This window comes from Periplaneta americana, chromosome 10 (assembly GCF_040183065.1).
Source record: "Periplaneta americana isolate PAMFEO1 chromosome 10, P.americana_PAMFEO1_priV1, whole genome shotgun sequence".
In the NCBI taxonomy this organism is placed as follows: domain Eukaryota; kingdom Metazoa; phylum Arthropoda; class Insecta; order Blattodea; family Blattidae; genus Periplaneta; species Periplaneta americana.
This window is the reverse complement of record NC_091126.1, coordinates 43,220,927-43,350,076: the sequence shown is the minus strand read 5'-3', so window position 1 is coordinate 43,350,076 and position 129,150 is coordinate 43,220,927. Positions and strand designations below refer to the sequence as shown.

Below are 129,150 nucleotides of genomic sequence, written 5' to 3'. Positions count from 1 at the left end.
TTTATAATTTCTTTGTGAATATAGACCTACTCCTGTATTATAGCTACTCCATCACGAACACAGAAGATTTTCATGTCATCTCGAAACTATCTAAGATGCATTAAATTTATATTAATTACAATGGCATTTAGCACAGAAATTTCCGAAAAAAATTAAAGAAATGCATAATTTATTATTAATAATTGATTAAATCGTGATCTTACTCGTGTTAAGATCGCATCGTCATTCAGAAAACAGAAATACAACATAGCATACAGAACAGAAAACACACTACAAAGACATCTCAACACACAAACAACACAAACAAATAAATACAACAACACAGGTGTATACAAACTCACATGCAATAGTTGCGACAGCTTCTACATTGGGCAGACAGGTAGATCATTCCAAACTCGATACAAAGAACACATTAAAGCAATAACCAAAGGACACAATACATTTTTTTTTTTTTTCACATTCAGCAATTTATTGATAAAGTTCCAAAACAAATATGTTTTCTGCCTTTTCGTATTTTAGTGTAAATTCAAATAACGATGCACAAATATTGTTCATGTCCAGCTGTCAAAACAATTGGGCACAGAGACATTAGTGTAGGTTTAAGGAAGTCAGAGGTTGTGGAAAAGTGCATGTTATTCACTTAAAAAGGATTTTGGTGTTCTGTGTTTCTTGTAGAAATTTGCATTGTATTGACCAAGACGCTTGATGAATGGATTTTCACTTGAATTTGCACTGTTATAAAACTTCTTAACTTGTTCACGTAATGAGTCTTTCAGAAATGTCATGTCCAAATCAAAGTGTATTTGTGCATTTGTTGTGTACCAGTCTGAATTATGTATTATTCGGAGCACTTTATTTTGAACAATTTGAAGAGGTTGAAACACTGTTTTTGGAATATAACACCAAGCCGGGGCAACGTAAGTTAGAATCGGTAAAATCAGCATTTTGTATAGCATAACTTTTCTTCTTAGACTGAGGACAGGAGATTTGAACAGGGGGTAAAGATGAGATATTCTAAGAGAGCTCTTAGTTGTTACAGATTTTATGTGCTTGTGCCATAACAATTTGTTATCAAGAGTAATACCAAGATATTTTACATGGTCACTGTATTGAATTTCTTGATTGCATATTTTTATTTTGTCACGAGGTCTTTTTAAACACTTGGAGAAAATTATTGACTGACATTTTTCAGGATTTAAAGAAATACGCCATTCTTTAAGCCATTCTTCTAATAGAAGTACATGGTTTTGAACTGCGGAGACAGCATATTGAGGACTGAATTTAACACTATATATAACTGTGTCATCAGCATACAGAAGTGTTTTAGTTTTGAGAGTAGTAGGAATGTCAGAAGTGTAGAGACAGTACAATATAGGACCAAGTACAGAGCCTTGTGGAACTCCAGCTTCTGCTATATAAGTGGAAGATAGTTGGCCATCTATGAGGACTTGAAAAGATCTCTTTTCTAAGTAGCTAGCTAGAAGGTGAGTTAATGAGCGAGGCAGAAGTTTATTAAGTTTATACAGCAGACCTAAATGCCAAACTTTATCAAATGCCTTAGAAACGTCCAAAAAGATGGCTGCTGTGTAGAATTTGTTGTTAAAGCCTTTGGTTATGTCTTCTACGAGAGAGACTACATTATGAGTTACTGATCTTCCTTTTTGAAAAGCTGTTTGCCAAGGAGGAATAATGGTGTCTGTATAAGGCAACATTCGTTTGAGGATGATCCATTCTAATAATTTTCCATGTGTATTCAAAAGACATATTGGTCTTCTATTTTGACAATACATAGAGTTCTTGTTCTGTTTAGGAATTGTAATGATTTGTGAATGTTTCCAAGATGAGGGAAAATATTGAGTTTTCAATGCTGAGTTGAACAACTTAGTAATATGGCATATAGCTTTCTTTGGTAGATTTTTTAGAGCTAAGTTACTAATTTTGTCTGGTCCAGGAGATTTTGAAGATTTTAAAGTCTTAATAATTTTTTTAACTTCTGAAGGGGTTATATGAGGAATAGTACTTGCATCATGAACTTTTAAATCTCTATTAATATTGTCAATCATGTCTTGATTTGAGATCATATAGTTCGGGTCAGCAGTTGGTTCACTAAAATGATCCTTTAGATATTCAGCAATTGCTTCAGCTTTATCTTGTGGATTGTATTTGATGCCATTTGTAGTATGTATGGGTTGCTGTTTATTGATGTTGTTAGATGAAGTAAGTCTTTTTGTTATTTTCCAGATAGTATTCGAAGATGCAGCATCCTTGACATCGGCTTCAAATTTATCTATTTTCAGTTCAAAAGCTCTTCTGTGTAATTTGTTTTTTAAATTGTTATAGATATTTTTGTCAGTTTCATTTCGAGTTTTTTGCCACTTTTTCCTAGCTAAGCGTTTCTGTTTGCAAAGAGTTTGAATTTCTAGGTTCTTAGCTGTGTCTGGGTTCTTATTGTATGCAGTTTTTGCGATTTTGATAGCACTGCTAATTGTGGAGGTGTAGATTTGTACAGCTTTATCTAAGTCCTCTCTTGATTCAATGATTATATTGCCTGGCACGGAAGAGTTTACGAGTTCCCTGAAGAATTTCCAATTGACTGTTTTTCTTTTGTCATTTTTTAATATAGAAGAAGCTGGAATGTGATCTAGAACTAGAATGACTGGGTCGTGGTTTGAAGACAGAGCAGAAACTGTTTCAATGTATAGAGGTGTAATAGTAGTATTGACAAGGGCAATGTCTAATACATCCGGCATATGCAGATTATTGTATGGAAAGTGAGTTGGCTGTGAGGGAGCTATTATGTTATATTTATGTAGGGAAGCGTGTGCTTCAAGTTGTTTTCCTCTCGGAGTAATAATTCTTGAGTTCCATTTTGGGTTTTTACAATTGAAATCACCAGCATGAATGTAGTTTTTTGACATTTCATGAAGCAAATCTAGATCATTGTCTAGAAGTTTCAGATTTGGAGAGTAATAGATAGCTCCTAATTGCAAGTTTGAGTTGTTTATTGGAATTTCTATGAATGTAGCTTCAAGATTTGTAAAGTTAGGTGTAGATATATGTCGGTGATATAAAGTTGATTTAACAGCTATAGCAGTGCCACCATAATGTCCTCGAGGTCCATCTGTGCGATATATTGTATAATTTCGGATTGTGAAACGTTGGTTGGCTGTTAGATGCGTCTCATTAATTAAAAATATGTCTATGTCAAACTCTTCAAGGAAATCAGTTAGAATATCATAATCTCTTCTTACGCCATCGGCATTCCAATAGGCTAGTTTCAGAGGTTTATTCACTGCCGTTTCCGAGATCAAGGATATCTATAAGACCTTCAATTAGTATTCCGATTTTTGTCAAAGTATTATTTTCTGATTTGATTTTTGACATTATACTTTTAAACTTCTGGATATAATTCCTAATATTTTTTGTAAAATTCCAGATGTCTTGTAAGTCTTCTATTGTAGATGAATTGTCCCTTTGTTTGTTAAGCGTATCCTGATTGTGATTTCTGTAGGGAGTTGGATTCCTATTTGGAAGACGTGGGAAATCTTGGTCTCTAAGAGTAAAATTATTAATGCTCTGTTCTCTTTTGTTTTGTATTCCCTGAGTATATTTTAGGAATTTTGGACAGTTCTTGAAATTAGCTGTATGTTGAGCATTGCAATTTGCACATTTGGGTATTGCTTCAGAGACTGCATCACAATTATATGTAAAATGTGCATTACCGCATTTCACACATTTTGGTTGGACGAAACAGGTGACAGCTTTGTGTCCAAAACCTTGGCACCTGAAACATTGGATTGGGCCTTGTAAACTTTTATAATCTTCTATGTTTAGTTTCAGATTAAAAAGCCCTGTTAGAGTATGGATGTCAGGGGTTCCTGGAGTTTGATATGTAGTGATAATCCATACTGGTATAGGTAGGGACACTAATTCTCCAGAAATGTCATCTATTATCTTTTTCTTCATTTGTTTGACACTTTGGACCGAAAATTTTTTCAAAACAAGTTCATTTTGAATTGTATCACTTGATGTTTCTACAGGTAGACCTTTCATAACTACTTTATGAACTTTAACTTGTCCATTAGGGAAGGTGTAGAATTCATAACTGTTAGCTTTCAAGTAATTACCTATGTCATTATAATCGTCATTATTAGCAGCAAAGATTTTTAAGCCCTGTGGGCAATATTGTGCATTGATTTCTTCGCGTAGAAATTGTTTTAGTTGTTTTGCGAAATCAAAATAATTCACTTTGGTCAATAAAATGATTGGTGGTGGTTTCTTAGGTTTGGGTTGAGAAATTGTGTTTTTTGAAACTGCACATATTGCGGGATTAATATTTGATGGAGTTGTAGATGTGCCGACGCAGGGTGTAGTGTTACTGATGGTATTATAACAGTCTGTGGGCGTGGCAGTAGTTAGTATTTGAAATTTGTTGTGAGTTTGGATAGGTTTAGGATTCTTCATTGATGTTGCTATTTGTTTAGCAGCCTTTGTTTTTAATGTTTTCTTAGCTGGTGTGTATTCATCTGTTGATTTTCTGATTTTCATTTGTTTGATTGTTGAGTCATTGGAAAGAATAGATGTGTTCAAAACAAAATTATCATTATTAGTATTAGGCTGATTACTAATCTCCATATTTTCTGAATCGCAGTTTATTAATGCTATGTCACATAATGTGTTGAGATTATCATTCATTTCACAAGTGTCCAAGCTAGTAGATCTAGGATCTTGCATAGCTATCGCACAAACACAAGTTCTATAAGAGAAAGAATTAAGAAAGAAGGAAAATACTTATGTAAAAACTCAGAAACTATAAACACTAATTCACAGGAAAGAATATGCTTCACTTTAGAACACAGAACAAACAATCACTTTATCTAATTCAGAAATAACAGTCACTTTATCTAGTCTAGACAAAATAAGCATTTGAATCAGACCGCCATTACAGTCGAACGTATATGGCACACAATACATCTACATATGCCGAACACATAATTAATGCTAACCACCAGTGGCGGCTCCTGCATATTTCTTAAGAGGAGGAAAGAAGTTAACAGCGCAAAATGTCACCTTCTTGAGAGAAAACATGCTACAAATTAGCTTACATGGGTGTTAGGGTTGGCCTTCCTTTTTGTATAGCAATAATCTGTTTTTGTAAACTGAGTTTCCTAAATTGTCCAAAATATAATATGTTTTCACTTCCATTCATTGATGAATAATAATTGCACAAATTAACAATTACAAGGAAATTCACAACCTAGCAGCATTTTTCACGCACATTACAGCATCACACGTGTTGGAAGAGACCAGCTACTAACACGTAACTGGAACCGTTTTACGGAAATGGGAATGAGAAATAATCTGTTAGGAAAGCGAGAACACTGTACCCACCCACGTGGTCTGTGTTGCCATATGTACATTTTACAAGTTCAGTATCACATGCTTTTGAAGAATGTCAGTTCTTGTAAAGTCATACTACCATTATTGTTCAAAGCTGCCGGTGGCCGATTAATTTTTTTATGTTAAAAATAATGTAGTTTGGAGTACTTTCAATTTCAAATATATTTGTACAAAACTGACAACTTGGCTGTTGTCCTGTCTAGTAGACAAAGAATGGAAGTGAAGTTCAGAGGCCAAAATGATCTGCGATACTAACGTAGAACTACTTCCTCTTTGTTTTATATAAATCCAACTTCAACTTTCAGATATCCTCAGATAACCATGAATAGCAGCTTATTATAAAGTGCAATGAATAATATATTTCGATTTATAATTTTAAGAAAGTTTATATGGTGTCTTTCATAGCTTTGCGTTAAAACTGTTTTTATTGTGTCTCCTCCTAGATGTGTTATAGTCTGGTTGAATGCAGCATCGTTAGATGGCAGCGGTAGCGAGCTTGCTGCAAGACCAGTCAGTTTCCATTTCCCGCCCATGCGCTGATTCAGAGGAGAATGTCCTCCCAATCCGTTCATTTACTTGCTTTAAAACTCTACTTCTTTCTCTGGCCGCTAGCGTGCTGTTGTCTATGCGAGTTAACTGCAGTAAAGGAGGACAGGATTGACTTTCCTCCACACATACAATCTCGAATCCTTTTCACAGTTTTCTAACAGCACATGAGTGCACGTCGTTTAAAACTCGATCAACCGAGGTTTTCTTATAGCTGAGAACTTAAAAATTAATGAATCTTCCTCGAATTTCAAGGCATATATTTCAATTGGTATTTACTTTCAAAAGAAGAAAAATGTGAGGAGGACGTTCCTCCCTTCCCTCCCCCGAGGAACCGTCACTGCTAACCACACATACAATAACATAAATACAGACATGGAAATCCTACACATACAACCCAAAAACCAAAAACTCAACACACTAGAACAATATGAAATATACAGACACACTAAAACACACCCTAATCAAATTCTCAACACACAGATCAATTTCAGAACACACACACTATTTGACACAACTCTTTATCACACGAACGCACCCACACAACAGGCAGCGAAGTTGAGATGGTGCCGAGACACAGAAGGCTCTGAGGATGGTGTCAAGTAGCACCGAAACAGCTGTAAGCCGCACATGCTTACATAATTAACACGAGTAAGATCGCCATTTAATCAATTATTTATATTCAAGTGTTAAAAGTAGTGTGCGAAAGATTCAACATGAATTTATTATTGTCGATATTGACCTTCACCGATGCAGATTGGAGTGACCAAGGAGCTGGATTCACTACTGCAATTCACCAATTAATTTTCCTGAAATAATTTTATTCGAAATGTTTAATCACGGCATATGCTTTTCTTTCTTCGGAATATGCATTATATGACTTTCTTGTGTTAAATTCTATCATAGGTACCTGGTCCAGAACTGGTCCAGTTCTGAAGAAGACCAATAACAGGTCGAAACATGTAAACTAAGTACGATAGAATTTAACACAAGAAAGTCATATAATACATATTCCGAAGTGATAAAGTGTTAAGAGTTGTGTAATCAAGATGTATACTTTTCTTTCTGTTTTAATTAAGTTATTGTGATACATTACAAATTATGTTAAACTTCTTTTAATCTCAATCTCTTTTTTTTTTTACTGTAGAGTGTATCAGAAATTCGACTATACTATACGTTTGATTGCATCGTGTGATGACAGTATTATTGTTACAGGAAATATGACATTACTGTTGGAAAGGCAATTCTTCAAATTAAACAAGTCACTTACAACAATATTAACCAAGTCACTTTATTGCCTCAAACTGTTCACCATTCACATCCAAGCATAATTTGCAACGCTTTGGGAAGTCATTAATTGATTTATGATACATGTCCATTGGAATAGCATGAATTTCCTCCTCAATTGCTATTTTCAGCATGTCGGCATCTTGCAGTTTCCGGGCATAAACCTTCTCCTTCAAATAACCCCACAATCAGTAGTTACAGTGTGTGAGATTGGGGGAACGAACTCGTTATTCTGTCGGTCCTCTTCTTCCCACCCACTTGTTTAATGCAACATAATTTTCTGCAGTCCGTAGAGGTTCGAACTGGCATCCTCATGAATTCAGAAATGTCGTGCATCTGAAACTGTAATCAAATGATGCAGCAAGGATAATATCATGTTATTGTATCATAAAATATTACATACGTGTTTATAGAAGCAACAAATATTTTTGGCCAGCTAAATTGGCGAAATTTCACACTGTGAGATGGGTTCCTCACCACAGTACATTTATCAGCATTCATCGCAGACTACGCGAACGAGGCTCATTCGACAAACCCCTCTTGCTCTAAAAGTGTCGCAGCCCATGGGTTCCTTAACAAAAATTGTTTGAAAGAAGGTTATCTATTCGATCCCAAAGTTTGTCAGTCTAATTTAGAAACACCCTGTACAGAATAATATATAATATTTTACGACGCTGTATCAACATCTCATGTTATTTGGCATCTAAATGAAATGAAGATGATAATGCTGGTGAAATGTGTTTGGAATCCAGCACTGATAGTTACCCAGCATTTGCTAATACGTGGTACAGTCATTAAGTTCTAAGACTTGACGCCTGGAGGGTAGGCTCCCACAAGAATCTGGATGTATCACAAGATGCCGCATAACACGGCGTACATTTAAACAGAACCACATCCTCCCTCAAAATAGTCTCCGTTGGCCGTTATGCATGTTTGCCAACGTTGGTATAGCTGCTGGAAGCACTGTTGAAAGATGTTGACAGGAAGGTCCCGTATGGCTTCTCTTGTGGCAGTCATGACCTCTTCGAAAGAATGAAATCTACGCACACGTAGGGTTGCTTTCATGCGAGGAAAGAGAAAAAAAATCGCATGGTGCGAGATCAGGTGAGTACGGAGGGTGTGGAAGAACTGTCACCTGTTGTCTTGCAAGTTCCTCTTGGACAAGGACAGAGCGATGTGCAGGGGCGTTGTCATGTAGCAACAGCCAATTCTTTGTACGCCATAGCTCAGGTCGCTTACGGCGAATTGAATCTCGTATACGGCCAAGGATCTCTTTGTAGCGGGTTTTGTTCACAGTTGCACCTTCTGGGATGAATTCCATGTGAACAATTCCATTTGAATCAAAAAACAGTTCAAGCACCACCTTGCCTTTTGACCTGTCTTGTCGCGGTTTTTCTGTCGTGGTGATAACAGCGTTTTCCAGGTGGCGGATTGTCGTTTCAGTTGCGGATCGTAAAGGAAACACCAAGTTTCGTCTCCAGTTATTATCCGGTTGAGAAACGTCGGATCATCGTCAGCACTACTGATGAGGTCACCACACATCGTCATGCGATCATCACGTTGGTCTTGCGACAGGATTCGTGGCACACTGTGCTGGGTAACACGAGATATGTTCAGGTCATCAGACAGAATTTTGTAGCAAGTACCATGGCTGACCCCTACTGTTGCTGCGATATCGTCTACCGATAGGGAGCGGTTAGCACGCACCAACGTTGCAACTTCTTGGATCTTGCGTTCAGTTCGAATTGTTTGTGGCCGAACAGTATGCACATCATCTTCCAAACTGTCTCGTCCTTGCAAAAAACGTCGGTGCCACCTAAACACAACACTGCGACTCACTGGATCCTCACCGTAAACTTGCTGCATCATTTGAAACATTTCGGCAGCAGTTTTACCTAATTTCTGGCAGAACTTGATGTTTGCCCATTGCTCAAACTGTGACATCTCGGGTTCCGACGTGCGCATTCAAATCACTGTCACAACAAAGACCGTAGTTCTGCTTACAGTGCATGCACTCAACTGTCTCTTGTTGTTGGATCGAGAGACTAACTGACAAAGTATCATACCATGGCGCCACCTATGCGCTATAGTGCACCACAATGCCACTATGCGCTCAGTATTAGAACTTAATGACTGTACCATGTATTGCGTTGAAGGAAAACCCCTGAAAAAACCTCAACCAGGTAACTTGCCTCGACTGGGATTCGAACCCAGGCCACCTGGTTTTGCGGCCAGATGCGCTAACCGTTACTCTACAGGTGTAGACCATAAAAAATTATTGAAGGAAATGTTTAGGCTTTTAAGAGCTTGCTATTGTGAGAAACACTGAGCGAATTAATTGACACAGGGTCAGGTATACAGATTTATGGGGGTGCGATCCAGCCTGTAAGACTACACATTCAAAACCTTTCAGTGATAACCCACCTTTCTTTAAACGAAGCTGTTTTAAACTTGGAGGTTCAGTCTTGTCTTGTTTATTGTCGTGTAAAAGTGGTGTGTTAGCAGATCTCATTTTTCTGCGAGAGTACAGAATAATAATGTTTTATATAAATGTTGAAGCGTGTGAAATTAGGTTTATTGAAACAATTTGTGAAAGCTCCAGATGAAGACAGTGAGTGCTTTAAATACCTTTGTGTTAAATTTCTCGCATTAACCTATGAAAAAATTAAAGCTCATATTCATTGACCCACAAATTCGAAAATTGATAATGAACAGGCAGTTCGAGAATACTATGAGTGAAAATATAAAGAATACGTTGAATGCCTTAGAAACGTTGTTTTTAATTTCTTCTGAAATAAAAAAAACACCCAAATTATAGTAACATAGTGAAAGTGTTGTTACAAAGTTTCAAACAGATTGGTTGCAACATGAGTATCAAAGTACATTTCCTTAATTTCCATCTAAATTTTTTTCATGATAATTTAAGAGATTTTAGTGTGCAAAAGGTGAAAGATTTGACCAAGATATCAAGAAATGGAAATGAGGTATCAACATGGTGGCAGATTGCTGAGTGTTGAAAAGAGACTGCTCTGAACAGCATTCGAGGAGGTCAAAAAGGAGGAGGACATTTGAAGTGCAATATTGAGTTAAGGTTATGAATGTGATTGCTAATGATTAACAGCAAATTGCAGTCCAGTTTTTTCTCATAAAATGCTTGTTGAAAATAGTTTTCATGACATTTCACAAAGCTATAACTTCATTTCTAGGTAGTTTAATTTATTAGTATTTATTCACATTTTCTGAATTGTATGAAAACCTGACGTGGTGGAAGAAATTGGAGATTATTTTCGAATTCAGCACAAAAATATCTGTTAAGAATAGCGTTTCAGATGTAAAACAACAGAAAAAAAGTTTCAAAATGCAGAGCAGTGTAATGAGGAGATGAATAATGATTTATTTGTCTTGAGGAGAGAATGAGGAATGACAGGTTGCCAATTAACTGATGCATGGATTCGGATTCAAAAGTTTTATTGCTGGAAATTTATACAAAAGTATACATAACCGGCAGCCATTAGAGGGACTTATTTGTATGCCCTCTTCAGCCGTCATGTGTAAATTCATGTAGTCCATATTAAATAAATAAAGAGAATTAAACAGATAATTAATTAAAGTTAAACAGATAATAATGTCTAACAAGAAATGTGCCAGCTTTTTTTTTTTTTTTTTGGTGTGGAGCCAGTTGTCATTTGTAGGGGGATTTGTTTGTGATAGAATTGGGTTTTATATTAGAATTGTCTGCTGGTTCATGGATTCAATGATGGCAAGGGAGCTGGTTCACCATCCTCTCTCTCTCTATTTTTATGGGTCTTCGGCGATACACAGAGGAACCAACATGTGGTTCTTAATACTGTATTTGCGTAGATGTTACTGTGAAGGTTGTGGATTGTGGTAGTGTGTAAGTAGTTTTTCTATTGTTGTTTGTGTCTGGCGGTTGTGTAAAGAATGCGTGAGTGTATTGTCTGTTGAGTGCAGAAAATGTGTATGGAGGAAAGAAGATCGCTATTATAGTACCACAGTCTACTATATACAGTCACGAAGCTTGAGTTTTGAGGGTGCTAGAATCAATAGACTGTGACGGTACTATTTTGCATTGCGATCCTAGTGGTGAGCAACTATCTAATGTTTGCATATTTACTACGTATTGAGCCTTCGCGACTGTATATACTAGACTGTGATAGTACTCCCTCCACGATTATAGTCATAGAGAAATAAATATAGCTCTGTTGGGAGGAAATGAGTAGTCCTTCCTCCATGTCTCCTCCGTTGAAGATATAGCAGTGAGTATCATTACCGATGTAGGTGATTTTATAGCAGATGGCAATACAAGAATAATGACCACAGTCTACTATGTACAGTCACGAAGCTTGAGTTTTGAGGGTGCTAGAAACAATAGACTGTGACGGTACTATTTTGCATTGCCTGTAATGAGGCGATATTAGCGATCCTAGTGGTGAGCAACTACCTAATGTTTGCATATTTACTACGTATTGAGCTTCGCGACTGTATATACCAGACTGTGATAATGACATTGCATTTCAAAATCTTACAATTTTTTTTATTTTGTTGTGGCCTTATTGTCAAAGTAAGTATTCCATAAATTATTTTATGACCAAAAAAATTAATTTGTGTAACGACATTAAAATATTGTTTCGATAAAAGTAACATACTGTTTTTATTTATTTATTTATTTTGTTTTTATCATTTTGCGGACATGACCACGTGAGACTTCGAAGCCTTTGTATACATATGATGTAGTTCAATAGTTTCCTAGAAGGGGGCAGGACTAATGCAATGTCGAAAACTTTAAAACATGGCTGTCGTATGATCGTACGTAGTTGTGAGGCGGTAGATTACGGAGGATTAGTGCTGTAGTAAGACTCAAGGTTATGTTCATGTTTCTTATTTTATAAAGTTTCGCGTGTTTTAATGCACCTTCATTAGTACAACAAGGGTAGTGCTGACAACAAGAATTCAAAATGAAGGCTGCAATAGCAATTGTTATGGTGTTCGTAGGTTGCTGCAGTAATGTAGTATTCCTCGAGTTATTGATAAAGTAAGTGGTATAATTTTAAGGAAGCCCACGATTTTTTACATTATTTTTATAAGATATAGCTATATGTTTACGTCATTCATGATAGTTTCAGTTCACTTTTCTTTCCCCCTGATTTGATCGTAAGCGGTGTGATGAACATGTGACATATAAAGATTTTGATAAATATTATTTTAAGTTCTATACTTTTCCATCATTCTTATTTAATAAATTGATGCACTTATTTCTAAGTTGAAGTTTAATTACTATTTTTCCATATGTTATTGAAAGGCACAATTCTTTCGTATTGTGTGTCAACAAAATTCTTGGTACTGTCAAATCATTACCGTACCTAATTTGCTAGGCCTATGTAACATTTATAATCACTTATAGAATGTAGGTAGTAAATGAATAACAGAGAGACAGCGCTGAAATGACAGGGAAAATAAAAGGATGTAGAGAAACTTCTATGAAGCACCGTCTTTGCCCTACAACAAATTCCACATTGGAATTGTAGAGGAGCCACGTGGGTAGCTCAGGCTGCAGGCGCATTTGCATTCTGATCCGGAGCTGTTCTCGGGCCTGGGTTCAGTTCCCGCCAGAACTGATTACTTTGTTTTTTTTTATAGCACGCGACACTAGATTTTTTAATGAAAAAGTGAAAAAAAAATAATGGTCTGATTTTTAGATGGAAGGTAGTTTAGAATGTTAAGAATTCATATAGGACGTGAGTTTACTTTAAAACATATAAAAAAATGGAAAAGAAATGATCGGTGTGAATAATTTAAAAGTTTTTAACGCGAGAAATAAAGGGGCCGAAAACACAAATATGAAAGCGAATCGCACATATCAGTTCACTTAGTATATGCAAGGCATACAAAAAGCCTAAACAAACCTAATCTAATCTGTTACATATTCGTATACCTATGCAAAGCATACGAAAAGCTTAAAGTAAACTAAGAACCTGTCGCACATTCCCGCACCATAGAACTCAGAAAAATGCGAGTTGGAAATGTCAGTGTCGCGTGCTATAGAAAAGCCCTTGGTTTGATTTTTGGTATCTTTACTATAGCGTTACCACGTTTAAGTACAAATGCATTTACATTATTGTGAGACCTAGACGAGTCAGTCGGCCTGGTTGGCGCCGTTGGTATAGCGCTAGCTTTCTATGCCCAAGGTTGCGGGTTCGATCCCGGGCCAGGTGGATGGTATTTAAGTGTGCTTAAATGCGACAGGCTCATGCCAGTAGATTTACTGGAATGTAAAAGAACTCCTGCGGGACAAAATTCCGGCACACCGGCGACGCTGATATAACCTCGGCAGTTGCGAGCGTCGTTAAATAAAACATAACATTTTTTTTATACGAGTCTAGATATCGTAAAAAGAAAGAAGAAAAAGAGTGCTGACGCCAGTTTCACACCTAAAATTAGGGTTCAAAGGGTTGTGTAGATTTTCCGAGCTTGTGACGCATTGTCTCAAGCCCGGAAACTCTACACAACCCATGAACAGCAGCCGTGGAAGCCTATGCCAACACATTAGGGTTCAAAGTTGCTGTGCGATTTTTTCCTAGGATTTCCCCAACCATAAGGTGAATGTTATGTAATCTATGCCTCATTTCGACATACGTCACCGATGCTAAATAACCTAGTAGTTGATACAGTATCGTTAAATAATCCAATAAACAAAAGAATCGTATAGACTATGTTCGATGTAGAAAAATGTTGCTAATCTTTTTCATAACGATTCGCAACCATAGACATAATTGTTTATATGACATTAATTAGAATATAAAACAAAATTTAAGTCAAATTTGATAAGTTTAGCCTTTTTTTTTTTTTTCTGGATCATTATTTCTTTACAATTGCATTACCACATTAAGGTACAGATCTCTTTACGTACTTGGCTTCTAGTCGAGTCATATGTATCATAAAAGAAAAATTGAGTACTGACACCAATTTCACACCGAAATAAGGATGAGAAGTTCCTGTGAAAGTGGGGTCTGGCGGAGAGATGCAGACAAGCAGGATTGCTCTGTTGAGGTGGAAAGGATGGGGAGCAACGAGGGGCAGCATATACATCTCAGTCCGTGCATTTCCTTCCTGATCACAGAGAAAAAGCGAGTTTTTCTAAGGTTGAATCAGTGACAGATTAGGTTTTTGGTATGCCTTGCATATAGGGGGCCTACTCACAATTGAAGGGGTGAGTCCAAAACCACACTTTTAACCAAAATTGTTTTTTTGTGCGAGTTCATTTCTTACACATATGGGGAAGCTACTATTACGTAAATTATTATAAGAATACTCAACAAATGATGTAAGTAGGCCTATATGTCGAAGAAATTGTGATACCGCACCTAATAGCATTGAATTCTAAATCTTTAACATGCTCTCCTGTAAAATTTTGCCGGTGTGGCTTAGGACTATATTATTCTCACCCTTCAATTGTCTAACAATGTGCCCTTTCTTTGAAGCCCAGTTGAAATTCGGGAACGTTAAAAGGTTATCTGGTTTAACAGAACAGCAACATCTTAGATACAGTGAAATTTTGAAAGATCTTAGAATATCATTTGAGCATAGATTCAAGGAGTTTCATTTTTTTTAAAAGGATTTTGAATTGTTTACAACTCTATTTTCGGTTATGTATAATGTGTATAGATTATGTACAGTACTGGTTTATATCTATGTGTTTGTGTGTGTGTGTGTGTGTGTGTTCATTTGTACAATTTTGTATAGTTGATTAGCTTTCGTCAATTTTAATATTTTATACTTTTAATTTTAATTTTGAGGTCCTTTAACATGAATGTCACAATGTACAAGTAAGTTAGGCCCTATTTATCATTTCCAAATATGAATGAATACACATATTGAATATATACATTCAGAAAGCTTACTTCCATTTTCCTTACGCAGAGACCACTCACAGTGTCACACGCTATGGATGCCTAACGTGAAATATAATACGTTAATAACATATTATGAATCAAAGGTGATGTGGGTGTATGTCTTATCACAGAAGCATTACAATCAGCGCTCTCAAGGTTACATCATTCTGTGATCGGGTTCCTTCGGTTTTGCAATGACTAACGATGCTTTGCACAGTGCAGTTTTAACCTTGAGATTGCTGTGGTAGACAGAATTAAAATAGCAAAAGCAGCAAAAGCATTCTTCATATTGATTTAACAATTTGCAGTGATATAAACTAATAGGCTATATTCCTACCTTTCTCATCAGAAGACGAGGGTAGATCGAACCTTCGAAACATTGTGATCACAACATGTTGCTAAAAATGTAAAAAGTTTAATCCAAACACCTCTTGGGTAGGGTATCATCATTCTCGCATTTAAAGCAGAGTTCTGTCGTTACTTGTTCACCAGAAATCTGGTTTGAACCCATGCCACTTTGTTCAGAAGCCATAGTTTACGTATGGATATCAATTCTCGTTTTACTGCAAGTTTCTTTCTGTGCGTGATGTTTTATTATTTAGCCTATAATTACTATAAGCAGCAGAGTGTAAGGAACCTAAAAGGCATATTGTAAATAAAATTATGTAGCCAACTCATACTTTCTCACCAAAAGGACAACAAATCGTTTCCTACCTGATCTGTGAGATAGATTTTCAGTGCAGAAAACAGATTTACTCGAAATACCTTTCCACCATATCTTCATTTTCGTCATATTTTATTGTTGAATAATTTGTACGAGTTAGAATGTAGCAGTATCAATAAAATATAAATACAATTTCGGAGATAGTGCATATAATTTACCTTACCCTGCTTGTGGATGTAGGGTGGATGGGGCAGTTCACAGAGCAGCTGCACATATGCGAGTGGGGAAGATAAAATGTATGCACTGTACATAGCATTTTGTGTTCATAATTAACAGGATAAGTGTTCAATTTATACACTGTGCAAACAACAGAAGTGTACCGTTTATAACTGAGGTTTTACTGTTTTTACAGCTCTTAAATCAAATATTGAAATGTAGAGTGGCATTTGAAATTAGACCATGTGGTACTATTTCCAAATTGCTTTCCGTTGACGAATTCATAATGAACTCATTCTCGTAAACACTGAATAGTAGTTTAGTAGTTGGACATTTCATTGAAAATAAATAAAAAAATAGGAAGATTTCCAGAACATGTTGGTAAGTCCCTCAGGAGGACAATGCTTGAGACAACACAGGACGACACAGAGGGATCTGATAAGGCAGCTTTTCCATCACCAGGAATTAATTTCAGGTTCACAGGTTTTGTAACACTAATTACTTTTTTAATTTCTTGCACGCATATTTGACATTGTGTGACATAACCTATAACTGAGACACACAGTATGAACTTAAATCTTTACCATTAAGTGAATTTAGTTCGGTTACTGATTGTATGACATCTGCTGAGAGTGTTGAGTATAAATGACTCTTGGTACATACATAACTACTTCAGCAGTGTTATTAGTTAAAGAAATATTTTTGTTTTTCGAACTTCATCTTAGAACAGTTGTTGGAATGTTGCTTAGGCAGACTGTATGTGCCTTTAGGAATAGGTTTTAATTGGGTTATTTTCGTTGCTGAGTATTGCCTGTATGTTGAATGTATGTTTAGTCAACACTCCGAAGATGGTTGGAACCTCATAAGTAGAGATGGTAGATTTTCTCAATCACGATGAATGCGAAATGCGTCCAAATACAGTAGAACCTCTATTACCCATAGTAATGAAAGGTATAGAATGAATGGTTAATCGAAAACATTGGATAATCCGTATCGTAAAATATCTTCGTAAATTAAATAAATAACAATTGAACTTTAGGAATTTTCTCCGTGGTCTTATCTTTAACACGTTTGATAGTGAATCAGAAGTTCGCTAATTTAAGTTCGGTTGTCAATGACAAGGGGCAAGGAAAGTCTTTGTAACGGCTTTCAGCAGAAAGATTGGAATAGTAGAGGTCTCATATTATAGATTTACATATTTTATACACATTTTATCCTTGGTTCTTATTAAATGGAGCACAGTTGTAACATCAATTTCGTATTCTGATGTGAGGTGAGCCAGTTTCTCTTTCCCCAAGCCACTAAAGTATTTGCACTTTTTTCGGTACTTAACACCAACACGCTTTCTTTTGACACTTATGAAATACATTTTGTCTTTAAGTTGTACAGTACGGCAACTTGAACAGTACTGTATAAGTGTGAAGATTTGTAATAACACTCTAGAAAAAATACGTACTATAGGCATCTAACAAGGAAAACTCGGTTGCGCAGAAACCAGCGGGCGTGACTGTCTCGCACAGATGACGTATGCTCCAGTTTCCAGCATGCTCTCAAGCCTACTGCAGGGGAGTAAGATGGGTATAGAATGCACGCCGCGAGGAGTCCGAGCCGAGTTTTGTTTGTAGGATACCTATAATATAACGTACAGTAGTACTTCATATGTTTCTGTAGAAAAAAAAAAAAAAAAAAAAACCGAGAAAAAGACAGTCGGATAATCAGCCAATCGGTTAATAGGAAGACGGATAATCAGGGTTCTACTTTACTGTCAAAATAGGTAATTTTGTTCGTAAAAGCCTATAAAGTATACTACTGTAGTTTTTTAATTTGCGATAAAATGCGAAATTGAATACAAAATGAGAAATGTACATGTGTCTGGGAAATAAGAGCGAAATTGCATTATGCGAGACATTTTTGTGTTTTTGTAAAAATATCAGAATCTTTCTAAATGTGATATCCCCTTTGTTATTATCTAGACATTTTAACTAATCTGGTGGTAGAATATTGGCTGCCTGTGCTGTCTGTTTAGGCCCAATGTTGACTTACAAATAAGTTGTATTAGTGGGTGATTGTGATTAACAAGATGGGTCGGGATAAAATCACACCATTTCTTTTGGTGTGTTTCTTGAAGTTCATAATTTCACTGTAATTTTATGTTTCTTTACTTATTTATTATTTGCAAGAATTTTAACTGCAAAATCTTGAAAATGCACCTGTTAACATATTGATGACATTGAATTTCTGCTACCAAATTTTCCACAAAAGTTGTTTCATCCCATAATACTACAAAACGATAAATTCTAACATTGAAAGTGCTGTAAAATGCTAAATTGAATTTTTGAAGTGCTAAATTTTTAACTTTAATTTGCTTAAATCTACCTGCCATCTTCACCCACAAGTGATACAAATAAACTCACTCATGAGACAACAGAGCCAGGAGATAATGGAATAGACTGGCCAGTACGTTAATAATGTTGGATATTTTGAAGTCTTCATCTTTACTGAAATAGTAGGCTAGTTCTAATTTTTTATTTATATCATTTTTTGCGAGTTTAAGTGGCAAATTTGAATATAAGGAAAAGTATTTCAAAGGTTGGCTCTATCCTAACAAGCGACTTTTTTCACCTACTTATTATTGATAGGAACATATGTAAATTTAAATTCCTTACTGGTTACATTGCGGGATGTGCAGTAGGAGAAACAGAATTTTTGCATATACTGCGTGGAAAACGACAAACTCCCATTCCTTCAAAGAAATTTGGTACACCTGAATGTCTCATCTCTCCACTATATGGTGAAGATAGTGCCAACATTTTGGAGGTAGAAAGCCATAAAAATGGTCGCTTGCTCTCTGTAACAGATGGTTTTCAAATATAATTGTCACTCTCTGGTACAGATGCCCTTTTCCCTTTCGAGCTTTCCTGCATATGTGTTTCGGGGACATTTATGTTTTAAATTTGCAAGGAGTTAAATTTACTCAATGACTTCATTTGTGTTCTCTTTCAGGGAAGATCCTTCTAGTGGGAACATAATTACATTCGCCCAATTTTTTATAATTGCTCTTGAAGGATTCATCTTCACAGCCCATTTTGGGACAAAGAAACCGAGTATTGGAATCAAGTTAGTATCTATATTTTTTTAAATATTGTTTTCACATTTCATTATTGTACCATAACTATAGGGTTCCTGAAAACTCTTTTTTTGGTTATAATAGTACAGATGACAGTATTTTGAGATAGGGAACCAGTGGTCGAAAATGTCTTATTTCATGAACGAGAAATATGTTTGAGGAACGTTTTTGGAAATTATTTTGGTTTTCATAACAAACTGTCTATCGCATTGATATTTGGTGGAGCTAGGTTGCAAAGCAATAACACAATCGCCACAGGTAGCATGAACCATTCAAATGGAATGGCAGGAGTTAAGATCCTATTTGGTGATCCTGTACAATTCCAGCCCACATATTGATAGAGAATCGCTGCTGGTGAACAGATATGAGGGCAGTAAAAAGATTTTCTTCACTCCAAACATGGCTAATGCAGCTGTTGAAAACAACATTATGGATGAAACAGTCCTCATCTGTGAACAATACAAACTAGAGGAAGTTCGGTACAGTAGCACAGCACTGGATAAACCATTGACAGAACTGTGCGAATAATTTGGTCCAATGGCTTGCACCCATAGTAAGTGATAGGGGAGTTTAATTGCTGCTCCTTCAGTACTCTCCACACAATATCCTCTGCTGTGTTATTGTTTTGCAAGCTAGTGCCACCAAATGTCGATTCAGTAGGGAAATATTTGTTATGAAAACCAAAACAATCTACAAAAACTTTCCTCAAACGTATTTCTCGTTCAAGATCTCATGGCGCTAGAAATAGGCATTTCCAACCATTGGTTTCCTGTCTGAAAATGCCTAATTTACTCTCCACTATCATCTGTATTATCTTATCCAAGAGATCTTAGGTACCCTGTATGTTACAGATGATGGTAATACATTTATTATTATTATTATTATTATTATTATTATTATTATTATTTATTGTTGTTATTTAGAAGGTTGTATGTTTCACATTTTCCAGTGCCTCATTTGCTATCTATCAGTTTATCTTTGTTTTCCCAGTCTCCCTAAGTCAATCCTTTTACCAGTCCATTGATCTCTTGTTTACAGCTGAGTTTAGGATGATACGCAGTATCTCCTGAAATATCTCTGGTTTCCAAAATTAAAATAGAGATTATGCTAATAGCTGCAGTCTTTTTCCGTGTATGACAAAATTAACTGTAAAAAAATAAATGTTTTTATGCTCGACCATGCCGAAATGTAGTAATTATATACCTGGTAGCAGCCCTTTAATGGACCTCATTAAAGTACACCTATTCATTAAAGTTCAGGTTTTCCACCAATCAGAAAGCAATATGAAAGCGCAAGTATCGATTATTCTCGGATATGCAATCGAAAGACAACTAGTGAAATGTCATGGAGGCTGGAAATCCAATACTGTCACATAAGGTTATGTTCTGTTACTAAAATAATTAGCGTTAATTGTAAATAATATTCAAATAAATTCAATTTGTAATCTCGTTTTTCAATGTCTAAATCAATTTCCAGGTTATATCAAGATTAATGTTCATTTTACTCTCTAGATTATATCAAGGTCAATGATATTTGTTCCTCAGAAAAATCAATACTTTCGCGTCTGCGCACATCTCACAATTTAGGAGATTGCACAAGGTCACTTCCGCTCCCCAGTCACATAAGAATAATATGAATACTTATGAATAATTTCAAGTTAGAAATATGGTCGAGCATAAAAAGTCGTACAAAACTTGCCTATAATGGTAATTAAGACACTTGTATGAAAATTATGAAACGAGCTTGCGCTCGTTTCATAAACGTACTTGCGTCTTAATTACTACCATTATAGGCTCGTTGCATAATGTACTATTAAATGTAGAAATTCTGATTAATATGTATGCAGTGGTACATATTCGTATATAAACTGACTATTATATGCAAAAACTTAGTTGGATTCCTGGTATAGTTCTTGCTTAATTGAGGCCGTGATGAAAAATATTTCCTTCTTTTAAAGAAAATAAAGTAGACTCTTAGCCATAGTTGAAAGATGTGGTGATATTCATCGCGTTGAGATTCCTGTGATGCAGTGGTGTTCCAGTTTATTAAACTAGTGATACGATTTCGATGAAATAATTATGGGGAACTGATGAAATTATACGCCAAGGGAGAAATTTGGACTATATTCCACAGCTCAGAAAGATGAAGCACTAGCCATTGTAGTAAGTGGCCGGACTAGTACTACATTGCATACATTAGAAAATAATTTAAAAATTCTGTTCCCTTTTACTAAGTTAGAGATCCAGTTATGCAGTCATTAGATTTTATAACTTAAGATAATTTTTGTTTCTTAAAATTTATTTTCATTTACCTAATATAATACATATTATTTTTCTTAACAGTCTTGCAAATATTGGAGACCTGTTGAGAATGCCATTTCTTCACGTGAATATATTCTAGCTGTCAGTCTCATTGAAAGTTTTATTCCAGAAAAGAAAATTGTGAAAACATTTTCTTCATAGTCCAATGCTTTTGGATTCATTAAATCATAACTTCGTAATAGAATGAGTTGCAGAATTTTGCATTTCAAATTTTGGAACAATTCGAGAATGCAGCAGTAATCTTTGCATTAGTTAACTTTCCCTGAAAGGCCTATAATTTAATAAATTAATAAAAGTGGAAATAAAAAATACAGAATAAATATCACGCGATACTCAGACACACTTAGCTCTCGTATACCTCTAGACAGTAAGCTGCTATGACAAACCAATGGCTAGAGCACTGGACTCATAATTTTGTGGGCCAAAGTTCGATCTCTGGTATACCACCAATTGAAGAAAGTGATCCCAAAATGCTCTGTCTATTTGGCCATTTTTATGACACACACACACACACACACTGCCAGTCAAAATTATTCGATCAGCTATGAAAACAACTATATACTTTATTTCAATGTACAAACACATTGGAAAAAATAAATAGACCAACAAAATAAATATTTTCTCTCTCTAGCGTTATGATATGATAGAATATTCAAAACGAAATCCCTGTTTTAACCATAAATCCATAGTTGTGATAGGTGATTGAAAACTTTTGACTGGTAGTGTGTATGTGCGTGTGTGTGCACGTGCATGCGCTTTCTATATTTATGTTTAAGCATGTTTTCCTCCAAAACAACGCCAATCCTTGTCTAAAAGCTTGTGTTATTGTGCACATCTCTTGAAAACTCACTCAGTCCGTAGACAGGTGGATCAAAAACTAGCCAGTCCTTTCATAAAAAATGCTGGGTTTTGGGATCACACTCTTCAGTTTATGACTTGTGTTGTGCAAGCCATGGTCCAGGTGACACGGGTTTTGTCTGGGAGCTCCACTTCGCCTTTGGAATTCTAACAAATCCCCATCATCTCATGTCACCACAGGTGTAGTGTAGACCAGCCTCGTATGGATCACCCTGGGCAATGACTCTTGGTAAATTGTTTTACACAACTGGCTTCATATGGGTGAATGATGAACAGTCAAGTATCCGCCAACACAAAAACAACTGCACAGTTACATATGTAACTTAATATTATTAATTTATTACCATGGTAAATGGTAACCTGAAAAATAACCAGTGTGTCTTGAAATATATTAGTGAAAATGCTCGTAAATACGCAAAATAACGAATTTAAAAGAAAATTAAAACACATCAGTTAGTAAATATAAAAAAAACAAGATGTTATAATTGAATTCAACTTCAACTGACCAGTTAAATTGTGACGAAATCTTTGTGAATTTAATACATTAATAAGTAGTGATTTTAAGTTACATATTTAATTACGTATTTCCCTGAAATTATATTTAATTACATATTTCCCCGAAATGTTATGTTTTATTTAATGACGCTCGCAACTGCAGAGGTTATATCAGCGTCGCCAGATGTGCCGGAATTTTGTCCCACAGGAGTTCTTTTACATGCCAGTAAATCTACTGACATGAGCCTGTCGCATTTAAGCACACTTAAATGCCATTGACCTGGCCCGGGATCGAACCCGCCACCTTAGGCATAGAAGGCCAGCGCTATACCATATTTCCCCGATATTTACTACGTTTTTAGATAAAGGTGTTGATAAAGCGTGTAAAATAACCTACTAAAATAAATAATCCTTCAACTGACCAGTTAAATTGTGACAAAATCTTTGTGAATTTATTACATTAATAATTAGTGATTTTAAGTTACATATTTAATTATATATTTCCCCCATATTTACTACGTTTTTAGATAAAGATGTTGATAAAGCGTGTAAAATAACCTACTAAAATAAATAATCCTCCCACTTCAACTGACCAGTTAAATTGTGACGAAATCTTTGTGAATTTAATACATTAATAAATAGTGATTTTAAATTACATATTTAATTACATATTTCCCCGATATTTATTACGTTTTTATGTAGATATTTCGCACTTTTATATAGCATTAAAATCCGAGGCCTATTAATTACCATTATAAAGTTTGTGCAAATGCCAACAAGCAAATGCTGTAGTTCATGTTGAAGATTACGGTGTTTGTGTAATCAGGATATTCGAGGTTAGTTGCCATAATTATTTTCTCTCATACTTGGTCATTTCATAATATAGCTATTTAGTTCTTCCAGGAAAATGTCAGAATATTATCTTGAAATATACCACAACCACTTCCTCTAAAATTCCGTGTATATTTATGCAACATCATTCATGCTGTGTCAGTGATGCTGAATTACATTTGCAACTGAAAGTGTCTTTAACAAAATTACTACAAAAGAGCAATGATGTCAATAGTAAATATGTTCAATTTTTGGAAGAATAGTGGTTTTGAATACCTTATTGGATGTAGGACTCAAGATTGAATGTATAAATTATTTGGTGAAATAAAAAATGCGTAACTAAGTCTTTTTTTATATTTATGAGTCTGGAGTTATTAAATCTAACTGAATTTATTTAAATTAATTGCAACCATTTAACAAACTTAATATATCTTTCAGTTATTTTGAGAGTCTTCTTACAAACTTTCAAGACTTATACATCTCTTGAATAAACTTAAATACCCCATAATTGAGGCTGATAAAGCAATAATAACACTAGTCTGCGATGAAATTACTGGCTCCAAAGTTTGAATGTTTTTAGGGTATTTTTGGCATGCTAAAGTCAAATTCGAAGACAGAAAGTTCCTATCACGTACCATTTTTTTGTTATTTTAATTTTCTTATAATATATTACGAAAATTTATAGCGTTATTACTTAAACTATAATACTTTAACAACTGTAGTTTTAGTATGTTAAGATATGAAAACCAAATGTATTCAACATATTTTTAAGATGTTTATATTGAAAATCAAGGATAACAGATGTTTCTTAGCAGATAGAGGGTGCAAGCGTATAAGGAAGTTAGGGTGAAATAACGTGCAGCCTTGCCATTATCTTTATTTGTGGGAGATAGAAATGTCAGCCATATCTTGGTGAGAGACTCAACTCAACTCGTCTAGTTACTCTCACATTTCAATTGTTTGTGTTTCATGTGGAAACGAAATGAAATCAGTTTTTGAAGGTTTATTGTGTAGTAGAAAGTTGAGAGTTTTTAGTTCAGTAAGAAAGTATTTACCATGTCGCATCGAGAATGTATAAATAATCCAGACCATTTTTGTTATATAACTTATATAAAATATAGCCATTGCCTAAGCAGAGGCGTAATTTTACAGATTTTGTGAAAAAGTCATATCTTGCTTATTTTGGAATCAAACTTGAAGATCAAAGTAAAGCTTGGGCACCACACAGAGTATGTAGAGTATGCATTGAAGAACTTCATCATTGGATCAACGGCAGAAGCCTGTTGCTATCTTTTGGAGTACCTATGGTTTGGACAGAGCAGTCGAACCATAGTAATGACTACTACTTCTGTTCGTGTGATGTGAAGGGGTACGATTCTAAAAATAAAAAGCAAATCGTGTACCCAGTTATTCGGTCAGCCATTTTACCTGTACCCCATGGGCCTGATGTACCAATCACTGTGCGACTAGAAAATCTTGAATAGTTTTCATCTGAGTTTGATGTAGAGATGAGGGAAATTGTGAAGAGTGACAGTGACTATCTACCAGAGTCGAGTGCTGCAGAACCTGGCTTTGAATAAGGAAAGAGACTGTTTCAGTACATATGTGAGAAATTTCCACTACTATCTGAAGCAAATTAAAAGAAGATATATTTAATGGTCCTGACAAAATAAGACAGATGTCTGATGCAGCATTTAAAAATACTGTGGATGAAACGGGGAAAGCAGCATGGATATCTTTCTGTGAATTTGTTTTAAAATTTCTTGGTAACAACAAGGGTCCTAATTACCAAAACATTGTGGGTAACATGCTCGAAGCATACAAGGAACTTGGTTGCAACATGAGTATCAAAATTCATTTTCTGTTTTCTCACTTAGATTATTTCCCCGAAAATCTAGGATTTTTTAGCGAAGAGCAAGGTGAATGATTTCACAAGGATCTGCAGGAGTTCGAAAGGAGATAACCAGGGACGAAGGAGCATCAGTATGCATCCTCAGTATTGTTGGATGTTAAAGCGTAAAATATCTGAAGACAAAAATAAAAGAAAGAGGAGCAGGAGGACTTCCTCAACTAAGAAGCAAGTGGTGTAATTTTTTGTGTGATACATTGTGCTAATTTATACTCCAATAGTGAAGTAAACAAGACAAAACAAAGCAAAAACACTCTAGTGACATGTATGAACAACCACACACATAATTTCAGCAAGTTGTGTCTTTTAAATATTGCTTTTGCATTTGATATAAAAAAGTGAAATGAAAAAGTTTGTGATGAAATTCACGTAATTATACAATACATTTAAAGTAATTTTGCAAATAAACCTGACGTGATAGAAGTAAACGGATTGAAAATTCGAATTCAGCACATCGACATTATATAAAATCACATTCTTTACTTTAGGCAACAAACACAAAGTTGAAATTCGCAGGCTAGTGTAATTAAATTATATCGATTTCTTTTCGTTAATTTTTGTATCTCAAGAACTGGCAAACCAAAGATCTTAAAATGTAAAAATTCCTTAACATGGTTTAAATGTTGCTCATGCATTTCCACTTGAAATAAATGTTTGCAAACAACTTATATTATACTCCTGAAGTACCAATATTTTACGACCACATTGAAGTTCAAGTATAAGCATATCGTGTTCTTTTGATTCACACACTCAGTATGAATCTTTCCTCTGATTGATGTTCTTTAAAAAATGAACTTTGTTGTCATTAATATGTGTTGTAGATATATCTTTTAAATCTTGCGGATTCTGCTAGTCCGACAGTATGAAGAATTCTATTTCTGATGTGGAAATACCTCTAAGACGGAATTCATTACCCCAATGATAGGATGTTCGTTTAGGATGACGATTATCAGTGTTTAATTGTGGCATGGACAAGAAATGGATGTTGAATTTTGACTTTTAACTTTCTCATGGAGGGATGCAGGTCCAGGGTTCTTTTACATTCCGAAAGTATCCTACACAGAATCCTAGCATTACTTCCCCTTTTCAAGGAAGCAGTGATAAAGATTCTTATCACCATTAAAATTATATTACGCACAGCTGGGTGTTTACTCGTGAACCTCTGCTCTGATGGAACCTGACAACGACCATATTAAATGAAGTTGTTACAATTAAAGGTAGTCATAGTTATGTGTCAAACTATATAGTTTAAAGTAATAATAATAATTTACAAAAAACAAAGATTTCAGATTTTTTATGTCAGTTTGGTCCACGTCAAATATTGATACATTTCTGTAGCAAAAATTGCTAATATTAAATTAGGAAAAAAATGTGAAACTTAGGAATATATTAACAATGGAAATTTCTTCTATAGAATGAAATGTTCTCGAAATAACTGATTTCTTTGTTAATATTATTAGGGTCATTGCATAGAAAATAATAGTAAATGCCTACACTTCATATACACGGAAAATATCTGAGTGCTAGTTAAAAATACTTGAATAATATTTCTCGTTTCAACAGTCAGTCCATTATTTTATAAAATTAATCAAACATTAATCAAAATGGCATGGTTTGTACAGACATTGAATTTGCTTGTTAAGGTAGATCAGTTTTGTAGCTTCACTATAAATCTGAAACTTAGCAGGAAAATCAACTTCTATTTCCTTGACTAGAAGATTGCTCTGCTTACGTCATATATTGCAATGTAATTGGCAGGTGGGTGAATTACCTCGAAGCTTCAGTCAGATCCTAAGTGCTTAGTCATGATGACGTGAATTTTTCTTCCATTGCCACACCTGTGTTATTAGAGCCCAGTTTCAGGAAAGAATATCTCACATTTCTTCCTGTAATAGAGGAAAGAAAGTTAAACTCGTGAACACTCTTGCAGCAAGAGAATATTACATTTTGTTATTAAAAAGCCGTATTCAATAAATAAATAAGTACAAACTTAGTACAGTAATTTCATTTTGTTTACTACTTATTCTTCAATTTTTGGTGGAAAGTATATCAACATCATGCAAATAACGAATAGTGGATTTTATATTGAATGAATTTGATATTTTGAAGTCTTTGTTAACTTTTTTTTTTTTCTGAATAAACATCCCAGTATTTTGTAAATAGTCATATCTCATGCTCGTGTATTTTGTATTGAGTTGTAAATAATGAAACTTTGGCATCTTTTTCCGATATTGAAGTGTTAAAACGTTTGGTAGCAGTATTTACCGAAGTATGTGAAGGAATTAGTAGTTAAGATGATGAAGCAATCTTTCTTTCTTTCTTTCTTTATTTCTTTCATTATTTATTTATTTATTTATTTATCATCAATCTTGTCTGAACATGACGGATTTGATGCATTCCAGTTCAAATCCGTCATTTCCATATCAAATACAAATATAATATACCGGTAATTATAATTTCATTAGTACCACAGTCTAGTCTAGTCTAGTATATACAGTCACGAAGCTTGAGTTGCGAGGGTGCTAGGAACAATAGACTGTGCCGGTACTATTTCGCATTGTCTGTAATGAGGCGGTATTAGCGATCCTAGTGGTTAGCAACTATCTATGGATGCATATTTACTATGTATTGAGCTTCGTGACTGTATATACTAGACTGTGCTAGCACTATGAACAACTTTTTAATTTAACAACTCTGCTCGTAATACTATTTAATACTGTATATCTACTATATCATACCATAGAGTACAACACGAATATAATAATAATAATAATAATATGTATGTTCCCACTAATATGACTCTTCTGATACTAATACTCAGTATTTCCTCTACCCTGTCTCCCATCTCAGACATTTGTCCCCTCTCCACTTTACATGATTCTTATACTATTCTCTGTCTTTAATTATTAAAACTGAATTATCCTTTCTTCCTCCTGTCAATACAAAGATATCACACTTTAACCTTTAACCCAAAATACCGGTCTGCCAGGCTGATACGCTATTTTGTTTCTTGAATATTTGCAACACTGCTTAATATTACGCTTTATCCTTTGAGCTATGTTTTCTTTAGACCTTCTTTAGGTGTGCTGTAGTGTGGATGACTACAAAACTTCATGACCATATTGCATTTAGTCAGAAATTCTTGGTTACTCCTTTGTCTGTCGTCAGGCATTTACAATCTGCTGATGTGATGTTTTCAATTTTCGCGTTAGATATAAATATATACATTAAAATGAGATCTTTTGTTCATAAAATTGATGCATTGTACCTCCACATTATTTTCCCTTTTAGAAGAAAAAATTTAATTAGAATTAAATCCATGGTGCAACAGCCATGAAGGGCTAGGGTCAACCAACCAGATGCTGGTCTCACGTCCACATACCTCAGCAGAGGTGAACGATCATCCAACTAGAATGGAGTTATGTGGTTAGCATGATGATCCCCAGCTGTTATAACTAGTTTCCATAACTGGATTTTGCTACATATTGTAGCTCTCCAAATTCATCATGTTATGGGATTGGCATTGGTCTCATACACTGGACGAAATTTAATGAGAAAATTTCTTCTCCTGTGAGAAATCATACTATTCGGCATTCCATAACGCTAGTCCAAGACATGATGTCTTAGACCACAATGCTATGGCATGGGACTTAGAACGAAAAATCGTTTGTAATTTCGAGGGTATTGATTTTGGACCTATATATATTAGAAGTTTTTCTTACTTATTTGGTGTTACACCAAGTTTTATCGAAGTATGCTATTCATTTTTCAACACATTGTATCTATAGTTCGGTGCTGAGTACTTAGAACTGTCATTGATCACAGCATCCCCCTCTACTAGTAAACTGTTTTCGACACACCATGAGAAATTTAATCATTATTATTATTATTATTATTATTATTATTATTATTATTATTAGTATTATTATTATTATTATCATCTTCTATTATTATTATTATTATTATTATTATTATTATTATTATTATTATTATTATTATTATTGATGGAATGCTGGTAAAAGAAATCGGAATGCCACAAGGAAACCTTTCCTTTGACCTTCAGAAATTCCACTTCAACTTGGCGAGAAATTCGTTCTCTGCATGGAAAGCCAGCATTATTTGACAAATATATGCTCAGAATTTATGGAAATATTACAATTCTTGTTTCGTTTTTTCCATAACCAATTTCTAATTTAATTAGTGAAGTCGAACATATGCTAAGATTGATAATTTTATGTTTCATTGAGAAGGAAATCTCTATGGGGAGAATTTTGGGGTGCGTTTTTCCAGATATAAGGTGTTCTTAATGTTGTACATGTTACATTATGTCGTATTATCTTAAATAATATATTGGAAATTGCAATTCTGATGTTAAATGTGGACAAAATTTATGCTTCTATTATATTAATCTGTAATATTTGTACATGAAATAGCAATTTTTTAAAAATGGGTATGAAGAATTTAAGCAGTCCTTGAAGTAACTACATCACAAAAATAATTGAAGTAGAATGAGTAAAAATTTATCTCTTCTGAGATGAGTGTCTCTTACTGTGTTAGCAATTTAACTGTGAATATTATCTTGTGTTCTTTACTGTGAAAATATTCGACCTTATCAGTAAAGTTGGTTTATTAGTTAGAAACTTCCTTTTGAGTTTTTATGTACTCCAGTATTCATAATAACGCTCGGTGTGTCATTTATCTAGTCTTTCCGTGAATGGAAGCTTTATGCCATACATGCTTTGAGCTGGAATGTCACATTTGGTGAGACTACTCATATTTTGCATGTATCAGAAACATTTAGATTGAAATATGAAGGAAATGCTCTAAGTTTAAGACCTTGTTGCACGTTTAAACCATTTTAGTAATTGGTTTTGTCATTAAATCCTGTGGTAACAGTAACTCAGTGACTGACAAACTCATTCATCACGCTCAGTATATGAAACATGTATCATCGAATTGTTTACACGTGTAATTTTTAAGGCCTATTTTCCTAAAGAACTTAAAGTTTGTGAACTTTATATATGCATAATTCACTGGATTTCTTGAAATTCGATACTTACGAGTAAATGAGTTTAATGTCTTTATATTTCAGTGACCTTGGATCGAGGCCAGGGGCTTGTTCTGTCAAATGGCAGGTCGTTTGCTGCAAATTGAGCATTTTCCAGTCTTTCCTATTTTCTGCCCTCCTCTTAGTCTCCACAAGTGATCCATATATCTTTGCCACCGGCATGGCTCAGTTGGTTAAGGCACTTGCCTGCGAGTCTGAAGTTGCGTTCAGGCACGGGTTCAATCCCCGATTGGGCTGATTACCTGGTTGGTTTTTTTCCGAGGTTTTCCCCAACCGTAATGTGAATGCAAGGTAATCTATGCCGAATCCTCGGCCTCATCTCGCCAAATATCATCTCACTATCACCAATCTCATCAACGCTAAATAACCTGGTAATTGATACAGCGTCGTTAATACCCAACTAAAATATAAAATAAATCCATATACCTTAATGTCGTCTATCATCTGATTTCTTCTGCTCTGAACTCTTCTCCCATTCACCATTTCTTCCAGTGCATCCTTCAGTAGACAGTTTGTTCTCAGCCAGTGACCCAGCCAATTCCTTTTTCTCTTCCTGATTAGTTTCAGAATCATTCTTTCTTCATCCACTCTTTCCAACACAGCTTCATTTCTTATTCTGTCTGTCCATTTCACATGCTCCATCCTTCTCCATAACCACATTTCAAATGCTTCTAGTCGCTTCTCTTCACTTTGTCGTAATGTCCATGTTTCTGCCCCGTACATTGCTACACTCCACATAAAGCACTTCACTAGTCTCTGTCTTAGTTCTTTCTCCAGAGGTCCGCAGATGATACTCCTTTTTCTATTAAAAGCTTCCTTTGCCATTGGTATTCTCCTTTTGATTTCTTGGCCAGCAGCTTATGTTACTGCTTATAGTACACCCCAAGTGTTTGAAGCTGTCCATTTGCTACACCCCAAGTGTTTGAAGCTGTCCATATGCAACAAAATCAAGTAGTTTCATACGTAAGGCCGAAGTTTATTTTTCCATAAAGGAAATATAGCATTATCATTATTAAACACTTGAGTTCAACCCATGCATAAATATACTTGAATTTTTCACTGACTTACACTTTTACTACATCATGCTACTTTTGATCAATAAAACGGTACGAAATGTCGTGTTTCAACCAATCATGGCTGTTTGTTTTTATCACTTCTCTAGCATTTGTTCTTTTTACCAACATTTCAAAATGCAAATTTTTTATGGTACTATAAAAATGCTTTGTGATTGTCACTTATTTTCCGCATAGATAGTTAACTGAAAATGGCGGTACTGTTCATATGTTTTGGTGAAGCTAACATTAGTGAAATAGAATTTTAGTAAGTCAATACTTACTTTATTGTATTATAGTACTTTATTTCTTCTGATCTTTACATAGCCTACTTCTGTTTTTATCACCTCCCTATCATTTGTTTCTTTGTTTGCCAACATTCCAAACTGCAAATTCTTTACGGTACTATAAAACATGCTTTCCAATCATCATTTGTTTACTGCATAGTCATCTGAAAATGTTGGCTCCATTCAAATGTTTTGGTGAAGCTAACATTAGTGAAATAGAACTGTATTAAGTCAATTAATATTTTCTTGTACTAGAGTACTTTATTCTAATCTTCATATACTTTCTTCTAATCGTGTAATTGTTTTGATTTTCTCTACATAAATCAAAACCTCTCGTGAAATTACTGTTGATAAACTAGTAGGTGGGATGAGCATAAAAGACGGAAATTGTAATGGCAGTGGATTAGTTCTTTGAATTGCAAGTATTTAGAACGTAGATTACGCTAATATTCACGTCATTTTGTATGTAATTTACAGAACAACTGCCAATCAAATGTTGATCAGCAGATGATAATTTCACCATACCTCTGATGTCATTTAATATGTTTAGCACGAAAGTGTGTCAAGAAGACAGCCTTTTCCTTTTGAACTTATGAGAGTTGTAAGCATAGTTTTAATCACTCACTAACACCTAGTGTGAGGTTACCTAAAACAATCAACTTCATACATAAAATATTAGTGTTGTAAATCTACTTTGTAATGCAGTAAACAGATTTCTTACAACTGCTTATCTGATCGTGCCACTTCCTTCTGTGAAATTCACATTTGTATACGTGGTTTGAAAGTAACATATGATCAGGAAACTTGACTGTCTTGGGCCTTTCCAGCAATATGTCTGATGAAGAAAAACTAGATTATAAATAGGCTTATTCATTCCTCAATCCAGACTTTATATAAGATCAAGTAGGGCTAACATGATACATTAACAAAAATCTGGGCTAATTTGTACAGATTTTAAACTGTACCAAAAGCTCAGTTTGAAAATGTTTAAAACTGCTAATATGGAAGTACATTTTGTGCTCTTTAAGGAGCAATATTAAACGAAGTTAAAAAAATCATCAGCTTCATAAATGCATAAAAAAAATGAAGACAGTTTTGTTTCTTGAAAAAAACTTAACTGGCCAGTTAAATTATGATTAGTGAATTAATAGTGACAGGAATAATATCCCTCATGTGAAATAAAATCATATTACCATATCTTAAGATTATTGATTGAAACATAAATATCCATAATAATTGTATATATATGTTGTTTCCAGAGATTATGCCGTCCTTGTTGCGATGTTTTTCTGTGCCAATGTCTGCAATAACTATGCTTTTAATTTCAACATTCCCATGCCTCTTCACATGATATTCAGAGCGGTAAGTAATAATGCACTGTGATTAAATTTTAAAGTGGACTGATAGAGTTCTGAGAGGACTGTGCTGCATCTAATTTCATGATAAGAAGTTGAAATTTTTGCTGCATGTTCTGAAAAGTATGGTTAACAAAACTACAGAGCCTTTTTTGCTAAAGTAAATATTAAAAAAGTTAAAAAAAAATAAAATTTACTACTCAGACACTAAAAATTTGGAATTTTTAAACTGAATGGATTGTATTTTCAGGTCACTCATACATTCAAAATTCAAATTATATCTCTGCTGTTAAATTATATGTATGCCAAAAAATGCTGTACTTTTTCTTTCAGGTCTTGTAACATATTTTGTGGGAGTAGATACATTTAATAACTCAAAAAATGTTGAATTGATTCTAAAACTTTGGGGCATTAATACTAATAAGTTGCTGCACTCGAAAAAAAAAAAAAAATAAATCTGTAGCTTAAAAAATGTAGAAAATATAAATTTCACCCATTTCATCCCTTAAGGACAAGTGTGATTTCTATGATATTCAATTTAATTTGAATCAGTAATTTGATTTGCTTTATATTTTACAGGGTTCTTTGATTGCTAATATGATTATGGGCATTCTCATCCTCAAGAAGACGTACACTATTTCAAAATATCTGTCAGTGTTCATGATTACACTTGGGATTTCGATTTGCACCATTGTATCAGGAAAAGATGTCGTGAGTACTAATGAATCTAATGTAATTGTTATGGATAGTTTCCAATTTCATAACCTTCAACATCTAACATATTTCATTTTCCAACACATTTTTTCTGTAATAAACTTTCTTAAATATATCTAGGAGGTTCTCTGTATTGTATTTTTTACATTATTGTTTCGTTTATTGTTTCGTTTGATTCTAATGCCTTTGTAAATTATATGTTAAAGTTACTTAGATAGAATACATAGATTAATTAAAAACAAACTGTAAGAGGTAAACATGTATATTTTGAAAATAATGACATTAAAATTTATGAAGTTAATAGGAAAGAGTGTGACAACATGGTTGCTGAAATTGTTTGTTAACAGTGAGTGAATCAGCAAACTAGAGGATTCTGGTGCTGAACAAATTGTAATGGAATGCTAATTTTTTATTCAGAAAGCAACTGCGCCTTTAAACCAGGTGGTTCCTGAACAGTCAGAAGTAGAAGTGTTGTTCTGGTGGACTGTAGGTAGGTAGAGTGATGCTTCCACATTTTCAGCATGATATTCATAAACTCTGGTCATCTGTGTTTACCATAATGTGCTGTATTGTAATTCTCGTTCTTAAATTGAAAGTATCTAGAACTGAATTGGTGTTCTCTGGCATACTGTACTATTTTCAGTTCTTGAACTGAAGAAAAAATGTTTGGAAACAAGGATTGTAAAATTTGTGCGCGTGCACCTGATTTAATCATCATTTGAGGACAGAAACTTAACCCAGATATGCCTACTGTCCCATTAAAAGGACAGTTGCCAATGTTTCAAATTACCCTCTCTACAGTTAACACATTTGCTTTTTCGCAGGTGTCACTATTACTGGTCTTAATTAGAGGCTTGCTAGGTGTGTTAAGACTGGTAATTAGAGTTCTGGTCATCGTTGAGTTTGAGATGTGGACGTGAGAATTGTTCGTCCGAGACGCCAATCAGATAAGAATGTTAAATATTTTTACAGTTCGGAATTATTTTACAAATTGTTGTAGATCAAATTACTCCTAATAAACATAAATATAACGTGAAACCACAATGCGTTCGAAATATCTATTCATTGCGACATGACAATGACGAAAACTTGTGTGTCCTTTTAAAAGGACAGTAGGCATATCCCCATATATTTTGAAATTGTTTCGCTTTTTCAATTTAAGTGGATTTTCCCTACATAAAATGCTATCTTACTTACTTTTACTTTTGAGGGTTTCTCCACTATTTAGCGGTTACCCTGTATTCCCATTCGCCAATCTTCCCAGTCAAGCCATTCATCTCCTTCCAGGGACCTCATCAATCTATGGATCTGTCCTCTCCAGGTTGTTCTTGGCCTACCCCGCTTCCTTCTACCATGAGGTGACCATTCCAAAAGAGTTTTAGGCCACCTACTTTCCTCCATTCTTCCGACATGTCCATACCATTGAAGAGTTCGTCTCTCAATTCTATCCATCACTGTCTCCTCCATATCCATCATCCGTCTCACTTCTTCATTTCTCCTTCTTTCTAATTTGGAAACTCTGGCACTACGTCGTATTCCGTCCATTTCCACTGCCAAAATCTTAGATTTTTTACTTTCTACCAACGTCCACCCCTCTGCGCCATATGTCATTTTACTTTCCACAACCGCCGTCAAAATCCTCTTCTTGTTGTCATTCAATATTGTCCTGCTCCATAGTACTCCATTCAGCATCCTTATGGCTTTTCTTGCTTGCACCAGTCTACTATCTATTTCGGAGTTACAACTCCCTAAATCATCAATATATGACCCCAAATATTTAAATTTTTGGACAGCTCTAATAGTTCCTTGGTGTAAGGAGATGTCTCTTCCGTTTCCACCTACTACAAGATATTCAGTTTTTTTCATATTTACTTGTAATCCACCTGCTTCAAATGAATCCAGGAGTTTTCTCATCATATATTTCACATCTTCACGAGATTGAACCATTATCACTTGATCATCTGCAAATATTAATGAATGTATTGTGCCACCTTGAACTGGTATTCCCATTCCTCTACAAGACTGATTCCATTGTTCTAATATTTGTTGTATATATTTTTTAAAAAGCATAGGAGACATGCTACAACATTGCCTCAGTCCTTTATTCGTTCTGAATGGTATAGACAATCTCTTCCCCACTTTAATAGATGCCTGACACTGCTGGTACATCCGTCGGATGAGCGAAATAATTGGTAAATCAATACCAATACCCTCCATTACATTCCAAAGTTTGATAATAGGCACTGAGTCATAGGCCTTTTCTAAATCAACAAATATTAAATGAATTTCTTGGCCCTTTGCGTATGATTTTTCAGTAATCTGTGTCAGACTAAAAATGCGATCCATACATGATTTTCCTTTAGTGAAGCCTGCTTGATCCTCCGACATTTTCCCTTCTATAATGTGTTCAAGCCTGTTTATAATAATACTACTAAAAACTCTACTAATAGACGACATGACACTAATTCCTCTGTAATTTCCAGGATCTTTACGGTTTCCTTTCTTATATATAGGTGTTATATATGACATACACCAATCCTTTGGTATCTCATCACCTTCCAAAATCTGATTAAACAATTTACAAATGAGTCTTTTCAGTAACGGGGGTCCATATTTCCATAATTCTGTCATTACTTCACAGGGACCACTGGCTTTACCATTCTTTGCTTTTTTTAATGCTTGATTCACTTCTTCCTGTAAAATAAGTTCCATATATGACGATGTATTATTAGTAAACCTAGAGACTTACTGTTCCATTCTTCTCTCAACTAATAGGTTTTCAAAATGTTTCTCCCATTGCTCCATACTGACAAGATTTAAGGCTGGTGATGGATTATTAGTTGTCCTCATCCTCCTTATAACTCTCCACGCCTCTGCAGATCTTCTTTATCCTAATGAATGATCAATTTCAGCACACACCTTTTCCCATGATTCTTCTTTACACTTTATTATAACCTTCTTTACTTGTTTCTTACACACTCTATAGTTTTTTAAATCTTCTTCTCTCTTCGAGTTTAACCACTGATAATACAGTCTCTTTTTTTCCTTAATAATTTCCAGTGCTTCTATAGTCATCCATTCTGTCCTTCGTCCACTCTATCTATCTATCTACATTTGAAAATTATGCTACGGGCGAAATTTCATCTCGCATACAAACATATCACTATAATGCAGCCTACAAATGCCACACAGAGTTCGTGTGCACTCATAATTGGGTTTCTGGCTTCTTGTCAGCCCACTGAGGTGTGTGGATATAAAGGGAAAAGTTGAGTCCATGTCTGGTGTAGTTGCTGTGTAACTAGTCGGCACAGCGTTAGTGCGCTAAGCCAAAGGTCCCAGGATTGATACCCAGCTCCGGAACAATTTTTCCTTTGAAATTATTCAAGTCTGCTTCACAGGGAGATATACCTAAAAGCCAGATTTGCACAGCAAGATCTGTTTACAAGTGGAGGACTGGTGACATTCTGGAGGGAGGTATTGAACGGACATAAGTTTCTATTGTTTTTCATATAGTATTTTTGGAAGAGGTCTTAGTTTCTATCTAAATTGTCATTGACATAACAATGTAGATTTTAGAAAATGAACTAAAACCTGTCTTTCGACATTGCCACAGCAATTGCTTCATTATATATATCGTCACTTCTCTCCCAATATAACCTCCTCCTCGAAACTTCAAGACTCTTTTCGCCTATTACTTATTTTTACGTATCAATAGCAATACGGTACTATTCAAAGACGAAAGCATTCTAGAGTTAAAACTAATTTAGCCACAATGCATCATTCTTCAGAATAATATTAGTAGTAATAATAAAGAAACTATAATAAAAGAACAACTTAATAGTTTGTTAATAATAATAATAATAATAATAATAATAATAATAATAATAATTGTAAATTACAACAATTACATTGTTTCCTTTCATGTAAGCATAGTATACAATTATTCCTCAAAATGTATGCTCATATGCCTACTGTCCTTTTAAAAGGACACCTGTTTCTAGCTCAACCAGTTACAACTAGAATGTTTCGACACCATAGAAATACTTCAGTTATATACTGCATTAAATGAGATTTGAAAAATACACAAAAATTGCAAAAAAAAATATTTCAGGCATATCTAGGTTAATGTTTAACATCTGTTGACATTTATTAGTGGCATTCTTTGTTTCAGTTCCTTTTATGGTCGCCCTATGGTACTGTATTCTGTATATTATGTTATTGTTAAACTCTGAATGCACTATGAAGAAGACAGTGAAGTTACTGATCTGTATTATTGCAGTTGAAACACTCTTACAACATTGTAGCAAGATGCTATACTACTAATATAAGAAAGCCCTGCTATAGTATTGTTTAGTTAGTATTATACGTGATAAACAGTTTTACAATAAAGTTTTGTCGCACAGATACTTTATAAGTCTCAGAAAGGAGACAGTGCGCATGATCAGAGGACAAGCGACCTGGTTCACAAGGAAAGAGCTAGTTGAGGTAATAACATTAATTTTATTATGATGTACCGAAGTACATATGATATTTCTGTGTAGAAATTCTGCGTCATCATATGATTAAGGATGAGTGGAATGGAGAAAAATTCTCTCCGGCACCAGGATTTGAACTCGGATTTTCAGCTCTATGTGCTGACACTCTATCCACTAAGCCGCACCGGATTCCCATCCCGATGTCAGATTGAATCCTCTCAGTTTTTAAGTTCCAACTCTTGGGTTCCCGGGTTCAAATCCTGGTGCTGGAGAGAATTTTTCTCTGTTCCACTCATCCTTAATGAAAATAAATTTTGTTTAATTGTATGTCTGATCATGCGTACTGTTTCCTTTCTGCAACTTACAAAATATCTGTGCGACAAAACTTTTCTCTACAACTGTACATAGTAAATATGTGATATGCTAACAGTTTTTTTGTTTTAGTATTTTGTAATAAAATTGTATTTCTCTCTTTTAGGAATTTTGCTGCTGACAATTGCACTTTTTGTATCTGCAAGAATGGGCATTTATCAAGAGGTTCTTTATAAAAGATACGGGAAACATCCAAGGGAATCTCTGTATTACACAGTATGTAATAATTGTATTCTATTGTGAAATACAGTGAACTCTCCTAAGTTCGACTGAACAGAATTGGAATTTCAGTCCAATAAGGGTAGTGGGTGTGGCAGGTGAAATGAATACAAATTCTTGTTGGATATCCATCAACGAATACAGTGCTGTACTTGCATTTCCTGCCTGCCCAGAGACTTGTGTATGCGCTTCTAGTACCACATTGGGTTTCGACAGTTCCGTCTCACAAATGGCACAATTCTCAAATAGAAAAAGAAGAGTTCATTAATTTGAAATCGGTGATTAAATATGGATGTCCTAATCAATAAAATATTCCGTTTTCTTTCAACAAAAGTATCACTACAAGACACAGAACCAATTCCCATTCAAATGGCAAACCCATTTCTTAGTGCCTGTATAGAGGTGTGTCTAATTCTCCTACGTAAGTAGTCGAACTATAGAATGTCGAACTTAAGAGCTTCCACTGTAATTTAATCTTTTTTTTTTTTTAGTTTCTGGTAAAAAAGGAATGCTTTTTTCAAACATTGACAACTTTGTTACAGCAGTTATTTACAATATTTTTATTTAAGTGAACTGATTTTGAATTGAATTGAATTTTAGGATGGAGACTCTACAACCCAGCTCTGCGACCTAGAAGTTCTATCACTCTAATCCTTAAGCTAGGCGCATTCTCAACTCACACCAGCTGGCTACACTTAATATTCACTGTGTATCCAGATTTTGAGCAGGCAACTCCCCTAGATCACCCCTTTATGTATCCCTGCCTGCATTCAGAGAATGCTATGGATTTGATAACGGAATGAATATAAGATGGAATGATGTAGATGCCTTATATGGGAAAATGAGAGAATCTCTCTATGGATTATTCCCACAAAAAATCTCAGGCTAGACCAGGACTCGAACCTGAACCACCTGCATGACAGGCCGAAGATCTAACCACTCAGCTACTGGGATTGAGTGAACTGTTAACACAGTCTTCGGAAAATACTTACGAAAATTCTCGTCACTCAAATGTCTACCCTCACAGCGCTAATACTCCAAGCGTGACCTCAGCATACCAGAAACATATTGATACATCTGCTGAAGAATAATTGCTGCCATTTCATCTCGTAAGGTGTCCTTCAAATTCTGAAAAGTTGGCTGTTTCATTCTGGTAGACTTGACTCTTGTGGTATCATTACAAAAAGGACTCCTGGGGGGAGCAGTTAATTTGACCACTTCTTGATGTGACCTTTCCCAAAAATAAGTTTTGTGTCGGCTTTTAGTGACACATTTGCAGTATGGCTGGTAGCTCCATTTTGTTGGAACCTTGTTACAGCATTGGAGCCATCAAAGTCCTCAAGTGCTGAAGAAAAGTGGCTCTTGAATCATTCAAGAGTACTGAACTGAGTTCACTGTTAGGACACACCTCTGGTTGGTCTTGAACAGTCTCATGCTTTCTTGGCTGCCCATACTGTGAATTTAGGGCTGTGCAGGGGTCGCTGATGTTTTTATATATGTTTTCAAATCTTTCTAAGCAATAGGTGAGGAAGTTTGAGGGCAGCAGTTCAACTACAAATACGCGCCCTGTTAGTCGCCAAAGGAGATTTAGGAGTGAGAAGAATATTAAGCACGTTTGCAAATCTATAGCACACCATCCATATAGTCGGTAAAATTCATGTTCTGGGAATAATAAGTTAATTAAGTAGTAAAATATCGCTGCAATCTAAAAGCATTGGGAATAAATTTGAATTAGGAACAAAAAAGATTTTTTCCTTCCCAGGCAGGATTCGAACCACGAAAGTCTTAGTTACCAGTCTATTGTGCTCTGGAGGGAACAAGGCTTTGAAATCAGCTACAAGGGTCGGTCCGGTTTTTTTTTTGCCACTACTGTACACAGAATGAATGGAAATTGTTTTCAGAACTTATCCTTAGACTACCGTCCAAGAGGCCAATGAAATTTGGAAGTCTAAACAGTTTCGTATACATGAGGAGCTTCTTGTGATATTATGAATGTGCCTAAATGAACTTAAATCTAAATTCTTTGCTGTATGGGAAAACATACAGTAGTTCTTTTGCCCTGAAACGAAAATTTACTCAATATAAATAATAGCAGCTTGGTGGCTGAGTTTTTTTCTTTCGTTTCCGAAACTTCCAGAGCAGCTCTACTGCTTACTCAGTAAAATTGAGTTTCAGTTCTTTACTGGGTTAAAAGGCAGTCAGAGTGTGGTGCTGACCAAACCATCTTATTCCAGTGCTGAGTTCATTAAAGCATGGAGCTCCGTGCCCCCCCCCCCCCATGCACCTTATTTTGTGTAAAGGGGTTGCCTGAAAGAGAAGATAAAAAGAATCGTGGTTAGGTATCTGGAGTGGAAAAAAAAAATGCATTATCATTGACACGAATGTGACTTTTTTTTTCTGCTCTAGAGTATGCCATTAGGAAAGTCCAAGATAACAGAGAGGGTTTGGAATTGAATGGGTTACATCAGCTTCTCGTCTATGCGGATGACGTGAATATGTTAGAAAATCCACAAACGATTAGAGGAAATACGGGAATTTTACTTGGAGCAAGTAAAGATATAGGTTTGGAAGTAAATCCCGAAGAGACAAAGTATAAGATTATGTCTCGTGATCAGAATATTGTACGAACTGGAAATATACAAATTGGAAGTTTAGCCTTTGAAAAGGTGGAAAAATTCAAATACCTGGGAGCAACAGTAACAAATATAAATGATACTCGGGATGAAATTAAACACAGAATAAATATGGGAAATGCCTGTTATTATTCGGTTGAGAAACTTTTTATCATCCAGTCTGCTGTCAAAAAATCTGAAAAAGAAAATTACCAAATTTACACAAATTCTAGGAATAATAAACAATACATTAAAAGCTAAATTAGTACAAAAATCTACAAGAATAAAAATATATAATACACTAGCATTACCCACCCTTCTATACGGAAGCGAGATTTGGACATTAAAGAAAAAAGACATGAACAGAATCAAAGCAACGGAAATGAAATTTTTCAGGAGAACAGCAGGATATACTCTTTTAGACCGAAAAAGGAATGAAGAAATTTTAGAACAATTAGAAGTAGAGTCAGTAGAAGAAAAAATCACCAGATACAAATTCAATTGGCTAGATCATGTAAGAAGAATGGAAAATTCAAGAATCCCAAAAATTATGATGCAATATAAACCTAGAGGACATCGTCGACCAGGAAGACCGTTAAGAAGACTGCTAGATGGGGCCGAAACAGGTCTACAGAGGCCTAATTCGTGAAGGATGATGATGATGATGATGAGGAAAATATTTGGGGCTAAGAGGGATGAAGTTACAGGAGAATGGAGAAAGTTGCACAACACAGAACTGCACGCATTGTATTCTTCACCTGACATAATTAGGAACATTAAATCCAGATGTTTGAGATGGGGAGGGCATGTAGCACGTATGGGCGAATCCAGAAATGCATATAGAGTGTTAGTTGGGAGGCCGGAGGGAAAAAGACCTTTAGGGAGGCCGAGACATAGATGGGAAGATAATATTAAAATGGATTTGAGGGAGGTGGGATATGATGATAGAGAATGGATTAATCTATCTAACTTATATTTTTAACAACAACAACAACAATAATAATAATAATAATAATAATAATAACAACAACAGTATTAAATATTAATGTCATCTATATTAATTCATTCAAGAAGGACCTGCTACATTTTCGTTTCTACAGGTTTGTCTTGATACTAACAATAACATTTCTTGTACTAAGTCCATCTCCTTTCGGCTGCTCTCGCTGACCTGGTGAAGTGACTTCCACTGTAAATTACCTATTAAGCTGGTAGCTTAATAAGTACTCCTACTCTATTGACATGATCTTTATAGTGCACTGTTCTGTGCCATGCAAATCCTTTTTCAAACAAACTAATGACCATCTTAACAAGAACAATAATAATATAAAATATTATTCCATAAACATGCTGGCTTATGTACAGACCCAGAAACAAAATTTGAACCACCTGAATTTTCCAGGTTCCAGTTAAAACAAACTGCACATGTTCAGTGCATTTTCAAGTTGCAGTTACAGGAACTTGGAAAATTCAGGTGGCCCAAATTTTGTTTCTGGGTCTGTACTAGTAATTCAGTGTATCTTTATTCTCTCATCCCTCCCCTAATCCTCGTCTTGTGATTATATCCATGACTACTCCTGTAACAGCCATACAAAGAAGTGAACACTAGGATTTAACCTATAATTTCCACTTCCTCTTCATCATAAACAAGAATGTTCTTGTTTTTTTCATAGTACAGTGAAACATCGTTATAACGAATGTCAATATAAATAAATATTCAGTATTACGAAATTGATTTCTGTCCGCCTCCCCCCCCCCCCCATATTATAATTTAATGCTAAAATATTTCAGTTCAACGAATTTCGTTTTTACGAAATATCAGTATAACGAAATAAAAATTTTTCTCCCTTGTGGAAAAAAATCTAATTTTTAATTTAAAATATGGAGTACAATTCATTAGCATATTTTGTATTATAGTATTAATATTGCAATTGCCTAGTACTCACTTGGTCATTAAATACCTAGCAAATATATGTCTACTATGATGCATATGTCTCTGAATTTTGTGTTAGTTTTTCCATGCACTTGTTTCCGTGTTCTGTCTATTTAATTTCCTTCTACCAATCACAGCTCACTAATCTCACAACATGGCACTTCTTGTTCTACAAAGTGCTTCATAAATCTTTAATTCTGTACTTTTCCTATACCATTCTTTAAACTTTTTTTTTTTCAAAAGCAATGCAATTTCAACTTAATATTTATGTAAGGGTATTTTCCAGACACATGCAAAGTATATGGAATTCATGGCATAAGTAGAGATAGATGAACAAGCATGCTCCTTTTTTTTTTTTTTTTTTTTTAAGAGAACGACATATTTCAGTATAACGAAATTTCACTATAACAAAGTAATTTCAGAGATTCCTAGGATTTCGTTATACTGATATTTTACTATATCTGAATTTGGTGAACTACATATTTTCTTAAGGGGAGAATGTAGGTATGTTTGGTGAAAAATCTCAATATTTCTAACATTATAATCTGAAAAATCCAAGAATGATTAAAAACATTCTTGTCTACTAGTGTGCAAAATTACATGATTTTATCTTAAAATATACATTCAGAGAAAAGAGTACATAAAGTGCACCAATTTAACATGGCGGATATAGGAACCTACCGATACCTACATTCTCCACTTAAGGACTACTAACTTCATATTTAGAAGATAGTCGGATTTGCATTTTGGGCTGTTCTGTTGGATTTTTCGTTATTTTCATCATTTTGTTCCAACCGAACCATGAATCTCTTGTTACTTCTATTTGTCATGTGGCACAGGACATGAAATGTCGCAATTTTTTGTGTAATGTATTTCTTACTGGTAAAAATGTAAACCATAAACAATGAATCACAGATGTCTGGAAAATTGTCCTTATTAAAAAATAACATGTTCCATATGAACTCCCATTGAATAATATCAGCAGGTGTTTCAGTTTTCACAAATCTGTGAACAAAGATGTAATGACTCTTGGTATTATGTTAACATGAGGTAAAGTATCCTGACATCAACTTGTAGGTGTAAGTCATGCTTCCAACAATACAGTTATTCTTTTCTTTGTTACAGCATCTTCTCCCCCTACCTGGATTCTTACTGCTGTACGATAATCTGTACTCGCACATAATTTCCTTTGCGGAGAGTGCACCTATTACAGTTCCTGTTCTTGGTATAGGACTACCGAAGTTGTACATGTACCTTGCTGGCAACGTCCTTACACAGTATCCTTTTTCATATGTAAAATTTGTATGTGGTATTGTTATTGCATTCATATGAAAGTAATTATTTCCGTGTTTTGTTAAGAAAAAGATTTTCCAGAAATTGTTCATCATTCCAGTAGGTTCACACCACTCAGTCTCTTGCAGTGGAGATATTGGGATATGTATTTCTTTTTAATGACAGTAGATTTGTTAGCCAATCACAGAAATTGTTACAGAATTTGATGTGACATTTATAGGGATTGTTGACCTGGGTGGTGCAGTTGATAGTGGTGGCCTTCTGTGCCCGATGTTGCAGGTTCGATCCCGGCCCAAGTCGATGACATAAAGTGTAAAGGTGACAGTGCATCTCCTTGCTTTAGCTCAGAGTGAGTGTCACACACAATTTGATCATTACAGACTCTGCCATACATTTCACCGAGATGGTAGCCGTACAAACAGTAAAGTGGAAGAATAAAATAAAAGTAAAGAACTGTTGTCGGTCTTTGATGTAATGTCCATAAATACGAGATTTTTTATGTTCTGTATGAACTTCATCATATGAGACATTTTTGTCAGGCCTCAAATATGGGACGTCTGACAACCCTATTTCCCAACCTCCATCCAACTCTTACAGCTGGCTTTCAAAACCGGATTTTGTGACTCACTGTAGTTTCCCAAATTCATCATGATGCCGGGGGGACTCACTGTCTTCCCTGATGAAAACTTGAACCAGTGTTCATTCCGTAACTCTAATCTATGGCATGAAGTCTTAGACTATGCAGCTATGTAACATTACACGGTTTCATTATAACCACCTCATATTATAATAATCCGTGGTGCTACAGCCCGCGAAGGGCCTAGACGGACCAGCCGGCTGCTGGCCTCACGCCCACATGCTGAAGCAGAGGTGGACGATCATCCAACCAGAATGGAGGTATCGTGTGGTTAGCATGATGATCCCCCCAGCTGTTATAGCTGGCATTCGCAACCGGATTTCGCTACCTATCATAGCTCCGCGAGTGCATCACGATGCTGTGTGGTCACTGGTCCCATACACTGGCCGAAATTTAATGAGAAAATTTCTTCCCCCATGAGGACTCGAACCAGCGTGCATTCCGTAATGCAAGTCCTAGGCAGGCTGCCTTAGACAACGACTCCATGGTGCGGGACACCTCATATTATACAAAACATAAATTTGTTGTACATTTTGTGCATCACTCTGTAATTGACTGAAATTGTGTAGGAGAAAATAATAATATTAATAGTGTAATTTTGTTGAATTCCTATATCTGTGAAGTGATAAATTAAGCAAAGAAATAGAAAATGGACAAATGTTGCCTCATCCTATTTCTTTTTATGTACATTTCTAGTTTCTCTGAATGTTGTAATTAATTTATTCATAGTTTTCTGTCCAAGGGCAGGTCTTCCACTGCAAACCTAGCATTCTCCAATATTTCTTATTTTCTACCGTTCTCTTAAGTCTCCATAATTGGTCCATATATCTTAATGTCGTCTATCATCTGATATCTTCTTCTGCCTCGAACTCTTCTCCTGTTCACCATTCCTTCCAGTGCATCCTTCAGTAGACAGTATCCTCTCAGCCAGTGACCAAGCCAAATCCTTTTTCTCTTCCTGATCATTTTCAGCGTTTCTGTTCATGTTTCTGCCCCATACATTATCACACAGATGACACTAAGGGATATGCTACTGAAGGTAAATGACAGCTGTGAGCAGTATGGAGTGAAGATAAATGCCAACAAGACGAAGACCATGATCATAGAAAGAAAAGTAAAGAAGGTAAACTTGTGAATTCTAAATGAGGCAGTAGAGCAAGTGGACAACTTCAGATACTTGGGGTGTACTATAAGCAGTAACATGAGCTGCTGGCCAGAAGTCAAAAGGAGAATAGCAATGGCAAAGGAAGCTCTTAATAGAAAAAAGAGCAGCTTCTGCGGACCTCTGGAGAACACAGAACTAAGAAAGAGACTAGTGAAGTGCTTTGTTTGGAGTGTAGCATTGGGGAAGAAACATGGACATTACGATGAAGTGAAGAGAAGTGAGTAGAAGCATTTGAAATGTGGATATGGAGAAGGATGGAGCGTATCAAATGGATAGACAGATTATGAAAGGAAGCTGTGTTGGAAAGAGTGGGTGAAGAAAGAATGATGAAACTGATCAGGAAGAGGAAAAGGAATAGGCTGTGTCACTGGTTGAGAAGAAATTGCCTTCTGAAGGATGCGCTGGAAGAAATGGTGAATGAGAGAAGAGTTCGGGGCAGAAGAAGATATCAGATGATAGACGACATTAAGATATATTTATCATATGCGGAGACTAAGAGGAAGGCAGAAAATAGGAAATATTGGAGAATACTGAGTTTGCAGTGAAAGTCCTGCCCTTGGGCAGAACACTGAATGAATGAATGAATGTTACTAATATGTCCGTAATGTAAATGTCAACATAATTTCCTTAACCATTTTTTTCAGGTGTTTATGTATCAACTCTGTGTACGTCCTCACAACTGAATGTACATCCCTCACTGTTACACTAGTTGTGACGCTACGAAAGTTCGTTAGTTTACTTTTTTCAATAGTGTATTTTAAGAATGACTTCACCATTGCTCATTGGATAGGTACAATTTTAGTTTTTTCTGGAACTCTGATATTTACAGAAGTAGTAGATAAAATCAAGGTTGCACTATCTGCTCCATCCGAGAAAAAGGTTAAATAATGCGACTAGTCTTTGGGGCATATGTCATGGAAAAATGCCTAAGAATATTCTCACCTCTTAAAGTAGCATAGAGGAAACTAGTGACAAAGTGGGATTAGAATGTTGTGGTAGTGCATCTCAACCAGGAGAATTTTATAAGCAAAGGATTATACTTGAACAATTCAACATATTTTTATTACATTCACACATTATCACAAATTCGTTTTGAGAATGGCTTTTAGACTATTTTAATAGGCTATTTTCATTTCCATTTTTAAATAATTGTTGGGAAGAGGGTGGACCAGCATCTTAAATTAGGCTATAAATGAGAACATTGACATGTATTGTTAATTCAGTTTTATTCTATTTATTTTTGTTTTGCATATTTTATTTAAATGTAGTTTTGGAGAGTAGTGCAAACTTCATATTTGACAATCTATATTAATTAGGGAATAGAGTAAAATGAGTAGCCATTTTTATTGTGTATCACTTTTATGAACATTACTTGCCTATTTATTTAATTTAATGTTACACTGTTTCATAGAATTCATTTCCAAATTCATTCCTTGGAAATGTGTGTATGTGTATCCAATCCCTACCCACTTCACTTTCGTGATTTCGGTTTCACATATTGTGGATAGATAGCAGGACTGTGATTCATTTTCAAGTTGCACACCACATCGGTGTCATGCTGTGCATCATTCCTTGGCAGTTGATTATCAAAATTGTAAAGAAGCTCTTCCTGTCTCCTGTACAAGAAATAGGGTGCCCTGAATATGGGGTTCTTATAGTGTAAAAAGTTTTTTTTTTTCCTTCCATTGGCGAATACTCGATTATCTTGCCTCAAGCTTTCCACTGTAGAAATAAACACTGAAGATGTCATTCACTTCATCACGTTAGATAATCCTTGTGAAAGATTTAGTTGAATTTGAAATTTGATAGGAGTGATGGTGATTAATGTAGAAGCGGTAGAATGAGAGTAGGGAAACAAGTACTCAAAACATGCACCAAACACTACTTTTTTCACTACATATTACTTTTTGACGTGCCAGAATTTTAGCACATATCTGGCATGAAATTCATTGTTGCACAAGTAGAATTCCATTTATTCCAACTAAAAGAGGTGGAACTGTTTCAGACAACATGTTCTTTAATCTGTGGGTAATATTTTCTGTAGTAGGAGGAAGCGACTACAATATTAATACATCTAACACTATTATAATATGAGGGTTGTTGGTTTTTTTTTTTTTTTTTTTTTTTTCAACTTCCGATGGTCCATAAAAAAAGACAAGACTGTAAATAACAAAATGAATTTATTACCAAAAGTTATATACAAACATGGTTATTTTTCGACATATCACCCTGAAGCTTGAGGCATTTGTCATTTCTTTGGACGAGCTTTCCAATCTCCTCTTCATGGAATGTTGCCGCCAGTGAGTTGAGATGGGTCTTAACATTGTTTCGAAGCTCCTCATTAGTCTGGAACCTCTGCCCTTCTAGCCACTTTTTCAGTTCAGGAAAGAGGTGGAAGATGCTCGGTGCTAAGTCGGGGCTGTATGCTGGGTGTTCAAACACATCGAAATTGCTGAAGAAGCTGTTGGGTTACATCATCACTGTGAAGGCGAGCGTTGTCATGAATCAAAAGAGCTCCAGAAGTCAGCATGCCTCTTCTTTTGTTTTGAATGGCTCTTTGCTGTTGTCGTAAAATTCTGACAAAAAACAGCTGCATTGATTGTAGTCCCCAGTTTCATAAACTTAACAAGCAACACAACTTTTCGGTCCCAAAACACAGTAGCCATAACTTTCCTGTTGTTGAAGGTTTGTTTTAACTTTTTCGGTTTGTTTGGCGAGTTTGAGTGCATCCAGCGCTGATGCCATTTGGCTACCTTTGTGGTCTTCAGACAACATCTTTGGAACCCATCGGGCGCAGTTTTTTTGTAGTGTAGGTGTTCTGTTATGATCGTGTAAACAAATGATCTTGAAACTTCAGGAAATTCCCCACATAACTCACCTATGGTAAACCTTAGTTTTTTTCGAACCACTTGGTTAACTCGTTGAACATTATCTTCTCTTGCGACAGACTTGTGCCCTTGTCCCTCTTCGTCATGAATATCGGTTCGGCCTTCTTTAAATTTCCTACATCATTCACGTACAACACCATCACTCATAAAGTTTTCACCTTATACTGACTCATTCTTCAATGAATTTCCACTGCACTATTCCCTTCTGTTTGAAGACACCGAATTACATTACACAACTCTCAGTTGGCGGGAGAATCAGCCGTAATAGCCATGTTTACGTGTCTGAAATTCAGCTCAAAATGGCGTAATGACATTGGAAGTGGCAGAGGTTATAGTGGGGGAGATGCAGTCACTCTCCGAGCATCCCCGCGTCCTACCACCCAATTGGCTGTTTACTGGCTCGATCGGAGGTTGAAAAAAATAGCCCTATATATATATATATATATATATATATATATATATATACACACACTCTCTTTCTCTCTCTCTCTCTCTCTCTCTCTCTCTCTCCACTTAGATATGGTTGATGTATGCCGTATGTATTTTAAATCTATCTAACTAACCAGGAGTAGCACTAAAATCATTTCCATCTTCCTCTAACATCTCTGCTAATAATTGACCCTTTTCTTGAATTACAAGTTCGGATAATAGCATCACTTTTGGGCAAACTAGAGAAATAATTATGTCTTGTTAAATTTTTCCAACTGAACTTTTTTTATATTTCTGCAGTTAGGTATTTTAGAGTAATGCTGCAGACATTTTTTATTTTGATCTCATTTAATCTCAGACAGTTGAGGTACCAACATCACAATCTGCTATGATACTTCGTAATATCGCGCCATTTTCCACTCTTCTCACAGCCTCAAGTTCTTGTTTGACGGTTATAACGACATGTTTATAATTTGTTGACATTGTAAAAGCACATGCTTGATAAAGCAATTTAACGCAGTATGCACTAACAACAGCTTAACACCTACAGCATCACAGAAGTGATTACATACGGAATTAGTTGTCACCTCTTCACCTCTCATTAAGCTGTAACTGGTTCCACAGTTCTTGAGTTGGAGTAGACGGAACAAAAAGTATGTAAACAAAAAATAGCTTTCACTTGATGGGACGGAGATACACTTGTGAACTTAGAGTGTGTATTTCAGATTTTTCTATCTAAAGCATTCCTTAAAGAGCATTCACCCCTTATTTGGAGCCTTGCTTTGGCTCGGGAACAAGACGGTAGCAGACCTTCAGAACATAAGATGAAGTTACATTTTAGACAGTATTATTTAAGAAAAAATGTGTATTACGTAAAAGGAAATATTGTGTGCATTTTTATTGTACTGTTTCTGTTACCAATAAGTAGAGTTTGGTTAAGCAAGATTTTAATGTAGTTACACGAATAATAGTGCGTCATATCCAGTGAAATAGGAGGCAGTGTGCTGTATACTGTGGACAGAACATCTAGAAGCTTGGAGACGGTTACTTTTACTGTCCGACCACCCCCTCCTCCCGCACTAGCAGGTATACGGTACCATTCAGCTGCAAAACGTTTTCTGAACAGACATTATTGTATTGTGAGAGCGCAGGTGGATCAGTGAAAGTAGATGGTCAACGTTTTCAGTTTGTAGTGCAACGAACAATTCTGCTGTGTGTGGGTTCTTCTGTAGTGATGTCACTGAAGCCTCTAGTTGTTCTGTCCCCGGTATACTATTATATGCAGAAAGTTCATTATCAGTAAATTACAGTTTTGTTTTTATTTGTATTTTTTTTTTTTAATTTAGAATTTTAATATTTAGTCTCTATGTCGTCATTATGGCCAACTGCATCAATGCTATTAATATGACCTTCTAAAGGCCTTTAAATAACCACTGTTATAGTGGGGTTTACATAAGATTAGTTCCTAAAGCTAATATGGCTGTCTTCTCAATGCTGCCAGCCGTTACCAGATATCGCCAAAGCATATGATAAAATCACAATGCTATGTACTGGAAAAAAAAGTATTCGTTTTTTATTTATTACATCTTACCTTTATGTTGGGAGGTGTTTTCCAAGTAGTTACTCGCTAGTAACCTTCGTTTTATGAATGATGTAGCTCTTTCAAAGGCAAACAATGGCGTCAACACATCAGGAATAACTGTCAGTTGTAATATTTGTCGGTATCTAAATTTCAAACATATTTGGCAAAAGAAAATTCAACCTAACAACTAGAATATCACTCTAATACATTAACATATATAGCAGTAGTCGGAAAATGTAGTACCGGTACATTTAGTACAAGTAGAACACCACTTCTCAACCCCCACCCTCTAGTTCTCTTGTACTGGCAGGATTGGTTGGTGTTCAGCATATGAGGTGAATGAGCTAGGTAGGTTTGCTGTAATCACTGTAGAACTGCTGAAGGTATAAAAATGCTGACTACTGACATATAATAATAGGGGAAAAAATGATCACGATTCATGCTTATGGTATAAAGCAGAAGACCCGGTTTGTATTTTTAAAACATTACAAACTAGCTTTTCGCTGTGCATGCAGTGTTACACAGTGTTGAGTTGTGCTAAGAAATTACACGCAAAGACGTGCCTAAGTAAACAGGTCATCAGATGCTTATTAATAACACGTAAGTGTTTTATAAAATTGTTAGGTACTATAGTCCGACCATCGGATCTGTGCCCCCGTAAGATATGCGAACTGAACCTTAATTCCTTTTCAGCCTCGGCAATTCATTTCTCTCCCTGTATTCCTATTTCTCTCTTTTCTATCCCTCTCTCTTTCTCTCCCCCACTACTCACAATTTTGAGCCTTCTTGCGGGACAGTTTATTTGCACTTGCAGTCCAGTGTTGTCAACTCAACATGAATACTGTAGCACGGAGTGGTGAAAGAAATATTATTAAGCAAGTAATAGCATTTTGCATAAGTCAATCAGCGTCATTAGACCTACTTAAATTAAATTATGAATAAGTAATAATTAACCTTACAGTATTATAAGCAATATTCAAGAGACATGACACTGTTTGACCGAAGTTTGGCAACATCCCTATTCGGCAAGTTTCGTGGCCTGCTGTTTGACGTAGTGGGAGAGAAACTGGTGGAATGGGGTGAGTAGAGGTGTTAACTTTTCCAAGAATGACGACAGCGCTGAAGGGGCATAGATCCGATGGTCTGACAATACAATTGCAATTGCTCTTACAATTACTGTATCTTCATTTTTTTTTTTCGATGATTTTATAGTAGAATTTTACTTGTGTGTTAAAAATCTGCAAGAACTGATCTGTTTGCAGTGGGTGATTGTGAAGTATTGGTGGAATAATGATAAAGGTGGGGGGGGGATGGAAGAGCCCTGGGAAAAACTGCTCGCAACCACTTGTCCACTATACTTCATGGACCAGACAGGGATCGAATGTGGGTTGCCCTTCTATGAATTAACTGTGTATTTGAGCTTAGGTGAAAGGAACATTAGCTGTTTTACAAGGAAGTATTAGCAAAGACGTTCACATCTTCAAACTGACCTGAAGTGAGAAGTAGGAAATGGTGGTCTGAATTATCCCATCGTAAACATTTACTGTTCTCCCAAGTGGTGTGTTTTGTTTGAAAAATGTATAAGTGCTGTATCTAAGAATTTTCCCGTAAATTTCTTTAATTACCGGTATTGTATGCTACACAGGATGGCATTTACCAGAGCAGAATTTCACAGAAAGAAGATAGAAATGAAATGTTAGAGAAACTGATGAAGTCAGGGACCTGCTCATACAAAAATATGGTATATAATGATGTGGGGCGCGTGGTAACAAGGGGTCATGGATTTTTCCATTGATCTAATCCTTCCAGCCCCACTATGGCCCTCGGGTGTACTAGTCTGTAACAGAAATGAGTATCAGGGGCATTTCCTTGGGAATAAAGATGGTGGACATGTAGGACTGACATCCCTACTGCCATTAAATGCCGATTGTCTGTCTGTAAAGGTGGGAGCCTTAACCCTTTGGGCTGATTTGGCCTGTCATGGGGTTGAATTTTTTTTATAAAATGTGATACATATATTGACTTTATATTATTTTAAAAAATTGGAAAATTGTTGTCAAATACATTGAGTACATGTCATTGTTCTTTTATTGTCATATTCATAATGGGCATACTGTTAATGACGACACTACATATTAATGATGGTGATAATATAATAGCAATTCATTAGGTCATTAATTAGACATCTACTTTGTTTATTATAAGGCATCGTTTTTTGTTCTGTATTGTTTTAAGTTGATAGATACACATAATTGATAAATTATTAAAAAAAACACCTTCAATACGTACATGGTTCTTATTTATTTAATAATAATGGCTGTGAAACATTATATTAAAATATAATGCAGTGGGCTGCAAATAATGCATTTTATGGTGATTTTCACATAATTCACTGCTTTACAGAGGAATAGATTATATACTCTGATCATTCTCGAATAATCTGTAACTCTGCACATTTTTTTGCTGTTATGTCAAAGAGAAGATATTTATACAGTAGAACCCCGATTATCCGTCACCCTATTAACCGACTGTCAGATTATCCTACTTTTTTTCTAGCTCTTATTTTCTCTTTGCTGCAGAAAAATATATGTATTACTGTACGTAGTTTTTCTATAGAAGGTTATTGCAAGCCTTTACTCTTACTACAAAGTCTGTAGTAGAAATGCTTCACTGTCAGCAACAGAAATAGTTACTTGTAAAATAATCACTACTTGCTTCTAAAGAAATTACCCCAAGAATTTCTACAAAATCGTGTAAAATTCAGTCCTTATCCCTACTATTCGAGTGGCCATACTGTATAACTTTTAGGCAAAATGTCTTCCACAGTTGTCGAAAGAAAAGAATTCTATTTATTTACTTTTAAAAATTACAAATAATTGAGAGATCTGGGAAATAAGAAACTGTGGTTAATGCTGCTTCAGAGTAGGAGATTGGCGTTACAACTGTACGTGATTAAAAAAAAACAAAGGATAAAGTGTATATAGTATATAAATCTACAACATGAGACTTCAAGTATTCCTATCTTTCCCCAGACAACCATCAATCATCAACCATTGTTCCTTAAGAACCCGTCATTAACAACTGAACTTTCAGTTAACTCCTGATCCACTACATAGCACGTTAAACACAAGACCACGAAGGAAATTACGAAATTGTGTATTATGAACTTAAGAAAATCTTTTATGGTATGGATTATCCGATTTTTTTGATTAATCGTTCACTCCACCCCCTTCATTACAACGGATAATAGAGGTTCTACTGTATTTGCTTTTTAGTCACAAATATTTGTGTGTGGACTTGAAACAATTCCTGCATCAAATTGATTGAATATGTACATTTCAGAAAACTCACTATAACTTCACATTCAGAAACTGATAAGCAGATTTCTATATTGGGAAAGTCATATTTTAAGGTTTCTTGCTATTGATTTTTGTGCATTGGTTTTACTTAAAATAATTCCCATATATTATTAACGAATCATAGGATTGAATGTTCACATTTTGAAAATATTGTTTTAACTTGACCTCAAGAAAGTAGTGGATTATTTCTGTAGTGAGTTTATGTATAGGTATAATCATACTTATTTTGTTTTTCAGTCATGAATTTATATACAACTTCTCTTTCTTGTATTAAATTAATAGATTAAAACACACACACACAAACATATACATTCATATGCAGAAGGTGAGTTATGAAGAAAGGTCATGACTTCAGGATATAGTTCCTGAATCTTCTTTGAGTGAAAAAAGTTCATATTATGATCATTGGTCCAATTTCGAACAGTTGAGTATGGCTGTTTATTTTGTAAAAATGAACACATCACTAAAAATCTCATGCTGCCATCTGATTTCCTGTCATTAACTTGTTGAAATACTCACGTCATAACATTGTGGGAGTGCATATTATTGAAATGAAGGTAATAGGAGCCATGCGTGCACACTGGATGTGAAGGTCAAGAACAAATGAATGTCTATGTTGGTGATGCTACGCAATTCACATGAAACCACAGAAGTGTATTGATATGGAGGGCAGAACATTTGAAAGTCTGCTGTAAGCATTATATTAAGACAAGAAGGGCACAAGGTACAATGTAGCATTTTAGCTGTGAACAGAAAGTGTAAATTTTCTGGTTATGTCTCTAAACATTATTTAGAGATGGGAAAGCAATAGCTATTTTATAGATTAAAATAGACATAGCTCTGTAATTACATGAAGTTGGACCTGTATGCATATGAATTTGTACTGGAGACTACTTTAAAAATAATGAAGTTGCAATCTTTCTTCCTGAATCACCTTTGATAAATTTTTTCCAACTTGACTTTAAGAAAATGTGAGTGATTTATGTTACAGGATGAAAACATAAATGTTTGTAATGTGCAGATAATAAATTTGAAATAATTACAAGATGAAAATAATATATTTCTTATAACTTGTCATCAAGAAAATTTTGGGTGAACCGTTTTCTGCATGTTCCTATATAATAATAATAATAATAATAATAATAATAATAATAATAATAATAATAATAATAATAATAATTTTATTTCATCAGTCTTTGTTCACGTCATGGCGGATTAGGTGTGTTTCAGTTCTTAATCCGCCATCACTCTCTATACTACAGAAACTATATAAAGATCCAAGTATTGTCACTGATATAAAAATTAGACGGCTGGAGTGGCTGGGCCACATTATCAGAATGGACAATAATAATATTCCTAAAAGATTACTAGATGCCATGCTAAGTGGTAAAAGAAGAGCAGGAAGACCTAAACTACGATGGTTGGATGATGTTCAGGATGATCTAGTTAAAGCAGGAATTAAGAGATGGAGACGGAGAGCCCTAGAGAGGGAAGATTGGGCTGCAATTCTTAAGGAGGTCAAGGCTGAACTAAAAGGGCTGTATGACCACAGATGATGACGATGATCACTCTCTATACAGATATTACAAGAACAACTACATATTGAACCTATAAGTATCCTCTGTACACAATAATAATAATAATAATAATAATAATAATAATAATAAACTAATAAGTATAGCTCTTGTATTTAAAACTCTTACTTTAACCTTTTCAATTCTATACTCAATCTCTTAAAAATTATTCTGTTAACGTCATTGACTACTTTTCGTAGTTTCCTATCGTGTCCGATTATTCAACATTTATAATTTCATATCCGTTAGATCTTTTGACTTTCTCTTCCCATCTAATTTTAACTCTAAAAAGAAATTTTCCTAATTTATGCAGACTGCTGGCATTAAGGGGACCATTCATTTTTTATAAGCTACTATAGTGTTTATTTGTAGAAATTTTTTATCCACCCAACTGTGTCTCAAATCATTCGTTGCCTGACACTTTAACGCAATATGCATTGCGTCTTCCACTAGTCCACATAAAGGACATTTATCCTTCTCTATGTTCCCTCTCTTATTCTTGAGCCTCCAGATACCTAATCTCCAATATGCCATTCCTGTTCTCTCTTCCCTTGAATTTAGTCTAATATATTCTTCCTGTTCCCAAAACTGTTTAACCTCCCTATAGTATTTCAGTGATCCTAGGTCTTTAATATTACTAAAAATATCTTGTCTCGAAATTTCGTTTGCCCTCTCTTTTACTATTCTTCCAATAGTTTTCGTGTTTATAGACCCTAGTTCTCTCCTTAGCCAATTTAGACCTAATCTGTTTATTTCTCGTTCCAGCTCTTTGAGCCAATTCGATTTCCAATTAGCAGCTTCCATACAAAAGATACATGTTTTCATAATTGCTGAATCATTCCGAAACAGAAAATGACCTAAATATTTGATTTTTCTTTCTAGAATAATTCCCAGACTCGAATCGGTTCCCATCTTTAGTAAAGCTGCCAGGTTAGAAGTTTTCTCCAGTATTTCTAGAAAGTTTTTACACATTTTGGCTCTTACTTTATCAATGTTTCTGCTGGATAATCTACTATCCCAGATCTCAATATTATATAATATTTTTGATTCAACTAGTACATTATAGCATGTTCCTATATAAAGAAATTCAGTGAGGGAAATGTAATGAGCACATATACAGTATACTGTACTATGAGAACCAGTGGAGTCTCCAGACTTCGATCTTAAGGCGTTGGCAAAGAAAAAGTAAAACATACTCTATTAATATTATAGATTTATTAATTTGTCCTAATTATACTCTATTAAGCTTTACACATTCTCTCTCATATTTTTTGTGAACAAATTAGAGGAAACTTATTCATAAGGGTAATTAGCGTAAATTTTCGTCTAATTTTGAAACATCAGTAAAACTGAATCAAGCTGACAGAATAAACATCTATTAAAATAAATCTGAACAACATTTAGGTATAATTAATTAAAAACCAAAAACACTAAAGCAGTCTCATTACTCAGTTGTTTCAATTCGAAATTCACCCTCCTATCCTGCAAAAATTTCTTTATTACTGCTTCGTAGAACCTGGATTTGTCCTCTCTGTGTTTAGTAACAATGTTTCCTGCATCACTAAACACGAAGAAACTTTTTTTCTGCCAAGCACTTCTCCACGATCATTCAATTTAAATCCAAACATTTCACCGAGTTTATCTCTCAAATTCTCATATGACATAATGGAGTTTATACTTTTCACAGACCACAGAAAACTGATCTTTTTCTTTATTAAACTAAACACACAACTGTCATATACAAACTCAATACAGAAACTGCACCTGCAAAAGTATACTTACTTACTTACTGGCCTTTAAGGAACCTGGAGGTTCATTGCCGCCCTCACATAAGGCCGCCATTGGTCTCTATCCTGAGCAAGATTAATCCAGTCTCTACCATCATATCCCACCTCCCTCAAATCCATTTTAATATTATCTTCCCATCTGCGTCTCGGCTTCCAGTATAGCGGTCGAAACAGAAGACTGGCTCCTATTGTAATCTGAATTACCAGATTTTAAAAAAAGAAGATAGTTACGCTCTCACTTGCACACAGCGTAGACATGGCTATTTTATAAGGAATGAGGGGGATGAATTCCAAAAAAGTATGTATTTCATATGCTGGGAAGATGAGCTGACAACAAGGTGGGAGTTTTCTTGGAAAACCATAAAACTTAATAAGGGTTTCACAGTGTGTTTCAGCTTTCAATAATGGTAGACTAGGTCACTGTCCTCATATCTCCATCTCTTTCTGAAGTGTTTGTGCAAAGATTTTCTCTTCTCTACCTGGTTTACAGTTAGAAAATAACAGTACTATTGTGCTTTTAAGTAAGCAATTTCTGAGAGACAAATATTGTCGGAATTTTTAGTGAGAGTTTGTATTAACAAAACAATAATTAATATCAACTACAACCAATTAATTTAATCTACTCGATCATTCGATTAAATATTTTTGATCGATTAATGTTAAAACAGAAATTGACAAATTAATCGATTAGATCGATTAAATCCCACAACACTAGAAATATGTGATTTTTAAGTTGCTTTTTTTTATTTTTTTAAAGGATGCCACTTTTGGGGGGGAGGAGTTCATGAAAAATCATTTTCTCCCACTCTTAATAATTTTTATGGCATTTTATTTCAATTTCGTTTTGTTTTCCAGTAATCTTGCATAAAAATCATAGTCGATGTTTTTCCACAGCTTAATATTTTCTTTGCTAATCTTCATTTGGTGGGCATAGTGATCCGATAAGCTGACAAATTATTTGACGAGGGAAAACTTTTACTCCACTATTAATGTTCAGCTTTAGGTCCACAAGCACTTAAAAACCCATCACGTGGAAGTTATTAAAAATTTTCTTTTACATCGAGGGTGAGGATGAGGGTATGTTTGAGGGGAAAACAAACAAGAAATTAATAATTTTAAAAGGGTACATAAATTTTTTATTTCGTCAATTGAAAATGGCTCATAATAAAAATTTCAGTAATGAAAACATTGATCTATTACATAAATGTGTGACAATACAGTAGAATGCCTCTTATCCGGCACCAAAGGGACCAGGCTAGTTCCAGATACAAGATTTCACCGGATAATTGAATAAATACCGGTATATATAAAAAAGTTCGTATTTCATGGTGCCAAATGTTGAAACTGCAGCCATATGAAGCTTATTTCTCTATCACTTGCTCATAACTGAATAAGCATAAAAACTGTGTGGATTTTCCTTATTAAAACACATCACACAACACAAATAACGTACTAATTTTAGATTCGAATATTCACTGAAAATTAAAGTTCGTGCAAACTTCCTTTTGTGGCAACATTGACGACCCGAACATAATGAAATGAACATAAAAACTGTATGGATTTTCTTTATTAAGGGGACACTCAACTATATTTTGGAACTTTTTTCCTATTTGACCAATCTTTTTCAAATTTGGAGAAAAAATGGAAAGTAACATGCAAAATCTCAGCTCATTAGATCCAATACTTTTCAAAGTAAAAAATATTTCAATTTTTAATCAATCATTAATTGAAATATCACTTTTAATTATCATTTTTTATTTTTTGGCATTGTGCATTTGACTGTGACTTCTCAATGAATAGGGGAATAATTCTGCATATTGATTTAGTTCTGTCACGTAAATTAGTGTAGAAATTTAATTTTTCATTTCTATGACACTTTTTCTCCAATTTTTAAGTTGAGTGTCCCCTTAAAACACTGCACACAACACAAATAACATTAATTTTAGGTTAGAATATTCACTCAAAACGAAAGTTTGTGCGAACTTCATAATGTGGCAACACTGACAGCCAGAACATAACTAAATAAACATAAAACCTGTGTGGATTATCCTTATTAAAACACATCACACAACACAAATAATACACTAATTTTAGGTTCGAATATTCACTGAAAATGAAAGTTCGTGCGAACTTCCTAATATAGCAAAACTATCAGCCCAGACTGTGGCAATGTGGCAGATTTAAACTTTTTTTTTTTTTGCCCAACCAAAAGTTCCTTTGTTTTGGTATTGCCGGTTATTTGGGTGCCGGTTACGAGGGATTACTGTGATATGTTCCTGCTCATGCCTTCATTACAATATTGTTTTTAGATCATCTACATCTGCCCTGTAGTTACGATAATGGAAAATCTTCCCACATTTCACGCCTAGCATATGTACTGTGTTCAACCATTTAGAAAGTTTCAAATGCATGGTCATTATTCAAACAACAGAAATTATAATAATCTCTGTAAGAATATAATTTTGTTATTAGAATAATTTTTTTAATATGTTCAATAACTCTGATTTTTTTTTTTTTTTGTTAAGACTTAGGGTGAATTATAATATTATAATTATGTTCGTTTCTTTTTATGTCATCATCACAATCATAATCTGTCCCTCTTTTAGGTCAAATGGCCTGTTATGGTCTCAATCAGTCATTTATTTAGTCATTCGAAACTTTTCTTCCCTTTAGACAATACCAGAGGCAGTGCTCTCGCTATTTTTTGGCTGACAACTGATCACAACTGTCTGGCTGCACATCTAGATAAAATATTTTTGAATACTCATCCTGCATCCTTGATAAAAATCCAGACTCAGTGACAAACTGTTACAATGCTGTGTAAAGTTCTTACAAAGACAAATTGAGAACTGTCATAGAAACCAGTTGGTTTTCAGAACAAAAATGGAGATTCTTCATTTCCAGGAGCATCAGCAACCAATCGACCAACCATTTTCCAATATTGAAGCTAAGTTGGTTGTAATGTCTTAAATTGTATATTTTCATTTATTATTGTGTAACATGTGATGCTGTGAGTAGTAAATGGTCTTATTCTTCTTACCCATCTGATTATAACTAGAGCTAGGATTTATATGTAGTAAGAGTTAAAAATGACGCCGAGTATAGTTGAGTCGATGTGATGCAGGTTAAGAAGGTTTCAAGCCTGATTGACAAGACTCGAAATGCAAGAAAGGTCACAAGGACTAGATAACCGCTTTTAAACCCCCGCTGTTTTGTAATTGGTGGTTAAGAGGATTAAAGACCCTTAGCGCTAAGTAATGGAAGTACTGAATGACAAGAATGGCAAGTATAAGAAGTGGGGGACATGACTTGCATGTTTATAAACTATACTGACTAAAAGTATTAGCTTATACTATATACGAATCCTAGCTCTAATTATAACATTTGTCCCTAAGACTTTTATAGAATGACTTATGCATTGCACATATCAAATTGTGCTTGAGCCGTAACATTACAAAAAATTTCATTACTAAATGTTCAACACAAGAGGTGGTAAATTCTGTTGTAGATTACAATTTTTGACTTATCAGTACTTAAGAAATTTCTTCCAAACCAGTTGATAGAGTAGAAATGCTTTTACTTTTGAACAAAACGAATTTCCTCCTCAACAATTGGCTTCATATGCTTGCCAGTGGCTCTCCTTAGTTCTACCAGATCCTTCTGATCCTGGACATTTTCTGGTGCAACATGACCACGAATCACATCCAGGTCGCCACCATGCATTGCTCCCATCATTTCTTGAAAGAACCTAGAAGAAGAGGAAGATTATACATACATACATACATACATACATACATACATACATAAAGTATGAACCATAAGTAATGTAATTAATTTCAGGGAATTATTCTCTGAGATATTTCAAACAAAATGTTTAATGCAACTTTGCATGTTTTTGCTTCCTTTTCTAAATAAAAATTATTTTATATCAGACATTTCATAGCATGTTTTGGGAAAGCCATTGATGTAATTCCCATTATGCTCAGTCAGTTTAAGAGAGTAGTGTATTATGATCTATCTATCTATCTATCTATCTATCTATCTATCTATCTATCTATCTATCTATCTATCTATCTATCTATCTATCTATCTATCTATCTATCTATCTATCTATCTATCTATCTATCTATCTATCTATCTATCTGTCTACCTACCTACCTACCTACCTACCTACCTATCTCTGTCTCTGTGTCTGTGTCTGTGTCCATCCGTCCGTCTCTGCCTGTCTGTCTATCTATCTATCTGTCTGTCTGTGATAATAAATGATTAAACGAATTTTATTTTTGTCCCTTAAATGTACAGAAAGTGAGCAGCTCGGTCAGAAGAGTGTTATTTCAGAACTGGAGGTTCCGATCTACAGTTCATTTTTGCAACAGTTCCGAGACCGGAACAGTTCCAAAATAACTGTTGTGTTGTTTTTTACCCATCTCTAGTATACATTGTTGTGTTTAAAATATTTAAATGTTCATAAATGTCACTCAGAACATAAGCCAATAAATAATTTAGTTCCAAAATGTCGTAACTCCAGGTTAGGGCCTACATGAGGTAATTATCACCATTTTCAATGACAGTGCCACGATAATGAGTGAAACTACATTATATTCATAATTAAACCTAAATTTGGATAGAAGAAAATAAAAAAATCGTGATTTCTGAGGTTTTATATTTCTTGGATTTATGTCACTTTGGAAATAAGCTCTTCATTTATAAAAATTGTATACTTTCCGTGCATTCCACTGAAGTATAAAATTGTGGATGTTAAGTTTCAATGTGCTGTACCAGATGACGGTGCTCACTTTACATAAGTGTAAGATACTTGCCAGATGATTAAAGATCATGTCGTAATGCCCTCACACAGTTTGCTTGGAAGATCATGAAAACTGCTGCCAAAATGGAAATTAAATGCTACGAATATTTTCTTTGTAAAATGCTATGAAATTTGAATAAAGGATATGTTTGTTAATTCTACCTCACCATGGTCTCAAAATTTATAGTAAGTAAAAGAGCAATTGAGGCATTCTCTGAAACAATTTAACATACGTCATGTCGTTTATCAGTTTCCAGCATATATTGAATCCTGAAAAAAAACATCTCCGTCCTGACAAAATAATATTTCCCTCCAACAAACACAGCTCCCTCTAGAAACATTTGAATATAATTCTGCACAATGCTGTTATACAAGATCTAAAATGTTTCCTGGTCTTTATCTCAAATTCAAGATTTTGCAGTTAAGTTCTTGTTCCGAGGAACATCTCAATTGCGAAGTATTATGCTGGCACCTACAAAATATGTCAGAATGGAAAGATATTCTCATTTTTTAAACATATACTTACGTGAGTAGGTCATCTCTTAACTGAATGTCAGCCGGAATCCTGTTACAACCAAATTGTTGAAGTCTGTCATAAATCTGATCACGTACATCAAGCAGAAATTGCACGTTAAATATGTTGACTGGAAAATAGTGTGGTAAGGTGCGACATATATTTGGCAAGTGGCAATACAGGAACCACCTAACCAGAAAAAAACAAGTACATATTAAAACATTTAATAGCTGTTTAAAAAAGAATCACAGCATCAATCACAGAAGATACAAGAATGTTGCACAAATAATCACGTACATTCAATGACATTTAATGAATAATAATAATCATAATTGTAAAGTAAGTTATCCCTATTGTAGGCCATGGAGGCCCACAGGTTAGCAGGAGGTTAAGCTCCCACTTTTTCTGGATACTCTGTATTAGTAGCAGTAGGATTGTTTGCTGCCCTTACCCCTTAAGGAATATCACTAGAATTCATTTCCGTTACAATCTGAGTAAACCCCATAGTGCTACCAGAAGGATCAAATCAAAGGAGAAATCCATAATCCTATCAGGAATAAAACCAACCAGCATCCTTCCGTCCTCACTCTGGCAAAGATCGTGAACTGAAACTGGTATTCAGATGTAACAGCATGTGACTAGCAAGGCACAAAGTCATGAATAGAGAGAGAGATATATATTTTCTACAAACCATGGATTCGCAAAATACAGTTTTCCAGCTGATAAAAGCGAAAATTTTGTATTTCAAGCCATTGCAGGTCAAAATATCTTAAGTTTAAACTCTCAATGGGATTTTTTCTTAGCAAGAATTTATTCGAAATTCGTGTTTCTCAAGAGAACTATTTTATTAATATTGTAACATTTTAATTCGAAGTGCTCAAAAATTCATATTCAAATACAAAATTTTAAATTTAATATCAAAATATCAGTAAATAATTTTGAATATCATAAACAGAATTTCGAATGATTTTATTTCTAAATATAAAGTAAAAACTGCCTGAATGTTTTGTGGTTCCTACTTTTTTCTTTCTTTGGTGGGGGAGGGTTCTGAAGTCTTGGATTTCAGCCTGAGGCTTTTTGTACTTAACATTTCTGTTCTGTGAATGATATTTGTCGCTGAATAGCTGAGCCTTTTATAAGCTTACCAAATGCTGCACTGTGCTAATCATAATAACTTGTGAAAAATGATGACGAAATGATTCCAAGTTACCCTGCAATTCTGAAGGAAAACCTCAGAAATAGAACTCCAACCAGGTAACTTGTTCAAACAAGTATTTGAACCTAGGCCACCTTGTTTCACAGTCAGACGTGCTAACCATTGTTGTGCAGTGGACGTGGTTCTTAATAGTTTATATAATTCTCACACAGGATGGGAAACTGTTACACAATTTCTCTCAGTGGCGGCTCCTGCGTAATTCTTAAGAGGAGGAAAGAAGTTAACAGCACGAAATGATACCTTTTTGAATAAAACATGCTACAAATTAACCTACATGCATACATTTGAGACCAGGTAGTGTTGGGGTTGGCCTTCCCTTCTGTATAACAATAATCTGTTCTTGTAAACTGAGTTTCCTAAATTTTACAAAATATATTATGTTTTCACTTCCATTCATTGTTGAATAATTGCACAAATTAACAATTACAAGGAAATTCACAACCTCGCAGCATTTTTCGTGCACACTACAGCATCACGCGTGTTGGAAGAGACTAGCTACTAACACGTAACCGGAACCGTTTTACGGAAATAGGAATGGGAAATAATCTGTTAGGAAAGCGAGAACACTGCACCCACCCACGTGGTCTGTGTTGCCACATATATATTTTACAAGTTCAGTATCACATGCTTTTGAAGAATGTCAGGTCTTGTGGCTGTTGTCCTGTCTAGTAGACAATGAATGAAAGTGAATGTCAGGGGCCAAAAGACCTGTGATACTAACGTAGAACTAACTACTTCCTCTTTGTTTTATATAAACCCAACTTTAACTTTCAAATATCCTTGAAAGTTTCAAACCATGAATAGTAGCGTATATAAAGTGCAATGAATAATATTTTCTATTTATAATTTTAAAATAAGTTTATATGGTATCTTTGATAGCTTTGCGTTGAAACTGTTTTTATTGTCCCTCCTCCTAGATGTGTTATAGTATGGTTGAATGCAATATCGTTAGATGGCAGCGGTAGCGAGCTTGCTGCATGGCCAGTCGGTTTCTATTTCCCGCCCATGCGCTGATTCAGAGGAGGATCTCCTCCCTCTCTGTTCATTCACTTGCTTTAAAACTCTGCTTCTTTCTCTGGCTGCTAGTGCGCTGTTGTCTATGTGTGTTAACTTTAGTAAAGGAGGAATGGATTGACTTTCCTCCACACAAACAATCTCGCATCTTTCTCACAGTTTTCTAGCAGCACATGAGTGTGCGTCGTTTAAAACTCGATCAACCGAGGTTTTCTTACAGCTGAAAACTTAAAAATTATCGAATCTTCCTCGGATTTCAAGGCACATATTTTATTTGGTATTTACTTTCAAAAGAAAAAAAATGTGAGGCTGACATTCCTCCCTTCCCTCCCCCAAGGAACTGCCACTGATTTGTCTATACAACATGTAAGTGCCGATAGAAAACTGTAAGCATTATTAAAATATACAAAAGAACTTTAAGATTCTCTTCATGAACTGTTTGAAATAGAGCAAATGACAAAATTATATTCTATTAAATTAATCTTGTATTTAATTATCCTGTATCAAGTAAATGTTAATTTAGCGTGTGTGGAATGAGTGATAGCAAGATGTTATCTGACAAGAGGAGATCGAATATTTCCTATACATTACCGGACATTAGCCTCAGAGTTGAGGAAAACCTTGTAAGAAGAATACCAAGTAATTAACACAAAGCTATGTTCAAACCCAAGTCCAAGTACAGCCTCGGATCTAGAGACTAGCTTCTTGCCACTTAGCAACAGCAGTTCTAGATATTTTTGTAACAGGAACCAACAAATGATGTGGTGGTTGGGATGCAGTGGCGGTTGCGGCGGCGGTGGTGATGGTGGTGGTGTTGGTGTTGGCAGTTGTGATAATGGTGGTGGCAGTGGTTATACAGGAGCTTGTAAAAATATTTCAGTTTTCATTGAATTGTATTTCAAAACTACATAATAAAATCTGACACTTTTGTGTGTACGTGATCAGTAAACTTGGGAAAATTATAATCATGTCAAAATATTTTTCATATGTGGTCATTGGCTTCCAACATCATCTGCAATAATGTGACCAGACATCCCGTTTTTTTTAATTTTCCATCTTGGTGTTCCAACAGTTCTTGTACGAAAATATGATATGATATAATATTTATTTGTAAGTCAACTTTACAATTCACAGTTATGGTGGACCTTCACATTTCTGCTTTTCGATCCACCATCCCTTTAATACATAATATAACCCTTTTCTATTAATATACTGGTATTCATTTGCCGAGTATTTCTTGATTACTTCCTAATGTTCTGTTTTGACTGAATTGCTATATATCCTTCCCCCTCTATCCTCTTCTATTCTCTCTCATACCTAGAATGTCTCCCTTCCATTTCTCTCTTACCTATTAAATATTGTACGAAAATAAAAAAAAAAAAAATACGCATTTTATGTTTTGTAGACGTGGGTAACATAAAAAATTCTTGGACCTCTATTATAATATCATAAGCAATAAAATTGCTTTAACACAACGAGATTAGTAACATTCAGTTGCAAGATAATCAACCATGACTGCTGCAAACAAGGAGGGGACATGCTCTGTATATCACCGAATTAAATCAGATTTTGTGACATGAAAGTACAAAACACGCTGTTTAAAGTCATACCTGGTATGGGTGGCCAATGATCCTTCGTTTTGGAAATATTGGCTATTGTTTATGACATACTTCCGTTAGGTGCCTAATATGGAAGCATTAGACCGTGTAAGGGCGTAGCTCATGTGGTTGGATGCTGAGTTGTCATCCAGGCAACCCGATTTCGAATCCTCATGCTTTCTCATTTTTTAAAGCTTGATATTATTATTATTATTATTATTATTATTATTATTATTCACTTTCAGTTGTCAGTTCCTATATTCAAAGCCATGTTGAAATATGCGTGGTATGCATCAAAATTGATAAACGAGCGAGAAGTGTTTGTGAATGTGAAGGATATCTGTTTCGGAGCAGAAGTGCGGAAAAATGTGTGTGACTGTGGACAACCTTCTTTCATTTGCTCTGCATGGTGCAGGAAATATGTATGTTTTGTGTGTTTTTATGACATCATAATGAATCGGGTACAAAATGAAATGGAATAGCTGCTACAGAAATAGAACAGACGCCAGTGACACATCTTACCTTCCTACGTGAGCAGTATTTCATTGTTTATCCTTTACAATACAATGTTAGTTAATTAGTAATTTGTTTAAAACATGATGAAGCATTCAATACATTGAGAAATATGATATAGGTATGTAAATAGATAACTGTGATCACAATATTAATCATTATTAAAAGAAAAACGTATAGAACCAGTTAAGATTCGAACTCAGGTTGCCTGGATAACAACTCAGCATCCAACCATATGGGCTACGCTGTTATGCAAGCTAATGCTTCCCTATTAAGCACCTAATGGAAGTATGTCACAAACAATAGCCAATATTTCCAAAACGAGGGGTCATTTGCCACCCATACCAGGTATGACTTTAAACAGTATGTTTTGTACTTTCATCTCACACAATCTTATTCCATTCGGTGATATACAGAGTGTGTCCTCTCCTTGTAAGATGAAAGGTTATTGGTGATGAAGATATTTTCTCCTTTCAACAATTTATTGCCATTCAGAAACATTTATAAAAATGTAGAATATGGCTTATCCCTGCCTGAAACCATGGTCTTATAGAAAAAGTTTTTTTTTTTTCAAAGTGAAATAATATAGACATCGGAGAAACCGAAATGAAAGTTTCTACAATGAAGGCATTGTTATTATTATTGAAGAAGAATAAATTTCTTATGGGAATTCATACGTCAGAAAAATGTGCTCAGTAAGAGAGGTATTAGTAGGCTAATGTAATGTTGTATTTTGTGTTATGAGTAATGTAATTTTGTACTTTTGTTACATATGTCTATGAAAAATCTTAACAGTTAATGCTTTACATTGTATTTAAATTATTTCAAAATTAGAGAACTACATTTCCAATTCTGGTATGGTACTGCATTTTGTAATTAAGAGAGGGATAGTTTTGCTAAGCTACAGTATTAGTAAGTGTCCCATTTTGAGCTGAGTCCGTATAGGCCAGTTTCTGTCGAATGCTTTTCCAATTCACTGCGGGCTAAAGCAAGGAGATGTACTATCAGCTTTACTTTTTAACTTTTCTCTAGAATATGCCATTAGGAAAGTCCAGGCTAAGAGAGAGAGAGTTTGGAATTGAACGGGTTACATCAGCAGATCAGCTGCTTGTCTTTGCGGATGACGTGAATATGTTAGGAGAAAATCCACAGAGAGATAGATTTGGAAGTAAATTCCGAAAAGACAAAGTACTGGTATATGATTATGTCTCGTGACCAGAACATAGTAGAAAATGAAAATATAAAAATTGGAAATTTATCCTTTGAAGAGGTGAAAAAATTCAAATATCTTGGAGCAACAGTAACTAGTACATTATGCAATGAGCCTATAACGATAGTAATTAAGAAGCGAGTATGGATGTTTATGAAACGAGCGCAAGCGAGTTTCATAATTTTCATACGAGCTTCTTAATTACCATTATAAGCGAGTTTCATACGACTTTTTATGCTCGACCATATTTCTAACTTGAAATTATTTAGATGTAAGTTATACATTTTATTTGTATCTGACAAGATCGGAAGTAACCTTGTTCTAGGTCGTGAATTGTGAGATGTGCGCAGACGCGAAAGTATTGATTTTTTCCGAGGAACAATAATGTCATTGACCTTGATGTAATCCCGTTAAACTTGATATAACCTTGATTATTGAATTCGACATTGAAAAACGAGATGACAAATTGAATTTATTTGAATATTATTTACAATTAACGCTAATTATTATAGTAACAGAACATAACCTTCTGCGACAGTATTGGATTTCCAGCCTCCATGACTGTTCGCTAATTCCCTTTCGATTGCATATCCGAGAATAATCGATACTTGCGGTTTTATAACGGTACAAAGCTGACTTGTCATTGGCTGAACACCTGTAAGCTGAGTTGTGATTGGCTGAACACCTGTACTTTAATGAGTAGGTGTACTTTAATGACTTGCATTGAAGGACTGCTACCAGGTGTATAATTACTACATTTCGGCATGGTCGAGCATAAAAATATAAATGACACTCGGGAGGAAATTAAACACAAAATAAACATTGCAAATGCCTGTTATTATTTGGTTCAGAAGCTTTTGTCATACAGTCTGCTCTCAAAAAAGCTTATTAAAGTTAGAATTTATAAAACATTCATAAAACTGGTTGTTCTGTATGGTTGTGAAACATGAACTCCCACTTTGAGAAAGGAACAGAGGCTAAGGGTGTTTGAGAATAAGGTGCTTAGGAAAATATATGGAGGTAAGAGGGGTGAAGTAACAGGAGAATGAAGTTACACAATGGAGAACTGCACTCATTGTATTCTTCACCTGACATAATTAGGAACATTAAATCCAGACGTTTGAGATGAGCAAGGCATTTAGTATGTATGGACGAATCCGGAAATGCATATAGAGTGTTAGTTGGGAGGCCGGAGGGAAAAAGACCTTTGGGAAGGCTGAGACGTAGATGGGAGGATAATATTAAAATGAATGTGAGGGAGGTGATATATGATTGTAGAAACTGGATTAGTCTTGCTTAGGATAGAGACCATGACAGGCTTATGTGAGGTTAGCAATGAACCTCCGGATTCTCTAAAAGCCGTAAGTAATTAAGTAAGAACACATTTTTCTGATAAATGAATTTCCATAAGTTTCTTATTCTCTTTCAAGGAACTCTGTAAGCGTAGGTAAGTGTATTTAAAATTAATTTTGGTAATTAACAATACCTTCAATGTATCAACCTCCAATCGTGTTTTCTCTGATATACATAATATGTTTACTTTCGCAAAAAGTCTTTCTGCAGAACCATTGGTTCCAAGTAGTGATAAATCAAATTCTACAATTTTAGTAGTGTTAGTGAAGGAGAAAATGCTTAGAATACCATTTTAACAGCAGTACCGGTATATAGTTGGTTGCATTGCAACATAGTGTTCCTATTGTTGTTGTGTTAAAATAAGTGCATAAGGTATTACAATACAGATCTAAAAAAAAAAAAATTATATTACCCACAGGGTCTAAACGATATAAACTGCCAAAAAAATTCTGGTGGTAGAGCATAAATAACTGAACAAAAAAGTTACTTGTTGTTTTTCTGTAACTGTCATGATTTTCTGAGAAAAAAAATGTGTTTTGTGAGTCTAACTTTTTTGGAAAAAAGAATGGGCAGTGATTATTTAGTCTACTTTGCCCTGAATGTACAATGAAGGAAGCAGTCACAGTCATTTGTTACTCTGTTGTGTATTGATATGTGTTTGGTGTTGGGTGCAATCATTGGCGACAACATTTACATTCAGTCGAAATGTAAACAAATAATTAATATACTATCAATCCTAAAAACATGGTATTTTACAAATTAAAAATACAATTATAAGAAATAATACATTTCACTAGATATTTTGTCCAGAAGACCAATACGTACTACTTATATAACTTTGGCAGTTTATATTGTTTACAACCTGTGTGTGCGTGCGTGCATGCGGTGATAGAAAGAGTTGGTGAAAAAAGAATAATGCTGAAACTGATTAGGAAGAGAGAATAAAAGGAATTGGCTGGGTTACTGGCTGAGAAGAAACTGCCTACTGAATTAGCACTGAATTAGAATGATAAACGGGAGGGAAGTTCGGGCAGAAGAAGATATCAGATAGACACTATTAAGATACATGGTTCGTATGCAGAAACTAATAAGAAGGCAGAAAATAGGAAACATTAGAGAATGCTAGGTTTACAGTGAAAGACCTATCTTTGTGTAGAAAACTTTGAATGAAAAAAAAAAAAAAAAAATATATATATATATATATATATATATATATATATATATATACAGTAGCGTGCAAATTAATCCGAACATGACATATTTTTACATTTTCTGTCATTTTTGGCCTCACAGCTGCTCATACCACTTTAATTGACATCTGTAGTACGTGTAATTCCATTGTTGAAGGTCTGTCATTATTTTTTTTATAATATGTGACATTTTGCCTGTCGTTTTGTACTTACAAGCATCTCAGTTGTGTTGAAGACTTAATACTGCAATCCTGTGTACATTCTGTCGTCTTCACAAATGGATACAACTCCACGAAAACTGTCTAAAATTATAACATTAGCAGAGCATTCTTCTATGACACAGAGGCAAATTGCTGCAGAATGTCACATCGGTTTGGCTACTGTTAATTCGATCATAAAACGATACAGGGAGACTGGATCCATCACACCCCAGAAAAAAGGAAACTGTGGCCGGAAAAGGAAGACTTCACCTGCAGATGATCGTTTAATTGTCAGGAAAAGTAAATTAAATCCTAGACTAACTGCTGTCGACTTAACCCGCGAGTTAATGGCTACCACTGGGGCGAATATTCACGTCACAACAGTGCGGCGTAGGCTTTTGGAAGCTGGACAAAGGGCTCGTAAGCCTATTAAGAAGCAACTGCTAACCCCTGTTATGTGCAAAAAACGCTTAATGTGGGCAAAATTACATCAACACTGGACAGTGAATGACTGGAAGAATGTACTTTTTTCCGATGAGTTTCATTTCGAGGTCCACGGCCACCGTGTTTCTTACATACGGAAAGGATCCGAAAAAGTAACAACAGCTTATCTCCAACAAGCACCCAAATACCCCCTAAAGTAATGTTTTGGGGTTGTTTTACACATGAAGGGCCTGGAGCATTAATACCTATCAAGGGAATGATGAATTCTGACAAATATATTCACTTATTGGAAACCAGAATCGTACCCCAGCTGCAAAAATCATTTCCGGATGGCAGAGGTGTGTTCCAACAAGACCTGGCACCATGCCATACGTCTCGAAAAACTACAGAATTCTTCAACAAGAAGAATATTCAGGTACTCCCCTGGCCAGGCAACTCACCCGACATCAACCCCACTGAGAACTTGTGGTCAATTTGCAAAAGAAGAATGCAAAAAATGGATTGTTCAACAAAGGAGAAGATGATTTCTGCCCTCATTGGTGTATGGTTTCGCGATGAGGAAATGAAGAATATTTGTTGGGAAATTAGTGGAATCCATGCCAAATCGTCTCAGAGCTGTTATTAGGAACAAGGGAGGCCACATAGATTACTGAGGTATGTCTTAGATCCTTTTTTATCCCGTTTGAGTGTTTTTGCATAAGTAATTACGTTGTTCGGATTAATTTGCATGCTACTGTATATATATATATATATATATATATAACTGAACTAATTGGTCAATTGGTCATGACACAGGAATGGAAGGTTAAAAAATGGCACTGATTATGTAAGAACAAAATCGTTCAATACTAGGAAAAATAACTAGCCTACTATATGCAAACAAACGGACAGACTGCTGAAAACTGCTTTTTCGGTATGCTCAAAACCTAATTTCTGTGAATGTTTTTATGCTATTTGTAAGAAAACTGAGCTGAAAATGAGCTTAGAATGCTCATAGTACCTTTTGTACATTTCTTCGTACAACATGTCGTGTCCTCCAGTTTTTTCAGCCCTCTCTGTAGGAGAATCAAAGACAGTGCGATTTACAATTGAAACAACAACAGAGGCCATCTGAAACAATTGACGTTTCGCCTGCAACAAACAAAAATAATTGCAAGTCACTTTAAAGAATCTCTTATGAACTTTTCTTAAAAATGAACAGTAGGTTTAATTGTTGTTCTTGAACAAAGTTAATTTTTAATATTCGCCACTTTTATTCAGTAACACTTTTTGAAATTCTGGGATTGTTCTGTATGAAAAGTGAAGAGATAATGAAAATATTAAGGTGAAGAAGTGATATTTAAACTTACAGCCTACAAAACAACCGAATGAACATTTAAGAGAAACAAATCACACAAAATAATCGAATCTTAAACGTAACTGAACTGAAAAGAGATCAATCGTTATTATATTGTCTTTCTTTAAGAACACTTTCGAATTTCTTATATTATTCTGTGTGCACAATGGAAAGGTGATAAGAACAAAACTACGACGAAATGAGATCGATAGTGGAAACCAAAGAATTTACAGAAAAAGGAATTTTTTTTTTTGAAATCGTACGCTTCCTTACTCTTTGCAACTGTGTTTCTTCCTGGAAACAAATCAAAATTAAAAAGTTAGGAGAGCCCATTGAAGGGAAGTGTAGGGTGACCAGAGTCCTCTTTTGTCTGGACATGTCCTCCTTTTTAGGCTTTTGTCTGAAGTCTGGGGGGATTTTTAAAAAATCAATAAATGCCCTCCTTTAACTGTAAAATCATTTTATATTATTAAGGTTTATCATGAGTATGCTGTAATAAAATAGATATTGGCATAATTTTAAGTATAATATAGCCTAAGCCTAAATCTAAATAGATATTATCTGTCCTCTTTAATAATAATAGTTCCCTTGACTTTTATATGTAGCTAACTGTAAAATCATTATTATTAAGTTTTTTTCATAATTATTTTGTTATGAAATAGATATTTAAGTACCGGTATGATATAAGCCTAAATCTGTATTGTAAATATTTTATAATAAAAGCGTAAATGTAAATACATATTTTCTGTCCTCTTTTATCGATGTGAGTCTGGTCGCCCTAGGGAAGTGGTCTTATTTTTAAGACAATTATTGGAAACTGTCTTAAGCAAACTGTCACTATAAAGTAAATTCTTAAATTCTTCATAATACAGCTGCAGATATAAGTGCCACTTAGCAGTAAGGAAGTAAATGTACATACTGTAATTTATAGAGCGAGAAAATAAAACAAAGATACTAGTGTTGTAGAAATTACTGTTGAACGTAATTGAATTGCTCCATGCAGAAAGGGCTTCAGTCACAAATTTTGAAAAAACGAGATATCGATGGAAATCATATCTTTATGGATGGTTCCATCAGCCTGTGCAGAAAGATATTCAGTCCAATGCTTGGAAAGACAGAAACTGACGCGTCAGGCTCAGAGTTCTATGCAGAAAGGAATACAAAGTACAGACTGTTTCCCTTAGTTTTCTCAAAACCAGGTCTAATGGACTGAAGCCCTTTCTGCATGGGGCGATTCAATTATGAAATAATATCTGTCCATTGCCACTTTTACCTAGAAAGATTCAATATCATCACAGTTGTGAATCTTAAGTGAATAGGATCATTAACACATCTGGATATATGTTTGTTCCAGACATCACCGTAGCTTATTTTACTATGAAAGAAATACATTTAATTAACTTACCATAGTAGTTTGTACTCTTGTGTACTTGAACACATATGAAATGACTGCATTCAGTATACTTGTTCCTTGCAGTGCAGTCAGGGGGATAGAGAAGTAAGGGTTAGTATCTGCCTTCACGCATTCTCCAAGAAACACTGAACTCGACATAGCCTTTCTCATTAACTGTAATAAAACGATAATCCACATTAATTTTGAAGTAGTATCATTCTAATTTTTTTTTTAGCAACTGGTCTCTTCGTGAATAATTACAAATTTCTTAATGTTGATATAAAAAATATTAAATTAACTGGAACAAAATTCTTCTCGAGTTCTCAGCCAAGTGAGTTAAATTGTTGCTTCCAAACTTCCGATGACTAGCTTTGCCATCTTCTTCAGAGATAGAACTTTAACCTGAGAAGAATTATTCCATATCCAGTGCCGGGAAATTCACAAGTCCTACATTAAATAAAATAACAATAGGGAGCTACTATAAAGGAAAATTGCATTACGACATGCTATTGAAGAATTATGTGTAGAGTAATTAAAAAACTCGCAAATGCCGACTTGTGTCACAAAGAAAGGGAGTACAGAATATCCACAATGCCAACTGTGTTTGAATATCTGACCATACCAACAAATTGTCTGAAACAGTCGAAGACGTATTTGCACATGTATTTATAGCATTAATGTTACATCATGTTTGGCACATTATCGTCAGTTCGTAGCAATGCCATATTGCATTTTTGGTTCAGGGAAAATTCTCGTGTTTTCATAAGGACGAGTAGTATTTCCCCTGAACCAAAAATATAATATGGCATTGCTACGAAGTGGCAGTGATGTACCGATATTGAACATTTACCAATTTAACCTCTCACTTTCTGAAACATCAACCACTGTACCAGTACCTTGTCTATTTTACTTTTCCTAGACATACTACTCTCCAGTACTAAAACAGCCAGGGGCGTATTTTGCGGACTACCGGGGCTACTGGTGGTAGCCCAAGGAAATTACAAAAGAAAAAGTTTATAATATAACATAATGTAATAATTTTGTATTATTAGTTTTACCATAGTAATTAAAATTAAAGTAATTGTTAGATTTATATGCGCTCTCTGCTCTCGAAAAGAAACAAGTTGTCAAGGCGGCATCGCTGGAGAAACCGCTTGCTACGTGAGGTAGCCTGTGACCGTTTCGCTCACGCTGTCCTTCGCACAACTGCCCCCCTCCCCACTCCCTCCTGTTTCCATCGTGCACTGTAGGCGGGCGAGTTGCCGCTCTCATGATCGGTTTCTTCGCAGGCGTGAAGCAGCAGTACGCTTAGTACACTAGCAATTGAATGTGATTGTGTTCTTGCAGTGCGTTATTTTAAATCTGTGATTTGTTCGAGTGTCTAAGAGTTATATTAATTGTGAATTATTAAGTTTTTAATTTCCCATTTAAGTGATATTGTGAAAAATATGGCAGAACAAGTTTCTGGAGAGGTTTGTGTTGAAAATGACTGTGTAATAGAAGGTTTATTAAAAGTGCCTTTTAACCGTCGTACATAACAACGAGAAAGTTGAAATTGTGAAAATGGAAAGACCAACTCCTGAGTTAAATTTGTCCATGGGCGTAAAAGAAAAACAGCGAGAGTACACACGCCATTTCACTTCAACATCATATGGTAAGTGGAATTGGTTGTGTGGTACTTCTAAACTGTCTAAACTATTTTGCTGGCCATGTTTGTTATTTAGCCGCGAAACTAATGTGTGGTCAAAAGAGGGGTTTTCTAATATGAACTCCCTTCGAACGGCAGTCCTAGAATACGACAAATCAAAAGCTCATATTTGTAGTAGCATGAACTTTGCAAACTTTGGGAAGACAAGAATTGATTTACAGCTAGATAAGCGAAAAGCTCTACACATCAACCAACACAATGCTCTTGTGAAAAAAAAATCGGGAGATTTTACTGCATCTTATTAACGCAGTCTGCTTTCTAAGAAAACAAGAATTGGCTTTTCGGGGTCATAACGAGAGTGTGGAATCAGACAATATAGGAAATTATATTGAATATTTAAGTTCCTTAAGTGAATTTGACCATTTACTGGCCAATCGTCTTGAGAGTTCAACAGTATTTCGTGGTACTTCTCTCGCAATTCAGAATGACTTAATATTTGCTATAAGTGGGGTTATGATAAAGAACATAAAACCTTTTGTGGCCATTGTTGTTGATGAAACAAGTTACTGCTCTAATCAGAGTCAAGTCCACTGTTTTAAGATACGTCGACAGTACTGCCAATGTTCAAGAACGGTTTATAGGATTCACAAATGTCAGTTCGGACAAAACTGCTGCTGCTTTGTTTCAGCAAGTGGAAGGTGTTATAGCAGAATACAATGTCGGCAATAAGTTAATTGCACAGACATACGATGGTGCTTCAGTTATGGCGGGAAATATTAATGGCTTAAAAACAAAAGTTCAAGAAAAGTATCCTCAAGCACTATTTGTCCATTATTACAGCCATGTTCTCAATTTAGTTTTGCAACAAACTACTTCATCCATTCCAGAATGCCCCATTTTTTTCAAAACACTGTCGGGTTTAGCTGCATTTTTCTCATCATCTCCTAAAAGATCAGAAAACTCAAGGAATTTATGAAGAAGAAACTCCCAAAAGTAGCACCAACTAGATTGAATTTTACATCTCGGCTTGTAAATACAGTAAAGGAATACAGAGAAAAACGGACTGCTTTCTTTAAAAATATCATTTGTAATGACTCTGAAGAAAACTGGGATGATGCTGTAAATGTGTAGGCTCAAGGATATTTGAATTTTTTCACATAGTTTCAGAATATATTTCTTCTTGAAGTCTATGCTAGAGTGTTCGCACATACAGATGTGCTCTACAATATTCTTCAGACAAAAAGTCTAGACATAGCATACTACTTGCAAGAGGTATCAAAGTTAAAAAAAAATACTATATCCGAGTTCAGACGTAGTGGGTTTCCGTCCATATGGAGTAATATGGAAAATGAAAATTCTTCAGCCAATACAATGGAACCACCATTAAAGCGAAGAAAAGGTGATGATGAATTAAATACAGGCAGCTGTACTACAGCATACTAGATCGTATGCACATGGAAATTACTGACAGATTTTCTGATTATGGAAAGCTTCAGTTCACACATCTTCTAGAATCTCAAAAATTTTCTGCTTATAGAGAAAACTTCCCGAATGAGGCACTAAACAAATTATTTCAGTCCTATAACAGTCACTTTGATCAAGTACGTTTGAAAAATGAATTAAGTGTAATATATTCAGCAGAAGTCTTTGATTTTTCGAACAAACCTATCCATGAAATATTATCTGCCATATATGAAAACCAGCTGAACCAAGTTATTCCTGAAGTCCTTAAATTGGCAACATTAATTGTGACAATACCAGCTACGTCAGCATCGGTAGAAAGAACATTTTCTGCGTTGAAGAGAATAAAATCCTACTGTAGATCAACTCATACACAAGAACTTTTATCCGGCTTGGCACTAATATCCATTGAAAAGTCATTTCTACAGAAACTTTGCAAGTGGCCCAACTGTAATTTCAAGGACGAAGTCATCAACGTATTTCCGTCCCAATCAAGACGTCTGGAATTCACATAAATATGTAAGGAATTTTATTATAGGGATTTTAAAATATATTTTGTGTAATAATAGGGTCAGTGGTAGCCCAAACCCTTTAACCAGTATACGCCACTGAAAACAGCTTGATCGAATGTTTTAATGTTCCATAGTTAAGTGTACTAAATACATTGATTGCACCATGTGAATTAGATTTAAACATAAGCGTAACTTAAATGATCCTGGCCGAATAAGCAATAATGCAATCAGAATTTTCAAGACTCTTAATGAAAAATGATGAATTTCAATAATACTAATAATGAAATGAAATGATGAAATGATTAGCCTAAAAATGTCCCGTTAAGGGCAAAGGCCTCCTCCTATAGAGGGAGAGCTCTATTTGTCTCACGCGGTGAGCTACTCCGCGTAAGAGTGGAATTGTTCACTTGGTTCACATTCTGCACAGTTTGATATTGTTCACTTGTTTCTGTCACACTGGTTTTAGTCGCTGTTCACTTGTCTTCTTAGGTTTTTCCAGTCTTCCCAATGTCTTGCTCTGCTTGACCAATGGCTTCCTAATCATTCACTGAAGAGGTCGGCCCATCTTCGTCTTGGTCTTCCAGGTGATCTCTTGCCAATGCGGGGATCCCATAGTGTGACTTTCTGCGTCTATCTTCCGTCTCTAAGTCGTGCAACATGGCCTCCCTACTTCCATTTGGTGTTGGTGGCTTGCAGTGCTGGATCTTTAATTGCTGACATCTTTAGTAGCACTTCGTTTGGAACTCTGTCCCTCAGTGATAAGCCTAGTATCCTTCTCAGCATCTTTCTTTGGCATATTTGGAGACTGTTACGAAGTTTGGCAGTGAGAGATCATGTCTGGCACCCATATAACAGTACAGGAGTTATGCAGGTCTCCAATATTTCTACTCTGAGTTTCTTGCTAATAATAATAATTCTTTATTTATACTGGCAGAGTTAAGGCCATAGGGCCTTCTCTTACACTCTACAAGGTCACAAAGTATAGAAGCAGTTAAAATTTAACAAAAAGTTAAAGAACAGAATACTAGCATATTACAAAAAAAAAATAATAATAGCATAATAAAATCGACACTAAACAACATGAAAATAATACCATAAAAGAAAAAGAAAGTAAAATACATTGGAATATAGTAAAAGCAACTCATTTAGTACAAATGGTTAATATGGAAAACGTAAGGAAGAATATAACAAAATAGAATGTAATAAAATAATAATAAAAAAGAAAAGAAATACGAATATTAAATAAAATTCACAATGAAAAGTCTATGATAATAATTCATCGGCTGATAAAGAGAACAAAAAGGGGTAAGGAAGGAAAGAAATATATAGCCTGTATTTTTACAAAACTATCGCAGAGAAAAGGGCTTATAACTGAAAGGAATCTGAATTGAAAAAGTGCAATTTTAATTTATTTTTGAAACTAGACAATGTCAGACAGTCTCTGACATGTTGTGGTAGAGAGTTTCAGAGATGAGCTGCAGAGACGGTGAAAGATGAAGAGTAGAAGGATGTTCTGTGTTTAGGAATGGAGAGTGTGATATGGTGTTGTAAGTGAGTATCTATTTCGTGATATGAGGACAAATGTTGAAAACGAGAAGCTAAGTAGCTAAGGTTAGAGGTTTGAAGAATATTGAAGAGTAAAGTGAGAGAGTAAATAGTTCTTCGCTCTTTGAGACTGACCCAGGACAGCATATTTAGTGAAGGTGAGATACTGTCAGATCTACGGACGTTGCAAATAAATCGAACACATGCATTATGAACACGCTGTAGTCTTATATTGGAGTGTAGGCTTTCACGGCCGGCGTCAATAGTAGAAAAGTTTTCCGGGCTATGAGGCCGTGGTCTGTTGGTTGTGAGACCAAACGTTTCGTTCACTGCTGCAGTGAACATCTTCAGTGGTGTCTATTGCTGGTGCGGCTGGTTCTACTGCGTGTGCCAATTACAGTCTGCGAAATCGAAAAATCGAAGGAGAATTGGGAGGAAAATTTAAAAGGTACGCAAAATGCGTCCTTGCAAGTGGGTTGGGGACTGTACAAAACTAAATATGTGAGCTCCAAGCCTGTTGGCCACTAGTCTCACTCCGGGTTACGCTGCTCCCCTGAAGGAGCTCTAGAAAATTTTGAAGGGGAAGCCGAAATTGGACGTAACCTCTTAGGTACCACATACGCGAGGGGGGCTGACATTGATCAATTGATCATGGAACGGGGCGAGGAGGAGTTGGCTGGTGTTTGCTGTTAGAATGGCAAGAGGCCGTCATCTGTTGTTCGATGACAAAGCATGTGAAGGCCATCGGAAGAAGCGACAGTCTGCGCTGGCTGCATCGTTGTATATATAGTGCGGGAGGGGAGGGGGGGCTTGCTGTTGTCGCCTCGGTCCGCGCTCGAATGTGCTTCGTGGGCAGGTTTGCTGTTTTCCACGCGCTCCGCGTCCGGGGTTGTGTTGTTTAATGTTAATAATGTCAAAAGAAGTGCTTATACAAATTTTGGCCACTCGACCGCAATTACGAGGCCGTCCAGAAAGTGATTTTCCCTGGAGTCGTTTATAGATAAAAGCACAATTTCATTCAAATATTTATTGAAATAGATACAGAAATTTTTGCTCTATTTGTCAACATATCCCCTACTGGAATTGAGACATTTGTCATACCATGGGATCAATTTTTGTGTCGTAGAAGTCAGCCTCCTCAGTCCGGAACCAGAGTTTGACTGCGTCTGCACCTCTCTCTGTCGATCCTATGATATGAGAAATGTCTCAGTTTCGATGGAAAATATGTTGGAAAATAGCTCAACAAGTTGTGTCCGTTCTAATAAATTTTTCCAATGAAATTGTGTTTTTTTTCTGTTAACGGCCCCTGGCGAATCAATTTTTTACGGCCCTCGTAATTGCGGTCGAGTGGCCAAAATTTGTATAGCACTTCTTTTGATATTATTAACATGATGGAAGAAAAAAATTTAGCTTTTGTATCTGCCCCCATCAGAACGTTTGCTTGTGAGTTATTACAGATGGATTTCAAGTTTGCAGGCATATCATATTTCTGTCCTGAATGCCTGCACACTTGAACAGAAACAACAATGTAGGCTATAGTACTAATAATAAATGTGGTCGCTTCGAGCTGTATTGTCGTTTAGTTTGACATTGTTTTCTGAAATATTAAAAAACTCAATTTTTCGTGTCAAATTAATGTTCTTCGTTTCTCTAAAATGCTGTTTTCTTTAACTCAATACATTTAACAACCGGTTCTACAAACTGCGACAAATTTAAGTGAGTATGTTTGGAGCTACGAGGTATAGGCTTATGAACTTTCATTCTCTGTGGTTTACCACTTCAGTTATTTGATATTTACTTCCCGATTAATGGTTGTAGTTAGGAATCATTATGACATAATATGTGAAATTATGTGTTTCACATAATACCGGTACTGCTATTAAAATTATCAAGTGATAAGAATACAAAAGAAAAGAGAAATAAACTTACCTGCGCCACACTTTCGAAGAATTGTTCTTCCATAGTCTTGTCATCTTTTCTTCGAAACAGTTCAATGATATCCAAGTCGACACGCAATTTAAGAAAATAACTTACAGGCCTGTGAGTCTCGAAAGCTCTATGTGCATCTAGACAAATAAGAAATCGATGTTACGAAAATTTCTCATACATTTTAACTCATGTTAAACAATTAAACTTTTATCATATTACCATTGAAATCCCTTTTATATTTTATTTTATTTTTCGTTGTGCAAACGAATTTTAAAATGTTACATTTGTTCAGATCAAATTTCTGCACATTTAAAGGACAAAACTAAAATTCTTTTAATCATTTGTTATCATAATCCAATACCAGTACCGTCTTAAATTGTCTGAGCATACTGGGAATTAAATCAATGACTCCCCCAAACACGCTATAAATATCTATTATCATTCACTCGATTGCTCTATAGTAAATATTGCTATAATTAATGAAATGCAGTGAAAGTACTCTTACTAAAAATTATTGTTTATGCAATTTTATTTATTTATTCATTAAGAGTTTACCAACATCGAGTTGTCAATATGAGGGTAATGGAATAATGTAATAAGAGTGAAAATAATTATTCAGTTACTAAGAGATTGCTTATGCTGTTTCTGAATTTAACATGTAAAAGGGCCATTTTTGATACCACAATAGTTAGCAGTAGCTTACATTGTTCATAAATTATTCAAATATTATGTTATATGTAACGACTTTGTATAAAAATAGAGCATAAAGTTACTGGCATCGGAAATATAATGTGTGATATTTAAAAATAACAATTTTTCTGGCAACTATTCTTGGAATCATTGGACAGGAATCTGTAGCAACAAAACAGTAATATGCTTCGAAGACTTCCTAATTTCGAAGCTATTTTTAGCAGAATTTTACATTACAGATGCGTATGGATCTGAAGTGTTAGAAGTGAAACTGCAGAAAAATAATGTTATGAACCGTACTAGCCATCAAATTCTAATTGAATGGTTTGGAACGAAATCAACGTGCTAACAAAAGTAAAGTTTACTTCAAAAATACACCAAGATTTGTTTAAAATATAGCTTTAATTTAAAATACATTTGTGTTTATAATGAACTTGATAATGTATTAGTACAGTCTAGTAATATACAGTCACGAAGCTCAATACGTAGTAAATATGCATCCACAGATAGTTGCTAGCCACTAGGATCACTAATATCGCCTCATTACAGACAATGCGAAATAGTACCAACACAGTCTGTTGTTCCTAGCACCCTCACAACTCAAGCTTCGTGACTGTATATACTAGACTGTGGTATTAGGCTATATTATTTCCTTTATAACTGAAACACTGTAATCCTCAGAATATCAATAAAATGTAACTGCGTGATAATGAAAATTTTTGCAAAAATCAAATATTAAATTTAAGAGATGTGTCTTGATCACTTACTCAATTTACGTTGCAGATATTTTAGTGAGAGAAACTGAAAACGTGTACATACCCATAGCGTGGCCACATTTTCCACAATGTGATGAACTCCTGGGATCTAATTTATATCTAGCTGGAGTTACTGGAGTTGTATGCTTAAAGACGTGTCCGATGCGTTTCATTTCCACTGTCCGTTTGAATTCTTTGAATTTCCGACAAGGCACCCAATACTGACATTCACAAGAGTACATCTGAAATGAACGAAAAAAATATATATAATTGGTTATTAGTTATTTGAAGGCATTATGCGAAGTGCTCATTAAAATGTACCTAACAAGACACTTCAGGTTCTGGCAGTGGATATATCAGTTAAAGTCATGCGATGAATGGGACGTGAGTGAGAATTCTGACAACAGGGCCATTTGAACTATAAAATGTGAGGGCTTGCTTCATAATCAGAAATTAAAATCCTAATCATTCTCTGACATTACAGCTCGACCAAGTTAAGTCTGCAAGCCGAGAGGGGAAGCTGGAGGCATTTCTGTAGTGAAAGGAGGTGGTAACGAGAGGAGACCAGTACAGTCTCTCATGACAGCAAAGTTTTCCTACTGCTCCTCAGTTCATAGAGCGGTAACAATTTAAGACGCTTTGAAATAGACTGTACTTCTACTTCTGCTTGACAGTGAGGTTTGACTTTCTGGTTGGCAAGTGTGGAGAAAGTTGCATGAGGGGGGAGGCTGGGAGACAGCGTAACTGTTGCCTTTATCTGAAGACAAGGACAAAAAATGCGTGCACTCCGTAGTGTATTTTAAACGATGTGCACACATTGAAATCTGAGCGTCAAGGGACCTATGTGGCAACTGTGTTTTGCCTCTACATTCCTCTACATTCCAGCCCGATATCCCCACTTGCAGACTTGACTTGGGCAAGCAGTACATTTGTGCTCCTCTCTGGGGCTTCCAGTGACACAGCAGATTTCAGCTGAAATCTTTCTACTTTTCTAATGTAGTTATGGTATATGGATGTTGTACATTGTGTAATAAATTCTTCACATAAAACAATATTTAATTAATTTGTGTTGTTTATCTGAGTGATTTTCAGTAAGTGAGGCATCTATATATGGATAGATGTTTCGTTGAGATAAGAATTGTAGTCCTACTGGGACACACATTCTTCTGTACTGATGGAACGTTTTGAGATAGCTCACACACAAACTTAAATTTCTGTTTTCTCGATAATAAACGTTTAGCCTACACTTGGACGTGCACTATTTCCATCTTAAGACCTTTGTTGATGAGTCTGCACAGACATTTTCCTCTGCAATCTACAATAATTTCGCTTTCGCAAGCTTCCTTAGCTCTGTATTCTTGTTAGACCTAAATTCATTTCTTATACACTACAACCAAAAAGTAATTGGGCACTGTTTTTGCCTCTTTAGAACCTCGTAGTACCACCTCTTGTTGCTATAACAGCAGCCACCCTGTCAGGCATGCTTTCCACTAGTTTGTGTAGGATAACCACTGGAATGTGTCGCCATTCCTCTTGCAACATGGCACTCAGTTGGACAATGGAAGTTGGCCCCATGTTTCGGCGGCTACTATGCAGTGGTATGCAGACAATAATGCTCACCTGTTGGACTGGCCTGCACAGAGTCCTGATCTCAATCCCATTGAGCACCTTTGGGACGAATTGGACTGGCGATTGAGGTCTCAGGAGATGTGGCCAACTTCCATTGTCCAACTGAGTGCCATGTTGCAAGAGGAATGGCGACGCATTCCAGTGAATATCCTACACAAACTAGTGGAGAGCATGTCTGACAGGGTGGCTGCTGTTATAGCAACAAGAGGTGGTACCACGAGGTTCTAAAGAGCAAAAACAGTGGTAGATAGTGTAATTTTCTTTTGCTTGTGATCTGTGGATTTTCCGTCTGGGACTGAAAGAAGCAATTGTCCTGATTTTGGTCAGTAACACTTCTGCTTGTTGCAAATTTTGCAACACATTCTTAGAAATTCCATGGACTTCACTTGTAACCTTTATAAAATTTTGATTCAAATTAATTGAAGAATGTGATTCCCAAACTCGATCATTCCAGTTGGCCATTTTTATGATTTATACTTTTATACATTTTTTTCTAGACTTCTATCATTTTATTTTAAGCTTCTTTTCTTCCAAAACAACACTAGTCTTTTTATAAAAGTCTGTGTTATTCTGTGTGTCGCTTGAAAACTCGCTCAGTCCTTTCATAAAAATGGACTGAACACGTTTTGGGATCACACTCTTCAATTGTTTCTATTTGTAATTCAAGTGCTTCAAGACGTTATAACTAATCTGGCAGTGTTTTGACTATGGCAGAGCACTGCACTGTTTAGATGTTTGTTGTTTTAATTATTTAACTACTGACATAGTATTTAATTTAATTACTGAAATACTTAGTTTAATTACTTATTAGACAAATCAAATAGTGCCCACTATTACATCAGATTCCAGTTCTTCACCCTCTGCTCTCCAACATGTGTCAATCCTGTTAAAAGGTTTGGAAAAATGAGCGAAAAATATTTAGTTGAGAACGTTCCCCAGGACTCGCTGTATTTTAAATAATCTGAAAATATACCAACTTTGCAAGGCGTGCATTCCGCCATAGTTTTCCGCCACAAAGGGTTTCTGAGAGCTATAGATTTCATCAGAAGTATTACATTCACCAGCGAATTTACTATATGTTCCCTGGTTCCTTCCACAGGACGTAAAGCTCTTCTTATCCTTCGTCGAGAGTGCATTGTTCAATCTGCAGAATAGAAAACGTTATCAAAACTCAAATAATGGTATTTTACAAACAACTTCAAATTAGTGTAACTCTGAAAATATTGAGTTAGGACACATGTTTATATGACATTTTTTGCTCAGAATGTCTTCGGAAATAAGCTCCGTAATTGACGGTATGTGTGTGTGTGTGTGTGTGTGTGTGTGTGTGTGTGTGTGTGTGTTCGTGCGTGTGTTATTTTTATCAGGATTGAAAGGCATGACAAAGCTTAATGGAGATTCTGCCGAGCTGCTCTGCTGAAGTGATTTCACACACAAAAACATTTTAGAACCTATACTGAAGTAATTTTGAAAACCGTGATTTTAAATGTTCGTCCCGTGCTCTGCCGTAGGGTTGTGGTCTAAAGGCTCATCTCCACTATTAAACATTTAACAACAACATGTTTAATTTAATATGTATATGGACATTTCAAGTCTCAATTGCCTTAACATATTGACTGAGTATGCTGAAGTTAACACTTTTAACATGCTGGCGTGTTTTCGAGCAGCAATGGAAAACCTGTCAAGTTAATTCATTTGCTCGTGCAGCGTCGGTACAGTTCGGCAAAGTTCGTATAGTTTCCATAGCAACAACTAACTTCCGATTTTGTGGCGCGTATCTTGATCATTTTTATACTATCATTGGTTCTTGGTGTTGGCTGTAAGTTTTTGGAAGTAATGGAGTGGACGAAAGAAAATACGTTAGAATAAAATAATGCACTGATGGAAAGGGCTTGTTTGTGGGATGTCTCTGCAGAAGAATACATTAACAAAACAGAGAATTCCGACTGTTTTAGAGAACTGGAATTATTATTTAACTGTTCTCGAGAATACAATAGAGAGTTTTCGCATTCTCGTCGTAAGCTAAACGTTACTGCTATGTTGACGTCAGTAATGGTCGTATTTGGTGATGTATGTTAACGTTCGTAAAACTTCGGAAAGAATAATTATACGATATTACCCGCTCCTTTAACATCTATCATGTCGTAGGTCCTATGATGGTCAATCAATCGCGCTGTAATTTTTTTAATTAAGATGAAATGGCTGCTCTTAAATTGTGCCTTTCTTTGATGTAACAGTAAGTATTTTTGCAGCACTATATTAAAATCGTGTTGTGACATTCTCAGCAAGTTTTTGAATCCAAATCGATACTCAACTTTAAGCTCGTTTAGAATGTCTTCTGCATAGTGTCTTTTACTAAGATATTGCCGCACCCACATTCTCATTTTCTTCCCTTTCAAGGCCTTGTAACAAGCAATAGAGACAATTACAAAAGCCATATCATTACTTGAGTCCATTATACAAGGTTTGAAAATAAGGCACTATCTACATTAAAATCTCATAGACTGTTTATGGTGGACTACGCAAAGAAAGTCAAGTTTGACATGTTTAACAGTGTGGACAAAGTGTTAAATGAAATTAGCATTAACATGTTGAATCAACATGTTGGGATGTTAACAGTAAACAATTTAACATTTAACATGTTGTTGTTAAATGTTTAATAGTGGAGACGAGCCTTAAGGCATCATGATACGACTGGGTTATGGAATGCGCGCTGTTTCAGTTCAACATAGGGAGAAAATTTTCTCATGAAATGTATGAGATTGACATCCATCAAGCATCGAAAACTGGTTATAATTGTTAGGGGTCAACATCCTGACTGCTGACCACTCGATACCTCTGCTATGGTTGGATGATCGTTCATCCCTGCTAAGAGATGTTGACGTGATGCCAGTAGCTGGCTGGTAGGCTTTGACCTTTAAAATTTTGAACAAAACATGAAAATTACAGCTAGATGTCCGTGACAAATTCTGGGAGTCATATTGGCAAAATGACACCAGTTACGTTACAATTTCTCACGACGCCAATCCAGGGTTAGTTATAAATTCAGAGAAATAGATATTTTCTATTGCCTAACATTATTTTCGTATTAAACAGTTTCAATATTTAAATGGTAGGCTTACAAAGAGAAGTGCAATATTTAGAATATTTGCACTGTTTTGTTCCACGACTTCTACTTGTAAGCCATTTTGTGAGAGCCTCCGGTAGATTAGTTCTAGAATGCAAGCCTATCAATCGGGGAACTGGGGTTCGATCCCAAGTGCTGACTGAAGTGATACGCATGGTGGAAAAGCTCGAGAGATGAGAGCCTTTTCACGTGTTCTTCCGTGTCCCGGAACATTACAAATTTTATTGTTCTAACACTCTCCATTTCAACCAAACATTGCCTTCATTCCTTGTCAGAAAAGCTCGGTTTCAGTGTAAATATTATCGCCGCTGTCTCATGCTTAACATTCGGCAGGTTTTTGAGCGGCCTTGTGCGTAACATTCGGCAGGTCTTTGAAATTTACTTGTATTATTGTTTACAATTTCTTATGTCGCCGCTCCAATCACTCGCCTCAATTTCAATCTCGCAACCAATAAGCTGCTTCCATTATAAAATGACATCTACTTGTCTAATCCATGTGGACTAAAACCGAGGTTGCAATGTCTTGTGCTGAGGACGAACATTAATGTATGTGATTAAAAATTATTACCACACTTAGCGAAAGAACAACGAACGAACGAACGAACGACAAACGAATGCATTCGTTGATTGAAATCGGGACGTGTGTACGTCGCAGCAAAGGCAAACCGATCGTTTGGTTTGCCTTCGGAAGTGATCCGTCGCTTGTCGGTACATCAAAGGAAGTTTTGGTATTCATTGTGGACGGGGTTTGCCACTAGTTAGTAGTTCGTAACAGAACGCAGCGCTTAGTTCAATTTCACCAACAGGATGTCGAAACAGGAGTGGACAGAAGACGCTGTTATAAATCTTATTAATGCATATAGGGAGCAGGAAACTTTATGGAATCCCAAGCATCCTACTTACCATAATAAAGTAAGAAAACATGATATTTAGGTAGTCAAACACGTGCATAATTTGAAAATTATTTTTGTTTATTTATTTTCAGTGGATACATAGACCTATTTGTTGTTTATTGTAGGGAGCAGAAGTCAAAAAGAAATTGAGTCCCTACTGACATCATTCCGGAGGGAAAGACAGAAGTCCACAAAAAGATCTGGAATGGGTAGCGATGAAGTGGAACTTGGTTCGCGTATAAACATATGTCACACCCAGAAAAAACAAAGTTCCAACCTTTGTGCACACAAAATAAATTATTGGCACTGAAAAGTGCCTTTTCGTAAGCATGATGCGCATTCGACAAACACAGATAAATCTCTATTTTTAGTATTTTAAGATAATTATTGTCAGTGAGGTATCCGTGTACTGAAACTTTCCCCTGTCTTGCAGTCGTGCGTTAATAAAATCTTCCAGTTCCTCAATTATAGCTGTACATACTTCTGGAACAATCCTGGTAATCAGCTGTTTCGACACTTTGAATAAAATACATTAAACTTGTATACGAATCTCCTGTAGCGAGATATCGAAGTGTTAAATCTAGCCTTTCCTGAATAGGTATTGCTTCTCGCCAGCCTGTGTCTTTCGTGGAAATTTTTGGCCCTATTTTGCACAGTTATATTTCGAAGTCTGTTTTTGAAATGCGACAGAAGTTGTGAAACTGTCCCGATTCCATTCGACGTAAATCATGAAGCAAGTCATTGCCTCTATATTAATTGCGACTTTCATAGAGTGACGTCTGCCATCATCGCCTTTGGTTTTTAACTTTCATTTTGTTAAACTGACTATAATAACAACGTGCACTTGCTATAATTATATTTTCGTCTGCCATTAATGCGGATAATCAGCGAATGTGAATGTTTTCTACCATTTGCTGATGATTTGTACGTTGCTCCAAACAGCGAACGAACAACGAAGTTTCGCTTTATCATTCATTCGTTAATAATAATAATAATAATAATAATAATAATAATAATAATAATAATAATAATAATAATAATAATGATTTATTTTAGCTGGCAGAGTTAAGGCCGTAAGGCCTTCTCTTCCACTCAACCAGCAAAAAGTGTATATACATATGCATGAACTTATAAAGAATCCAACAATTTGATTTAGATGAGAGTTACATGTATACAAAAGTTATTTACAAATTAAACAACAAAATACTATGAACTATTAATTAAACACTGAAATAAACTGTGTAGCAGAATTAAACTAAAATACATAGAATGTTAATATATTTCAAATAATATTAGATAATAGAAAGAGATTATTACGAGACAATTAAGTGTGTACGCACCTTTAAAGAGTTATTATTAAGAGTTAAGAATGTCAACGTACTCATATATGAAAGAACAACAATAATAATAATCATAATAATCATAATAATCATTTAACAATATAACAAACTAGTGCTTATTCTTATCGAGGAAGTAGACGTGACAACATGACGCTTAGAGTGAAACCTACAGAGCAACAATCGGTCGGCAAAATTATTTTTTTAAACCACACCGCACGTTATTGTATGATGCCGGCATGTTAAGCATGAGGCCACGGCGATAATACCAGGTGGTCCAAAAGTCGCAATACAGCCTATTATTTCAAAAGTTGAAAGAAAAATAACACATTTGAATACACCAATGTGTATTAGGTATGGGGCCCACCTTTTGGAGTATTACACAAACATGGCCGCCATCTTGAAATCTGAAGTCCAATGTAAAATTTGGATGCCAGTAACGCCTAAACCGTAACATTTAAGCGTATTTTGCGGGCTACCGGCGGTAGCCCAAGGAAATTACAAAAGAAAAAGTTTATAATATAACATAATGTAATAATTTTGTATTATTAGTTTTACCATAGTAATTAAAATTAAAGTAATTGTTAGATATATTTTGTGTAATAATAGGGTCAGCGGTAGCCCAAACCCTTTAACCAGTATACGCCTCTGATCAAATTACAGAAATGAATTCGTGGGAAAATGCTGGTAGTGTTTGATATATCACAAGACACCCCCTTCCCATTTAAAAATATTGACGTCAATTGCAAATGGAGAATTTCAATATGGCGGCCATGGTTGTGTAATACCCCTAAAGGTGGGCTCCCATATTCAATTCACATTGGTGTATTCAAATATTTAATTTTTCTTTCAACTTTTGATATATTAGGCTGTACTGCGAATTTTGGACCACTCTGTATGATCTTTGGCGGATGGAGATGACCGGAAATAAATAAGAAAATAAATAAATAAACGAAAGAAGGAACGAAGGAGCGAGGAAGCAAAACAGTAAACAAACAAATAAATAATTTAATTAGTTAATGAACTATTACATATAAATAAGTTAATAAGTGAAGCATTAAACCAAAAATGAATGAATGAATGAATAGGTAGGTAGATAGGTAAGTAAGTAAGTAATAAATAAATAAATAAATAAATAAATAAACAAACAAACAAACAAACAAACAAACAAACAAACAAACAAACAAACAAACAAACAAACAAACAAACAAACAAACAAACAAACAAACAAACAAACAAACAAACAAACAAACAAACAAACAAACACAAACAAACAAACAAACAAAAACAAACAAACAAACAAACAAACAAAAAGAAACAAACAAACAAACAAACAAACAAACAAACAAACAAACAAACAAACAAACAAACAAACAAACAAACAAACAAACAAACAAACAAACAAACAAACAAACAAACAAGCAAACAAACAAATAAACAAATAAACAAATAAACAAATAAATAAGTAAATAAACAAATAAGTAAGTAAATAAGTAAATAAATAAATAAGTAAGTAAGTAAGTAAATAAGTAAGTAAATAAATAAACAAACTTATTTATTTATACATAGTGAACTGTCAGTAATGTCATTAAGTTCAGGGGCTATTCTTTGAGAAATTTCAAACAAAAAATGAAATATAATTTTTCTCGTTTTTATTTCCTTTTCGAGATAAAAATTATTTTATATCCTACATTTTCATACATTTGACTTAATTCCCAATATGCTCATTAAATTTAAGAGAGCACTGTATTATAATAATAAAAGTTTAAAAAAATTTAAGTTTTGTCCTTGAATTGTGCAGAAATTTGATCCGAACAACTGAAACCTTTTGTTCTGCAAATTAATTTTGCAATGTTACATTTGTTCACATCAATTTTCTGCACATTTAAAGGACAAAACTAAAATTCTTTCAATAATTCATTATTAAAATATACTGCTGTCTTAAATTGACTGAGCATATTTCAAATTCAATCAATGGCTTTCCCAAAACACGCTATGAAATGTTTGATATGAAACAATTTTTATCTGGAAAAAGAAGCAAAAATGAGCAAATTTGTATTTCACTTTGTTTGAAATATCTCAAAGAATAACCCCCTGAAATTAATTACATTACTTACGGTTGACTCTGTATAACTTATACTAATTAATTTGTTAGTGACGTAAGCACTATTAATTTTAATACATACCCGAACTGCTGCAATCGTTCTAACACAACTGTAGTAGAACCTGTGAGGAGAAAGTATGTGGAATATTCCGGGATTCCTAAATTAAAACATGAACATTAAGTGAAGTTTGTAGTATGTAACTGCAGCTTGAAAATTTTTCTCCCGTTACTTAGTCAATCGTTTAAATCAAGTGATTTTTTATTGCTGTTGGTTTCACTTCACTACTGGAACATTTCCTGTAATACACGTATGCTAGAAATATCACGAGAGTCTTTTGTAACTCTTTTAAATTAATTTCTATGGTTACTTAACGACTCTGTATCAACTACTAAGTATCGACGGGGTTGGTGATAGCGAGATAAGGCCGAGGATTCGCCATAGATTATCTGACTTTCGCCTTACGGTTGGGAAAAACCGGGAAAAAACCAAATCAGGTAATCAGCCCAACCCGCTCCCGGATCGGCAGGCAAGCACCTTAGCCGATTGAGCTACGCCTGTGGCTTTTATAACTATTAAGTTGGCACAATTTGAGATATTTTCCAGACGAGGCAGTGTAGTGTAACTGAAACTCGCCAATTTTATTCAGCTGCAATGTTGTGTGTAGATTTTATAACGCGAATTTAATATAACATAGGCCTAATGTAATAATGTATTTATGTGGAGAGTTTGATGCAAAGTTACTGTTTTGAGCCATGAACATTTATTAACATTATTGCTTTAGGTTGTGGGTTGGTAGCATTTGAAGTGTCAGCCATCTTTGATCTTTGGTACCTCACCATATATTGTTTCGAGTACAACATGCATAGTATAAGACCCAAATAACCTAATTATATGGAAAACCATTATTAGCTATACGCCTTAATCACTTGATCTACTGGATGTTCATTTCAAAGTGTGTCATGACGTCACCGTTGGGAGTCAGCGATTTGAAGCGAGTTTCAGCTTTTATGTCAGAGAAATTGCCTATTAATCAAGGCGTTCAATCTGAACTTGAGAACGTGTACGGTATAACTTGAACGTCGTAGCAACAGATGGCGGTCTGTACGGTCTGTGTGCTACCATAACCTCTTTCGAAGTGTGTTTTGCGCGGGCAAGTCGTACGGAGGGTATTTGTTATCATCGGTTGCGTACGGCAACATTCCACAATACAAATCAAATCCTCCGTGTCCATATTGACCGTTGAAGTTAATGTCAAAAAATACTGTACGTAAGTAATCGTCTTAACCCTCTCCCCATATCCCGACAGTAAAAAAAAACTCACTTCAGTACGTATTTCGAAACAGTTTACATTCCTGCCACTACCGGCGTTTCCGTACGTATCGGTAAGTATTCTTCAGAATGAACGCCGTACTTGCTAGGTAACTTCTCTAGCACATAGGTAATACACCTCTGCGGAAGGGTAGGAAGATTGAATTCTGTAGGCTCATTGACTAGCCAGATGACGGCATACAACGAGCCATGACACACTTTGAACTGAACACCCAGTAGTATGAAAGGCCCACTACTCCCTCTTGCATTTAAGATGCGGATACGAGTACTTTGTTTACGGAATTGACTGTAAATGTGCGGGGTTGCATAACTTCTTATAAATAAGAAGCAGATGCGTCACCCGGTATACACGAAATATTTTTTAAATTGGTTCATTTTACGACGCATCCGGGAAAACAACCTCAACCATGTAACTTGTCGCAACCATGATTGGAACCGGGACCCGCTCTTTTCACAGTTAGGTTAAACGTTACTCCACAGCTGTAGACTACGTAAAATATCTCGTAACTTTTTCCGAAGACAAAATCCACAAGCATTTTTTTTTCCTTACGACGAAAACTTCGGCGTTCAAAATGCAAAAACTTTAACCGAAACACAAAATTTACACAGTTGTAAAGACGTAAATTATGTGTAACCCCCAAAACCTGCTGAAATCCGACGAAAGGTGTATTGTTACGAAACCCGAATACACACGAATACGCCTACATCACATTTAATATTCAGAGTTATTTAAATTCCACAATTAAGAATAGCAGGTATATTTCAGTTGTAATTGTAAGTACATTTTTATCTTACCTGCTGCGAAGTAACCGTCAGGACAGGAAGAGGAGTAACCTGATAGCTGGGATAACTGTAGAAAAACGCTCGTCACTACTGGGAATCACAGCTCTGACTAAAGTGTGTTGAGTTTTGCTGACTTTACGACGGCTGTGTGCAGTGCAGCCATCTGTTGGAGCACTGTTAAGGTCCGTCGACACCGAGGCCGCTGTGCCAAGCGTGTGGTGTGGACGTATACAGTGAAAACTCTCATTTACGGACATCGAAGGGACGTAACAATCTGTCCGCAACTGGGAGGTGTCCTTTATTGGGAGGGAGGCTCCCCAACCTAACAGTAAATTTATAATATGCATGCTTTAAATGAAATGTATTACTGTAGTTTAATTCTAAATACAGTACACTGTACTACAGTAAATTCTTTGCAACTTTGAACTACAGTAGATAAGACCGGAAAAGGAAAACACAGTACTGTGCCATGCAATTTTACAATGGCGTAGCGTCAATGTAAGCTAAAAAGTTCAGCTTCCCCAATTAATAATAATTTCATAATAAACCTGCAGTCTATGGACAAAATTATTTATTAATTTTAATAGAATTTATATTTACGCGTTAAATATTGTGATGCGGCAGCTCAGGATGATTTGTGATGCAGCAGTAAACAAGAAGCCTGCACACACCACCTTCCAAGCAGACTGGTTTCTCACACTCATTCTTCTGTGTAACCCACCCCGCAGATTTTCCATCCTTTTCTAACTAAACTACCCTGGTCGCAAGGCTCGCAAGAAGCTAGTTTTAACGTTGAAAATAAGTAGTTTCCGTGTTATCCCTTTTCGTCAGTTGAAGTGTTAGTGTGCACTGTGGCTGATATAATAAATAATGAGTGAAATAACAGTTCCTGACACCAATTTACTTGAATTTTTTAGGACAATTCTATTATCAAGACTGACTTACGAACAAAAGTGTGATCTAAAAAACAAATGACCGACTCCCTTGCTATCAATGAAGGACACAACCAAAAGACAGACGCATACTTACGTACCGGTAATGATACTAATAGACCTACTGTATCTATTGACCGTTAATATTGTGATTTCTCTAAGTATGACGGGGAGTGAGCTAATGTTATACTATACGTGTCTATTTGATGTGTAAACCGTGAAATATATTTTACTACGTACCATTTGAGGTCATGCCTTATTGGTGTTACTTACGAGGTTCCAACCAATCTTCGACTGCTGACTTGACATTGACTACTATTTATTTTAAGACTATATTTTTATAATACGTTTTCTCATATTGCATGAAAGACAATTTGAATTAGCTTCACCTGCTCAACATTTCATGCTACGCCACTGCAATTTTATTCTACGTCTACAATTATGCAGCAATGTAATTTACAATTTTCAACTTAACCTTTACGTTCAAGTGCCATGTCTCTCGAAATAGTACAACTGATTGTAGTTAAGAGAATAATCCTACTAACCTCATCATGAGTCGAATACAATTTCACGATTGCGGAAATCTTGGACCCATCAGACAGGTTAAATTTTATGATTTTGTTTATCCACCCGCTTCAAACTAACAAGGGGTAGCCAGCTGGGCTAGTGCTAGCCTACGAGACACTTATTGTCTTCTTTCATTTTAAGAAATTTCTGTACAGTTCTCAAGACCGAATTTTCCATTTTTGTAACACATTAGGTCTTGAAATCCAAGTTCTGTCCGCAGTCAGGAGGTAAAGTAAGCTTTAGGACTGTGAAACAGCTGTCCGTGTCTGAGGGTGTCCGTAAACGAGAGTTAAATTTATCATTATTTCTATAGGCCTATTATTTCATTTGGGACATAAAAATCTGTCCGTATATGAGGAGTGTCCGTATCTTGGAGGTGTCCGTAAGGAGAGGTTTCACTGTAGTTGGTTTTTGCCGCGTTGCATATTAAGACAGATGGCATGCCAATCTTGAAACCGACAGTTGTCGGTCTTTCTCAAAGGAAGCGAAACCTAGTGGTTTTGTTACTACTTCGTTATTAATTATGCATTAAAAAAAAAAGGAATCCAAGCCTACACAAGCAGAGGAGACGTGCGAAGCAGTATAGTTTGCAACACTATTCTTTTAATGGAATTTACAACTTTAGTGAAAAATTTTAAACCACAATCTGTACCAGACAGTAATAATTTTGATGTAAGAGCTTCTCGATGTAAAAAATAATGTAGCCATTCGGCATTACCTCTTTTAATACGACAATGAGACCAAATCGATGTCCAGCCATTTCCTCGCGCCAGGGATGAATTTAATGAAGGTCTGGCGGGTCCTGGCAGCGCCAGGGTGCTGTTTTTCGACGCCGGGCGGCGCCAGGACACATTAATTTATGATTTTTATATACTTACTTACTTACTGGCTTTTAATGAACCCGGAGGTTCATTGCCGCCCTCACATAAGCCCGCCATTGGTCCCTATTCTGAGCAAGATTAATCCCCTCTCTACCATCATATCCCACCACCCTCAAATCCATTTTAACATTATCCTCCCATCTACGTATCGGCCTCCCCAAAGGTCTTTTTCCCTCCGGCCTCCCAACTAACACTCTATATGCATTTCTGGATTCGCCCATACGTACTACATGCTCTGCCCATCTCAAACGTCTGGATTTAATGTTCCTAGTTATGTCAGGTGACGAATACAATGCGTGCAGCTCTGCGTTGTGTAACTTTCTCCTTTCTCCTGTAACTTCACCCCTCTTAGCCCCAAATATTTTCCTAAGAACCTTATTCTCAAACACCCTTAATCTCTGTTCCTCTCTCAAAGTGAGAGTCCAAGTTTCACAGCCATACAGAACAACCGGTAATGTAACTGTTTTATGAATTCTAACTCTCAGATTTTTTGACAGCAAACTAGATGACAAAAGATTCTCAACCGAATAATAACAGGCATTTCCCATATTTATTCTTCGTTTAATTTCCTCCCGAGTGTTATTTATATTTGTTACTGTTGCTCCAAGATATTTGAATTTTTTCACCTCTTCGAAGGATAAATCTCCAATTTTTATAGTTCCATTTTGTACAATATTCTCGTCACGAGACATAATCATATACTTTGTATTTTTGTGATTTACTTCCAACCCTATTGTTTTACTTGCTTCAAGTAGAATTTCCGCGTTTTCCCTAATCGTTTGTGAATTTTCTCCTAACATATTCACGTCATCCGCATAGACAAGAAGCTGATGTAACCTGTTCAATTCCAAACCCTGCCTGTTATCCTGAATTTTCCTAATGACATATTCTAGAGCGAAGTTAAAGAGTAGAGGTGACGATGCATCTCCCTGCTTTAGCCCGCATTGAATTGGAAAAGCATCAAATATGATTTTTATCTACAGCCAACATAATTGCTGAACATTTATGATTAACATTATTAGGTACTACAGGAATATCTTTAAATTATATGTTCATTCATTCAGTGTTCTGCCCAAGGGGAGGTCTTTCACTGCAAACTCAGGTTTCCCCAATCTTTACTATTTTCTACCTTCCTTTTTGTCTCCTCATATGACACATATAGGCTTATCTTAATGTCGTCTATCGTCTGATATCTTCTTCTGCTCCGAACTCTTCTCCTTCCAGTGCATTTCTTCGTCCACTCTTTCCAACACAGATTCATTTCTTGTTCTGTCTGTTTACTTCACACCTCTTATTCTTCTTCATATCTACATTTAAAATGATTCTAGTCACTTCTCTTCACTTCGTCGTAATGGCCATATTTCTGCTCCATAAATGCCACACTCCATACAAAGTACTTCACTAGTCTCTTCCTTAGTTCTTTCTCAAGAGGTCCGTAGAAGATGCTACTTTTTCTGTTAAAAGCTTCCTATGCCATTGCTATCCTTCTTTTGAATTCCTGGCACCATCTCATATTACTGCTTATAGTCACTTCAAGTATTTGAAGCTGTCCACTTGGTCTACTGCCTCATTTAGAATTTGCAAGTTTACCTTCTTTACTTCTCTTCCTGTGACCATGGTTTTCGTCTTGTTGGCATTTATCTCCATCCCAGACTGCTCACAGCTGTCATTTAGCTCCAGTAGCATATCTCTTAGTATTATCTCCTCGTCTGTTAACAATATCACATCATCAGCAAATCTTAAGCACTTTATTCTTCTTCCTCCTGCTATCACTTCTCCCGTGTTCTGAAAATAGTTATTTACTGAATTCTCCAAGTAGATGCTGAACAGGGTAGGTGAAAAGGGGCAACATTGACGTATTCCTCTCCCTATTTTACTTCCTTCTGACTTTTTTTTTCCTGTCCTTACTTTGACTCGTTGTTTCATATAAAGATTACTGAACAGCCTTCTCTCTGTCCAATCCACGCCTATTTTCTTTAGGATCCCCATCATTTTATTCCAATCCACTCTGTCAGATGCTTTTTCTAGGTCCATAAATAGGCCTATTACATACACTTCTAGGTATCTTTCGCCGATTGTTCGTAGCACTTCAAGTGCATCTCTCGTACCTTTTCTCTTTTTGAAGACAAACTGATCTTCCTCCAACTGTTTTCCCATCTTAGAATATTAAACGTTGATTCAGTATTCGCAAGAGAATCTTCGTCGAGTGCGATATCAGGCTGATAGTCCTGAACTCGTTACATTTCTTGGCATTATTTTTCTTCGATATTGGAAGCAACACTGTCTCCGCACATTTTCAAGCTATTCGCCTTTTTTCATATATTTCGTTGCATAATGATATAATTTCCTTCTTGTCTTCACCCAACCATTCCACTAATTCAATGGGGATTCCATCAACTCCTGTTGCTTTCCCAGTCTTCATTTTCTTAAGCGCTAGTCCAACTTCTTCCCTGAAAATAGAAAATCCTTTTTCGTCTTTGGATAAGGTTACTTCGTCTTCTATAGCTAACTCATATGGACGATTGCTTGTCTCATATAACTCTTCTACACATTTCTTCCATCGTTTAGCATTCCTTCTGTCCTGCATTTCAGTTCTTGTTACGTGGCGCGTAGAAGTGGTAAGTAAGATAACAAGCTTTCCGGTATTACGTCCTAGCAAATACGTCGTTGCTTTTATTGTCACGCGTGCTATAAGCCGATTACGAACGATATTGGATGTACTAACAACCTGTTTATAATGCTAGGATGACATAAATACTATTGTGTATCCATGTTGAATCTTTCGTACACTACTTTTAACACTTGAATATAAATAATTGATTAAATGACGATCTTACTCGTGTTAATTATGTAAGCACGTGCGGCTTACAGCTGTTTCGGTGCTATTCGACACCATCCTCAGAGCCTACTAGATCTCGGTGCTATCTCAACTTCGCTGCCTGTTGTGTGGGTGCGTTCGTGTGATGAAGAGTTGTGTCAAATAGTGAGTGTGTTCTGAAATTGATCTGTGTGTTGAGAATTTGACTGGGGTGTGTTTTAGTGTGTCTGTATATTTCATATTGTTCTAGTGTGTTGAGTTTTTAGTTTTTGGGTTGTATGTGTAGGATTTCCATGTCTGTATTTATGTAATTGTATGTGTGGTTAGCATTAGTTATGTGTTCGGCATATGTAGATGTATTGTGTCCTCTGGTTATTGCTTTAATGCGTTCTTTGTATCGAGTTTGGAATGATGTACACAGGCGTATACAAACTTACATGCAATAGTTGCGACAGTTTCTACATTGGACAGACAGGCAGATCATTCCAAACTCGATACAAATAGCACATTAAAGCAATAACCGAGGACACAATACATCTACATATGCCGAAAACATAACTAATGCTAACCACACATACAATAATATAAATAGAGACATGGAAATCCTACACATACAACCCAAAAACCAAAAACTCAACAAATTAGAACAATATGAAATATACAGACACTCTAAAACACACCCCAGTAAAATTCTCAACACACAGATCAATTTCAGAACACACACACTATTTGACACAACTCTTCATCACACGAACGCACCCACACAACAGGCAGCGAAGTTGAGATAGCGCCGAGATCTAATAGGCTCTGAGGATGGTGTCGAATAGCACCGAAACAGCTGTAAGCCGCACATGCTTACATAATTAACACGAGTAAGATGGCCATTTAATCAATTATTTACTATTGTGTATCATAAACACTTGTGTCTTACTCAATTTTGTATTTTATAATTACTGATTAGTGATATTTAGCTATAATAGCAGCGAAATTACTAATAAGTATGCCTAATAATAATAATAATAATAATAATAATAATAATAATAATAATAATAATAAACTTTTCACGAAGCGTCTTGGTACTATTTTATTTACTACTCCCCTGGAAATATATTATAAACTGCAGTATCTTTCGTAACTGAACTTTTACGGAACTTCTAAAACGTGTGTATATATATATATATATATATATATATATATATATATCATCATCATCATCATCATCATCTTCCCTGTACTTAGGCTACGTCTTCATTTAGGTGAACCGGACAAAACTTCATTTATAAATGTCTTGTAGATCATATTAAAAGATGGTGAACTGCAACAATTAGCAATATCGTTCTCATACTAAAGAACGGATATTTTGAAGAACAAGTAAAACTTATAACTCAGAAGTATGCATCATTATCTCCACGATTTTTTTTTTTGCCTACTCTTGGTTTGGGAAGATAATTTCCTACAATAAATGCACTCGATCCTAGCTTTCATATTCGCTTTCAGGATGGCGAAGGTACTTACTTTTTTGTTATGGTTAACTTGCACTGCCACAGCTCGCTTACAAAGAGACCCGCTTGTTTTCCTGGAACACTGAAGTGAGCTCCACTGTAGTCACAACACCACTTTTCTTCTAGCTTGGCTAAACATGATACGCTTAAGACGGTGTAGTCTTGTTTTTTTTAGTTGGTTATTTTACGACGCTTTATAAACTGCTATGGTTATCTAGCGTCTGAGTGAGATGAAGGTGATAATGCCTGCGAGGTGAATCCAGTGTTGCTATACTTACTGATTTAGCAGGAGAGTTCCTGTTTTTCCATGGACTCTACTGCTCTACTGATTTCTTTGTCAAAAGTCCGAATTTCTCCTGCCTTTTGGGCATGCTAAAGTCACCATGGCACTATGCTCGGATTTTCAATACGCTCGCAACTACACAAAGACACACACACACACACACACACACACTCTCTCTCTCTCTCTCCCTCTCTCTCTCTCTCTCTGCACGGCCTGCACTCCTTACCTTCCCCTCCTCCTCAGCTGTACTCAGTGACAAGCGGCAGTCCGCTGAGCTGAAAGATTTATTTAAACGATTTTCGCAATTATTCCATTTAATTCATGACTAAACGGTTTAATTTGTAAAAAAAGAATCAATACCGTGCAGTATTATTAAGATTATTTTTACGTATCTACTTGTATAGCAATCTATCATTTCTCCCAGGCCGTTACTGCAATAGAGTGCTGTAAACATTGGGCAAAGACTATTTTTTTTCCTGCTTAAAGGTGCTTCATCGAAGGAAAATTGTATTAGAAGATTTGAGGTATATATATAACATGTAGAATCACTTAAATTTTGGTGCATCGGTCCTCTTCCACACGTAAGAGGAAAAACAAGTTTGGAAATGCATGAGGAAACACAAAGCATTTGAAAAGATCAGACACTTTAGGACAAAAAACAATCGGGTTTTACGAGTGATTTTACAAAAATAAATACTATGGCGAGAGAAAATAATAAACACTCAGGCGAGAGAAGCAGAAGTGAGACCAATCTGTTTTTGTAGCAGAACATAATTTGTTGATCAATATTATGGAACACTTTCGTGCATTATTGCACGTGTTGATGGACTTATTACATAAATTGACTTAGAATTTCGTCGTGATAATGGTTGTAATACGTCTCGGATTTTCCGGAACTGTACCAGAATCGAGATCTGTGTCCCAACGTCCTGAAAATAAAGTAACTCTCGGGATGCATATATGTCCAGGTTTTCAGCGGACAAGTGGTAATAGAAAGAAATAGCATTTGAGTCCTCCATTTCCGATACCTGTTAAGTCCTTCCAACAAAATTTTACAGAAATGAGGAAAAACTGTCATTTGTTTCCAAATTCGCTTCTCTGTAATTTCTTTCTTTAGTTTTATATGGTAATTATGAGGCCTTGCAAACCCAAAAGAGCTAAGTGACAAAATTGTGTTTTTTGGGAAATAAGTAAAAACTTATTTATGCTTCAGGGTTTTAATATAACATGTAACAAAAAATTATTAACATACTTTGAATCATGCTTTATTGACTACATGTGTTTTTTGGATTATAATTACTCATACACGTCACAAAACATATTTGAAAATGAGATCTTTGGAAAGAAGCTAAGTGCAACCTGATATTATGTTGAACAGAGCTAAGTACCGTGCTATCTTCCGAAACCATGCAGATTAAAGTTTGGCTGGTAATAGAAAAAAAGTGAAAAATAAAGAAAAATTAATGTAATCAGTGCTACAGGATTGTTTCCGATCTCTGATAACGAATTTGAATGACATCATGTGCGTCAAGATTCACACGACAGCTGAACTGTGGTGCGAGGTGACAGACCAATAGTAAGTGATTTCATAATTAGAGTGCACGGTGTTTCACAGTAGTAATGCCCAAGAAAATCGAGCCTTCTTGAGAGGGGTACATAACAACCCATTCCGATGCCAAGTACAGTTACTTGAAAATAAAATATGCCTGCAATAAACGAGGTTTCGTTAATTCCAAGAGAGACATCTTCTGTGTACTTAATCAGTTTGGTAAAGCTGGAATGGAATAATTTTTATCATCTTGTGGGGTGCGGCGACTTGTGACGGGGGTGGATTTGGTTGTTTTTTCCACTCTGGAATTAATCCCAGAACTTGGTTGTTACTTGTAATCTTCCAACGTTGTTCTATTAAAGCGAAATCACAATCTGCAGAACCAACACTGTGACCTACCATGAGAAATTTGTGTTCCATCTTATCAATCATTCCCATGGCAATGAGATAAAGGTACAGAAATATTATCATGCGATTTTTAAACTGACCGCAACAGTTGTCACTTCAAATCACCATCTTCTTCTTGGACGTGATGAAATCCGTTGATTGCACGCAGTAAACACGATGCCATCTGATTTCCTCCACCAGAGACACATGACATCATCTGAAGTATCTTGAATGTTGATCAATGAACCAGTAGATATAATAATATATTTGGAATATAAAATAAAGACAAATCAAATAAATATAATATGAAATTATGTTGCCTGACCTTGCCTGTTTACTTGAAAGTGGGTTTTCTAGAATATGTTTACCACTTCCGTTACATGTGAGTTCCCATTCACACGTGCTTTGTGCATTAACTTCTTACGGGAAACTTTTATTTGTGTTTCGTCATTAAATGCAGCAGGTTCTTTGATCATTATTAGCAAAAATTACGCCAAAAATACAACAAAACAGTCATTAGTCCGCCTTCCACTGAATAGAATCAGCTGCAAAGGAGAATGCTACATAGCTCCTTTAGAATTGCAAAGGGGTCTTGACATAAATCCTGTGTCATTTTTTGGTCACTGTTGGAACTACTAGAAACTGGTTAAGAACATAAATCTTTTAGCTGTGCATTGGCGCCGGTTCATAGATTACTTAGGTCTACAAAACTCAGTTTTGAAAAATTTGTCACTTAGCTCCATTGGGTTTGCAAGGCCTCATTTATTTTCATCTGATCTACGTGAAGTACTGAAATCTTACTGTAATAGTTTCTTTTTAAATAAATATTTTAAGTTGGACTTAACGGTGATAGGTTCTGTAAGTGGAATATAACAGACTTTGGAACTGTATTTGACTATTTAAGATGGCACACAACAAGGGAGAACGCGTACGACATTTTAAATAAAAGTGGCTTAATTACTGATTTATTATTAAAAAAATGTAGACTAAAATTAGTCTGTTGCTATAATATATTAGCATCAGTTTATCACTTGCAAAACAAAAACGCAGATGGACATAAAATTTACAAGAACTGCGATTCATGAGTGGCACATTAAGTAAGTTAAACAAGCCTTTTAAGAAGTTATTTTAATAATACAGTTAATATGATAACGTGGATGAAAGCTAAGAAAATAAATATATTTTTATGATTCTGTTTTTTCCATTGGATAACAATTATTTTCCACTTTTCACTTAAAGGTTTATCATTCTATCATCTTGATTTGGTAGTTCAACTATTTCACTTCTGACTGTTCAACTCTTATCTGTTGTGTTTAATCACGAAAAATAAAGTATTTTATAAGTCAACATGTGTCAACTACGAAGTAAAAATGTGAGTTATATCGATATAATTTAAATTTATTGCTAAAATATATTATGCCTTTTTAAAATTTATAATGCCCTTTTCAAAATTTATTGTGCCCTTTTTTACGTTTTTATTGCTTTTTCTGTCTGCCTATTTTAACTTTTATAAATGCCTAAACATCTGGGTTCTAGGCACTATATTTTTTATTATTTTTTAAATTTTCTTGGGTTATTTTACGACGCTGTATCAACATCTAGGTTATTTAGCGTTTGAATGATATGAAGGTGACAATGCCGGTGAAATGAGTCCGGGGTCCAGCACCGAAAGTTACCCAGCATCTAGGCACTATAGTATAATTATGCAGCTGCAAACTTTCCTTTTACTCTCGCCACGACCGCGACAATGCGATAACAAAACAATATCCGACTTCCACAAGGTGTTCAAGAACAATCTTCAGAAAATATTTACCAACAAGTGTTTTAAAAATAAATTTCACTGTAAAATGAAAATGAAAAAAAAAAAAAATGGGAAAGAAAAAAGCAGAGAGAGAGAGAGAGAGAATGCACCCCCTTTAAAATTGCTGCCCTAGGCAACTGCCTAGGTTGCTTAGGCCTAAATTCGGCACTGCGTTCATTATTCATCTAAGTCCAATAGTATCAATGAAACGTCTGTTTCATAGGCACGGTATGTCAGGGACAAAGCGTTTAGCTGAAGTTTCCTAATAAATATTGTTGTCGGTACTGCATGTATTACCCTTTGTCTCCGTCTGCATCTTGTTTCAGATTTTGATAATTGAAGTTCGTTTCATGAAAAATATGGCCTTCCATTAAACTCCTTTGTAATTTTAGAATCACTGTCCACAAATGTACCAAGAAAAAGAATTCGTTTCTTAAGCTTCCTTTTTGCAGAGCTTAGACAATTTTTGGATGAAAAGAGTACAAAAAGAGTGCAAAAGAAATTCAAATGTTTAGTGAAATTTGCAATCTCTTATCTGTGCAAAATACGTTCCTCGTCTGTGATTACCATCGAAACAAAAGCCAAGAAATCTCTTTGAACTTGAAAATGATATCACTACGTATACCTTATATACAGTACAGATTAGAGAAGCTACTTCTATTTTATCGCATTAATTGTTTTTTACTTCATATCTACTGAAACATGTTTTCGTTTTTATGTTCAACATTGTTTATATTTCAAAATAAAAATAAAATTATATATAATCATTTTGCGATCCTCCTCAGCTCTTTACACGATCTCCCACCAGGGGGTCGCGACCCACACTTCGGGAACCACTACTCTATAGTACGATTGTTGCAGTACAGTTGTTACTAGCTGTACTATTACTGTCACACTTGTAATTACTGTACCATTATTGTTATGAGTATGATTAACACTAACGTAAATACAAGTATAATAACTGTTGATTGTATCATTCTTACAATTAAGTTCATGGTACCACAGTCTACTATATACAGTCACGAAGCTTGAGTTTTGAGGGTGCTAGAAACAATAGACTGTGACGGTACTATTTTGCATTGCCTGTAATGAGGTGATATTAGCGATCCTAGTGGTGAGCAACTATCTAATGTTTGCATATTTACTACGTATTGAGCTTCGCGAGTGTATATACTAGACCAGCGATGGGCGTTTGAGTGCATTTGCCCTCCGTGCGCACGGGGAATTCCAAGTGCGAGCGCTGCAGCGCGCTGTAGTGTGCCAGCAGCTATAACAGATCTTACACAGCTTTTAAATCAGCTAAATTTAGGACTTCGGGGAAAAGAAATTCTTAATACACAATTTGCAGATAGAATTGCAGCTTTTAAGGAGAAATTGCTGTTATGGATACGTCAAATGCAAAAGGGCGAAATATATCATTTCCCATCCTTATCTAAGCGGATAGAATTTTGAACAATGAAAATTTCGAAATGTACGCATGTATTCTATCCGGTCTATTAGAGGAATTTATATCAAGGTTCCATGATTTAGATTGCCTGGAAATGGATTTGCGTATTTTTGCTATATGTTCTGATTCCAACTGATTATTGATAACGTCCCCCCTTAATTATAGTGTGAATTGATTGATCTGCAATATGATCGAGAGATGCGAGCGAAATATGATTCAAGGTCGAGTCTTATGCAGTTTTATGACGGATTCCCAAGAGGATGCTTTCCAAATCTGCATAAGCTGTGTGAGAAAGTTTTGTGTTTATTTGGTTCCACTTATAGATGTGAACAGTTGTTTTCTATTACGAAAATAAACAAATCTCAAACAAGAAATGATGGGCTTTTAACGGCAGTTCTTCGCATAGCTTGTGTTAATACAGTTTCTCCAAACCTGTCGACCTGGTTGGCGAGTTGGTATAGCGCTGGCCTTCTATGCCCAAGGTTGCGGGTTCGATCCCGGGCCAGGTCGATGGCATTTAAGTGTGCTTAAATGCGACAGGCTCATGTCAGTAGATTTACTGGCATGTAAAAGAACTCCTGCGGGACAAAATTCCGGCACATCCGGCGACGCTCATATAACCTCTGCAGTTGCGAGCGTCGTTAAATAAAACATAACATTTAACATTCTCCAAATCTTGAGAAATTGAATAATATGAATTGATGTGCAACAGACATGTTTTGTTTTGTGCTGAAGAAAGTGTTTCATTACTTTGTGTTCTTATTTGGTTTGGTAGAATAACATTTTCTTTTGAAACATACAGTACGTACCACAACTTAAATAAACCGGTTTTCGTGCACTCTACTGGGTGTTCATTTCAAAGTGTGTCATGACGTCACTGTTGGTTGGTCACCGATTTGAAGCGAGTTTCAGCTTATATGTTAGAGAAGTTGCCTATTATTTAAGGCGTTCTTCAATCTGAACTTGAGAACGTGTATGGTATAACTTGAACGTCGTAGCAACAGATGGCGGTCTGTACGGTCTGTGTGCTACCATAACCTCTTTCGAACTGTGTTTTGCGCCGGCAAGTCGTACGCAGGATATTTGTTATCATCGGTTGCGTACGGTAACATTCCACAATACAAATCAAATGCTCCGTGTCCATGTTGACCGTCGAAGTTAATGTCATCAAATACGTAAGTAATCGTCTTAACCCTCTCCCCATATCCCGACAGTACGTATTTCCAAACAGTTCACTTTCCTGCCACTACCGGCGTTACCGTACGTATCTGTACGTACTCTTCAGAATGAACGCCGTACTTGCTAGGCAACTTCTCTGCCTCTTAGGTTATACACCTCTGCGGAAGTGTAGGAAGATTGAATTCTCTAGGCTCATCGGCTAGCCACATGACGGCATACAGCGAGCCATGACACATTTTGAACTGAACACCCAGTATAAGCAAACCTCTCGTAGTACACCGTGCAAGCACAAAGTGCATAATTCTGCCCAACCCTGTACTAGACTGTGATGGTACTATCTCTGCCACAACTGTGATGTTTGTACTGTAGCTGTTACAAATGTGGTTTCTGTACTATTGCTGATACAGGTTTGGTTATCCGTGTAAGTACTAACGTGTGTAGTGCTATTGTTGCAACTAGGTTGTTCTACTGTCGTCTTAGTGTACGTAGCCTACACGTTGGAGCGACGATAAACGATAAAAGAAGCAGCGATGCTATATCAGAGAGAATTGAAGCATGCATTGTCATTGAGGTGTGCATATTGGAGAAACGATGAAAGCGAAGATACACGATAAAAGCGACGAAAAAGAAAAATTCCATTTTCTTCGCTCTTGTCATTCACATGATCTCTGATTAAGACAATATTAATCTGTATAATTACCGGTGGTTATCAATATATCCTAATATTGATCGATTTATTATTATTTCGGCATATTAAATTAATTATTATAGATATTGGCAAATTGATCAGTTGTGTAATTATTCGTCATACGTTATGTGATCACAAGAACCAATCACAACACAACGAATTTATACTAGCTTTGGAATGAGAAACGGGTTCAATTTTGTACGTATGTAAGTCATATTAACCTTGAATCTATAGTCACGTCGCTGTCATTTCCGGCGTGACTCCTCCTCTTTGCTTACGCCTTAGAGTACGTACACGTTGGAGCAACGATAAACGATAAGAGAAATGATCTAGCGACGCTTTGGTATTATCAAAGAATCAAGTGTTCATATCGGAGCAACGAGGACGCGGGAAGCGAACATTTTGATTTATCAGTAGAAGATATTCTATGCATCCACTTAATGAGAGAAGATATATAGAAAGTATCAGCTGCCATGTTCAAGGTTAATATAACTTAAATACATACAAAATTAAACCCGTTTCTCATCCCAAATTCGTTGTGTTGTGATTGGTTCTTGTGATCACATAACATATGACGAATAAATACACAACTGATCAATTTGTCAATATCTACAATAATTAATTTAATAAGCCGAAATAATAATAAATTGATTAGTATTCGGATATATTGATAATCACCGGTATTTATACAGATTAATATTATCTTCATCAGAGATCTTATGAACGACAAGAGCGAAGAAAATGGAACTTTGCTTTTTCGTCGCTTTTATCGTGTATCTTCGCTTTTATCGTTACTCCAATATGCACACCTCAATAACAATGCATGCTTCAATTCTCTCTGGTATAGCATCGCTGCTTCTTTTATCGTTTTTCGTCGCTCCAACGTGTACTTACCCTTAGGAAGTGAAGGCTCTATAAAGTCTAGGTAGGTAGGTAGGTAGGTAGTATCGTTCGCCATTTTTGTTTTTTCGTTGCCGAGCTACGAGTCGAGGAATCTATTTGCCGCACTGTTAAACCTTATCATGACGTAGCTCCTATGATAATAAATCGAATGCACTGTAATTGAGTAAATAATTGAGCGGCAAGTAACGTCCTGGTGTGCTTTCTGCGAACGCCAACAAAAGAGCCAAAATGGCGGGCGGATATATTAAATGTTTATCGAGCCTTAGGAAGTGAATTACGTAATCAGCAGCGAATCACAAGACGCACACGTTTAAATGTAGCCGACCTGCAACGTGATTGGCTGCCGGAAATAAGAGCGACGGTACTATAGCAGCTGATATTTCTTATATATCTTCTATATTGATAAATCAAAATGTTCGCTTCCCGCGTCCTCGTTGCTCCGATATGAACACTTGATTCTTTGATAATACCAAAGCGTTGCTAGGTCATTTCTTTTATAGTTTGTCGTTGCTCCAACGTGTACGTACCCTTAGAAGCATGATTATTATACAATTGTGGTTAAGTATGATTGTCATATTTCTGATTGTTAAAAGTATGATTTTATGCAAATACTGTTACATATTATGTGATTATTAATAAATACACAATGAAAAAAAGAACTGCATGAGGAAAATGATGAAACTGAAGAAAGTAGGCCTACAGGTTATTCATAGCCGAGTATCAAAGATTAGCCTACTTATTAGCAGTGGCGTAGCGTGAAATTTTGAGCAGGGGAAGCTAACTCAAATTGTCTTTCATATATGTTGCGAAAATGTAGTCTTAAAATAAATAGTAGTCAATGTCAAGTCAGCAGTCTGAAGATTCGTTGGAACCTCATAAGTAACGCCAGTAAGGCATCACCTCAAATGGTACATAGTAAAATATGATTTCATGGTTTACACATATCTCTAACAAATAGACACGTACAGTATGTATAATTTAACATCAGCTCACTCCCTGTCATATTTAGAGAAATCACAATATTAACCGTCAATAGATACAGTATTAGTATAATTACGTCAATCAACGTTAAAATCTTTATCAGAAGATTATTTTTGACTACATGATTTTACAAAATCAGATGCCCTTACCTTAAAACTTTCTGTAGATGAGCTCCATTCTCCGCTCTTTCTTCTCTGCGAAGACGTCAATAACGTACTCCAGAAATGAGGATTCTGAAGAGAGTTCACTAAGTAGTTTTTTCAATGGCTACTGCACTCATACACAACAGTCGATCATTGGACATGGAGTTTCTTAGACATGCTTTGATCCTTTTGAGTGTGGTCATACTCCGTTCGCTGCTTGCTGTCGTGGCAGGGAAAGTTAGAATTAGTCTTAATAACTTAGTCGTTTCTTGATATATGGAATCCAGTCCAGTAGTCACAAAGTATTTTAGGAGTTCCTGAGGAGGTAACTGTTTCTTCTCATCTGCATAAATGTTGTGTAGTTCATTTTCAAGTTTTTCCGAATCAAAGAATGGATACTGTTTCACCAAGTCAGCCACTTGATTAGAGGGAAATTTTGTTCTGTAGTCCATGAATTTTTTTTCCTGAACTAATTCTACAAACTCAAGACGGGGAAAGTCTTCAAATCTCAATTTCATTTGAACTAATTGAGAATCTAATATTTCATAAGTTACAGCTCTCAAAGATATTTGGTGTTTTTCATTATATGACAAATTGTCGTTTAGCTTTTTACTTTTCTCGACGCAGTTTTCAATGAAGATATCTTCTCTTAGATTTTCTAAGTTGCGAATAGCAAGATGTATTTCGGCATGACACACTGCGATACTAGCAGAGGTAGATTGCAAAAGTCTGAAGAGTGGCTCAATGTATACGAAGCAAGCTTCAAATACACACAAGTACATAAACATTGGATCATCCATATGTCTCTTCAGTCCCACAGCACAATTCCGGGAATCACCATCCCACAGACAATCATCATCGATTATTGCAGTGAAGACACTGTACAAGTCATTGAAATGTTTTAGAATTGTTGAAACTGCTCTAGAATGGAAGTTTCACCGAGCTGTACATGCTTGTGGCAATTTGAACCCCTTTTCATTTAACAAAACCGTTCGCTTGGAAGACTTACTGAAAAAGCTGTGAAATGCAGTTAGAGCAGATATAAATAAACGAACTTGTTTCACAGTTTTGCAACCATGCAAAAGCACTAAATTTAATTGGTGCGCATAACAGTGAATAAAAATAGCGTATGGACAGAATTGTCTCACCAGTTTCTGCATTCCTCCTTCCCTACCAGACATCACCGTTGCGCCATCATATGTCTGACTTACAACTTTATCCCCTGCAATCTGTCACTCTGATAAAACCTTGCGCAAAACTTCGGACAATCCCAAAGCCGTCTTGTCTCCGGATACGTCATAAAAGCCAACGAATCGCTCTTCTATGCGGTCTTCAATACAATAGCGAAATATGATGCTCATTTGGCTTTTGCACGATACATCTAAGGTTTCATCTGCTTGAACAGAAACGAAAGAACTTTCTTTAATTTCATTTTTAATTTTCTCATTTAATACTTCAATCAAATCATTCTGTATATCTGGAGATGTTCCTTTAAAAAGAGAATTTGATTGCAGATGGTCTCGAATTAATGACTCATTTTGAGCAAGTATGTCCAATAATTCCAAATAATTCCCTCTGTTGCCACTACTTTCATTTTCTCTATGACCCCGGAATGCAAGTTGTTTTGACAGAAATATTGTTGCCTGAATAAGTCGTGCTAAAATACGTCTATTGGACGAAACTTCTTCATTGTGTTTCATTGTTTGAAGGCGGGCAGATTCTGAAAGAGCATGCTCTATGCGACTTGATCCTAGGAGATGAAACGACTCGCTGTGTAGTAAGTGTTGTTTCGATGATTGATGTTTCTCGGCTCTCTTTATGAAATTGCTCAAATCAGAAACCCCCTCAGTACACCATTCAGAATTATGTTTCCCCATCATAATACACACATAACAATATATTTTGTTCTTCACCACACACCCTGTAAGCCACTTGTATCTCGTGTACCATGATGGCTGAAAAGTACGCATCTGTCTTTTGGTTGTGTCCTTTATTGACAGCAAAGGAGTCGGTCGTTTGCTTTTAAATCACACTTTTGTTCGTAAGTCAGTCTTGATAATGGAATTGTCCTCAAAAATTCAAGTACATTAGTGTTAGGAACTGTTATTTCACTCATTATTTATTATATCAGCCACAATGCACCTAACACTTCAACTGAACACAACTCACGAAAGGGATAACTCGGAAACTAAACTGTTTTCAATGTGAAAGCTAGCTTCTTGTTAGTCTTGCGACCAGGTAGTTTAGTTACAAAGGAATGGCAAATCTGCGGGGTGGGTTACACAGAAGAATGCGTGAAAGAAAACAGTTTGCTTAGAGAACAGTGGAGGGGGTTGGAAGCTGGTGTGTGCAGGCTTCATGTTTACTGCTGCATCACAAATCATCCTAAGCTGCCGCATCACAATATTTAACGAGTAAATATAAATTGTATTAAAATTAATATAAAATTTTGTTCATAAACTGCAGGTTTATTATGACGTTATTAACTGGGGAAGCTGAGCTTTTTAGCTTATATTGACGCTACGCCACTGCTTATTAGTGAGCAATTGCATTTAACTCGCATACAGATTGAATACTATGCAAACAAGAAATAGAGACTACAAAACAAAATGGAACTAACCTACTTTATGTGTCACAGAACAGAGTTATTTTTCAGTCTCAATTTCAAGAAGTGTGTTGCATATTTATATCAAATAAATACCATTTATATGCCAATGCATGAAATAAATGTTTACTTAAAAACTTGCAAATAACATTTAAAATAATAATAATAATAATAATAATAATAATAATAATAATAATAATAATAATAATAATAATAATAATACACATTTTGTGTTGAAATACGAGTATACAGATTGAATACTAAGCAAACAAGAACTACAGACTACAAAACAAAATGGAACTAACCTATTTTATGTATCACAGAACACAGTTATTTTTCAGTCTCAATTTCAAGAACTGTGTTGCATATTCATATCAATAAAATACTTTTTATATCCCAATATCCTTTTGAGAAGATTAACTCCATATGTAGATGAAATTATTGGGGATCATCAGTGTGGTTTTAGGCGTAATAGATCGACTATTGATCAGATTTTTTGTATTCGACAGATATTGGAGAAAAAATGGGAGTATAAGGGTAGGCCTACAGTACATCAGTTATTCATAGATTTCAAAAAGGCGTATGACTCGGTTAAGAGAGAAGTTTTATATGATATTCTTATTGAATTTGGTGTTCCCAAGAAACTAGTTCGATTAATTAAAATGTGTCTTAGTGAAACTTACAGCAGAGTCCGTGTAGGCCAGTTTCTATCTGATGCTTTTCCAATTCACTGCGGGCTGAAGCAGAGAGATGCATTGTCACCTCTACTTTTTAACTTTGATCTAGAATATGCCATTAGGAAAGTTCAGGATAACACAGAGGGTTTGGAATTGAACGGGTTTCATCAGCTTCTTGTCTATGCGGATGACGTGAATATGTTAGGTTAAAATCCAAAAACGATTAGGGAAAACACGAAAATTCTACTTGAAGCAAGTAAAGCGATAGGGTTGGAAGTAAATCCCTAAAAAACTAAGTATATGATTATGTCTCGTGACCAGAATATTGTAAAAAATGGAAATATAAAAATTGGAGATTTATCCTTCGAAGAGGTGGAAAAATTAAAATATCTTGGAGCAAAAGTAACAAATATAAATGACACTCAGGAGGAAATTAAATGCAGAATAAATATGGGAAGTGCGTGTTATTATTCGGTTGAGAAGCTTTTGTCATCTAGCCTGCTGTCAAAAAATCTGAAAGTTAGAATTTATAAAACAGTTATAGGCCTATTACCGGTTGTTCTATATAGTTGTGAAGCTTGGACTCTCACTTTCAGAGAGGAACAGAGATTAAGGGTGTTTGAGGATAAGGTTCTTAGGAAAATATTTGGGGCTAAGAGGGATGAAGTTACAGGAGAATGGAGAAAGTTACACAACGCAGAGCTGCACGCATTATATTCTTCACCTGACATAATTAGGAACATTAAATCCAGACGCTTGAGATGGGCAGGGCGTGTAGCACGTATGGTCGAATCCAGAAATGCATATAGAGTGTTAGTTGGGAGGCGGGCGGGAAAAAGGCCTTTGGGGAGGCCGAGACGAAGATGGGAAAATAATATAAAAATGGATTTTAGGGAGATGGGATATGATGGTAGAGACTGGATTAATCCTGCTCAGGATAAGGATCAATGGCGGGCTTATGTGAGGGCGGCAATGAAGCTCCGGGTTCCTTAAAAGCCAATAAGTAAGTAAGTAAATGCATTAAATAAATGTTTACTTAAAAACTTGCAAATAACATTTAAAATAAAAAATAATAATTATAATACACATTTTATATTGAAATACAAGTATACAGATTGAATACTATGCAAACAAGAAATAGATACAACAAAACAAAATGGAACTAACCTATTTTATGTATCACAGAACACAGTTATTTTTCAGTCTCAATTTCAAGAACTGTGTTGCATATTCATATGAATAAAATACATTTTATATGCTAATGCATTAAATAAATGTTTACTTAAAAACTTGCAAATGACATTTAAAATAATACACATTTTATGTTGAAATACGAGTATACAGATTCAATACTATGCAAACAAGAAATAGAGACTACAAAACAAAATGGAACTAACCTATTTTATGTATCACAGAACACAGTTATTTTTCAGTCTCAATTTCAAGAACTGTGTTGCATATTCATATCAATAAAATACCTTTTATATGCTAATGCATGAAATAAATGTTTACTCAAAGAGCAGTCCGCGATAAAATTCCATATTTCGATTATATTATAGGATGTTTACCTAAGTAATCCTTGGATTAACGGCGTTTGTCGCATCACTCTACTCCTTTTGGTTTGCGAAATATTAAAGGTCTTACTGCAAGCTCTGACGTCATAACCACTGATCGCTTCATAAGACTGCGTTGAAGTTCCGTTTGACATACAGCGTAGAACGAGTAAATATATATTCATACGTTACAATCAGTTATTATTAACAAACTTAGGACCTATCACATGCATGTACTTTAATAATAATAATAATAATAATAATAATAATAATAATAGTAATAATAACTTACCCATTTTTAATTTCGTACTCATAGTGATTAGAACAACATGGGTCTGGTAAGGGTTCAAACTGAAAAGGTTTAATATGTCGATCCATTATAACCTAAGTCAACGCCTTCACTGAGTGAGTGAATGTATGTGAGACGTGAAATATTCGTTATGAATGGACTGCAAATACGTGTTTATCTCACGTCAACAATAAATTAGTACATGGTTTATATTATTCTATTGCGTCATAGTTGTTGAGTCACACGGTTTAGGCAGGAAGCTATGTTTGGGGGAACCTCTAAAACATGTGGATCATCGAATTGCGGCAGTTGATAACCAGAACTATTTCCAAGACATTTTTCTGTATAGTATCTTCTCTGCACGCATTTTTCTTCCAGCTGTGTGTTTTGTCTTCCACCCATCGTTTAGTGGCTTTAGAGTACTGGAGTCTGGAGCCAGTTACATCTCTTTTCACGTTGTAATTATGGTCCATTATCGCAATCATAGTTCTTGTTACCATTCCACCATATGGAAAGTGTTTTCTCTTAGGAGTGTAAAGCAATCTCTCGTTATGGTATGATTCAAATTTGCTGGTGTGACAAAATTGATTAGTCTGATTTAGGTCTTTTAAAAGGGCAGGGTTACATACAACTTTTTTCAGAGAATTGTAATCGCTGGATCCAGGTTCGATCCATTCCCGCTCACTATTGTATGGGTGAATGTGTGCACATTTTTTATTATGTCTCTGTTTCTCCCCATTCGTCTATATTACAAACATTATTTAATACAGAAATGAATCTGTCTTCTAAGTCGTCAGAATCACCTTCACATGTAGCACAAGATCACATAGGTGATCTATGATGCTCTCTTTCCACATTTGTGCGGCGGCTTTAAGCTTTTTTCCATGTGCCAAATATCAAATTGATAGCCCATCCATTCATATTTGATCCTTATCAATTTCCTAATTCCTCTATGGCGGTCCGATAGAAAGAGGGTAATGTTCATTTTTTTCTTTTAGGCCATCTAGAACTTTTTCGCATGCTGCTTCGCTACAATTAGACCTTTTTGCAGAACTAAGAAGTCTATAATCTTATCTGAATCGAGGTCCATTACACTGTAAATCACATATTTTGCACTGTAACTAGGTGAGTCAAATTGGCCATCACCGCGATTAGCACGTTTTTATTTTTTAGGGAATTGATAAGTTGTTCATGAATCTGAAAATAAGTACATCTGACTGTTGGTTCTACGAATTTTGAAATTATTTTATAAAATGTTGTCTTGCCGACGAAACATAGTTGTAAAGTTTTTGAACATTTTTCAAACAATTTGTATCTTATATCGCACAAGCATAACGCAGAACTCACTGCTATGCTTCACCTCTGTTCGGACTTCCACTCCCAATTACGGGCATTCTGGCACACTGCATTAACTTTCAGCAATGATCCTATTGTTTCTACCATATATTTGTAAAAGAGGAATGACAAATATTACAGAAGAAAAACAAAATTTGTAACGCTGACCAGAATAAAAAAACACTTTTTGACTCCCTATTTACTTTCTGTTTCATGTGCAGCGTCCTCGGAACCCGTTGAATGAGAATTTGAAGTTTCTCCTCCTATTTGAAAAGATCTAAGTCAGTTTCTGGCTCACCCACATCTGATTCACCACATACATTTCTTAGCGTCTCGCACCCTATCTCACACTGCACAGCTTTGTTTATATTAGGTTCCTGTGAATTTTCAGCCTCATCGAAAACTACACACACGTCAATATTTTCACCTATAGGTGCATCACTGCAACTTGCTATTGCTTCTTCGACGACCTTCTTTCATTTATAAGCAGAGGAGCGCGTAGTATCAGAACTGTCTTGAGGAGATTCTCCTTTCAAAAATAGGGAAGGGACAGAAGTTTTCTTAATTTGCATAGGAGTTCTATTGTCTTTCATTAAAAGTCTTTTTAGTAAAGACGATTCTTCAAAATCAGTTTCACGGAAATGACTGGAACACACAACTGTAGTTTTCGATAGTGTAAAACCTTTTCTGTTGATTTTCTTCACCCATGTTTTAAATCTTTGCAGTAACTTTTCTCTGTTCGGAAATACATGAAATGATAACCCTTCTTCATGTTCTGTTTTTGTTGTTCCCTCTGAACACGAAAAATCACAACATCACGGCATTTTAAACTGTATTATGATACAATTTCTTCTGTTTAGTCTACTGTACTTCAAAATCGTTCATATAAAAGAAAATACGTCTACATAAAACCACAACATTGGTATGTGCTGGTTTTATGATTAAATGAAAAGCAAAACATGACTTCACACAATCATAACTAAGTCCGAAATTCTGTTCACGTTTACTACGGCGAGAGAAGATTATTTATTTTAATACAAAGCGCTGCGCTGCACTCGCCGATGTTCTCGGTCTACTACGAATTCACACCAGTTCAGTGGCTGTGACGTAATAAGTATTTGTGCGGAGTCAGTAACTCAAGAACCATGCCTCGCATTGATATGCGGCAAATTACATTCTACTTAGATTGAAAAACGTGTTTGATTAAAGCCAACTTAATTTTATCGCGGACTGCTCCATTAAAAACTTGCAAATGGCATTTAAAATAATAATAATACACATTTTATGTTGAAATACGAGTATACAGATTGAATACTATGCAAACAAGAAATAGAGACTACAAAACAAAATGGAACTAACCTATTTTATGTATCACAGGACACAGTTATTTTTCAGTCTCAATTTCAAGAACTGTGTTGCATATTCATATAAATAAAATACCTTTTATATGCTAATGCATTAAATAAATGTTTACTTAAAAACTTGCAAACAACATTTAAAATAATAATAATAATAATAATAATAATAATAATAATAATAATAGTAATAATAATAATAATACACATTTTATGTTGAAATACGAGTATACAGATTGAATACTATGCAAACAAGAAATAGAGACTACAAAACTAAATGGAACTAACCTATTTTATGTATCACAGGACACAGTTATTTTTCAGTCTCAATTTCAAGAACTGTGTTGCATATTCATATCAATAAAATACCTTTTATATGCTAATGCATTAAATAAATGTTTACTTAAAAACTTGCAAATGACATTTAAAATAATAATAATACACATTTTATGTGGAAGTACGAGTATACAGATTGAATACTATGCAAACAAGAAATAGAGACTACAAAACAAAATGGAACTAACCTATTTTATGTATCACAGGACACAGTTATTTTTCAGTCTCAATTTCAAGAACTGTGTTGCATATTCATATAAATAAAATACCTTTTATATGCTAATGCATTAAATAAATGTTTACTTAAAAACTTGCAAACAACATTTAAAATAATAATAATAATAATAATAATAATAATAATAATAATAATAATAGTAATAATAATAATACACATTTTATGTTGAAATACGAGTATACAGATTGAATACTATGCAAACAAGAAATAGAGACTACAAAACTAAATGGAACTAACCTATTTTATGTATCACAGGACACAGTTATTTTTCAGTCTCAATTTCAAGAACTGTGTTGCATATTCATATCAATAAAATACCTTTTATATGCTAATGCATTAAATAAATGTTTACTTAAAAACTTGCAAATGACATTTAAAATAATAATAATACACATTTTATGTGGAAGTACGAGTATACAGATTGAATACTATGCAAACAAGAAATAGAGACTACAAAACAAAATGGAACTAACCTATTTTATGTATCACAGAACACAGTTATTTTTCAGTCTCAATTTCAAGAACTGTGTTGCATATTCATATTAATAAAATACCTTTTATATGCTAATGCATTAAATAAATGTTTACTTAAAAACTTGCAAATAACATTTAAAATAATAATAATAATAATAATAATAATAATAATAATAATAATAATAATAATAATAATACACATTTTATTTTGAAATACGATTATACAGATTGAATACTATGCAAACAAGAAATAGAGACTACAAAACTAAATGGAACTAACCTATCTTATGTGTCACAGAACACAATTATTTTTCAGTCTCAATTTCAAGAACTGTTTTGCATATTCATATCAATAAAATACCTTTTATATGCTAATGCATTAAATAAATGTTTACTCAAAAACTTGCAAATAACATTTAAAATAATAATAATACACATTTTGCTTTGAAATACGAGTATACAAAATCTCCAATTGCATCTTCTTTTTCATTTTTTCAACCGACATGCCCTACAGTTTTGTTGCATTAGTGTCTCTTAAAACATAGTTTGAGAGACTTAAAAATGACAATTCCGCAGAGAATTCATACTGGAAGGACGGATTGGTATATTACTGGTCATCCCAGTCAACAAAAGTGTCCCCTATGCGGGGCTGAGAATCTTTGAGTAACCACTGTATCTGCTTAATCTCTTGCCGACCAGCATATGAGGAGGTGAATATGAATCCCATCCGTACTCCAGGTTCATCTCCCGATAAGGAGGCCTGAAATTCGGTAAGAAATCTGAAAAATAAAGAGCAGGATTAGTGCAACTTGATATAATGTAGACACTCCTTGGAAAATATGGAGCAAAGTCTCATAAAAATGCCTCCGTTTGTGTGGTGAATATATCCCTCTTATTGCTGTAGAACATGGACATTAACACTGGGTAGATCAACTTATCAGAGGTGAAGGTGATCTAAGGTGGTCAATAATTTCTCAACTGATATTTTTATACGCCTAAACAAAATAATGGCAAAATATGAGGACAAGACGAAAAGCCCGCTATTATATTTGCTGCAAAATCCGATTGCAATTACTAAACTGACGTTTATGCTTATCATATTATTATTATTATTATTATTATTATTATTATTATTATTATTACTATTATAAATATTACTATTATTATTGAAAAAAGGTATCCCCGTAACATGCCATGAAGGCACTTGGGGGGCATGGAGGTAGAGCCCCATGCTTTCCATGACCTCGGCATTAGAATGAGGTGGTGTGGTCGGCACCACGCTCTGACCGCCTTTTACCCCCGGGAAAGACCCGGTAATCAATTTTATAGGAGGCTGAGTGAACCTCGGGGCCGTTCTGAAAGTTTGGCAACGAGAAAAAAATTCTGTCACCACCTGGGATCGAACCCCGGACCTTCCAGTCCGTAGCCAGCTGCTCTACCAACTGAGCTAACTATTTATTATTATTATTATTATTATTATTATTATTATTATTATTATTATAAGGGACTGGAATGCTTTACCTGCAGACTTACTAAACGCTTTACCAACAACCAAAAATGTATTTAAAATAGGCTTAAGGACTTTACTAATAGACGGTAATTATACACAGTATTTAAAGGGTGTAAATGATATGTTGTTATTGAAGTGTTGTATCAGTGAAGAATTATGTTGTGTCAGTGAAGTGTGTTGTGTCAGTGAAGTGTATTGTGTAAGTGAAGTGTGTTCCTGTCAGTGAAGCTTTATAGTTTATAGTGGCAGTGCAAAGTATTTGAACAGTGAAATGTTTTTGAAGTGTTAGTGAAATCAGGATAGTATCAGTGAAATGTGTCGTAGTTCCAGTGCAGTGAGTGAGTTGACAGCGAAATGAGTGTAATGTTGAAAGGTACTTGTGCAGATATGAACATATCATACTCGTGGGTTTTAGTTCGAACTTAGGTTTAAGATACAAATTAGATTTATTTCAAATGTTATTTTGTGCGAGATCGTGCGTATTTGCTTGGTTTCCGCACAAAACCAACCCGCGGTAAGTCTAAAATTCCACATTCAGTATTCCCAACCGAACACACATAACAATTTCCCTCTTCTTACCGCTTAAGTGACATAGGGGAAGTCGGGGAAATATGGGCACCTTAGTACTATTTCGTGTGCAATATCTTTCGGGTTTTTCTAATAAATAATTTTACAGCTGGAATATGTTTCTTAACTATTTAGCTATAATATATAAGAATTCTCACTGCTTACTCCTAAACGTATACAAGTAAAACTGGAAAATGCAAGTTAATGTGCTTTGCCCATATTTCCCCGAGTGTGGGGGTAAAATGGGCATTAATGATGTGAATCATATTCAACTGAAAGAAGTGAAAAAGCACTTAAAATACTTGAAAATATAACTATATTAGAGTAAAGATGCCATATTTCGGATACTTAAGGAAAAATTGGTATTTTCAAGGAGAGATTATTGTTTAAAAGACAGATTTTGTAGATTTCACTTAGTTCACATTCATATTATACGCGTACATAATTGTTATTCAGATAGAATTGCTCTTAAAATGTATAGCTTCATTTTTTATAAAGTTGTGGAAAGGAAGCTTATTAAAAAGGGTTTCCTATTTTCGGATACTGTGTTTCCTAATTTCGGATAGGATTTATAATAGGACCTGAAAGTAGATTTTTGTACAGAAATAATTCAAACTTCATATCAAAACCTGCATTTCATAGTAGTAAAGGTAAAATATGCATAAAATTAGAAGCTTTTGGAGGCCTTTAGGGCTTCAAGAGGTTAAGCCAATGATTATTCACACTTCAACGTTTTCCATGCGTTTTTCCAACCTCTGCACATAACTCATGCACCCATCTCAAGCATTTAGTGCAACGGATCCAGTCCTCGCCAGATTTATCCAACCGATAAGGCATGGCACAATAAATGCATTCCTCATCAGCGCTATTTTCGTTGTCCGTGGATACAAATTCCACAATTTCATCGGAACTGTCACTTGAAGATGCCAGTTTCTGATATCTCCGCACATTTTTATTTTTGCATTTTGTTTTGTTTGTCGTAATACCCTTACCATTTTCAACTGAAGTTGACGTCTCGGAACTCTTCTCTTGGGTGGTCACGAAGATTTGACGTCTGCACTTCTTCACTCTAACTTGCTGGCTATTCTTCCTTGCAGAATTTTGAAGCGATTCCTTCAGTTCTTTCTGATATGGAGAAGATATTATAACTGCTGCCTTTCCGCCACGTCTCGCATTGGCGGATGGTTCTGGTAAAACTAGCGGTGAGCGAATGTCGACTGGTGACACAGATGCATCTCTTCTTTTTGGAGACTGAATGTCTGTCCTTCCAGCCTGGGATGTTGAAGCGGCGACTTCGCTTGTTGCTGCTGATATTTGAAATGTTGCTACGGCAACCTCGTTTGTTGCTGTGTTGACCTTTGTTGTTTTCAGCAGCGATCTGGGTTATTGCACCGGCAAATGGAGCAGCTGGAGTTGTTTCCTTGTGTCCAGTGTTATCAGGGATGAAATCTGCAGCACCAAAAATTGTGAGATTGTATGGAATTATTCTACACTTTCTGAAACCACTGATGGCAGTTTGCATCCTTCCTGCCTGAAGATATGCTTTTCCAAAAATGGTCCCAACTTCGACAGATGAAACTGCTTGAAACTGGTGATTGTCCAGCCATAGTTCTACCTCCTGCGAGTAAAACGTTTTGAACGGGCGCATAAATGCTCTGTCCAGAGGCTGGAGCTTATGTGTTGAATGGGGTGGCAGGCAAAAAATGAGTACCCCATGTTCCTGTTCAAGGGAAATTACGTCGAATTTCCTTGTGTGGGAGTAATGGCCGTCCAGGATTAATACCACGAGATTTTCTGTCGTTGGTTTAGTTACCAATAAGAAGTGGTGAAACCATTGAGTAAATATATAGGTCTGTATCCATTCTGACGGATGACATGCAGCAATGGTTCCAGGAGGGGTGCCATTGAGAAGTTCTGGTTTCATCGTCATCCTAGAGAAGACTATGAGCGGTGCCACAAACATCCCACTCGCACTCATGCAGATTACCACCGTCATCAAGGAACCTCTTTCTGCTGATGAGAGTCTCTCAACTTCCTTCTTCTCTTTCACTTCAACACATTGGATCGAGTTTCTTGCACAATTGTTATCCCCTTCTCGTCGACATTAAATACTTGCATTGGATCAAAGTTTACTTTCCCTAATTCCGGCTTCAACATGTTGAAGAACGCCTCCACATTTTCTTTTGTGAATCCCTTGACTCTGGCAAGTGAAATAGCTTGTGGAGGAAATAATTATTGGTGCAAATTTTAATTGGGGACCATTTTGAAATATGGTGCTGGAAATAACTTTCCGTTTTGAATTTTCTATCCTTTTTACGTGTGAAACAAAGAATGCATTCGAAACTTGATAGACTGGACAAGGGAAACACGAAAACACACGACCGAGCAAGCATTCACAAAAGATGCATGCACGCGCACACACCCACACACACACACACACACACACACACACACACACACACACACACACACACACACACACACACAGAAGCTCACATACATTACGGTTATCTCATAATCTCGGTTACTTCAAAATAATGCAGGCTAAAAATGAGATTCCTAATATCGGATATCCGGAATTGGGCATCCTATTACTATCCGAAATTTGGCAACCTGACATTAATTTGTGTTCGTCGATATGAATAAATATTAAAATAAGTTACGTATATTTATAACATTGCAATGAAAACTACAATATCTATACTTCATCTTAATGCAAATAAAATTTAAATTTAAACTCACCTTCGCTTGTAAAAACTTAAGTCACGAAGTGAAAATATTATAAAGAAATTCTTCGAAACACGGTTACTGCACTGGCGAAAACCCGACTGCGGCAAAAGCTTCACGACAAATGAGGGATGAACCGTTAGGGACAGAAGAGCAATGCCTTGCCCTTCACATTCCATTTCTATTGTTAGTTAATGAAAAGACGAGGTATCCGAAATTAGGCAACTATCCGAAATATGGAGCCTTTACTCTAACTATATTATATATTGTATATGCAATTTGTGATAGTTATTGCGTAACGCCTTTGGCAGAATGTGACTCTTTGGCGATGAATGACGTTTGAAGATTCTAATACATTTGAATCAGTTGAAGGAATTGTATGAATTGTAGGTTTGTCATCTGATGCTACAGTGCCAATGTAAAGCATAATCAGGAATGACACTCATGTGCAGTGGAAAAGGGCCTGAAGCTCGGAAGGCATTTACAGCCAGATATACAATGACACATCTGTTCCATGCTTCTTTGACAATGAAAGCAAACTCGACATTCGTAAAATGTCCCCTATGTTGCCTGAAGAAATCTGTTGTAAGCTTTCTTCAGAGGACCAAACAGACCACTATCTGCTGATTGAAGCCAGGCTGTGGTGTGTGGAGGAAGACAAAACATGCATAATCCATTTTCTACTGCAAAGTTAAGAGTGTCAGGATTACAACTATGTGAATCACGTACATATACTATCAAAATTGCAAGTGCATGCTTACTGATTGTGAAATAAGCAACGAAGTTCTTGATTATTGAGAAAAAAATATATGAGGTGTGATCATTAAATTCCGAGATTTTGTCTGCTGTGGGCGAAGGGATCACGTGATTGACACGCGTGCGCAGCAGTGACACTAGACGACCTTGAAAAGACGCGACACGAAGTTTCGAAGCGCTATCTTAATTGAGACCTGTGTTACACAAGGTTTTATTAGCACATGCATCCGCGCACTTGCGAAATGCGATGGACTCGAAAATGAAGCAGAGAGCCAACGTCAAATTCTTTGGGAAATCGGCAACCGTAACCCATGGAATGTTGAAGCATGCCTACGGGAATGAAGCAGTGATTCAGGCGAGATGTTTCGAGTGACACTCGTGCTTCAGAAATGGCAAAACATCGCTGAAGGACGACGAGATGCCAGGTCGACCACACACGTGAAACATTGGCGAAAATATCGAAAAAATTCGACAAATTATGCATAATGATCCTCACGTCCATTTTGAATATGAACGACTACAGCTCTGGACAAAGAACAAATAGATGCTCCATGACGACACTGCGCCAGCTCACAGAGCTCTCGCAACACTCCAGTTTTGCACTCTTAATGAGATGGTCGTCGTTCCTCACCCCCGTATTCACCAGATTTGGCCACCTGCGACCTTTTTTTTTGTTTCCGAAGATGAAATTCAAGCTAGAGGTCACCGTTTTAGCACTGTGGAGGAGATTCAACGCGAATCGCAGAAGGTCCTTGACAGGCTTCAAGAACGCGACTTCCAGGAGGCATTAAAAAATTGGCAGACACGCTGGGATCAGTATATAGCTGCCCAAGTGGACTACCTTGAAGGGGATGACAGCCACATTTAAATGAGGTAGTTTTATTTCCACTTATGGGACAGGTCTCGGAATTTAATTATTATACCTCGTATCTCCGTTAATGTAGGCAGACTGCTTGTTGAAGCACAACTTACTGGCAGCAGGCAGCTCTTCTTTCAGTCATTATTGCCCTCACTCCATTTATAATGATACTTGGAGAAAAGTAGTTCCCTGCTGCATTGAAGCAGGCCACAAGGGTAATGGATTTCCCTTTTCTTTAGAGTAAATGCAATGCACCACTTTGCGTGCTTTGGGTGCAATGACATCTTTCGCTCTTGTAATCATTTGTAGGCCATTTTCATCAAGATTTAAGATTCATTTTCATGAACTGTAATGCTTGCCCATATTCCCCCGAACATTAGCGCCCATATTACCCCGACAAGTAGGGTTTACTTTGAACAGTTGGCACTACCGTAAACTATTCACAAAACAACTTCTGACGCAATAGAACGGCAGTTCAAGATGTGTATTTTGTATGTATACTATTAGATTTAAACTATTTTCTAAAGTTCATGTGTAATCTACAGCATATAACATATATAAAATAAGTATTGTGAAATTTTAGTATACTTGGAAGTCAGTACTCACGATTTAGATGGCTGTTTTAACAACAATACGAGACAGTATTGCACAGTGCGTTTCCCACAGCAACCATTACGATACTCTCACTTTATACTAACCGTTATTAGCGAAGAAACATAATTCTTTGCAAGAGTTTTAACATGAAAACTTAATATTGCCCATATTCCCCACGTGACCATATTCCCCCGAATTCCCTTATTCATTTTACTGCTTTAGGCTTTTAACATATTATTTTTAGAGACGTTCAATATAGTAATAATTATAAATTGGAAACTTACCACTGCAATTTCACCTAAATTGCACTGTTAATTATTGTTTTTAAATATTTGCAAAAATTAAGTAAACTCTACAACTCCACTAAAGTTACTGCATTTCGTGATGCATGTGACATTAAGGAAGCCGTTTGTTTTAATTTCGCATTTATAGACTGGGGGGAAAAAAAAGACAGACGTATATCACGGCCTGCTGGAGTATAGTAAACACAGAAAACATTTTAAAGCAACAATGTTGAAGATAGATACTTTTGTTTTCCAAAATTGCCGTCATTGAACAGAAACCAAGATGGAGATTTCATTGCAACTAATTAGAAATTTCTCTTTCAGGTATGTAATAAACGATCTTCGCACAAAATAATGTACGATACACGAGCAGTATGTTTTCTTTCAATTCTCGGACATTAAAAAAGCTCAACTACGTTTCGCTTTTTCAAACTTTTCCTCGAACATGAAAACTTCAACATACCGCTCTTGTAACGCATATTACTATTAACTGAGCGTTTCATTTAATTTAGGATATTCCCTGTTATTATTATTATTATTATTATTATTATTATTATTATTATTATTATTATTACTATTATTATTATTATTTTAAATTATTGTTAGTATTAATTATTAGTATTATTATTAATTGTATTTTTAATTTTAAGTTTATTATTGTCATTATTGAGTGTAATTAGTTACCACTGCCACCGGGTATATACCCATTGCAGTGTGAATAAATACAAACATGCATTATTATGTTGATCATTATTATTATTATTATTATTATTATTATTATTATTATTATTATTATTATTATTATTATTATTATTATTATTATTATTATTATTGCTTTTCCACTTGCTGCTTTCTTACTTGTGTGAGAAATCTGAACCAGCTTCAAAACCCTGCTAGTAGCGGGACGCTCTGAATACATACAGCAGGGTATTTACAATGTGCGCCAAGGTTGGAGTTTTAGGGTGGAATTCATAGTCGTCACCTATAAAATGAGTGAACGCTTAAGTAATAAGTGTTTGCTTATAATAAGGGAACCCTTAAGTCAATTCCGAATTCATAGACAACACTTATTTTCACGTAATGAGTGCTCACTTACAGCTGCCGGACATGACGTCATAACAAAAGCTGACTCTCATTGAACTAATCGAAAGCAGCTCTACATGTGGAGTTGCTATAACAACGAGGTATCAATATTATTGTACTGAATAAGTTATATACAGCAATAGTTTCATGATATGTTAAATTCTAGTTGCATGTTAGTTATAGTTATAATCAGATACCCTACTAATTGGAACACATGTTCTGTAGTAATGAATTTCTTAAATAAATAAATTAAGCCTATTAGGCCTCCTATGTAATACTGTATATTGAATTTATGAATATAGTGTTATATTTACTCTGTAATTTGCCAATTATAGCTACGTTTTACATTTTTGGCTATGATATCTACATATACTTAACTCTTTTTTATTTATTTTATTTGGTATTTTTCTTTTATATCTAGATCTGTGTCTTTTATTTAGGTAGTATCTATCATGTAAGAAATGAGAAGAATTTGCAAATATGTGGCATGTACAGGCGAATTATGTTTCTGAAAGAACAGTACGCTAAATTCAGAACACGAGCAGATTTTATTAAAAATCATCGTATGAAAGGAGTTGCTCATGTCTGGCGCGCCCTGGCGGCGCCAAAGTACTATTTTTCGAGGCCGGGTGGCGTCAAGGTAATTTTATGTCTATCGTAAAATTTTGCATCGGTAGAAAGCCATATCATATTCACAATTAAACATTTTCATGAGTGAGGCGTACTTCGCAGAACTATCAGCGTCTATATCTAGAGTCGAACCAATTTATTTTTAAGTAATTGATTAACTAGCGGACTTACTCGTGTTAATTATGTCTGTGCGGCTTACAGCTGTTTCGGTGCTTCATCACACCATCCTCAGAGCCCAGAGTCTGATATTCCATAAGTAGGTACTACCGAAATTCCAGACCCAGGGCACCTTTTCTTTAGGAAGACACTACTGCCCTTACAAACAGC

The 129,150-nt window shown here is 35.5% G+C and overlaps 3 protein-coding genes across 3 annotated transcripts; 1 reads left to right on the top strand and 2 right to left on the bottom strand.

Annotated features, from left to right (window-relative positions):
• The first annotated feature begins 12,025 nt into the window (after positions 1-12,025).
• On the top strand, positions 12,026-56,057 carry Efr (ER GDP-fucose transporter). Its single transcript, XM_069837278.1, has 8 exons — positions 12,026-12,286; positions 19,027-19,140; positions 33,231-33,333; positions 33,906-34,037; positions 34,458-34,530; positions 38,994-39,103; positions 44,774-44,925; positions 47,388-56,057. Exons 1-8 carry the CDS (start codon positions 12,210-12,212, stop codon positions 47,629-47,631), a joined length of 1,005 nt encoding a protein of 334 aa, XP_069693379.1. The 5' UTR covers positions 12,026-12,209; the 3' UTR covers positions 47,632-56,057.
• A 5,881-nt stretch (positions 56,058-61,938) lies between these two features.
• LOC138707724 (histone acetyltransferase KAT2A-like) lies at positions 61,939-74,135 on the bottom strand. Its single transcript, XM_069837589.1, has 4 exons — positions 74,031-74,135; positions 73,422-73,552; positions 63,696-63,872; positions 61,939-62,110 (listed from the first exon to the last, which is right to left on the bottom strand). The coding sequence occupies exons 1-4, from the start codon at positions 74,133-74,135 to the stop codon at positions 61,939-61,941; spliced, it is 585 nt and encodes a 194-aa protein (XP_069693690.1).
• Positions 74,136-75,001: 866 nt separating this feature from the next.
• LOC138707616 (uncharacterized) lies at positions 75,002-94,992 on the bottom strand. Its single transcript, XM_069837277.1, has 5 exons — positions 94,906-94,992; positions 86,297-86,463; positions 83,755-83,932; positions 82,246-82,382; positions 75,002-75,324 (listed from the first exon to the last, which is right to left on the bottom strand). Exons 2-5 carry the CDS (start codon positions 86,453-86,455, stop codon positions 75,154-75,156), a joined length of 645 nt encoding a protein of 214 aa, XP_069693378.1. The 5' UTR covers positions 86,456-86,463; positions 94,906-94,992; the 3' UTR covers positions 75,002-75,153.
• Between the last annotated feature and the right edge of the window lie 34,158 nt (positions 94,993-129,150).

Coding starts and splice junctions, on each gene's coding strand:
- LOC138707724 (XM_069837589.1), bottom strand. CDS start 74,135: ATGTCCAGACAAAAGAGGACTCTGGTCACCCTACACTTCCCTTCAATG. Junction 63,873..73,421: donor TACGAAGAAATGTACAAAAG/GTACTATGAGCA, acceptor TTTTCTGGTTAG/GTGGTTCCTGTATTGCCACT. Junction 62,111..63,695: donor TTAAGAGATGACCTACTCAC/GTAAGTATATGT, acceptor CTCTTCTTCTAG/GTTCTTTCAAGAAATGATGG.
- LOC138707616 (XM_069837277.1), bottom strand. CDS start 86,455: ATGCACTCTCGACGAAGGATAAGAAGAGCTTTACGTCCTGTGGAAGGA. Junction 83,933..86,296: donor CGGAATGCACGCCTTGCAAA/GTTGGTATATTT, acceptor CGTTCATTTCAG/ATGTACTCTTGTGAATGTCA. Junction 75,325..82,245: donor TCTTCGAAAGTGTGGCGCAG/GTAAGTTTATTT, acceptor GTTTTATTACAG/TTAATGAGAAAGGCTATGTC.
- Efr (XM_069837278.1), top strand. CDS start 12,210: ATGAAGGCTGCAATAGCAATTGTTATGGTGTTCGTAGGTTGCTGCAGT. Junction 34,038..34,457: donor TTGTATCAGGAAAAGATGTC/GTGAGTACTAAT, acceptor TTTTTTATTCAG/AAAGCAACTGCGCCTTTAAA. Junction 44,926..47,387: donor GCTGGCAACGTCCTTACACA/GTATCCTTTTTC, acceptor CATTTTTTTCAG/GTGTTTATGTATCAACTCTG.